Here is a 144,179-nt window from a genome sequence, read left to right as displayed (position 1 = left end):
GCGTGTGCTGCTGGTGGAAGGGCCCTTGTGGAGCTGTGAAAGATCGGCCACAAGCGTGCATTTGTAGGCGCTAACGCTGGCCAATGCTCCATGTCGGAGAATGTCATCGGCCCATTTCCATACTCAGGGCTTTCCCTGTGGTGCTCAGAGGTGCTTTACTGCGTCCGGCGTCCGCAACACTCATTACTGTGCCCACACACACACACAGATAAACACACGCACACGTACACACACAGAATCCCCCCCGCCCACCTCCCATAAACACAGCGCTAATGGCCTAAAGTGCCGCTCCATTTTGATGCACCGCCCTTGAATGTATGACCTCATGCTGTCATTAACGGAGCTCGTCTCTGGCTCTTAAGAGGATCCTTTTCTCTCCTCTCCTTCTCGTCCTCCTCCCGTCTTATAAAACAGCCATGGCTTCGGACTCCGATTCTCCCCCACGCTCCCGACTCGGGTGGAACAGATTTGAGTCAGTCACGTCGTAAACCCGTTGATCGCGCGGCTTGCATCCCAAATGGCGTCCTATGCCCTTTACGGTGCACTACTTTCGTAGGGGGGGGCCCTGGTTAAAAAGTTGTGCACTATGTAGGGAATAGGGATCAACTCCAGCGCATGCTGCCACAGTAGAGCACAGTACGTGATGCTAGTCTCCCAAGGACAGAGAGATAGAGAGGGAGGTCTCCGGCTGGGCTTTTATGGGGGATTAACCAAACCCTGATTTAATTAGTTCATGTGAGTCCCTCCTGTCACACTTACACATGCATCCAGCAGCCCTTTTGTGTGTGTGTGTATTGACGTCAGTGTGCGTTGAGCATTTGTGTGTGTGTGTGTGTATTGGCTGCTGTGTGCGTGTATGAGCGAGTGATATGGAAAGAGGAAATAGTCAGCGATTGGCTGTGGGGTAATTGCCTTTGGGTGAGTTTGGCTGTGGTGGGGCAGGATAGTGATGTGACGACTCACAACTGAACATCTGTTGATGGACAAATCAAAGTGGCATGCTGGCAAGCTGTTTCAGCACTGGAGAAGCAACCAAGACAGGTATTTATGGAGATGAGTTTAGCAGATTAAGGACTTGAATGTCTTGCCTTTGTGTGTGTGTGTGTGTGTGTGTGTGTGTGTGTGTGTGTGTGTGTGTGTGTGTGTGTGTGTGTGTGTGTGTGTGTGTGTGTGTGTGTGTGTGTGTGTGTGTGTGTGTGTGTGTGTGTGTGTGTGTGTGTCTATGTGTGTGTGTGTGTGTCTGTCTGCATTATCTGCTGTATTTGGTCCACCAGTGACTTTTGTTGAGTCTGTCAGAAGCGAGAGCCGCATTTCAGTTCTGCTTATTTGACATTGTCGTTCTAGTGTTCGATTGTTTCATTAGGGATTGCTGACAGGCTGACAGTGACAGCTGTCTCCTTGTTTTGGAGCTTCCTAGATAAAAGAGGGAGAGGACTTTTTTTTGTCACTTTTGATTAGATATCACTTTTATTTGGGCTGACCCAATGTTCAGAGATTTGAGGGAGGCTCAAAGCTGCTTACTCTGGTGAAATATGCTCTGGTGTCCTCTTCTGAAAGTTCTGTCATTTACCAGCATTCCTTTTGAAGTATAGTTGAAGGAAAGGCTTTTGAAATGTTGGCTACTGACAAAGGTATCCTGCTGACTCATAGGCTGTGTCCCAAATGGCACCCTATTCCCTATTTAGTGCACTTTTGACCAGGGCCCACAGGTCTCTGGTCAAAAGTAGTGCACTTTATAGGGAATTGCGTGCCACTTGGGACGCAATCAATGTGTGAATAAAGTGTTGAGAGAGTATAGGACCTGCACATGCGTCACAGCAATTTCAACTATTTCTCAGAGCACCAATTCTCATTTTCAAATATTTACAATGAATTTCTTTGTAATCACCACTACGTTTGCCACAGTTTATTTGTATGTTTTCTCTAATAGGCCTTTATGATGTCTGTACACATCTTTCTTCCTACGAAAGGTTAATAGATACACAGTACGATATAAATAGCCAGCCACGCCAAACAGGGATTGTTCAAATGCAGGTGCATGATCCTCTGTGGAGCAGTGGCGTTCTCAGGAGACTACAGCTCAAGCAGGGAAGCATAACACTGGGTTTGTCACAAATGGCGCCCTATTCCCTTTGTAGTGCACTACTTTTGACCTGGGCCCATAGGGTACCCATCTGCATTAATTACCAGCCCAAATCCCCCGTAGACCAGGTTGTATTTCCATTCCCATTAGTTCATATTAATATACCATAAACAATCACCCTCTCGCCCTGAGATATTCTCTAGTTCCTTGGTGTGGGAGACAATGTGCTCATCTAGGCTACCCGATTCCCTATGTAGTGCACTACTTTCAACCAGAGCTCTATGACAGAGCCTGTGGGCCCTGGTCAAAAGTAGGGCACTACAAAGGGAATCGGGTGCCATTTGGGACACAAGCCTTCGACACCTACAGTAGTAGTCAGAGTGCTAGTTTTCTCCATCTCTAGCTAATGAAGTGTGTCTGCTTTTCATGCATTGAGTTGCAATCCATATCAAGGGCTTATTCCAGCCCTGGAGCCCAGCCTAGTGTTACAGCGTGGTCCAGCATCCACCATTGATTCTACTAGTTCAGAGCAGGTTCGCATTGATTAGGCACCAAACGGAAGGAAACAAACGGAACCTGGGAGACTACCTGAATTTATCCAATAACAAACACAATTTTTCGTCTTCCGTTGCAAAACGTTTTGCTACGGTCTGTCATAATGAATACGACCCAGAAGAGGAAACCCATAGGGTTTCAGCATAAGGTCTCCCTTTCTGCAGGAATCACAGGAGGCAGGAAGGCCCTAGTCCTATTAGGATCCTCCCTGCAGAGCCATTATTCTTTCCTATGAACAGCACCCAGCATGTTTTTGTTGAGCTTTTTGGGAATGTTTTTAACACACACACTCCCTCCTCTGCACTCATCCTCCCCTCTCTGTTTATTCCTCTCCTGTCAGTTTCCCCTCCTCTTCTCTGCATAAATGAGGGAGGAGAGAGAGCGAGAGAGATTGTTGATGTCATTATCTCACTTTAGCAACGAAAACATTTCAACATAAAATGCAACAATGGTCTTGTCATTCATGCTTACAGTATAACGCTTATCTGAAGCGCTCTGCCTAAGGGACTTGCCACCTGATTTCTATGAGATGGAGTCATGCTTCTCATCTGTTATGACCCGTCATTTGCATGTATTTTTCCTCTGAGCCAGAGTGTGTATTAATACCAGACGCCTTTTCCTCGCTGTCGCTCAGCCTATGCCAGAGAGCGAGCCCTCCCCTCCTTCTTCACCCCTTCCCTCTTTCTCTGTCTCCCTCCCCCATTCCTCTCCCTGCTTCGTTCTTGAGCCATTGCTCTTTCCAGTAAAAGAAGGCTGCCTGATGAAAGAGATTGTGGCGTTTCATTTCACTGACATTATTCGGTTGTTTTGTAAGGCACATGTGGTTTGTCACAATTCATTAATGGCAGTGTAAGGACAATAACCCACTGGGTCCAGGCATCATTTTAACGTCTAGTTTTGATTTGCATTTGGTTGAGTTGTCAACTAACTTGAATTAAATGTTAAATCAACAACAATGTTACCATGTCATTGGATTCAGGTTCAAAGTTCCCTTACATTGATGGCTCTTAGCAAATCGAGTAAGTTTTCTAAGTTGATTCAACGTCGCCACATTTTCTTCAGTGACGTACTACCAACGTTGATTCCGTCAGTGTTTGCCTAGTGGGACACTGCATATTGATTTCCCAGACAACATTTTCTAGCACAATACACATTTATACCACTGAGGAGCAAGCCCTAAATATTCTGTTAAAACACCGAACCAAGTGGTGCATCAATATTTTCTCTCTCTCTTGTCTACAGGGTTGCTGTATCTTAGTTCGGACTTGTGGTAAAATATTGGCTCGTATCCAAGACTCGCAGTATTGCAGAAACCAGCAAACCTCAAAGGTGTATATCTTGTTAGTTGACTCGTCAGTCTGGCTGTTAATAAAAGCAACATCATACGGCCGTTGTTGTGAAGTGATGACTAGCAGCATTGACCTGTGTGTTTTTTCTTCAGTCTGGGTTGGCTTTGCGGCGTGTGAGTGTTCTTTCTCCCGGGGCTCTAAGGCTGGTGGTTAGGGGTTAGCGGGAACCTAAATAGGTAGTCCTCTGGGTGCTGTTATACTGGGTGGCTGGGTGAGGAGGTCTGGCAGGCTGGGCCCTGGTTTAGGCTTCCTGGGCTGAGACAACCAGTGAGTGATTGGCAGCTGTGACATTTGCCTCCGTTCCAGGCAGGCTGTCTGGGCATAGATACAACATAAAGAGCAGGCCTGATCTAAACCGTAGAGACTCTGTTGGATGCATGTGAAAGGACCCATGAGCACCAACAAGTTCATATGAGCATATCAAATGAAGGCTATATTTTTGGGAAATGAACCCTTTTCCATAGGGGTTTGGCATAAGTAATGGCTTTGATTTATGGTCAAACCGATGGAAACGGGCTCTTAGAAAACATCTGCAACACATAGTCTTAAAAGGTATTAAAATTAGATTAAAACATAATCATGTTGAAGTGAAGACTAATATCAACAACGTTATATTTTCTTTTGGAGAAATGATTTGCCTTCTGTAAGACTAAGAAACATTGCCTTGCGCCTTGTAATTCCGTTACCAAAAAACCCACATATCTTGAAGATATTTCCTAATTTCTCTCCCTCATGAGGAGGCTAATTGAGACTACATAACTGGAGGTGTGTGCTTTCTCCCCTTCCGAATCCTACAGCAAATAACAACAACTCCATTCAGACGATTAGGTAGCAGCCTACCTGTTGGCTCTCATATAACTCATATAACTCATATATCTCATATAGCCTGTCGTTCTCATATAACTTTTCGTTCTGTAATTTTAATTCCGTCTTCCGTTGATTAGCCTAGATATCTCCAAATGACAGCACAGGCTCGAGCTCTATGACTGTAGCCTAGTGGCGGTTTGATGACTTGTGATTGGACGACAACGACAACAAACTACACGAGCCACTCTTGTGAAAAGCAAAGAGCACTAGCTGCATAAATTATACACCTTTTTTTTTCTCTCCGTGGGAAACGAGATGTAGACAATCTGCATTGTGAATTCACGTGGAATTGTATGATTGTTTTCGTATCGTTTTAACAGAAAACCGATAACAAAATGGCAGTTTAGACGTTAAGAAGAATCGTCCATTTGTCACATCCCTAACACACATCAAGCCCCGGCCCGTCACTCAAGCAGCGCAGTTCCTCCTCGCTGTTAGATTCACTATAAGTTTGCATGCTGTTCTGTTAGGTCAAATGCAGTCAACAGATTGTTCATAACAAGAATGATGCTGCTTTCCACTTCGCTTTTTAATATAAAGCATTATATTTATATGTTTCCAACAGTTCACCTAAGTGTTTTGATCTGCAGGTATCTGCCAAATTAAAGAAAACACCAACATAAAGTGTCTTAATTGGGCATTGGGTCACCACAAGCCATCAAACCATTCAGTGACCACACTTGCCCAGTGGATGGAGGCCTATGGGGGCATAGCCATGGTAGCCAAAATAATGGCCTGCCCAGCATTTTTATACATTCATTTTTTTATTTAACTAGGCAAGTCAGTTAAGAACAAATTCTTATTTACAATGACGGCCTACCAAAAGGCAAAAAGCCTCCTGCGGGGACGGGGGCTGGGATTAAAAAAATAATATATATAATAATAAATATAGGACAAAACACACATCAGGACAAGAGAGACAACACAACACTACATAAAGAGAGACCTAAGACAACAACATAGCAAGGCAGCAACATATGACAACACAGCATGGTAGCAACACAACATAACAACAACATGGTAGTAGCACAACATGGGAGCAGCACAAAACATGGTACAAACATTATTGGGCACAGACAATAGGACAAAGGGCAAGAAAGTAGAGACAACAATACATCACACAAAGCAGCAACAACATCAGTAAGAGTGTCCATGATTGAGTCTTTGAATGAAGAGATTGAGATAAAACTGTCCACTTTGACCCTAAGCATGGTGGGATGTTAATTGCTTAATTAACTCAAGGACAATGACCACACCTGTGTGGAAGAACCTGCTTTCAATATATTTTATAGCCATCATTTACTCAAGTAATTCACAAGTTTGGACAGCACAGTACAGTACAGTGAAGGAAAAATAAGAGTATAGTTCTGTACAGTAGAGCACACTAGTACAGTGTACTGTACTGTAATGATGGACTCCAATGGAAAGTTTATATTAGAGAATGATCTTTTCCCAAATAAAAACCTGGCAAAGTTATGGTTCCCCAAAACAGAGAGCGCTATGGAGTTCTTGACTGTGGCCTAGCTTGGCTCCCCAAGCCATATCATCATTAACACGGGGACCAACGACCTGCGTGCCCAACAAGAGAGGGTGGCAACATCATTAAGAGAGATAGAGAGGGCCTCCACCACCTTCCCCCCTGCGAAGATATATCTACCCCTCCAAAGGAGAGATTTCCACCCTGCCACCAACCAGAGGGTAAATGCCAGCTTCTCTTGGGACTGTGTGCTATGGCCCAACGTACACCTGGCCCACCATCCCACCCTCAGCCTGCACTGTCTTTACAACAATGTACACCTGTACAAAGAGGCAGTTCCAACCTTCGCTAGAACGCTAAAGGATGTTGCTCTGGGTGGCCAGTCCACCTCACCCCACAGGAGCAACAGACCAGCCACCCACTCCCTGAGACAAATCAGACGCTCCTTTTAGACCTGCATCCAGTAGCACCTCACAGAGACTGGAGAACAGCCAGCAACACTGCCCACCCCACCAGCCTCCACCACTTCTCTCCCAGGAACTGCATGCAGATACACTGAGCTACTGTATGCCCAAGCCGTACGCAGTCAAAGAGGCCCCATTCAGAGTTTGGAGCTTCGCTAGCCACACTGACCTCCATACAACCCTCCTCAATTACCCCCACAACCTCCCTCCCAGGCTAGTTTTGGTTACCCTCCCTACCCCCACCCCCAGGACAGGCCTGAGACACTCCCGCCCCCAATGGCATTACCAACCCTGCAACAGGAGCCACACCAATGCCTCCTGTGCACACCCAGAAGGGAGCATTGGCAACCACTCCGGCCCCTGCCGTGGCTCCACTCCTTTGGCAGGAGCTTTATCTGGGTGGACTGAGCTCTGCCGACACTGCTCTCCCAGTTCCTGCCCCAGACCCTTGCATCCAGCAACTTGAGGGAGGTCTGTCAAATGCTCAGTCTGGTCTGATCTCACGTGGTTGGCTAAGGACCTTGGCAAAAGTCTCAGCTCACTCAACAAATAACTGCAGATGACCCTGTGCCTGTTAGCTCTTATGGGAAAGAGCTGAATACACTCTCTGAGTTTAAATTTCATAGTGGGCTTGGGTAACGCACCTAAATGTGCAAAGTATCAAAAAATAAATAAATGGAAACAATTAACATTTGGGTACAGGACTCGTGTGCTGACATTCTGGTTCTCTCGGAAACATGGTTAAATGGTTCTGTCTCTGATAAGGACATTGAAGTAAAATATTATAACATATTTAGATGTGACAGATTACAGAAAGGGGGAGGAGTGGCCATATATGTCAAATCTAATTTCATGGCATCCCAATATTTAAATATTTAAATTCCCAAGAAATTTGAGCTCCTGGTTGCGCATCCATAAACCAGAATGCACATGTATTTGTTGCTGAGATTTTACTGCCCCCCCCCCTGCTGCCGTGGCGGATGCTATTGGTGCTATATTCGAGTGTTTAACACCTTTGTGTCCATGGATTTGGACATTTTAGGGGATTTGAATTTGTATTGGCTATCCCCGGCATCAGATAAATGTAAGAGTATATGCATTGATTTTAATCTGACTCAATTGATCTCAAAACCCACACGGCTAAATGTGAAAACCCTGTTAACTCCTCACTGATTTATTTAATTCTTACTAACAACCCTATACATATTTGTCTAGTGTGCTCCCTCTCCGGCCTGTAGGTCACCAGGCTGCTCGTTATGGCGCACACCTGTCACCATCGTTACGCGCACCTGCCCGTCATCAGACTATATATGTCACTCCCTTTGGTTCCTTCCCCGGGCATTATTGTTTCTGTTTCATGGCTGTGTGCTGTTAGTGGTTCCTGTTTTGTATTATGTTCCGTTTATTCTATTAAAACACTTGCTTCCTGACTCTCAGCGCACATTGTTACAAGTGGAGTATTTGCATATGATTTCAGTGATCATTGTCCAATAGGATGTATTACAGATATGAAACAGCCAAAATACTAATCCTTAAAAAAAAAAAATATTATCCTCAAGAGTTTTTACATGACATGTTCTACTCTGATTTACCCACTATCTCCTGTATTTCTGACCCTGACTTGGCTCTAGAAAATGTTTCCTCCATATTTATTCTTCTGGCAAATAAACTCACCCCTTTTAAACACTTCAGAGTCAAAGATAGATCCGAAGAAAACCAAGGGTTAGATCTATCTGAAATCAGGCCTAGGCCAAAGCATGGAAAACTGACTCTGTAGTGGACTGGCATCTTTATGACAATTGAGAAACAGATGTACTATCTCGCTTAAGAAAGCTAAACTAAGATACTTTTAAAGTTATATCTCTGACTCTGCTGGAGATCCTTCAAAAGCATACAAATTCTTCTTCTTCCCTGCCTAAGCAAGTTCTGTCTGACTCCGGCATAATAACTGAGAAGAATGGGTGATGTGTGATAATTTTAGCTCGGCAGGCTTATTATTTGAGAGAAACGGTGGTTTAATTGACACTGGTCAGTCAATCGACTGCTCTTCCCTCTGCCAGCCTCTAGCTGACTCGACGCTTAACCCATCAACTTCTCATTTGAACAATTTACTATCTGTGATGTGCTAGTTCCCTTGCTTAAACAGAATACACTGGGGCTGATACGCTTGATCCATTTTTGCTGCAGCTCTCTGCCCCCCTGATTGCTGAATCGTTAACCCATATTTTTAACCTGACAATTATATCTGGCACTATCTCCAAGGTTTGGAAGGCGGCCCATGTACTTCCCCTTCACAAAGGCTTACAGATGTGTCTCCGGTGCTCACGGAAACCCTGAGTGTCCAGAATATTTGTCCAGAATATTTTATACAATGTTGCAAGTTTGTTAGAACAAGCTTAGGGCTGGACCAAGTTGATAGTTGATAAAATGTTTCAAGTTCCTTGCAGACAGGCCATGTGTAGTCAATGTGATTTTTTTTTCATCAGGATATTTTCTACCTGCAGCCTGCAATGTTTTAATTTGTTGGCTTTATGTATGCTATATTTACATAGTTGACAATGTCAATCAAAATGATTTTAAATGTATAATTTTCATTTAGATTTGTATTAATCACATGACAATGATTTTGAGATACAAAGACTTTATTATAAAAGACATGAAACTGTTCCACGAAAATGTGCACATGAAAATCATAACTGGCATGCAGATCGGTAGAAATGGTAAGATAAATTGGCACTCCAAATGAAAAAGGTTGCGGGAACGTAATGGCAGAAGGCCAGCAGCAGGGGGAGGTGGAGTTTTTTTTCTTCTGGTTAGGCTATCTTGATCTCTGGCTCCCTCTTGAGTCATTTGGTTGTCTTAATTATTCAATCACAGTGTGCTTAAAGCATCAGACAAGCTCAGTAGCTTACATATAGTTGATTTAATTAAAACACCACCTGTCTATATATGGAAAAATACACATTTTAAAATGGCGACCATTCGATTGGTCGAAAGAATAGACGACTCTTGGTCGACCAAGATTTTTTTGTCGGGGAAAGCCCTAGTTTACAGTAATAGCAACAGAGCTGGACTGTCGAGGTTGTACGTACCACTCAGATACGCCATATTTTACCATGCTATGACAGAGTGATTGTTAGCATACTGTAGAGGCCTATGCTTTGTAAGGATTTCTCAAAGTTTAATTTGACTGTATTGTCATATTTTATTGCTCCTCTGGTTGGATAATTGTTTAGGAATGTGAAGAGTATTCTAACAGCAAGAATAGATTGGCATTGATCCTACTGTGGGGCTCTCGTTTGGTTGTAAGTTCAAGACCTGAAAATTTAACTTTGAGAAAGCACACATGCTGCTGCCAAAGCATGTCCAAATGACAATGATTTCTTACTTCCATCGAATACTATACTACTCTTGGCTTTAAAAATCGTCTTATTCAAAAGCCGCCCTTGAGAAAAGAATATCTGGTATGGTCATATGGTCACTTAGTCCGGTTTTTATGGTATTCATTCTTGAATGAACCGCGTCTCACATGACATGCAATGTCTGAAAGATTTACCTTGGAATGATATACTGCAGACTGCAGAATGGAGTATTTAGAAACATATGCTATCATTGACCCAACATGCTCTATAGGTACATTAAACAAAAGTATTTTTGAGCTTCAGGCATGTTCTAGAAATCAGTGGCCCGCCCTGTCTCTTTATGTAGCGTTTGATAACACTGCGATTGAACAAAGGTGATTTAGTGGGAATAAATGGGGACGTAATTATGAGGGTTTTACTGTCTTCAACCCAGTGTGTTCTGGGTAAAGGATTAGACACAGAGCTCTTTTGTTCCGTCTCCAGGATCGGATGCAAACCAATTTGGTCTCGCTGCTCTCTGTTCATTACCCCATGAAGGGTTTTACGGCAGAGGCTGGGTCGTGTCGCAGGCCGGGCCTGTGTCTCCTCTGTGACCCCCCCCCCCCCTTAAAATGGGAGCAGGGGCCTTTTTTTTTGTCTGGAAAGTCCATAGTAAATTTAGCAGCAGCGATATAAAATCCCCACAGTGGTGGGTAATTGTGGTGAGGCTGGGGCTGGGTCTCTAGCTGGATGCTTTATCTCAGAGGGAGGTGGCGGGGCTTGACCTGGTTTCCTTTGTGGATATGTTGCCATGGGAAACCGATGTCTCAGCCAATAGAAGGGTGTTTCTGGAGGAGGGCAGATGAAAGAAAGCAGCAGTGCAGCAAGAAGACAAGGAGATAAGGAGCCTGTCTAACTCTGCTCAGCCATGGTGACTGTCTGGATGTGTCCCAAATGGCACCCTATTCCCTACATAGTTCACTACTTTTGACCAGGGCCCTGGTCATGGGCCCTGGTCAGAAGCAGTGCACTATGTAGGCTATAGGTTGACATCTGGGATGCAGCCACAGTCTGTGTGCCCTCTGTTTATTGTCTCAGACAGTTGTCAGGCTAACACTGTGTTTGGTGTAGTAGTTTACTAGTCTATTAAAACATCACATTGTGGAGCCTTCACAGTAAAGTGAACGGTGTGGAACAACCTTTATTGGAATTGCCAGTGCATGTAGGCCTAATTCTGTTGTTTTGTTAATATAATTTGAGCGTGCCTAATATAAATATGAAATGCCTGATTTTGTAGGTTAGATTAGGTCATTTTCATGCAAAAGCACCCATGACCACCAACGTGAAGTTTATAGGAACATGTCAAATTGGGTGTCAAATGAAAGCTAAGATTCTTTATTTTTTATTAAGGCATATATACTGTACATTTTCCCACTATTTTCCATACTAAAAATTAGGAATAAGCAAAGGCTTTGATTTCTGGTGGAAAAGGGGTCCTAGTACCAGAAAAAGTCTTCAAATGTATTAGCAATACATCAAAATCCAATAATGTTGAAGACCCCTGCCAACTAATATCAACACTTATATTTACTTTTCTTCTGCCTTCTGTACATTGCCTAGTGCCTTGAAATTACATGACCAAAACCACACATACTTATCTTAAAGATATTTTCACATTTCTCTCCCTCATGAGGATGGAGGATAATGAAAGTTCACAGAAGTAACAAGTGAAGGCAGACCTATCAATTAGGTATAGTGATTTTACTGATATCAATTTTGTTTAGGAAATATTAAGTGATTAAAACACGGAATTTTGTTACCAAAATCCGTAATGGAATTTCTGCAACTGAATTGGCTACAATGGAAAATCATAGTAGTCTCAAACCACAATTTGGTTAACCTGCTACTGTCCTTTCTTCCACTGTCATACTGTTATGTTCAGCTGATAACGGTTTTCGTTCTCTTTCTGTCTTCTGGTGGTCAAAGCATAGAGTCTGAAAAGTCTGGATAACTCCCTCTCTCTTCGCTCCCTCTCCAATTTATGCCACCTTTCCCGGCTCTTACTGACACCTACCCATGAGCCTCCTCTCTCTACATTTACTGTAATCAGCATCCTCACCCACTGAGCACCGACCGACACCGGACGTCCATGGACGTTGGAAAGTTGTTGAAATTTGGTCAGTCTGCCTTGGCCTTGATTTCAACGTCCACAGACATAGTTTTTTGGTCCGGTCAGAAACAGCCTTGATTTCAACGTTCACAGATGTCTGGACCGGCCTTCATTTGGCCCAAACATGGACGTCCATGATTGGTTCAGATTTGGTCTGATCCGGATCAGATCTGAACCAATCATAGACGTCTATGTTTCACATGTTTGGGCAGCACAGTACCATAGAGTACAGTACAGTACAGTAGAGAAAAATAGAGCATAGTGCATTAAAGAAAAGTAGAGTGTAGTACAGTACAGTAGAATAGAGTGAAGTAATGTTCAGTACAGTACACAGTAGAGCACACCAGAGTTGAGTACACTATAATGTACTGTACTGAATTCTACTGTGCTGTACTTTAATGTCCAAACTTAAACAGAGTAACTTATGCCACATTTTGTTGTGTTACAGCATGAATCCAAAATGTATTATTACATCTACACACAATACCACATAATGACAAAGTGATCATTTTTTGTTGTTGAAATTTTTGCAAATGTATTAAAAATGAAATACAGAAATATCTGATTTACGTAAGTATTCACATCCCTGAGTCAATACTTTGTAGAATCACCTTTGGCTGCGATTACAGCTGTGACTCTTTCTGGGTGAGTCTCTAAAAGCTTTCCACATCTGGATTTGCCCATTATTCTTCTCAAAATTCTTCAAGCTCTGTCAAATTGGTTGTTGATCATTGCTAGACAACCATTTTCAGGTCTTACCATAGATTTTCAATTAGATTTAGATTTAAGCCAAAACTGTAACTCGGCCACTCAGGAGACATTGTTTTAAAGCCACCATTGGCCTCATGGTGAAATCCCTGAGTGATTTCTTTCCTCTCCGGCAATTCAGTTTGGAAGGACACCTGTATCTTTGTAGTGACTGAGTTTATTGATACACCATCCAAAGTGTAATTAATAACTTTACCATGCTCAAAGAAATATTCAATGTCTGCTTTTTTATTTTTACCCATCTACCAATAGTTGCCCTTCTTTGCGCGGCATAGGAAAACCTCCCTGGTCTTTGTGGTTGAATCTGTGTTTGAAATTCACTGCTCGACTGAGAGACCTTACGTATAATTGTATATCTGTGGTAAAGAGATGAGGCAGTCATTCAAAAATCATGTTAAACACTATTATTGTACAGAGTGAGTCCATGCAACTTATTATGTGACTTGTTTAGCAAATGTGTACTCCTGAACTAAATTAGGCTTGCCATAACAAAGTGGTTTAATACTTATTGACTCAAGACATTTCAGCTTTAAATGTTTTATTAACTTGTAAAAATTCACATTATGGGGTATTGTGTATAGGCCAGTGACAAAAAAATATCAATTTAATCCATTTTAACTTTTAAATAACCAAATATGCAAAGGAGGATATTGGATATTTCTGCCTTTGTGTTCTTATTTAGGATACACCACCATGAAGAGAATGACATGCATATCCATAATTATGCATTTCTGTGTATTACAGATTAGGGACTATTATTTTACCGGGTGTAAATCCACTACACTTAGTGTAGTTCATTAACCCCAAAAGTTAAGGTGTTATGTCATAGCTGACATCCTATTCTTTCTGCAGACACCTGAATCTTAATTCAGAGCTGTAACGTCTGCTTCCAACTCATACTCTCAAACACGTATATCCCCTGAACGCAGCTCACTTTCCAGGCCACTTTCCAGCTCACACTCTCAAACACGTTGATCCCCCTGAACGCAGCTCACTTTCCAGCTCACACTCTCAAACACGTAGATCCCCCTGAACGCACCTCACTTTCCAGCCCACTTTCCAGCTCACACTCTCAAACACGTAGATCCCCTGAACGCAGCTCACTTTCCAGCTCACACTCTCAAACACGTAGATCCCCCTGAACGCAGCTCACTTTCCAGCTCACACTCTCAAACACGTAGATCCCCCTGAACGCAGCTCACTTTCCAGCTCACACTCTCAAACACGTAGATCCCCCTGAACGCAGCTCACTTTCCAGGCCACTTTCCAGCTCACACTCTCAAACACGTAGATCCCCCTGAACGCAGCTCACTTTCCAGGCCACTTTCCAGCTCACACTCTCAAACACGTAGATCCCCTGAACGCAGCTCACGCTCCAGATCCCAATCACCTGAATTCTGATCACCTGTTCACACACCTGTATGTCATTATCACACACTATTTAGTTCCGTTTTTTGCACCCCGTCATTGTGAGGTATTGTTTGTTTTGTGACACACTACTATTTGGAGCGCTGGTTTCCCACTGTAATTTAATCCTCCTGTGTATGATTTTGTTTTTGCCTGCCTCGCTAACGACGCCTTTTGCCTATTCCCTGCATGTACTATAGCCTATTGGATTTCCTGTTATCTAGCTATTGCCTGATCTCCTGGACGATGTTACTAGCCTTTTCCCTGCCTGTACTGTTGCACTTTTGGACCCCTGTGTATGACCTTCTGCCTGCCCCTGGACCCAGCTACCTGCCTCCTCCTGTGGTCCTTTACAAATAAACACCTGCTGCGCCCTGCGCTTCAAACCAGCTCTCTGTCTCCCATCGTGTTCATTATAAGAGCAGTTAACAGACGTCTTGGAAAACATGGTCACATAAAAAACTGAGGAGAATTTTACCGGCATTCTGTTACCAAACTTTCCATCTGTGTAGTTCTCCAGTAAATGTGTTATTTCTTAAAATGTTCAGTGTAAATTGTTAAAAGTAGTCTTTGTGCATAGAGTTGTATGGTTTCTTAATCTTTGAAATCAATGGTTTTTGTTAGGCATACATTTTAAGCGCAATTATGTTACGGTGGAATTGCCCATTAGTAATCAATTGATTTACTGAAATTACATTTTTCTTGTGTTTGCACAATTATTGCCTTTTTTTGTATTGGCCTCACAAAAAAAATTCTGATTAGAATCATGCACCTTGTTGCCTTTGTCAATGACAGTCAGTGAAAATTAAACTAAATTCAATTAAGGCCAATTTAACTATCTTCTGATATTCTGCCCATGATCATGGATAATTATTATTCTGTCCCGTGCATAATCCTAGGATGTGCTGAAGTGATATCACTATTACATGACTATGGTTGTCTCAAATGGCACCCTATTCCCTATATAGTGCACTACTTTTGAGCTCTTGTCAAAAGTATTGCACTGTGTAGGGAATAGGGTGCCATTTGGACGCAACTTCGAATATTTAGTTTTTTTCCCCATAAATCTATGCTATTCAGAAATGATTTGACGTTTTTGAAAAGTACTCACAGCCAATCAGATTAATATGCCGATTGGCATGTGTATTTTTCTGTTGCTCATTAGAAAAACGAGATTTCAGTCTTGTAGGTGTGTTTCCTGACCGATTCCCCCATGTGACACTAGAAGCGCGGAAGCCTATTTCACTTCCTCAAGATCCGCAGAATGAATCTGATAACTCAAGAAATCTGTAATAAATGTCGAAGTTTTAGTTGCAATTTCACATCTAACTAAGGTGTTTGGTGCAGTATTTCTCTAAAAACAAAACATTTGCGACGTGTTTTCTTCTGTAAACAAAGTCGGAACTGCTGGGCAGGTCTGTCTCACTGTCTATGCTATTGGATAGAGACCAATCACCGCAGCTGTTCACACCATGTTAATGGCAAATGGACTTTATCAAATTAAAACCCAACCTTCATTTACCCGTTGTGACGCACGGATGTTCCAAACTCTGTTTTAGACGAGACTGACTGTATTACCAAAATGATCCTATTTACACTTTGTAGTACATTTTCTGACTCATTTTGATGCCACATAGGCCATTTTCAAATGGATTCGTTGCTTTTTAAGGGTGTGTTTCCAAAGGCCCTATTCTGATCTTTTTTCCCACTAATTGATCAATCACATCAGATCTTTTTTAAGGCTGATCTAACTGAATTTATCTAATAAGAAACTCTAGTTTTTGTTGCGAAATGTTTTCCATTACAAAACATGTTGCTACGGTGTGCACTAATAAATACACCCCTTGTGTGTTGCTATGACATCAGCTATACATCACTCTTGTCTGTATGAAAACAAGAATCTGTTCTTGTGTTTGGTAATGATTCTAATCAGAGCTGGTACAGGCCATCTATGCACAAACTGCAGTGCCCAGTGATTGACCCTCAGTTCCTTTACTGTTTCAGCATATCCCCTACATAGTGCACTACTTTTGACCAGAGCCCATAGAGGTCAAAAGTAGTGTGCACTGTAAGGAATAGGGTGCCATTTGCGACACATCCTTAGTCTGTATGACCGATTGGAGGTGTCTGCTGCTTTTCCAAGCTCAACCATCATTGCCTCTCCTCCAGTCGTAATTGGTGTGTTTAAGGTAAATGTAATTACTCACTAAGGGAATTTACAAAGTGTCCAAACTTATCCACCCCGTGGAGGTGCGTTGACATTAGATATTATTCAAGTGAGTGAGTCGTCATTGCTGTCTGTGTCAGGCTCCGAGGAAGGCACTTCATCCCAGCAATACATTTAACATGCGTAGGGATGGAGGAAAGGTTTTAGGTTTAAATGCAATCGTTCAAATGGAAGCATAAAGCATAAAGAATGCCATGAAAGGTATCAGAAACAGATTGGAGAGACAACAGAGACTGGGATGGGCACATTCTCCCTCCCTCCCTCTATCATGAACTTGTCCTGATGTCCTGTCCTGTTGGTCCCTGTGCCCCCCAACTGTCAACACTAGGATTAGTGAGGCAACAGATTGCTCTCCTAATGATTTACTCCTAACTTCAAAAGCAGATGCCGTGGGGCCGACAAGCACGTTTCGGCCTGAAGTAACGACGGTGGTGGCATCTCAAACTTAGCTGCGGTCATTATTGAGTAATAACATCTTTTAAATCAGGTTGAAGTATTTGAAGGATTTTTCTATGATTTGGTATGCATCCCAAATGACACCCTTTTCCCTACATAGTGCACTACTTTTGACCAAGACTACAAAGTAGTGCACTAAATAGGGAATATTCAGGTGAAGATGTAGTGTGTCATGTACAGGTGGTACCTGTGGAGTGCACTTCCGCTGTCTTTACGTAGCGCACCACAGGCCAGGATGAAGAATGTCTCTTGTGTTTTATGGTCACCCGGGTTAGAAGGTGAGGAAAAAGGGAGAATGTGATATCCAGAGCTGGGTCATCCTCCTTCTCTCCTCCTTTCCTCCCCCCTCCTCTCCACTCTCTGGATCCCAGGACAGATGTTTTTACAGGGTTCTGTGGGATTGGATGTCTGCCTGCCTCTGCTGGCAGACTGCTCCACTCCAATGGACTGGGTTAATCGCTCGGGGAGGACAAGGGTCTTCCACTAAACTGAGAAGAAACAGCCTTTGTCAAATTAAAACAAATGGGAGTCCATCCTGCCTGGTGCTACGACCCTCAGCCGTCTGACAGGCCATGTCAGGAACAGGCAGTAAGACATGAAGTCAACTCCATGGGAGGTGAGCTCTTTCTCTCTCTGAGAGGCCTACAGAGTCCTCCTGTCTTCTTCTTCTTGGCTCCTCTGTACTGTTGAGATATCACTCCACTTGGTCTACTCTGGATACTCTGGAATGTTCTTTGGAGACTGTGTTTGGTAAATCATGTTCTTTGAGAACGCGGTGTCTCATAGCCACAGCGGGCGATGGTGGACATGTGCACTTGTTTTTTGAATCCTGCCAGTTTTGGACACTGTGGGTTTCACAACACAACAGACAGTCGTAAAGCTGAAGGAACTGAGAGTCCTTTAGGGATGGAAGGAAAGAGAGAGAGAAAGAAAAGTAGGGAGAGGGAGGGAAAGAGTGACGGGGAGGGAGGGAGGGATCAAATGGCTTTATTGCTCAAACAATGTGGGGCCATAGGGACAAGTGACCTTATCTAATAGAAGTCAATAGGAAACCAGTGCACACTTTATTAGATATCTAGATGTAATGACTCGTTGCGTGGCAGTTTTCTTGGTCATTGATGTCGTACATATGCTATGCTTGGATTGGGTGCTCTATATTGGACAAGACAAATCATTGCATATTTTGGTCAGATGATTCTGCAAATATTGAGAAGTAGACTTTTTCCTGTCTATTTTGGTTGATTTTGATATCACGGATGGTGTCCTTGCATGACTGAATTTAATTTTGCTGCTCTATCGATCACTACATACATTCAGTTTGAAACTGACACCCAAGAAGTTATTTGTTTGACTTCATAATGAAGGGCGCTGTACAAAACAAATTAATTAGGGATCGAATCGTCTAGCAAATTTAACCATTCAGAGTATGAAAGTTGATAACGTCATCATGTAGGCCGGCTCTGGCCCAACCCATCGGTTTGTAGGAACAATCAGAACAGTCAGAATGTTTTTGCCTTCTAGAAATCATCAGGGAGGGAGGCAAATCCAGGCATCGTGGAGAACAAACATCAGTTGGCCTTTAGCGATGTGGATGGGTAGCCAGGCAATTCATCTCAAGCTCTGTCTATGAATTTGAGAATAGTTACATTTCTCCAGCTGCCCCATCCCCCAACTGTTTACCAAAAAAAGTGGCGGGGTGCCTGCTTTGTTGTTTTTCAAATCCCAGAATGCCCACTTAACCTCCCTGGCCAACATCCAATGAAAATGCAGAGCGCCAAATTCAAATAAATTACTATAAAAATGTAACTTTCATGAAATCACACATGCAATACACCAAATTAAAGCTACACTTGTTGTGAATCCAGCCAACATGTCAGATTTCAAAAAGGCTTTACGGCGAAAGCAAACGATGCTATTATCTGAGGACAGCACCCCAGCAAACAAACACAGACAATCATATTTCAACCCTCCAGGCGCGACCCAAAACGCAGAAATAAAGATATAATTCATGCCTTACCTTTGACAAGCTTCTTCTGTTGGCACTCTAATATGTCCCATAAACATCACAAATGGTCCTTTTGTTCGATTAATTCCGTCGATATATATCCAAAATGTCCATTTATTTGGAGCGTTTGATCCAGAAAAACACTCTTTCCAACTCGCGCAACATGACTACAAAATATTACCTGTAATCTTTGTCCAAACATTTCAAACTACTTTCCTAATACAACTTTAGGTATTTTTTTACGTAAATAATCGATAACATTTAAGACGGGATATACTGTGTTCAATACCGGAGGAAAACAAAGTGTAGCGAGCTTTCAGGTCATGCGCTTCTAACAAAGAGTACACTTCCCTCTACCCTCGTTCTGAACAGTGCTACTCCTTCATTTCTCAAAGGAAAAACCTCAACCAATTTCTAAAGACTGTTGACATCAAGTGGAAGCGATAGGAACTGCAAGAAAATCCCTTAGAAATCTGGACTCCCAATGAAACCTCATTGAAAAGAGTGACCTCAATTCTTTTAAATTCTGAATGGTTTGTCCTCAGGGTTTTGCCGGCCAAATAACTTCTGTTATACTCACAGACCTGATTAAAACAGTTTTAGAAACGTCAGAGTGTTTTCTATCCAAATCTACTAATAATATGCATATCTTAGCTTCTGGGCCTGAGTAGCAGGCAGTTTACTTTGGACACGCTTTTCATCCGGACGTCAAAATACCGCCCTCTATCCCAAAGAAGTTTCAAATCCCAGAATGCCCATTTAAGCATTAATCAGATGAGAAGCCGCTGTTGTTTGTAGACATGAACTTGAACACACGAATGATTCAGTGCTGCTGTGTGTTTTCCACATCACGCTGTGGTGTAGTGTGGAGAATGCTCTTCATCCTCCAGCTCGTTCGTTGTACTAGCTGCTGTGTTATGATCGATGCCCTTGCCTCGCCTCTCCCCCTGTGTTTTTGTGCGGTTGAGTAGATCAAGAGAGATAGCCTGAGGAAAGTGGCCGGGCACTGGTGTGACTACCAAGTCTGTATGTGGTGCAAAGTCAATGAGAGGAAAGAGTGGTAGGAACTATTGTTATATCCCAGCTAGCACAGAATGTTCTGAGAACCATATGTTTCTTAGAGCTTGGTGAGAGCATGGTTGTCCTATGGTTATTTTGCATACAACCTTCCCACAACTTTCTGGGAATGGTGCAGGATAGTTGCTTGGCTTTGGAACATTCTCAGCACATTTAAAGGCCCAGTGCTTTCAACAACAGGATTATTTTGTATTTTATATATACAGCTGAAGTTGGAAGTTTACATACACTTAGGTTGGAGTCATTAAAACTGGCTTTTCAACCACTCCACAAATGTCTAGTTTTGGCAAGTCGTTTAGGACATCTACTTTGTGCATGACACAAGTCATTTCTCCAAGAATTGTTTACAGACAGAGTATTTCACTGTATCACAATTCCAGTGGGTCAGAAGTTTACATACACTAAGTAGACTGTGCCTTTAAACAGCTTGGAAAATTCCAGAAAATGATGTCATGGCTTTAGAAGCTTCTGATAGGCTAATTGACATCATTTGAGTCAATTGGAGGTGTACCTGTGGATGTATTTCAAGGCCTACCTTCAAACTCAGTGCCTCTTTGCTTGACATCATGGGAAAATCAAAAGAAATCAGCCAAGACCTCAGAATAAAAATTGAAGACCTCCACAAGTCTGGTTCATCCTTGGGAGCAATTTCCAAATGCCTGAAGGTACCATGTTCATCTGTACAAACAATAGTACGCAAGTACAAACACCATGGGACCACGCAGCCGTCATATCGCTCAGGATGGAGACGCGTTCTGTGTCCTAGTGATGAACGTACTTTGGTGCGAAAAGTGCAAATCGACCTTGTGAAGATGCTGGAGGAAACCGGTACAAAGGTATCTATATCCACAGTAAAACGTTTCCTATATCGACATAACCTGAAAGGCCGCTCAGCAAGGAAGAAACCACTGCTCCAAAACCGCCATAAAAAAGCCAGACTACGGTTTGCAACTGCACATGGGGACAAAGATCATACTTTTTCGAGAAATGTCCTCTGGTCTGATGAAACAAAAATAGAACTATTTGGCCATAATGACCATCATTATGTTTGGAGGAAAAGGGGGAGCCTTGCAAGCCGATGAACACCATCCCAACCGTGAAGCACGATGGAGGCAGCATCATGTTGTGGGGGTGCTTTGCTGCAGGAGGGACTGGCGAACTTCACAAAATAGATGGTATCATGAGGCAGGAAAATTATGTGGATATATTGAAGCAACATCTCAAGACATCAGTGAGGAAGTTAAAGCTTGGTCGCAAATGGGTCTTCCAAATGGACAATGACCCCAGGCATAGTTCCAAAGTTGTGGCAAAATGGCAACAAAGGACAACAAAGTCAAGGTATTGAAGTGGCCATCACAAAGTCCTGACCTCAATCGTATAGAACATTTTTGGGCAGAACTGAAAAAGTGTGTGCGAGCAAGGAGGGCTACAAACCTGACTCAGTTACACCAGCTCTGTCAGGAGGAATGGGCCAAAATTCACCCAACTTATTGTGGAAGGCTACCCAAAACTTTTGACCCAAGTTAAACAATTTTAAGGCAATGCTACAAAATACTAATTGAGTGTATGTAAACTTCTGACCCACTGGGAATGTGATGAAAGATTTAAAAGCAGAAATAAATAATTCTCGCTACTATTATTCTGACATTTCACATTCTTCAAATAAAGTGGTGATCCTAACTGACCTAAGACAGGGAATTTTTACTAGGATTAAATGTCAGGAATTGTGAAAAACTGAGTTTAAATGTATTTGGCTAAGGTGTACGTAAACTTCTGACTTCAACTGTATCCATACTATGAGGTTGGAATAGTACTGTAAAATTGTGAACATTAAACAGTGTAAGAGCTCATTGAAAAGACGGAGCTGTTTTAGTGGGATGGAGATTTGACATCACAAGGTGGTAAAATTAGGTATTAGACCAATGAGAAAGATAGTTCCAAACCTCTGCCAATTACAGCTAGATTTCAGTTTCCCCCAGACAGTCCTACTGTAGCAAAATTGTTACATGAGTAATTGCTCTTTGTTTCTTAGCATTTTTTTGTTTTAATTTAAAACAGTCACAGTAAGTTACGTAATTGTTAACCAGAAATGATTTGATATTGAGATTTTAAAAAATGGCTGCATTGGGCTTTTAAGGAACTTGACAGAAAAAAAACATTTTCTCGGTATTCTCGGTATTTCATTCCTTTAACAGAATGTTTCCTAAAAGTTTAAACATGGTTACATTTCATTTCAATTTTGGTCATGTTCAAGGAAAGTTCTCCAACTGGTTTGACATTGGGAATGTACTCAAATAGAGAACGTTAAGAAACAAAGTTCTTCTGTGGGAATTTCAGTACTTTAGCGTAACATTTCCTACAGGTTTCCTCATATTTCTATTTAAAGTCATGTTCTCAAAAGAAAACTTTCCATAAAAAACACAAGAAAACTTTAGTAACGTTCAGAGAATGTTCTAAGAATTTTATTTAAAAACATACATTCCGCTCTTAGCATGAACAAAACTCTCTCTATCCTCTATCTTATTAAGTGTGTTCAGGTGTGTTGGCCGCACACACTAATTGGTCAAACCGGATGTCCTTTAAAATAGGGTCTATTAGAATAGACTAATAATTAACAGCTCTGTATGCTTAAAAAAGATGGCATGCCATTGCCATCCAGGTGGCACAGGGGACTAATTCCCTGGATAGAGAACAGAAGATTATAGCTTCAAATTTCACTGATGTCATGTCATGATAAAAAATAAATGTGTTTGCATGTGTCATGACATGGCCCTTTCTGGGTATAGATCGTGGCATCCCGCTCCCTCTCCTACACCCAGGTTCTGTTATCTCAGGTCGTAAATTCCTGGAGGAGACTCTCTCCCCCTGGCCATGCAGAAAGAGACACATAGAGAGAACAAAGGAACTTCTTCTACATCACAGAACTTGAGAACTGAACAATGTCCATGTTTTGGAGAATATGTAAACGGTCGGTGGAGAAGCCAGCTACGACCCGGTCCGTTTTGTTTCATGTTTGTGACCTCATGAAAGACAATACAGCCACATTACCATAACTCTGTTTATACAGGTGCCTCCGTTATGAGGTTTGCGTCTAATTATTGTATAAAATGAATGAGTAAAGATGAAACTATTTGTGAAATGATGTAATGTGATGTTAAACCGTTAATGTGAGAGAATTGTATTCCCTTTAAATTTAACTAAGTCATTGGCCCGCCCCCATGAGCACAGGCATGATCTGGCTCATGGGACAGCCCTTTTCTACTGTTACGAATAAAAACCCCTCCTGAAGAAATCCTCTTCAGACCACGCGTACCTCGATGGACACCGAGGGGGCACAGGTTGAGTTCAGACCACAAAAACCTCAGTATAAGCTAAGATTGTAATGGTTGTTGAATTCCTAACCATACCACGTGGAGCATTGGCTACACGGCGGGAAATGGTTAAACTCTGAGACTATCGATCCCGACAGAATAAGAGCAAATCTTAGATACTAATTACTAGTCTGCAACTAGAAATTATGTCAACCTGGGATGCGAAGACCGACAACCGCCGAAACATCTATTCTATGAGAACATTTCTGAATGGTACTCTGAAGTAGCCATTCTAACCACGAAAGACTTTTAATCTTCAGGGAGGCAGAGAGAGAGACGATGATGAACTGACTCTCCAACAGATGGATGGACGATTCCAACAGAGATCACGATGACACACTGGGCGTAAATATATATTTATTGCAATTATTCCCAAATGAGTGAGCGTTCATATGCAAAGGATTAGCATTTCAATTAATATAATTATCAACTGTGTAGTGACTCCTTTTTGTCTTTCCCGCCCTGCTCAGTCCATACCCACTTCCCTTTGTCCACCAAGCCGTCATATCGGCTTAGCCCACTAGGGAACCTCCCCTATAATTTCCTTGTAACCATATCTACTGTTTGTTTATGCATTTCTGTGATTATTTAGTTAATTAGTAAATAAATGATTAAGACAATTGGTGTATGGATGATTCCTAGTAAAGGCTGGGTTCGTGCAGATAACCAACAATTTACGACGTTTGGAATGAGACTTAACATGAGGTAAAGAATAATTAATTAATTAGAAGACTAATTGATCAGATATAATATTCCTAATATAACTCTTCAGATATTTTAATAACTTTGTAATCTGAAGATTTTTCTTGGTGCCCCGACTTCCTAGTTAATTACATTTACAAGATTAGTTTAATCACGTACTAATAATTACAGAGAATTGATTTGATAAAATAACAGTCTTCACTTTAATGATGCCAAAGACACGACAGATGATTAATGCCTAAAGAAATACATTTCCATGTGTCCTATCTATGCATGGAGTAAAAAAGTTAACCCAAAATAAGATAGCAATAGTTATTAAAAGTCTTATTGAAACATTCAGTTAAAGTTTTAAGGAAGATAGTCAAAAACCTCCAAATAACCAACAGTACCAGTCAAATGTTTGGACACATCTACTCATTCAAGGGTTTTTCTTTATTTTTACTATTTTCTACATTGTAGAATAATAGTGAAGACATCAAAACTATGGAATAACACATGGAATCATGTATTAACCAAATAAGTGTTTAACTTCGCTGGGATATGTGGGACGGTAGCGTCCCAATTGGCCAAAAGCCAGAAAAAATGTAGCGCGCCAAATTCAAATATATTACTATAAAAATCAATCTTTCATGAAATCACACATGAAAGACATTAAATTAACTACACATGGTGTGAATCCAGCCAACATGTCTGATTTCAAAAAGGATTTACGGCGAAAGCACACCAAACGATTATGTTAGCTCAGTACATAGCCACAGAAAAACACAGCCATTTTCCCAGCCAAAGATAGTAGTCACAAAAAGCAAAAATAGAGATAAAATGAATCACTAACCTTTGATGATCTTCATCAGATGACACTCATAGGACATCATGTTACACAATACATTTATGGTTTGTTCGATAATGTGCATATTTATATCCACAAATCTCGGTTTACATTGGCGCCATGTTCAGAAATGCCTCCAAAATATCCAGAGAAATTGCAGAGAGCCACGTCAAATAACAGAAATACTCATCAAACTTTGATGAAAGATACATGTTTTACATAGAATTAAAGATACACTTGTTCTTAATGCAACCGCTTTGTCAGATTTCAAAAAAACTTTACGGAAAAAGCACACGATGCAATAATCTGAGACGGCACTCAGATATAACAACATTTCTCCGCCATGTTGGAGTCAACAGAAATAGGAAATTACATCATAAATATTCCCTTACCTTTGATGATCTTCATCAGAATGCACTCCCAGGAATCCTAGTTCCACAATAAATCGTTGTTTTGTTTGAAAATGTCCATTACTTATGTCTAAGTAGCTACTTTTGCTAGCATGTTTTGTGCACATGTCCAAACGCTCGCGCAGATGCAGGCGAACTCGGACGAAAACTTCAAAAAGTTATATAACAGGTTGAATAAACTGGTCAAAGTAAGTAGAGAATCAATCTTCAGGATGTTGTTATCAAAACTATCCAATAACGTTCCAACCGGAGAATTCCTTTGTGTCTCTAGAAGTTATGGAAAGCAAGACGATATCGTTTGGAACGCGCGTGACCAGGAACTGGCATTCTGCCAGACCAATGACTGAAACACCTCCCATCCGGCTCAACATCACAGTAGAGGCTTCATTCCACATTCTACAGACTGTTGACATCTAGTTGAAGGCGTAGGAAGTGCAAACAGATCCATATCTCACAGGGAATTGAATAGGCGATGAGTTGAACATCGACTCTCAGAATTCTCACTTCCTGTTTGGATTTTTTCTCAGGTTTTCAAATCAAATCAAATTTTATTTGTCACATACACATGGTTAGCAGATGTTAATGCGAGTGTAGCAAAATGCTTGTGCTTCTAGTTCCGACAATGCAGTAATAACCAACGAGTAATCTAACCTAACAATTCCACAACTACTACCTTATACACACAAGTGTAAAGGGATAAAGAATATGTACATAAAGATATATGAATGAGTGATGGTACAGAACGGCATAGGCAAGATGCAGTAGATGGTATAGAGTACAGTATATACATATGAGATGAATAATGTAGGGTATATAAACATAAAGTGGCATAGTTCAAAGTGGCTAGTGATACATGTATTACATAAAGATGGCAAGATGCAGTAGATGATATAGAGTACAGTATATACATATGAGATGAGTAATGTAGGGTATGTAAACATTATATTAAGTGGCATTGTTTAAAGTGGCTAGTGATACATTTTTACATATATTTCCATCAATTCCCATTATTAAAGTGGCTGGAGTTGAGTCAGTATGTTGGCAGCGGCCACTAAATGTTAGTGGTGGCTGTTTAACAGTCTGATGGCCTTGAGATAGAAGCTGTTTTTCAGTCTCTCGGTCCCTGCTTTGATGCACCTGTACTGACCTCGCCTTCTGGATGATAGCGGGGTGAACAGGCAGTGGCTCGGGTGGTTGTTGTCCTTGATGATCTTTATGGCCTTCCTGTGACATCGGGTGGTGTAGGTGTCCTGGAGGGCAGGTAGTTTGCCCCCGGTGATGCGTTGTGCAGACCTCACTACCCTCTGGAGAGCCTTACGGTTGTGGGCGGAGCAGTTGCCGTACCAGGCGGTGATACAGCCCGACAGGATGCTCTCGATTGCCTGCCATATGAGTTCTGTTATACTCACAGACATAATTCAAACAGTTTTAGAAACTTCAGAGTGTTTTATATACAATAGTAATAATAATATGCATATATTAGCATCTGTTTTACAAGTTTTCCACATCAGTTTTTTCTAAACTAGCGCGAGCAAGTAGTTAGTAGAAGAAGAAGAGTGAATGAAGCTGCTATAGCGAGCAGCCCCCTCTGTTGGCCAAAACAAGCACAACGCGATTGAGACATCAACCGGTAGGCTCTGCTGCCCGGTCTTTCTTGGCACGTTAAATATAATTTCACTTTGAGGTCTGTTTTTAACAGACGGGGACATTAAAACGGGGACATTTCTGGGGACAGCTCCAGCCGGGGACAGGCCACCAAAAATGGGGACTGTCCCCGGGAAACGGGGACGTCTGGTCACCCTACTATAGAGTCCTCTAGCAGAGAATATGCTGTTCAGCCTAATTCTCAGTTTTATCTTTGTTTATTCCTGTTCCAATTACATCATTGACTTCTAAAAATGCTGGAGGAAAAAGTTATCCGGGTCTGGGAATAACTTTAAGAAGAACACCGAGCTTGTCTTTGTGTCATCATCATTAGACTGTAGTTATGTGTTCCATTTGTCCAGGAATGTAAATCTCTTAATGAGATTACAGAAGATGAAAGTTGATTATCTGAATCTTGTCCTGATCTGTCTCTCTTCTCCAGGGTCCTTCAGGAATGATGGGATTAAGGCATCTGATGTCCTGCCTGTGCTGAAAGAGAAAGTGGCCTTTGTGTCAGGTGAGTGTGTCTCGCGTCCAAAATGGCACCCTATTCCCTAGTCCTATCGGTCCTGTTCTAAAGTAGTGCACTACATAGGTAATAGGGTGCCGTTTGGTTTGCACCCTGTGATGCTTCATCTTGACTAATCCACTATGGGAAATCATGAAGATGTTTTCCGTTCTGGCTGTCAGTGTTCTTGGCAGACCTGTGCTGAGGAAATTCCCATGACAAGCATGATTAGTAGTACATGACAAGCATGTTGACATTTAACCATCGGCACAACAACTTTCATGTGTGGGAACTTCCTATTACACTATCATCTTCATTAGTGCACAGACCAATTATGTACCAAAGACTTCTTACATTTATTTTGTTTAATGTTTTTCGGCCGTGCGTAATATGCGGTAGGCTATGTATTGTATAACGACGCAATCGTAACTTTAATTCAGTTTGCATAGGCTCATAAGCCTGTGCATATGCATAAGCTCTAATATATGCGTATGGTGGTTTTGAATTAATCATCACCTTAGAAAGCAGCTGTCCATTTCGTTGAGTTAGACTTTGAAACAACATCCACAAGGAACATGTTTTAAACTCAGTTTCAACCTGCTGTTGAACATCTTTCTTCACATTGATCCATCACAGTGAGGGGAGTTTTAAAAGCACAATACTGTTTTGATGTGAATTTTGATTGCATTTGCCTTGATGTCAGAGGGACAATAGAGCCCTGAGTACCAGGCCATTAGGACCTGATGGTACATAGCAAGTTGTGTACACATGTCCAGAGGGCATAAAAGGAGATAACCTTGACTCAACGGTCATGTGGAATTTTACTGCGGTCATGACTCATGACTGCCGGTGTGGCGGTAATACAATGCAGCCAGCCGTGTGACTAAAAACTGTTTTTGACTCATCTCTCTCTCTCGCTCTGTCTGTCTGTCTGTCTGCCTGTCGCTCTCTCTCTGTCTGTCGCTCTCTCTGTCTGTCTGTCTGCCTGCCTGCCTCTCGTCCCCCTCTCCTCTCCTCTCCTCCCGGGAGATGGGACTACTCTGGCATGCATCTCACTGATGTTTTTTTCTCTCTCCAAAATACATCAGAGAGGTTCCCCCAGCAGCAGTAGAGTAATATTGTTGGCCTTATCTCTCTGACGAGGCCCAGTGTGTGGTGCATACACACACACGGGGAGAGGGGGACCTTGAGGATGACAGACTGGTGGACATATCAGAGAGTCGAGGGGAGGGAGAAGCACGGGGGAGCGCCACCATCCGTGGCGGTTGGTGCTTCCAAAAAGTGTCAACAAAGATCTGTCACCACCAAAATCCTTTCTGGATAAGGCCCTCCATGCCCTCCCTCTGGGGCGCTGATGCTGCTTTGCCTCCCTGCCTGCCTTCCTGGTGCTGCTCACAAAGTCCCATGAGCACCGGGGATAAACAAACGTGCACTGTACTTCAACATCAATCTGGTCATGCATCTCTCCACACATGGGATGCGTCCAAAATGGCACAATATTCCCTGTTATAGTGCACTACTTTTGACCATGGGCTCTGGACAAAAGTAGTACAGGGAATAGGGTGCCATTTTGGACAAATACCTACTAAATAAGAGATATGAAGACAGAGCCTTTCTACTCTCATTATGTTGTATATCATGTCATCCTGTAAATGATCTATACAGGCACTTTGAGAGAATGCTGAGAAAATGGAGGAATGTTTTTGGCCCCTGGTCAAGAGTAGTGCACTATATATAGAATAGGGTGCCATTTGGGAGGAACCCTATGTGCACTTAAAGCTCTATCTATCTCTGCCATAGGGCTTTCATAAATCAGGAGATTTCTGCTGTCTTTGTTCCTACAGGAGGTCGTGATAAGAGAGGTGGCCCCATACTGACCTTCCCTGCCAGAAGCAACCATGACAGAATAAAACACGAGGAACTGCGGCGGCTGGTGACCTATCTCTCCACTGTGCCCAGGTAAGAACAGAGGATATGTGTCTGATTGAGGATCAGTTTAGCTTTTTAGATCACAATGAATAAGATTACATGGACAGGTGGGACCTGATCCTAGATCAGCACACCTCCTACTCTGAGACGCTTGATACATACGGGCGATACGGCCCCTGGACTATCTGACCGTGCTAATGTAAACATGGCTTAATGTATGTGGCTAGCTGGAGGAACATGCTTTATCCATGTACAGTGCCTTCAGAAAGTATTCAACATTTTGTTGTATTACAGTCTGAATTCAAAATTGATTAAATACAAAAATATATACAGTACCAGTCAAAGGTTTGGACACACCTACTCATTCAAGGCTTTTTCTTTATTTTTACTATTTTCTACATTGTAGAATAATAGTGAAGACATCAAAACTATGAAATAACATATGGAATCAGGTAGTAACCAAAAAGGTGTTAAACAAATCAAAATAGATTTTAGAGTCTTCAAAGTAGCCACCCTCTGCCTCGATGACAGCACTTCTTGGCTGCTTTTCCTTCACTCTGCGGCACAGCTCATCCCAAACCATCTCAATTGTGTGATTGTGGAGGCCAGGTCATCTCATGCAGCACTCCATCACTTTCCTTCTTGGTCAAATAGCCCTTACACAACCTGGAGGTGCGAACCACACATGCAGAGATCACCCATGAGGGTAGGTAGCAACACATCTGCCACGCTGATCCTCAACACTGGAGCTCCACAGGGGTGCGTGCTCAGTCCCCTCCTGTACTTCCTGTTCACCCACAACTGCATGGCCAGGCACGACTCTAACACCATCATTAAGTTTGCAGACGACACAACAGTGGTAGGCCTGATCACCGACAACGACGAGACAGCCTATAGGAAGGAGGTCAGAGACCTGGCCGGGTGACGCCAGAATAACAACCGATCCCTCAACGTAACCAAGAGGATTGTGGACTACAGGAAAAGGATTACCGAGCACGCCCCCATTCTCATCGACGGGGCTGTAGTGGAGCAGGTTGAGAGGAACCAAGTTCCTTGGTGTCCACATCAACAACAAACTAGAATGGTCCAAACACACCAAGACAGTCATGAAGAGGGCATGACAAAGCCTATTCCCCCTCAGGAAACTAAAAAGATTTGGCATGGGTCCTCAGATCCTCAAAAGGTTCTACAGCTGCCTGGTACGGCAATTGCTCGGCCTCTGACCGCAAGGGGTACCGGAGTGCCAAGTCTAGGACAAAAAGGCTTCTCAACAGTTTTTACCCCCAAGCCATAAGACTCCTGAACAGGTAATCTAATGGCTACCCAGACTATTTGCATTGTGTGCCCCCCCACCCCAACCCCTCTTTTTACGCTGCTGCTACTCTCTGTTTATCATATATGCATAGTCAATTTAACTATACATTCATGTACATACTACCTCAATTAGGCTGACCAACCAGTGCTCCCGCACATTGGCTAACCGGGCTATCTGTATTGTGTCCCGCCACCCGCCACCCGCCACCCACCAACCCCTCTTTTACGCTACTGCTACTCTCTGTTCATCATATATGCATAGTCACTTTAACCATATCTACATACTACCTCAATCAGACTGACTAACCGGTGTCTGTATGTAGCCTCGCTACTTTTATAGCCTCGCTACTGTATATAGCCTGTCTTTTTACTGTTATTTCTTTACCTACCTATTGTTCACCTAATACCTTTTTTGCACTATTCGTTAGAGCCTGTAAGTAAGCATTTCACTGTAAGGTCTACACCTGTTGTATTCGGCGCACGTGACAAATAAACTTTGATTTGATTTGAATATCCTGCGGATCTGTTATTATTTTACCCTTCCTTGTCTTTTATTTTGTGAATAGCTCTAGATGCCTGTACATGCCTTAGCTGTCTTGCTAATAATTTATGTGGTTTGTTATCCAGTTCAAAATAACTTTGTTGCGTTCATATTTCAACTTTGTGATCTTCTCAAAGACTGCATTCAAGGAATTCATCCTAAAAACATTCTCCTGTTCCCCTAACTCTCTTTCAATTTCTCTCAGCCCAGTATTGGTGCGATTCTTCCTCTCTGATGTATAAGAAATAATGTAACCTCTAATCACAGCCTTCAGAGATTCCCAAAGGGTGGAGTCGTCAACATCCCCCGTGTCGTTAGTTCTGAGGAAAAAGGCAATCTGCTCCTTCAAATACTGACAAAAAGCCAAGGTCGCCGACCTGTCGACATATTGTCAAGTTTCAGCACCATGGACAGAGGATAGTGGTCCGTAATTAGAATAGGGTGATAGGTAACCGACGCAGCTGCTGAAATTAGTTCGGAGTCCAACAAAAAAATAGTCAATTCTGGAATATGATTTATGAACTGATGAAAAGAAAGAATAATCCTTATCTGTTGGGTGTGTCAGTTTCCAAATATCGACAATGTTAAGGTTTGTCATCAATGTATTTAGACAGACACTGCATTTTAATGTTGAAGTGACCTTGATAGCTGTTTATCTGAAAGAGGATCTAACGTACAGTTAAAGTCACCTCCAACAATAACACCTGTAACCGAGATATTTGGTGTGGCCTTAAATACCCATTGAAAAAATTATGGATCATCGAAGTTGGGTCCATATAAATTGACCAAGGTTATTGGTTTCGATCTCAGTGTACCAGCCACAATAATATACCAACCATTAGGATCTGAAATCGAGGATGAGTAAACAAAAATAATGTTTTTCCTTATCAGGATTGCTACCCCTCTCGCTTTTGCATCATGCGCAAGCGTTGCAAAATAAATTAAAAATCTATGTTATTCAATTATTGCACCCACACTGCTCGTGAGCGTCTGCGTTGCAAAGGGGTAAAATAGAATCAGTTCTATTTCTGACGCAGATCTCGCTGCAAGTCCTGCCTCTCCCACCTCCTCATTGGTTAATAGAAGCAGGTACCCACGTGCCATCTCCTCATTGGTTATACCCACGTGGGTGACTGAAAGACGAACGGTAAAGCACCTAATTTATGAAAGTTGCCAATCGCATTATAAAGTCAAGAGACGAAAAAGCCTGGAAGGAGGAGAGATGACTAGAACCGATTCGGTTGACCGTTTTGTGTGTGGATTAATTGTCGGAGTAGAGGACCTTGTGCATTTCAGGTAAAATGACAACTCAATGTTTACATCCCAGGACAAATTAGCTAGCAACAGCAAGCTATCTAAATAGGACAAAATAGCTAGCAAGTGCAAGCTAGCTAAATTGCCATACATGTTTAATGTTTTTCGACCTGTCCCCAAATTAATATAATTGGTTCAGAGTTGGTTTTGATATTTTAACCTGCGTGTCGTGATCGCGTTTGGTGTGGGGGGACAAAATACATTTATGCACGATGGTGCACGTGCGCAGCCGGTTTGGGTTCCGTGTAACAGGCTGACTACACCGCTCGTGTTGCGTGCGGGAGCGTTGCAAAATAAATTTAGAAATCTATGTTATTCAATTATTGCACCCACACTGCTCGCACGCGCCAACAAGCGTCTGCATTGCCAAGGGCTAAAATAGAACTCAGTTCTATTTCTGACGCAGATTGCGCTGCAAGTCCTGCCTCTCCCATCTCCTCATTGGTTTATAGAAGCAGGTACCCACGTGCCATCTCCTCATTGGTTATACCCACGTGGGTGACTGAAAGACGAACGAAGTCAGTGGCAGTAATGCACTTAATTTATGAAAGTTGCCAATTGCAATATAAAGCCCAGAGAAGAAAAAGCCTGGAAGGAGGAGAGATGACTAGAAACGATTAGGTTGCCCGTTTTATGTGTGGATTAATTGGTGGAGTAGAGGACCTTGTGCATTTCAGGCAAAATAACAACTCAATGTTTATATCCCAGGACAAACTAGCTAGCAACAGCAAGCTAGCTAAATAGTACAAATTAGCTAGCAAGTGCAAGCTAGCTAGCTAAATTGCCATAAGTGTTTAATGCTTTTCGACCTGTCACCATGCTTTTAACCTGCGTGTCATGATCGCGTTTGGTGTGGGGGGACAAAATACATTTATGCACGATGGTGCACGCGCGCAGCCGGTTTGGGTTCCGTGTTACACACAGATTTTAGGGTGTCTAGACATACAGCTTGAACTAACTCGTCATCTATAGATGCTCTGCATATAAACTAATATTAAATAACACTTAACTCTCACGTTAGGGGGTGAGTGGCGCTAAAACATGATAGGCTAAACAATGCTATATAAGCCATAACATCTCACCCATCATATAAGTCCCCATTTCTGATCTTCTGATCGAAAAGAGATAGGCAGGAAATTCAAACACATTCCTGGCCTGTATTTGTCCATTTAGCCAGTTGACACAGCCATTCTGTATCCTCAGCCAGGGAGCTTGCTTGACAAGAACAGATCGGCCTCTTTTGGGTTGTCAAACGTACGTGTTGATCCCTCGACTGTCACCTTAAACCGGGCTGGGAAGAGGAATCCATATCGGATGTTGGCCGCCCTGCATTTCTTGCGTAACTCATCATACTCTTTCCGTTGGTTCCTCACCTCCAAAGTAATATCTGGGTAGAAAGACACCCGGGCTCCGTTGTAGTTAAGGGGGAACTTTTGACTAGCCAGCTTGAGGATGAGATCCCTGGTCTGGGGATAGTGCAGCCGTACAATGAATGGCCTTGGTGGCGCTTCGTTGCCTTTGATCTGTGTGCGTGGTCGATCAGGATGGCCATTTTGAAGTGTTCACTCCCCAGCAATGCCGGTATCAGCTCCGAGACAAATTCAGTGGGTTTCCCTTTCAGTGTCCTCCTGGATCCCAAATATTCGGATGTTTTGGCGTCTTGAATGCGACTCGATCATTTCCAATCGGGCTTTCAGGGTTTTGTTGTAATTTTTGAACTTTGTGCACTGTTTCTCTATGTCCTGTAGCCTGGCCTTGTGATCGACTGTCGTCTGCTGAAACTCATGCACCCTGCCCTTAGTTGCCTTCACAGTTTCAGTCAAAGTCCCAATACTCTTTGAGATATCAGCCAACCTTGTGTCCACCTTCTTGCTGTGAGTTTATGGCAGACAGTAGGTCACTGAGTAGGTTCTGTGGAGAACTCTTGGGAGTTAGCATCTTCAGCTAACTCCTCGTGGGTTTGTTGTTGAAATTGGTTCGTTGTCTATCTCATTCAAATTATCTTGTGTAGTGCCCCCATTTTTTGGTGCCTTTTCCCTTTGTCATATTGCCAGACAATGTTTGAAGTTATAGGTTGTGAGAGGTTAAGATAAATATTAATTTGTTTCAAAATTGAGCGGAGCTCTAGCAAAGCACGTCTACTCCATAGCACGCTCTCTAGCGCCCCCCCCCCCCCCCCCCCCCCCCCAAGTCTCTTCTTCTTATTGGTGTCCTTTAGTAGTGGTTTCTTTGCAGCAATTCGACCATGAATGCCTGATTCACGCAGTCTCTTCTGAAGAGTTGATGTTAAGATGTGTCTGTTACTTGAACTCTGTGAAGCATTTATTTGGGCTGCAATTTGAGGCTGGTAACTCTATTGAACTTATCCTCTGCAGCAGAGGTAAATCTGGGTCTTCCTTTCCTGTGGCGGTCCTCATGAAAGCCAGTTTCATCATTGCTCTTGATGGTTTCTGCGACTGAAATTTTCTGGTTTGAATGACCTTCATGTCTTAAAGTAATGATGGACTGTCATTTCTCTTTGCTTTTTTAAGCTGTTCTTGCCATGATGTGGGCTTGGTCTTTTAGGGCTATCTTCTGTAAACCCCCCCACCTTGTCACACCACAACTGATTGGCTCAAAAGTATTAAGAAGGAAAGAAATTCCACAAATGACTTTTAACAAGGCACACCTGTTAATTGAAATGCATTCCAGGTGACTACCTCATGAAGCTGGTTGAGAGAATGCCAAGAGTGTGCAAAACTGCCATCAAGGCAAAGGGTGGCTACTTTGAAGAATCTAAAATCTATTTTCATTTGTTAAACACTTTTTTCGTTACTACATGATTACATATGTGTTATTTCATAATGTTGATGTCTTCACTAGTATTCTACAATGTAGAAAATAGTAAACATAAAGAAAAACTATTGAATGAGTAGGTGTATCCAAACTTTTGACTGGTACTGTACGTGTGTGTGCCTATGTGTGTATATGGCATGTGTGCGTACATGGTTATGTGTGTGTGTGTTAGGGTGCTGTCAGCCATTGATCAGGCCTGGCAGTGGGCCCTATGAAGTCAGCTTCAAAGCCTCTCTGTGTAGCTCTGAACAAAGACCTGCTTAATGAGAGTCTAAATGGCCAGCCAGCCCGGTTGGCCAGCCCAGAGAGCCAGGGAGAGTCCCCTCCGACTCCCCTCTAACTGACCCGCCACTATCACCAACACATGTCGAGCATGGAAAAGGATAACCTAAATGGCACTATTCCCTATATAGTGGACTTTTTTAAACATAGACTTATGGGACCTGGTCAAAAGTAGTGCACTATGTAGGGAATTGGGTGCCATTTGGGACTTAGCCAGGAGAGGAGTATTAGAGAGTGGGGAGTGGGGGATGGCCACATGGCACACTTCTAGAGCAGTGCTGTCAACCGTTAAGAAATGAGAGCCTCTCTCCTGATTCAAATCAAGAGCACTTTTGTGGTTTTGAGTTTCTCTCTCTTGGAGTAGCTTTACATCTCTCTGTCATATCCACAGGAGGTATTGGAGTGAGCTGGGTTTTTCCTTCGGTTCCCTTTAAAAAAAGTATCAGGCGAAGCCATGGCTTTCCTTTGAAGGCACCGAAGTCCCTCAAAAAATTAAGGGTGGCTCGCACACGAAATTAGACAAAGCGATAGAAATATATGTTTGTTTTTGAAAGTTTTTTTTGTTGCTTTTCAGTATTATGGTTTCATAATGAGTGGTGTGACTATGAACGTCAGGAGATGTATTGACACAGTAGCTCCAGATCACGATATCCCAGTGATTGTTGCTGGTCATCAGTGATATTGATCCCCCACCCCGTACCCCAGGCATTTATTAGAATTCCCTCTCTGCATCCAGGACATTTTTATATCCTCACTATTTATAACTCTTGGATATGCATTCGCTAAGCTATTTGCTGTGATATTTTAGCAACAGTCTCAGTTTGTTTTGAGCTCTTTGGAATTAGCTGTGCTCGCATGGGTCAGTGAAACTACAAACTGAGACGATGATGTCATTGCCTAATCACTTCAACATGTTCCTTCAATTAAAAGTGAAATAGCAAGTCGATGGTGCATCCCAAATGGCACCCTATTCCCTTTATAGTGCACTACTTTTTATCAGGGCCCATTTAGGGGCCATTTAGGACACATCCCAGGTCGATGAATGCTGCTTTAAACTGAAAATCAGTGTGGCAAAGCTAAAGGTCACAGGCTACATATCCATTGACTTTTCAGCCTGTGACAATTTGTGTTTTTTTATGTAGCACCTCATTTATTCAACACAAAGGAGAAAGTCATCAAAGCAGTAGAACTTGCCTTTCCTACTAGTATGACTGTGTATGACTGTGTCAGAGCTGTTTTCTGTTGTTCTTGGACCAGTGACCCATTGAGAAGAGAAAATTGCAGAAAACAAAAGGGGTCTAATAGGGATGCTGTTGTTGTGGGAATTGCACGGTGCTGGTACAGATGTATTGGTTGCATCTCAAATGGCACCCTATTCCCTGCATAGTGCACTACAGTAGATATGACCAGAGTAACCTCATCCGCTAGGCTGCAGTAAGGTCTAGGGCAGTGGTCACCAACCGGTCGATCGCAATCTACTGGTCGATCTCCAAGGTATGCCTAGCTGATGCCTAGTTGATCGCCAAACATTTCTGTAACCATAAAGCCATGTGTTCCTATGTTTTTGTCATTTCGTGGTGTTTGCGAGAGGTGTACTTGGCCCAGCTAGCATATAACATTCTGAAAACCATATGTTTCCTTGAGCTTGGTGAGAGCGTGTTTGTCCTATGGTTATTTTGCATACAACCTTCCCACAACTTTCTGGGAATGGTGCAGGATAGTTGCTTGGCTTTGGGACATTCTCAGCACATTTAAAGAACTTGACAGGAACTTTATTTTCTTGGTATTTCATTACTTTAACAGAACATTTTGGTAATGCTATATTAATGTTCTCCAACTGGTTTGACATTAGGAATGTTCTCAAAAAGTTCAGAGAACGTTAAGAAACAATGTTCTTCTGTGGGAATTTCAGAACAACGTTTCCTACAAATTCCCCCATGATTATATTTAACGTTTTCACACGTGTGTTATGATCATTCTACAGTGGTTTCTGTAGTGTACGATCAAACTGGTGTGATTAGAACGCTTATTTAGAACATCCAGTTTCGAATTACGCAACAATCAGCATTTGAGCTGGCCACACTGTTTTTTCAGAAACATTTTGTACAAACACAGTCCTTACAAAGTTATGTCCAGAATGTTAGCAGTTTATTTTTGGATGCAATGTTCAAACATTCACAGAAGTAGCAACAGCATAACACAATCATCCAAACCGGAAAAATGCAGGCTACATTTGTCCAAGCGCTAACTGAGGAAAGATTGACTTTAACGAGTGCGCTGAGAGTTGGGAAGCAAGTTCAGGGAGTGAGTGTTTTAATAAATAAAAGAAACAATGAACACGAAACACAAACACACCAACATGAAACAGAGTCAATAACACTTGAGGAAAGAACCAAGGGGAGTGACAGATATAGGGAGATAATCAAGGAGGTGATGGAGTCCAGGTGAGTGTAATGAGACGCAGGGGCGCGAGACGATGGTGACAGGTGTGCGGGAGGTTAGGCTGCTCGGCCCAACAGTCAAGAGTGTTGGGTTGACTAGTCTCATTATTGCAATAATTTATCAATATTAAATAAAGATGATTGTTTGAAGAAATGACAAAGTCTCTCTCAGTATGAATTTCCACAACAAAACATTCTAAGAATGTTATGTAAAACATATACATTACGTTCTCAGCATCAACAATACTATCTCTATCCTCTATCTTGTTAAGTGTGTTCAGGTGTGTTGGCCGGGCCCACTAATTGGCCACATCTGATCTGATTTGCGTATGTAATTTTAGGCAAAAATTGAAAAAAAGGGTACGATCCTTAACAGGCTGACTACACGCCTGCTTCTATAAACCAATGAGGAGATGAGAGAGGCAGGACTTGCAGCGCAATCTGCATCACAAATAGAACTGAGTTCTATTTTAGCCCTTGGCAACACAGACGCTCGTTGGCGCGGGCGAGCAGTGTAGGTGCAATAATTGAATAAAATTGATTTCTAAATTTATTTTGCAATGCTCACGCGCGCCAATGAGCATCTGCGTTGCCAAGGGCTAAAATAGAACTCAGTTCTATTTGTGATGCAGATCGCTCTGCAAGTCCTGCCTCTCTCATCTCCTCATTGGTTTATAGAAGCAGGTACCCACGTGCCATCTCCTCATTGGTTATACCCACGTGGGTGACTGAAAGACGAATGAGGTCAGTGGCGGTAATGCACCTAATTTATGAAAGTTGCCAACCGCAATATAAAGTCCAGAGAAGAAAAAGCCTGGAAAGAGGAGAGATGACTAGAAATGATTAGGTTGACCGTTTTGTGTGGATTAATTGGTGGAGTAGAGTGGTGGTGGAGTTTCCTTTGACATGGGGTCTGTTTGAATAGACTAAAATTAACAGTTTTGTATGAGTTTAAAAAAAACATAGCATGCTAGCTCCATCCTGTTGGCGCAGGGGACTAATCCATGGATAGAGAACAGAAGATCATAGGTTTGAATTTCACTGACACCATGCCACAATAACAAATAAATGTGTTTGAATGATTAATGCCTAAGTAAATGAATTTCCATGTGTCCTATCTGTGCTTGGAGTTCAAAACAGTTAACCGAAACTATACTTGCAGTGTTATTAAAAGTCTCATTGAAACATGTCCTCAGATCATTCTTTAAATTACCTTCAAATAACCGAGAACATTAATAAAACCTCCCAGTAAAACATTCAGGGAAACATAGTAAAACGTTCTCAGAACCTCCCTCTAACCTACTTTCCAAGAACAGGCAAATGTTCACTTCCGTTCTCTATAGGGGGTGCTGTTTGCACTTTGTAAAAATTTTGTTCCCAAATTAAACTGCCTCGTACTCAATTCTTGCTCGTACAATATGCATATTATTATTACTATTGGATAGAAAACACTCTCTAGTTTCTAAAACCGTTTGAATTATATCTGTGAGTAAAACAGAACTCGAGTTGGAGCAATCTTCCTGTCAGCAAGTGAGAAATCTGAAATCAGCCAGGCTGTTCTGAGGTCAGTTTATTAATTTGCATGTCTTCTATTGGTTGAGATGCACTGCATACGCCTTCCCCTGGATGTCAGCAAATAGTGAGAATTGGAATGGAGTTGCTAGGCAGATCTGAGGCCATATAAATGGACTGGGAACGTGGGGTCCTCTCTTTCCTTCATTCGCCATGACGCAAGACAGACCTCAGGATGGCGTTCTAGAAAGCTCCCGTTATAGCCCTTAGATATATCCGGCTCTGATTTTATTCGATATAGGTGTTAAAGACATCATAATGTTGTTATTTTAAACCGAGTTATATCAGTTTATATCAGTATATTGCGATTTTCGGATATTTATTTGTGCTGCGTTCTAGTGAGTTGGGCACGTCTGGGCCACATGGCTAATGTTTACTGCTAATTCCAAAGTTGAAGCCGACAATCTACAACCGAGCAACGATTCTTTTGGACAAAGGACAACTTGCCCAAGATTCTGATGGGAGCTCATCAAAAAGTAAGAACTATTTATGATGTTAATTCGTTGTTCTGTTGAAAAATGTAAAACTCATATTCCGCCATTAATTTCGGTGCGGTCTCGCTTTAACGCACGCTGTATGTCGTAGTAACGTTAATTTTAAAAATCTAACACAGCGGTTGCATTAAGAACTAATGTATCTTTCATTTGCTGTCCAACCTGTATTTTTTAGTCAAGTTTATGATTAGTTACTGATTAGATTAGGTGCCTCTCCCAAGATTTCTCCCGACATTTTGTTGGCAGCTTGGCTACTATTCTCATTGTATAACCACGATTTGTGCCGCTAAATATGCACATTTTCGAACAAACTCTATATGTATTGTGTAATATGATGTTATAGGACTGTCATCTGAAGAAGTTTGAGAAGGTTAGTGAAAAAATTAATATCTTTTGCTGGTTTATTCGTTATCGCTATTGTTGGCTTGAATCAATGCTGTTGTGTGGTTGGCTATTGTAGTAAGCTAATATAATGCTATATTGTGTTTTCGCTGTAAATTGGCTGGATTCACAAGATCTTTGTCTTTCATTTGCTGTACGCTGTGTATTTTTCATAAATGTTTTATGATGAGTATTTAGGTAATTCACGTTGGTCTCTGTAGTTATTCTAGTTGCTTTGGTGAGAGTTGTGATGGTGGCTGCAATGGTAAACTATGATTTATACCTGAAATATGCACATTTTTCTAACAAAACATATGCTATACAATAAATATGTTATCAGACTGTCATCTGATGAAGTTATTTCTTGGTTAGTGGCTATTTATATCTTTATTTGGTCGAAATTGTGATAGCTACCTATGCAGGAAAAAAATGGTGGGAAAAAAAGTTGTGTCTTTTGCTATCGTGGTTAGCTAATAGATTTACATATTGTGTCTTCCCTGTAAAACATTTTAAAAATCAGAAATGATGGCTGGATTCACAAGATGTGTATCTTTCATCTGGTGTCTTGGACTTGTGATTTAATGATATTTAGATGCTAGTATTTACTTGTGACGCTATGCTAGGCTATGCTAGTCAGCTTTTTTACTGATGGGGGTGCTCCCGGATCCGGGATTGTGATGAAGTAGAAGTTAAGAAAACGTTCTGAGGAAATGTATGGTCATTAAACATTTTGTGAACTACTGAAAGATCCATTACTATTATGTTTTAATTACTCAAATATAAAATGGCAAACTGTTGGACACACAAAAGGAGGGACTGATCTCTCTCCTACTGAAGCAGGAGACAGGGGGGCAATACAAAGACCCAGCCTTTTTTTAAAATTGGAGGCCCCTCACCCTTCAATGTTGTGATGCAAAAATATTGGCAAAATGTATTGCTCATAGAATAAAAAAAGGGCATACTGGACATCATCACGATCAGATTGGATTTTTAAAAGGAATATATATAGGAGACAAGATTAGACAACTACTAGAAATAATGGAAAAATATGAAAATGCAAGGAAACCAAGTATAATTTTTATAGCAGAGAAAGCCTTTGTGTGTCATGTCTTTTACCCATCTTATGAGAGATTCTCCAAAGCAGAAAAAAATGCAGGCACTGTATGTACGTCTACAATCGGTTTATTAGTGCCTCAATCTTCAACCTTGAAGAGCCTCATTGAGTAACTGGATATTTCTCTGGACTAAAACACAATTATGATAAGTGTACTATATTATGGATTGGGTCTCTAAAAGCACAAATGTTAAATGACCATGTGGTCTCCCGATTTAAAAGGGCGGATGGTGAAGTTAATGTGTTTGGTGTACATATCCCAGAAAAGTTTAGCGTTGTTCCAACTATTAACTTTGATAGAAAACTTAGCAAAATAGATAGAATCTTGAAACCGTGGAGAGGGAAACACCTATCCATTTACGGGAAGATTACCCTGATTAATTCTCTAGTGATATCACAGTTTACATATTTATTCATGGCTCTACCCAACTCCAGGAGAATCCTTTTTCGAATCATGTAAAAATAAATATTTCACTTTATTTGAAATGGCAAACCAGATAAAGTTAAACAAGTATATTTATATAATGAACATGAGTTTGGAGGGTTAAAATAAAATAATAAATAACCTCTTAAAGCCTACATTGTTCCAAAATTAAATCTAAATACAAACTGGTCATCTAGCAAGCTACTAAGAGATGCCCATCCTATGTTTAAGAGTGTGCTCTTTGCCTTTTTGCAGATTAAAACCTCAGGGCAATGCAAATAGTCTGGTAGCCATTTGATTAGATGTTCAGGAATCTTATGGCTTGGGGGTAGAAGCTGTTTAGAAGCCTCTTGGACCAAGACTTGGCGCTCCGGTACTGCTTGCCGTGCGGTAGTAGACGAGAACAGTCTATGGACTAGGGTGGCTGGAGTCCTTGACAGTTTTTAGGGCCTTCCTCTGACACCGCCTGGTATAGAGGTCCTGGATGGCAGGAAGCTTGGCCCTAGTGATGCACTGGGCCGTACGCACTACCCTCTGTACTGCCTTGCTGTCGGAGGCCAAGTAGTTGCCATAGCAGGCAGTGATGCAGCCAGTAAGGATGGCCACTGTGGTTGAAAATCCAGCACTTGCAGAAAGAGAAAATTAGGAATATATGTGTAATTATTTAACTGCATGTACCGTACAAGTGAGTGAAAATAGCTGTAAGTAGCAGTAGGAGTATTGTCTGTTAATTTATTGCAATCAGGGTAGGGTTGGGGGGGGGGGGTGTATATGTATATGTATATATATATATATACACAGTTGAAGTCGGAATATTTACATACAACACTCCACAAACTTCTTGTTAACAAACTATAGTTTTGGCAAGTCGGTTAGGACATCTACTTTGTGCATGACAGAAGTATTTTTTCCAACAATTGTTTACAGACAGATTATTTCATTTATAATTCACTGTATCACAATTCCAGTGGGTCAGAAGTTTACATTCACTAAGTTGACTGTGCCTTTAAACAGCTTGGAAAATTCCAAAGAATTATGTCATGGCTTTAGAAGCTTCTGATAGGCTAATTGACATAATTTGAGTCAATTGGAGGTGTACCTGTGGATGTATTTCAAGGCCTACCTTCAAACTCAGTGCCTCTTTGCTTGACATCATGGGAAAATCAAAAGAAATCAGCCAAGACATCAGAAAAAAAATTGAGAAGTTAAAGCTTTGGTCGCAAATGGGTCTTGCAAATGGACAATGACCCCAAGCATACTTCCAAAGTTGTGGCAAAATGGCTTAAAGGACAACAAAGTCAAGGTATTGGAGTGGCCATCCAATGCCCTGACCTCAATCCTATAGAACATTTGTGGGCAGAACTGAATAAGTGTTTGCGAGCAAGGAGGCCTACAAACCTGACTCAGTTACACCAGCTCTGTCAGGAGGAATGGGCCAAAATTCTACTTATTGTGGGAAGCTTGTGAAAGGCTACCTGAAACGTTTGACCCAAGTTAAACAATTTAAAGGCAATGCTACCAAATACTAATTGAGTGTATGTAAACTTCTGACCCACTGGGAATGTGATGAAAGAAATAAAAGCTGAAATAAATCATTCTCTACTATTATTCTCACATTTCACATTCTTTAAATAAAGTGGTGATCCTAACTGACCTAAATCAGGGAATTTTTACTAGGATTAAATGTCAGGAATTGTGAAAAACTGAGTTTAAATGTATTTGGCTAAGGTGTATGTAAACTTCCGACTTCAACTGTATATATATATAAAAAGGGGGGTTAGACATTTTGCAAACAATTATATTGATAGAATCGTAAATCTATCTTCGTTCCCAAAACCAATAGGAAACCAAAAATGTACTTTCCCACAAATTCCAAGGAACCAAATGTGCTAGCTGGTGATGCAGTTGCCCTGCTCGCTGGGTAGTCGAAGTGTTCCCATTTTGGACCATTGTATGTGTCTGAAGGTACAAACTCCACCTACCCGGTGGGCCCGGAGAGCAAATCGAGTGCATCTATTGGACTACTGCTGGCCAGTCAGATAGCTCAGATCACCTATGCCTGCAGCTTCCACGGTCCCACAGCGAAGTTGATACTGTGACATTTAAAAACTTTTAAAACCATGACTAGAGAGAGAGACTTAAATTAATACAACAAAGAGCTGCTGTTATTATGAGTGATTTCATGTTTAAGTTTTCCTTAAGCACTGTCAACACTTCATTCAATGCTTTTATAAGCCATAAAACGTGATTCTCCCTATCAACTCCGACTACAAAGTGTATCGATAGGCTTGCATTGTTATTATTAGCGGCTTGTCTTTTTTAATATTGAGGAATATTTGACATTTTCTGGACACAAACAAAAACATGAATTTGTGCATTAGGCAGAAGTAAAGAAGTGCGACTCCAGTTTCACCATCAGCTGGAAGACAGTGTCTCGTCTCAGCGGAGGGAAGGAGATCTGAGGGATGGTGAGAGGCAGCCTCTCCACTGCTCTCTCTCTCCCTCCCTCTCTCCCTCTGCTGAGACTGACCATCAGATGCAGGCACCATCAGTCCAGTAAAATATGCAATGTATGCTCAAGTAATACAACAAGTGACCAGTGTGATCATACACCTCAAGTTTTTAAATATCATTTAAAAATTGTCTGAGAATAACCACATTGGCAGGGCAATTCAAGCATTGCCAATATGCATTAATAATGTATTGGGCCTATAGCCTACTGCACAACCCCTCATTGCTACATAACTGCTTTTAGTAGGTTATTAATGTTGCATAGGCTTACATTTGTTAAGTCATGTTTAAAAAGAAATGTCGGCTCAGAAAAGGTTGGTGACCACTGGGGAAGGAGATGCTTCATGTAATAAAATGTGCATCCCAAATGGCACCCTAATCCCTATGTAGTCCTATGGGCCCTGGTCAAAAGTAGTGCACTAAATAGGGAATAAGGATCCATTTGGGATGCAAACATTTTCTCTTGTTTGTCCCCCAGTCTTCCAGCACAAAATGATGTGGAAAGGATCATATTAATTCCAGAAGTAGGGGATGCTTGAGGAGGAGGGCATGTGGCGGGCCAAAGCAATTACAGGTTATTTTGATCTTCCAATCACGGTGAAGTGCTTTCAAAGCATCGGGACCTAAGAATAAACCATTAATATTATTTCAGCCTCATAACCTGTTAGAAAAGTGGGGCCTTTCGTTATGGGGTGGGGTTGAAATTTAAACGAGAATCCCAACAAATAAGCCTACTACATCTAAAGAGGACATGCCCAGGAGGAGAGAATGAGATACGTGTGTGATAGTCTATTATTTGTATGATGATCCAGAATGAAAGAGCTTAACGTTGATGACAGGCTTGTCAGAGAGTTAGAATCGTGGGAGCTAATCATCACTCTGAAGGTAGAACCAGGGGGCTAGCTTAAAACAAGTCCAATTGAATAGCGCATGTCATTTAGTCACAGCAGTTAAAATAGTTCCGGTGGCGTAATGGCTTTAGCATCACCGTGGTTGGCTCAGAGTCCAGGGGAGTCAAGGGACCATTTCAGATCTAAATTGGCTGAAGGACATTAAGTAGGGCGTGTTGGAGGATAGTGTGGAGAGCCCCCCCCCCCCTAGCCCCCTTGGAGTTGGTGTGATGTGTAGGGCATGCTGCGTACTAATGGTTGGCTCTCTCTCTCTCTGCTCTCTCTCTGCTCTCTCATCTCCTCAATCTCCCAGTGAGGATGTGTGCAAGCGGGGCTTCACAGTGATCATTGATATGCGTGGTTCCAAGTGGGACTTGATCAAGCCTCTACTGAAGACCCTGCAGGAAGCCTTCTCTGCTGAGATCTGCGTGGCGCTCATCATCAAACCGGACAACTTCTGGCAGAAGCAGAAAACCAACTTTGGCAGTGCCAAATTCACTTTTGAGGTAAGGGAGAGCTCAGATTGGGCAAAAACGGAGCCTTGTTTTAGTTGGCATGTCTGGTTGCCCACTGTTAAAATATTTTATATTTCTCTAGTACAGGCATTTTCTCTAGTCAGCATGCCTGTTTTGATTATGGTGATTATGTATTTCATCCGGAATTGAATAGCAGATATTTTATTGTGATGTTATCACAGGACTATAAGCACTACTTGACAACAGTTGTTAATTTTGGTCTGTCTCTAAAATGGACAGGAAGCACAGAGCCGTGTTTTCAAAGGAACTGGTGAGAAAAGAATGCGAAGAATGATTATCCCCCCCACGATTTTCCCATATTCTCTGCATGTAATGCTGTACAGAAGTCAGCCATGAGTAGTGTGCTAGGTAGTGTGAGGTTAAGCTTACACCCCTCAGTCCTCCCCTTTCTCATTCCTACCCTCCACAGTGAACTGTAGTGCTAATGAGAAACAGAATTGTTGCATTCCAAATGGCACCCTTGTCCCTGTATGCCTCTGGTCAAAAGTAGTGCTCTATATAGGGAATAGGGTGCCGTTTGGGATGCATCCAATGAAGCCTGTATATGTTTTGGCTGGGGTAACATCATGCGAACCTCTTGATTGTATGCTGTTGAGCGGGTCGAAGAGCTTCAACTTCCTCAGTGTCCACATCACTAAGGAATTAACATGGGTCACACACGCCAACAAAGTTGCAAATTATTTTCAGTAGGCTGAAAAGATTTGGCATGGGCCCTCAGATCCTCCAAAAGTTCTACAGCTGCATCATTGAGAGCATCTTGACTGGCTGCATCACCGCTTGCTATGGCAACTGCTTGGTATCTGACCACAAGGCACTACAGAGGGTAGTTCGTACGGCGCAGTACATCGCTGGGGCCGAGCTTCCTCACATCCAGGACCTCTATACCAGGCGGTGTCAGAGGAAGGCCCTAAAAATTGTCAAAGACTCCAGCCACCCAAGTCATAGACTGTTCTCTCTGTTACCGCACGGCAAGCGGTACTGATGCACCAAGCGTGGAACCAAATGGACCCTGAACAGCTTCTACCCCCAAGCCATTAGACTGCTAAATAGTTAACCAAATAGCAACCCAGACTATCTGCATTGACTCCCCTTTACACTAACTCTTTTGACTCACCACATATGCTGCTGCTAATGTTTATTATCACTTTACCCCTACCTATATGTACATATCTACCTCAATGACCTCGTACCCCTGCACATCGACTCGGTACTGGTACCCCTTGTATATAGCCAAGTTATTGTTGCTCATTGTGTATTTATTCCTTGTGTTATCTTTCTATTATTTTTCTATTTTTCTCTGCATTGTTGGAAAGGGCCCCCTTAAGTAAGCATTTCACTGTTCGTCTACACCTGTTGTTTACGAAGCAGGTGACAAATAACACTTGATTTGGATTTGATTTGACAGACTAGCATGGTGTCAGTGGAGGGCCTGACTAAGTTGGTGGACCCGTCCCAGCTGACAGACGACTTTGAGGGCTCTCTGGAGTACAACCACGAGGAGTGGATGGATCTGCGCGTGGCCCTGGAGGAGTTCATGGGCTCGGCTGTGCACCTCCTCTCCCGCCTGGAGGACCTTCAGGAGCTGCTGGCCAAGAAGGAGTTCCCGGTGGACGTGGAGGGCTCCCGGCGGCTCATCGACGAGCACACGCAGCTCAAGAAGAAGGTGATGAAGGCTCCCGTGGAGGAGCTGGACAGGGAGGGCCAGAGGCTGCTTCAGTGTATTCGATCTAGTGATGGGTTTTCTGGGAGGAACTGCATCTCGGGTAGTGCTGACTTCCAGAGCGTGGTGCCTAAGATCGCCAGCCTGCTGGACAAGCTGCACTCCACCAGACAGCACCTGCACCAGATGTGGCATGTCCGCAAGCTCAAGCTGGACCAGTGTTTCCAGCTCCGCCTCTTTGAGCAGGACGCAGAGAAGGTGAGTGACCAAACTCAGAGGTCTAGAAATATTCACAATAAAACAATTTCTGCTGAGTTGATCTCTGAATTGAAAACCTTTATGTCCATTGAAATATTTTATGGACTTTTGTCTTTAACTCGTGGTTAAAAACGTGCAAATCTAAGTAAAATTACAAACAAAACATACTCAGACAACATGATATAGATGATACCAATGATATCTGCTAACAGAATAACACAAATGAACCCACAGTACATTAAATACACTGGTGATTTGACGTTCATAATATAATAAGGGCGTTTACCTAGTAAGACCATTCTAATTGCCAAACGTGTGCCTTGTGTACAGTAAGGCAGACAAGCGTTGACATGGAATTTATATTAAAAGGTTGCAAACTGATTGAGAGGTTTTTCACATATAAATATCTCTGAGCCTTGGATGCAAATATTTATCCTAGAGACACATTGTGAAAGTCCTCAGTATGACAGCGATTAACACACTTTGGGCTAGATGTTATTTGAGGTCTAGGGTGCATCCCAAATGGCCCTCAATCCCCTACTGTATATAGTGCAATACTTTTGACCAGAGCCCTCTGGGCCCTGGTCAAAAGTGTACAGATAGGGTGACATTTGGGACACAGACTTTCTCTGTTTATATGGAGGGCCTGAATACATAAACGCTGGCATTTTGTTTATTTATTTGAAACACATATTAAATGGGATATAATAACAGCCTGTGCTTTTAGAAGGATATGTGCTTTTACAAGATTTAGAAAAAACAACAGTTCAGTACCTCATTCCCGAGATGCTATTTTAGGGAATAAACATGTATTTTGCCCACTTTTCCAATTTGTGAGGTATTTTTAAGTGTGTATTAAAAACTATTTATTCTCCTCTACGCACACATCTCCCTTGACAATGGCAGTAATGTTGTCCAGATGAACCCAAAGGTATATGTAATAATTTCATAATCATTTTAAGGTCATTTTTTTTGTTTTTAAAGGAAAACCTCATATTGCCTAAATACCCCCAAACCCATTAGGAACAACACAACAGCAGCAATATGACCTCATGTTAGGACCTATATAACTCTATATAACTATATAACCTATATAACTCAGGTCAGAGACACAGGTGAGCCTGCAAGAAAAGGTGGTTGTATTTAGATGACAATGATGATCACATATTCAAAACAATGTTTTACATTGCCAAGTCATCTGCCGTTTCTCAATGCAACCGGACAAATGAACGAAAACAAATAAACTAAAGTCAAATGGCCACACAGCTAGTGTATACAGAGAGAAAGGAAGAAAAATGGCCTTCTCCTAACCATGCAATATTCCCTCCAAGCCCACACTCCCCCCAATATACCCTACAATGATGAAGTAGTAGGCCAATGCCTGCTGGATTCTAGACAAAGGCCTTAATTTGGATAAGTGCAGTCAGTCCCTTTTCTAATGACAGTGGAGCCCCATGGTGCCTCTGATGATTAGGCCAGGCCCAGATAAAGATTAATTTCCCTGGGGACAATGCCAATTAAGGTCTGGCACACATACTCTGTCTGTCCCTCCATGTGTCCTCTCCAATTGGTCTGTGATTGGTTACTAACACTGCACTAACAATGTGTTACACAACGCACAGTCTAACAAGATTACTACAGCAGTTCACCTACTGGTCGTATTGTAAGCTCAGATTCCATAAGACTATTTTAATTCAGATCCGACCGAGCACTTGGACAGTCATAGTAGCGTTTGTGGTTGCACACCTGCACTCCAGCCATTTGAACAGTGATTGTAAACACTGAGCGTATTATAACAGGGCACCTTTGAAGCTCAAGCATTAATAAGGGTATTTTTCTTAACAATGACATGAAATTGTCAGTGTGCAGCCCCAGTAAAGGCACTACATATCTGTGTGGATCAGGATCAAAGGGAACAATAACAGACAGGGGGGAAGATGGAGGGGAGGATAGACACATGTTTATTTTGTCCTCCTGAGGAGGAGGTCCTCCATAATGACCTCATGTGCTCTCTTTGGGCAGCACCCCAAATGGCACCCTATTCCCTACATAGGGGACCTATTTTAACCAGGACCTATAGGTCGTTATCAGTAAAAGGTCACAATAAGGTGCAGAGCTTTTCATTTGACTGCTGGGGGGCTAGGAGACCCAAAACTACACTAAAACCATTGACACCTGAGTGCAGTTTTTAAGGGATTGTTAAATAAATGTTAACTTTGGTTGTAATATTATCAGCATTGTCAGAACATTTTTTTTTTGATTATTCCATGCAAAACAATTTAGCAGCAAATAACTACATGCTTTTCATGATCAGTAAACATCAATTGATGATGTAATTTCTGATACGTGAGGGTAGCCTCACGATATCTCTATATTGGCCACCATTAATTTGATATTTGAGTGACCTAAAATGAAAGGGAACTCAAGTATGAGTGGTTTAGGTCAATTACCCATCCTTTGTGGGCTCTGCTTGACAAGCTACCAGTAGAAAAGGTGTACAGTTGGCTAAACAGAGTGATAAGTAGACCTAATGTACTTTTTTCCAACCAACGTAGGCCTACCTAGTGAAGTTAGCTAACATGATCCCCTTTTCAACATTGTTTTTAAGCGTGTTTAATCCTGATTGCTGCTGACAGACATGATAGGCTACGTTGATTGATGGACCATGTCAAATTGGCTAGCTAGCTAATAACAGATTACGTCAATATGGCTAGTTAACATGTTAACTTTCAGGGGATAAACTAGATGGTATTTGCTTGCCATCTATAGTGGTGATGACAGCAGTCAGACTGACTACTTTACAAGGACGAGGACTTGCCAATGCCAAGCACTTTCCAAAAGCCTAATCTCTGGTGAAGCAAACTAAACGACACGTTGTTTGCCTAGCTAGCTAGCTACGTGCCAAGTGGACAGTCTACCCTACGTATCTGAAAATACATGATCAATAAATATTTACTGATCATGAAAAGTATGTAGTTACTTGTTGTATACCTCTGATAGAGCTAAATGTTGGAATAATCGGAAATGTATAGTTTTGACTATGTTCTTCAAGAGGTGATGATATTAAAAACCAAATATTTATAACATTTATTTAACAACAGTGGTGAACCGTGACTATAGGACCTAGACTTTCAGAGGGACCAAAAATCTTCCAACATATTGTAACGACCCTGGGTTTATAAGCGCGGAAATCGACTCTGCCGCTTGAGCATGCTTTTGCGGCACAGTCGATAGCGCGCCGGACCTCGGGCTAGAAGGTCGAGGGTTCGAGACCTGCTCCCTGCTGTTTCATTACATTGGTGTCGGAAGTGATCGGACCTTGCATCCACGACAGTGCGTGTGCTTGGCCGGTGAGCGCGTTCCTGTAAGACGTAAAGTCGCAAGCTAGCGCGAGGACGCGCTCTTTGAAAGGAGCGAGTAGTGTAACGACCCTGGGTTTATAAGCGCGGAAATCGACTCTGCCGCTTGAGCATGCTTTTGCGGCACAGTCGATAGCGCGCCGGACTTCGGGCTAGAAGGTCGAGGGTTCGAGACCTGCTCCCTGCTGTTTCATTACAATATTGTATCAAACAAAAAAATAACAGAAAACATTGCATCACTTAATGCGCCCGACATTATATCTTCTGTAGTCAGTAGTCAGACCATTCTAATTCAGGTGAAGGAGGAGCAATACTTTTTGATGACATTATGAATGAATCGAACAGGCCTGGCCGCGCTTCAGGCTGCCGCACACACGGAGACAGAACCGCCATGGGCACAACATGACACACAGCATCAAATAATGCACTGTTTACACAACTTATGGCACCAACACCACTTTCACACTATCACCAATAGCGACAACAAACCGTGTCAAATCAAAGGTGAAATGCTCATGTTGCTGAATGTACCGCAACCGTAATACCATGGTGTTTAAGGAGAGACAATTTTGTCCAAACACATAGACACGGCTGACAGACAGGTGACAGCAGTCACACACAGCATCAAATAATGTTAAAGAATAAGCAGCCCATTCACTCCAGTAGGCCCCATGAAATCAGACCAATATAAAAGCACAACCATTTCATGTCCAAAATGAAGTTAACAAAGTAGCTATTACTTCCCATTGCAAATACATTTTTTCACGTTCATCAAACTGACCGGTGATCTGAAGTTTCAATGCAACAATGTTCCACGGTCATCATTTTCCAAGATATAGCTAACAGCAAGCAAGCTACAACAAAAACATTGTGCCACTCACCAGATTGAAAATGTATCTTGAAAAGAGTGATGCTAACAAATTAGCAACATCTTCCACCTTGAAGTCGATAACAGCTGCTGCAGCCGCTGTTGCCATTGGCACTCTACTACAACACAAGCTAGCTAACGTTACTAGCGTTAGCGCGGGAAAACTACTGCTTGCGACACTGATTATTTTCTCTTGCGCTCTTCTAGGTTTTATGGCAGACTACAACCTATTAGTTTATTACCGCCATCTATTGGCTGTTTATTAGCCTCCTATTCTGTATTATGAATTATTATTATTAAATGTTTGTTGTATTATGAATTCGCAGTGGTGGGCCGTCAGGGCCAGCAAGGCCTTCTCTGCTGGCCTAAACATCATCAGAATAATTTTTTTTTTTTTAAATATATTTTCCCACAAATATGTATTAAATTATTCCCCAGAGTAAGAGTTATACTCTTCATTTCATAGCTTTCCTCTTGGTTACACTGCTTCCAGCCCCAGGTTGAGATTTGGAGGGCTGGTCTTTATGTTAGATCTTTTATCCAATCATATTCAGCCATCATGTGTTGCCAGGGGTCTAAAATCTGCCCTCAGGCCTTCAGAATCAACAGTGCGGGCGCTTGTAGCTTATAGTGAATGGAAATGAAAATCTAGTGTCAACCAATCAGCTTTAGAGTTGGCTATTGTACGCCTGCTGGCTGGCTCCAGTGTTACACAGGAGCCAGCTAGCAGGCGTAGTGCGTGCACGTCTTTTGATTGGATTACCAATATTGAGAGGCAGGTCCTATGGGCAGGTCTATGCAGATCTAGGAAACTGAATTTGATAAACGAATTAATTTGCGTACTACTAAGCTGTTTTTTCAACCCACAATGGCGGAAGGAGGAGAAGATATCGATTTGGTCGAGGATATAATTATAACGCCATTCTCAAGACGAACTTTTCAAGAAAAGTTAGACATTGTAAGGAGAGGTCGCCCGACGCCGACGCTACAAAGCCTGTCACAGGCGGGAAAGGGGTTCGTTCGCTTGCCACTTTCAAAGTTCCAACTACGAGCGCTATGGCTCCGAGAAGCACTGCAAACTACTGCTGGGAATGCCTATTATTTGCAGTGATCGATTTGGTGTTTGGAGCCACACTGGCTTTGCAAACTTGAGTTGTCTAACCAAGGCAGCAACGAGACACCAAAGTACGGCTGGGCACTTACAAGCAATGGTGCTTTTGAAAACTTTTGGGGACACCGGAGTGGATCTACAGCTCAACGAACAAGCGCGCAGGGCAACGCAGCTGCACAATGAAAAGGTGAAGGGAAATATTGAAAAGACTCATTGATTGTGTCATGTTTTTGGGTAAACACTGTTTACCCAAAAATGTCAATTTGTCAATTTCAAGGTGACGCAACGCCTGGTTATACTGCGTTTCTGTCTAAATGTATAGTGTCTAGAGCCATGGCATCATAATGATGGTAATAAGAGGTGGATTAATTCGGGTGGGACTGTGTAGTACCTCACTGAAGGCCCAGGCCCCAGGCCCACGGCACGCCACTGTGAATTCGTTACCTCTTGCGCTCTCAGTAGTGACGTGTCTAGCCCTTTGAGAACGGTCCCACCCATTGCAAGTCAAAATGTGATTGGTTCATTCCACTGTCACTCCAAAATTCCGCTCTAATACGGTTGAATGGCAGAGGCCTTCTGTCCAGCTTCTGAAGGCCTAGCCAATGGCTGGCTGAGCTAGCTAGATTTTTCTACCCAGAGACCACCAAAGAAAATGATTTGTTCTATTCAGTAATAACCCTTCTCCAACACAAACTGAAGAGATGAAATCAGACAATTATTAGAATTATTGTTAAGATGAAATAGAAATGAAAATGACATTTTATTTTTAAAAAGGCCTAGAAGGCGCTGACTGTTCCCCACTGTTTACCAATTCCTTGAAAACGTCAGGTAGCTGTCAATGGTTTTAGCAGAGCTGGGGGTCTCCTTGCCCCCCAGCAGCCAAATCGAACGCTCTGCACCATATTGAGACGTTTTATTGATTAGCAATGGTACGTATTCATGCCAAGGCCCAAAAATGTTACCAAGAAAAAAACATACAAAATAATGTAACTTTGGTCTCTCTGTGTTTCATACATTTCCTTCAATTCGCAGGAGCATTTGGCCTTCCTTGATAAAAAAGTAATAAAATACTAGCCAATCAGCATTGAGCTAAACTGAGTGAGCTCAGCTGTGAATGGTCCTGGCGCACCAAAAAAAGGTGTCAAGGGAAGCCAATTTGGATTTGGCTTCTCACCAAACGTCATTGAGTTGTTGCATGTCTTTGCATTGTTGTTCTCCGGTGGTTAGCTAGCTAGCTCAAATAGGCCCTTTCTTAAATTAGCCATGGATGGAGATAGGGATTTGGACTTGTGGTTTTACTTAATTCTCCGTACTTACCAATTATTATAACACCGATTCTGATCCAATCATAAATTCGTACATTGTGACCCTGGCCTGTTCAACATGCAGCTAGATGTAGTAGGCTAATGTTAACTAGTTGGCCTGGCGCATTGTTGCCCATGAAAGGAAGTTAGGCTAGCGAGCAAGCAATTTTAGCCTGGTAGCTTAGGACAACAACAATTTAAAGAGTGTACTGTATGACAGAGTCATAGACCGTTTAGGCAACATGAAAGAGGAGGATGCCATTGGCGTTTCTCTACAAGTAGGGTGAGTGAACATGTTTTTTTCTACTTGCAAGCACGCACACGGGCATTCACACATAAATCAGTACCATGGACAGCCACATCATATTTAGATTACATTTATTGGACTACATAGTTGTTGGTATCTTTTAGTTGTCACTGCATAGATGATTAGATGATGTTGAAATGCTGGCGTTGAAATAGTGGAGGCAGTTTTCTTTGTGACTTGCACTAACTATCCGTGTTTCTAAATCAATAGTTGTTTAGCAATCCAAAAATGGAAACATTAACTTGCTTGACCATGCCGTAGGTCATTTAACTGTTTGTTACATGCAATATGTTTTGTGGACTTCACCGGATAGATGTTGCTCTCTGGTTTTGTGATGAAACAAAGGTGTGGTTGAATTTATTCTGCCACTGTGTCTTCTTATTGTCTCGGCCTTAGGTGTCAAAGCATATGATTGAATTAACAGGTTAAAGAACAAACAACGCAATTATCACAACACATAGGTTGTAATATGTTTTTGTCCCCCCTGGCTTGGCTTCCCCTGTGATTTTACCCAGGCACCGCTACTGGTGATATGACCTATAGGGATTCTGGTGCCATGTGGGACCCAGTCAAAATGAACAATTACTGCTCCTCTCACCTGGCCTCCACGCCGCCGTCTTCCTCTACCATCATGCACTTGTAATGATCAACGCCATATGATGGAAAAAATCAGATGGGTTTTAGTCAGGAGAGTTTTGGATTAAAATCGATGTTGTGCTCCATAGAGGGAAAAATACCTCTTTGATGCAATCAATATATTTCTTTCAAGGAATATGTCATTTTTACAGAGTACATTTTAGGTTTATGATAAGGAAGAAGTTGTTGTTCATTTAGGATAATGATATACAGAATAGGATCACTCTTTTGAACACTCTTTTGTTGCCGAGAATTTTCCTGCACTGCAGGAAAAGCAAACTTGTAGTGCAAACGGTTCCTCATCGTCAAGTGAACATGATAGGGAGTCATTTATCAGCAACTGCACTGAGCCAGAATTTGGCCCCCCTAAAAAAGCAAGCAGTCATTGAGCTAATTATTCTTTAGCCAGCTTCTCTCTGTTGATTTGTAAATTATTAGATTAAGCTGTCAAGATGTCATTTAATAAGCATGACAAGTTAGGGAATTTATAAGTATCGTTTCAATCATATGGTCTTTTGACAATAAAGTTGATTAAATCAAACCCTACTTTGAGGGTAAGAAATATGATTCAAAACCAAAATATATGGAGGACCACTTTTTCCTTGACACTTTTCTGCTTTTCCCATTCTATTTGCTAAAGTTATTGCTTATTGAAAGAAAAGCCATTGTAACTTTTTACTGCAATTGATCATGGTTTAGTAGGATAATAATTACCATAGCACTATTCATTTAAAAAAACGTCTAAATCGGAGCAAATTGTCTATAGCAACACCTGCTCCGTAATCTGTTATATCAGTACAAACACATCAGACAACTCATTCCTTTTATAAGGACTTACATTGGAAGGCAGCGCTGAGAGGTCACACTAGCGCCAATGTTTAATTAACAGCTCAATCAAACCTGATTAAATAGATGTATTCTAATGTTGCAGGCTCTTCAGAGCGGGGGTGTAAAGCTGCTGGCCTGGAGGGCTGTCCTAATGTGACCCTATAATCATGCTTGTCACGCCATCGTTATTTAATTTTTGATCATATACTTGAGTGTACTGTACAGGATTTTAAAAAAGAGCGATGGCAAGCCTCCCAATGACTTGCTTTTCGTTAAATCCAATCATTAGTGTATAATTAACACCAGAGAGAGGACTACAGTATCATGTAAAGCACTGAATGTTTATCTGCCGTGTCCTAGGATAGTCTAGTGGTCTAAGCCGCTGCCTCTGAATCACATATACTGCTGAAGCATGGGTTCAAATCCAGCTGTTTGCTGTGCCTCTCTCTCGATCCTGTCCAATACACCGAAAATGAAATAATGTCTGTCTGCTGTGCCGGGATGAGTTACAACAGCTAAACTATTAATGGGAATGTCTAATAATCATCATGATGATTATATATAATATGCCTTATATATGCTGTTTATATGCGTGCAAGCCGTGCATTCATTTCTGTATGGGTGGTTCCAGCGGGAATCGAACCCAAAAGCGCCATGCCCTAACAACTGAGCCACAGAGGACCAGTAACCCAACCTAACATTATGTATCTGTGTTTGTTCCCACCATAGATGTTTGACTGGATCAGTCACAATAAGGAAGTGTTCCTGCAGAGCCACACAGAGATAGGAGTCAGCTACCAACACGCCGTGGACCTCCAGACGCAGCACAATCACTTTGCCATGAATTCTATGGTATGTGAGGACTATGTAGTGTGTGAGGACTATATGGGGTGTGGGGACTAAATGGGGTGTGGCAACTATGTGGGGTGAGAGGACTATGTGGTGTGAGAGGACTATGGGGTGTGTGAGGACTATGGGGTGTGTGAGGACTATGGGGTGTGTGAGGACTATGTTGTGTGAGAGGATATGTTGTGTGAGAGGACTATGTGGTGTGTGAGGACTATGTGGTGTGTGAGGACTATGGGGTGTGTGAGGACTATGTGGTGTGTGATGACTATGTGGTGTGTGAGGACTAACGTGTGTGAGGACTATGTGGTGTGTGAGGACTATGTGGTGTGTGAGGACTATGGGGTGTGTGAGGACTATGTGGTGTGTGAGGACTAAAGTGTGTGAGGACTAAAGTGTGTGAGGACTAAAGTGTGTGAGGACTAAAGTGTGTGAGGACTAAAGTGTGTGAGGACTAAAGTGTGTGAGGACTATGTGGTGTGTGAGGACTAAAGTGTGTGAGGACTATGTGGTGTGTGAGGACTATGTGGTGTGTGAGGACTATGTGGTGTGTGAGGACTATGTGGTGTGTGAGGACTATGTGGTGTGTGAGGACTATGGGGTGTGTGAGGACTATGTGGTGTCTGAGGACTTTCTGCAGTGTATGGGGATGGGGGGGATCTAATAATATGGATGACATCAATACTCTTTGAGTCATGGCTCAGTGATTTCACTTTGAATGAGCGGAGTAAAAGCGGAATTATTGAAAGACAGACTGGCCGATGTTCGAGGAGCGAGTCAAAAAGCCTTTCAATTACTGTATTAGTATTTCAAATAGGGTTGTGAAAAAAACATGCTCGTACAGCTACCAATGATGTCGCGCAGGCCACTGGCGATGGAGCGCTGAAGTCCGTTTTGCATATGAACACACACGTTCAGATTAGTATTGCTCTACTGAAATAGCAGGCTACTTCCTCAATGTTGATTTGATTTCCTCTGCTTCTACTCACCAGTTACACTGCCATTAAAATGACTGTTAGGATGTTTCCCAAATGGCACCCTGTTACCTACATGGCCCTGGTCATAAGTAGTGCACTAAATAGGGAATAGGGTGCCTTTTGAGATACACCTTAGAGTAGGGAATGGCCTCTACTGCAGTTTTGCTCTGACAGAATGAAGACATGTTTGGTGCTATTTGGTTCAGAAATCAAGCCACATACAGTGCTGAGAAAAAATATTTGCCCCCCTTCTAATTTTCTCTACTTTTCCATATTTTTGATACTGAATGTTATCAGATCTTCAACCAAAACCTAATATTAGATAAAGGTGAACAAATAACATAACAATTACATACTTATTTAATTTATTTAATAAACAAAGTTACAGTATGCAACACCCAATGCCCCTGTGTGAAAAAGTAATTGCACCCTTGCACTCAATAACTGGTTCTGCCACCTTTAGCTGCAAAGACTCCATTCAAATGTTTCCTGATCAGATCTCTCACGTTGCTGTGGAGGAATTTTGGCCCATTCTTCCATGCAGAAATATTTTAACTCAGCACATTTGTGGGTTTTCAAGCATGAACTGCTAATTTCAAGTCCTGGCACAACGTCTCAATTGGGATTAGGTCTGGACTTTGACTAGGCCATTCCAAAACTTCAAATGTGTTGCTTTTTAGTCGTGCAGGTCCAGGTCCTGAGGCAGAAAAGCATTCCCAAACCATCACACTACCACCATGCTTGACCGTTGGTATGAGGTGCTTACTGTAGAATGCCGTGTTTGGTTTCCACCAGGCATAATGGAACCCATGTCAATTACTTTCTTTTTCACACAGGGGAATTGAGTGTTGCATAACTTTGTTAATTTATTTAATGAAATAAGTATCCATTTTTTGGTTATATGTAAACACAGGTTTCCTTGATCTAATATTAGGTTTTGGTTGAAGTTCTGATAATATTCAGTATAAAAAATATGCAAAAATAGAGACAATCAGAAAGGGGGCAAATCATTTTTCGCGGCACTGTATGTACCAAACGCACCACACGCACATGCACATTTGAATGGCATGGAAAGTCCTTCTAGCATTTAGGGGGGTAGATCAGCTTTAATATTGTTGATAGATTGTGCCTTCCATCAGGGTTATTGTCTGCATCATTTCCAATCCCCCATATATATATGTGTCAATATATACATAATATATATATATATATATATATATATATATATATATATATATATATATATATATATATTTGAATATATTTTCCCCTAACCCTAACACCCCTTCCCTAATTGGAGTAAACTAATGGACAACAACACTTCTACTTCCAGCTTATACATACTAAATACATTATACAGACACAGTATATTTTTCAATACTTATATATTTTGGGTTTTTAGTCCCATTCTAGCCTTCTATTGCCATTTCCAGCCTTGATTCTCAGTGTGTGATGTTTTTATTGTATTTTTTACAATAAAAAACCTCCCCACTCAGAGGCAGCTTGGCTCTCACTGAAGAACCACTCTCTCTCACTCTCTCTCTCTCTTTCTCTCTCTCTCTCGCTTGTTCCCCCCTACACTCTCTCTCTTGCTCCCCCCACTCTCTCTCTCTCTCTCTCTCTCTCTGTCTCTCTCTCTCTCTCTCCCTCTCTCTGCTCATACAGACTCCTAAATCATGCTGTTATTATGTTTTGACGTGTCTTGGCTCAGCGTGTTCAGCATGTAGCTACCATGTCTGAACGTAGTTCACTAAGCCCTGCTTTAAACCAACGAGCTGTTTGTTTTTATGCCTTCATTAGCAGTTCTAATCAGGTTAGCGGTAAATAAAGCCCACGGTGGGTGCATCATGTGAAGCTGATAAATGGTTGGGCCTAAAGCGGCCAGAGATGATTAAACTCCCATAGTGGAGGGATGGATGGGTGGATTTTGTGGACTACATAGCCAGATGGCAGCACAGAGGATGTACATTTCTGTCTACCTGTTTGTGTGTGAGTGTCAAAGACATCAGGGGTGGCCTGCCAGAGAGTGAGCGATTCAGTCAAAGCTGCAGAATTCTGTCACGCTTGTTGTCGCTAAGCTCTACACCATAATTTCATGTCGGACTGGCTCACAGGTCATACAGTATCTCTGTAGCATTGAATGTTTAGCTAATAAGCGATACTACATTGCTAGGTATAGCTAGACACGCCACAGATTTCTTCATTTGTTTGTCCACTTGGATTCAGTCATCTCTATGTATGAATAAATCAAATCAAATCAAGTTTATTTGTCACGTGCGCCGAATACAACAGGTGTAGACCTTACAGTGAAATGCTTACTTACAGGCTCTAACCAATAGTGCAAAAAAGGTATTAGGTGAACAATAGGTAAGTAAAGAAATAAAACAACAGTAAAAAGACAGGCTATATACAGTAACGAGGCTATAAAAGTAGTGAGGCTACATACAGACACCGGTTAGTCAGGCTGATTGAGGTAGTATGTACATGTAGATATGGTTAAAGTGACTATGCATATATGATGAACAGAGAGTAGCAGTAGCGTAAAAGAGGTGTTGGCGGGTGGTGGGTGGCGGGACACAATGCAGATAAACCGGTTAGCCAATGTGCGGGAGCACTGGTTGGTCGGCCCAATTGAGGTAGTATGTACGTGAATGTATAGTTAAAGTGACTATGCATATATGATAAACAGAGAGTAGCAGCAGTGTAAAAAAGAGGGGTTGGGGGGGGGCACACAATGCAAATAGTCTGGGTAGCCATTTGATTACCTGTTCAGGAGTCTTATGGCTTGGGGGTAAAAACTGTTGAGAAGCCTTTTTGTCCCAGACTTGGCACTCCAGTACCCCTTGCCATGCGCTAGTAGAGAGAACAGTCTATGACTGGGGTGGCTGGGGTCTTTGACAATTTTTAGGGCCTTCCTCTGACACCGCCTGGTGTAGAGGTCCTGGATGGCAGGCAGCTTAGCCCCAGTGATGTACTGGGCCGTACACACTACCCTCTGTAGTGCCTTGCGGTCAGAGGCCGAGCAATTGCCGTACCAGGCAGTGATGCAACCGGTCAGGATGCTCTCGATGTTGCAGCTGTAGAACCTTTTGAGGATCTCAGGACCCATGCCAAATCTTTTTAGTTTCCTGAGGGGGAATAGGCTTTGCTGTGCCCTCTTCACGACTGTATTGGTGTGTTTGGACCATTCTAGTTTGTTGGTGATGTGGACACCAAGGAACTTGAAGCTCTCAACCTGCTCCACTACAGCCCCGTCGATGAGAATGGGGGTGTGCTCGGTCCTCCTTTTCCTGTAGTCCACAATCATCTCCTTAGTCTTGGTTACGTTGAGAGATAGGTTGTTATTCTGGCACCACCCGGCCAGGTCTTTGTCCTCCTCCCTATAGGCTGTCTCGTCGTTGTAGGTGATCAGGCCTACCACTGTTGTGTCGTCTGCAAACTTAATGATGGTGTTGGAGTCGTGCCTGGCCATGCAGTCGTGGGTTAACAGGGAGTACAGGAGGGGACTGAGCACGCACCCTTGGGGAGCTCCAGTGTTGATGATCAGCGTGGCAGATGTGTTGCTACCTACCCTCACCACCAGGATCCAGTTGCAGTGGGAGGTGTTTAGTCCCAGGATCCTTAGCTTAGTGATGAGCTTTGAGGGTACTATGGTGTTGAACGCTGAGCTGTAGTCAATGAATAGCATTCTCACATAAGTGTTGCTTTTGTCCAGGTGAGAAAGGTCAGTGTGGAGTGCAATAGAGATTGCATCATCTGTGGATCTGTTTGGGCAGTATGCAAATTGGAGTGGGTTTAGGGTTTCTGGGATAATGGTGTTGATGTGAGCCCTTACCAACCCTTCAAAGCACTTCATGGCTACGGACGTGAGTGCTACGGGTCTGTAGTCATTTAGGCAGGTTGCCTTTGTGTTCTTTGGGACTATGGTGGTCTGCTTGAAACATGTTGGTATTACAGACTCAATCAGGGACATGTTGAAAATGTCAGGTAAGACACCTGCCAGTTGGTCAGCACATGCCCGGAGCACACGTCCTGGTAATCCGTCTGGCCCTGCAGCCTTGTGTATGTTGACCTGTGTAAAGGTCTTACTCACGTCGGCTACGGAGAGCGTGATCACACAGTCGTCCGGAACAGCTGATGCTCTCATGCATGCCTCAGTGTTGCTTGCCTTGAAGCGAGCATAGAAGTGGTTTAGCTCATCTGGTAGGCTCGTGTCACTGGGCAGCTCGCGGCTGGGCTTCCCTTTGTAGTCTGTAATAGTTTGCAAGCCCTGCCACATAAGACGAGCGTCGGAGCCGGTGTTCAATCTTAGCCCTGTATTGACGCTTTGCCTGTTTGATGGTTGGTCGCAGGGCTATAAGGAGTAAATAGATCCTGAATTCAATAAAAAAATATCCTGAATTTAATTAAATATATCCTGAATGAAAGGAAATAGATCCTGAATTAAATGATATTGACCCCTCAAACTCAACTCTGGACCTCGAAGCCAGTTCCACTTCTTTTTTTTAGGGACTGATTAGACCTGGGACACCAGGTGTGTGCAATTAATTATCAGGTAGAATAGAAAACCAGCTCCGGACCTCATCGGGTACAAGTTGAATACCCCTAATATAGACCCTGGATCTTTTCCCATAATATATTATGTCTTCTCTATGTGTGTCCCTCCCTCGGTGCAGAATGCCTATGTGAACATCAACCGGATCATGTCGGTGGCGTCGCGGCTGTCGGAGGCGGGCCACTACGCCTCGCAGCAGATCAAACAGATCTCGGCCCAGCTGGACCAGGAGTGGAAGAGCTTCGCCGCCGCCCTGGATGAACGCAGCACCATCCTGGCCATGTCAGCTGTCTTCCACCAGAAGTCGGAACAGGTTGGCAGTAGACAGTAGGCCTACGGGCTGCAACCCTCATACTGTTGTCACTCAGTCACATAGCCCTGAATTCTACCTAACTGGAAGTCTGAGCACGTAACTCAAACATTTGTGTAAAACATGTACTGACGTCAAAGGGGGATTTGCATGACAATTCAAGCGTTGCATCAACGCTTTGACCATCCTTCAAGCCCACAGGCCGTCTGAGAGAGATTGTAGTGTCAGTGTTGTCCTGTATTTCTCTGGCTGTTGCCTGTTGCTGTGTAGAGGTCGTTAAGATAGACCTGCGTTGCCTTGGCAGCAGCTGCTATGATGCAGATTGTTTGGGGCTACAGGTGTGCCTGTCGGCTGTGGACTATGCTGCTTTACAGAGAGCCAGGCAGGCAGCCGGGGTCCAGGGTTTCCTCAGCCTCTCATAAAGAGGGTCTGCCTGCCTGCCTGCTTCCCTCCCTCCCTGCTTCCCTACCTCCCTTCCTCCCTCCATGCTTCCCTACCTCCCTTCCTCCCTCCCTGCCGGCCTCTGTCTATGAAATTTATCCCAGGGCTCTGTTGATTGATCTATCTGTCTCTGTTCTGTTGTGTGAATGTGTCTCTTTGGCCTGTGTTCATACAGTTCCTGGCTGGGGTGGAGGCCTGGTGTAAGATGTGTAGTGAGGGGGGACTGCCCTCGGATATGCAGGACCTGGAGCTGGCCATCCACCACCACCAGAGCCTCTACGAACAAGTGACCCAGGCCTACACCGAGGTGAGACACCCTCACAACACAAACCAGGGTTGGGGTGAATTCCATTTCAATCCCGGTCAATTCAGGAAGGACACTAAGATTTCAATTATTTTCAATGCTTTTCAATTAGGAATTGGAAAATTTGGATTTGGAATTTGGTTTACTTTATGAATTGATATGGTATTGTCCCCAACCCTGACACTCACCCAGTTAGAGCACTGACTAAACTCAGGTTTATAGTGGTATTCTGTGCTAGTTTAAGATCCCACCACATAGCTTTTAAGGGGAATGACAACAATTGTAATCCCCCTTTTATATGAGATATATACGATGGTTTTTAAAAGACTGTCATAAGTTATCTGAACATTATCATCAGCAATCTAAGCATGGATGTACACTGCACATAAAGTTGAAATATTGCCCTTAAATGAAACAGTCCTTAAATCAGATCGTACCAGACACAAAACTCTTTCACGTAAACGTTACCCTGTACTACAGTTTTATATCAAATAGGACCTTTACCCGCCACATTGAATCCATCTGCATTGCACCATGTGTGACACATGGCCTGTTATGCAGTATGTGGACCACTGTCCTTCCATGTCAGATTTACTCCCCACAGAAGATCCTGTATGATGATAGGTTTGTGGTGGTGTAGCATTTCACTAGATGACAAGCTCTCCACTGACTTTTGTCCTCCTTGGTAGTTTTATTTTAGTATCGTCTCTGAAAAGGTTGCTATAAACGTCTCTGGTTTGAACCAAAAAAAGAAAGGCTTTGCTGTTCTCTTACATATTGTGCCACAGATGAAGAAGAGAAAAAAAAACTCATCCTAATGCACAAGAAAGTGCAAGTAATTTAGCGATTTCCACTGGAAATGAAATTACAGCTTTGACTTTGCTTAATTTAGGACGGTGCATGTGCAGCTAGAACAGAACAGAGGTGATTAGCAAGGAACTGACTTTCAAATTCCTTATTTTCCTCAAACTTTTCTTTCCACATAATGAAACTAAGATTTGACTGACATGACAAGCTTCAAGATTAATTGTGATACTGTATCTAATGCAGTCATAGAGTTTAAAAATTCGGAGACATTCTCAAAATTCCCGGGTTCACAAAAAAATCGTGAAATCGGGAGGAAATCCAGGAATCCTCCAAATGGGATTGATGGAGAACCTGGGAATTTTGCTGGAATTTTGCAACCCTGCAGATTTCGACAGTCAAATAGGGGGTGCTTATATTTGTCCTGTTTCAATGCATGTACAAGTGTGAGGTGTGAAATGGAAATGTGTTTTTTGCATATCCCATCTCCCCCTGAGACACCCTCAGATAGTGGGGTTACCGCCAGGGATCAGACATTAATGACGGTGACCCTGGAGCAATTAGGGTAAAGTGCTTTGCTCAAGGGCAGATAGACAGATTTATTTTCACCTTGGGGATTTGAACTAGCAACCTTTGGGTTGCTGGCCCAATGCTCTAACTGCTACGCTAGAGCTAGGCTAATCCTACTAATAGGGGTGGCAGGTAGCCTAGTGGTTAGAGCGTTGGGCCAGTAACCGAAAGTTTGCTGGATCGAATCCCTGAGCTGACAAGGTAAAAATCTGTTGTTCTGCCCCTGAACAAGGCAGTTAACCCACTGTTCCCCAGTAGGCTGTCATTGTAAATAAGAATTTGTTCTTAACTGACTTGCCTAGTTAAATAAAGGTTAAAAAATAATAATAATAATAATAATAAATAAATATCACATCCCTCTCTGTCAAAAGGTCAGTCAGGATGGCAAGGCACTGCTGGATGTCCTCCAGAGACCATTGAGCCCGGGGAACTCGGAATCTCTGACGGCCACAGCCAACTACTCCAAGGCAGTCCACTGTATCCTGGACGTGGTCCACGAGGTCCTGCACCACCAGAGACGCCTGGAGAGCATCTGGCAGCACCGCAAGGTCCGCCTGCACCAGAGGCTACAGCTCTGTGTGTTCCAACAGGACGTCCAACAGGTAACTAGCACCGTGTTTATATACACGTGCACACACCAGAGTATTTGAGCAGTTGGAAATTCCACTCATCGCTCTCGGATTGGTCTTTGCACACCGTTCTGGCGCTCAGCATCTTTTTCCCCGCTCTGCAAAAAAATCGCTCAGCGCTCACAGGGGCGAAAAAAATGCCACTCCATTCCTTTTTTTTCCGTTTATTTTTTTCATTTAACAAATACTTTTGTGACTATGTACCATTTGGTTTTGAAGTAGGCTGTCGTAACATTTCAGCATCATGTCGTAGGCTATTCAACAAGGGCTTACCTACAGTAGGTGATAGGCTGTGGCCACTGTGTTAAAAAACAAATAGCTTTTTCTCTAATCTATTCATCATCAGATACTTCAGTTGTAACTGGCTCTGTTGCGCCTCACATTTGACAGTTGCTAGACAACTTCAACACTGTTACAAACTTAGCTCCACGCCGCTCACATCCCCTGGCAAACCCACACAGGCCATCCGTCCAACAGGAAACAGTAAGATGGCCAGTGCTCGGCCTCCTACTGTACACCACTAACTGTATTGTAAATAGCAAAATGAACATGACGACACAGTGTAAATGAAATGCTGCAAATGCTTGAATCATATGTTGGTGCACCGCCTCTTCAGTCACTTGTCAGGGCTGTGGGAGTTGTAAGGACTTAGATGTAGCCTATAGAAATGCTTTATGGCACACTAGTTTAGTAACAGTATGAGGTTAGTAGGTCACGGTGTCAATCTGCTCTGTAGAACATGAGTCATTTATTGTTTTGGTTGAGCCCATTTTAGAGAACACAGTTCCTTGCCCTGATGCTGCAGCAAAATATGAATTTACTGTCACGTTCCTGACCTGTTTTATGTTATTTTTGTATGTGTTTAGTTGGTCAGGGCGTGAGTTGGGGTGGGCATTCTATGTTTTGTGTTTCTATGTTTAGGTCGTTTGTAATTAGCCTTATATGGTTCTCAATCAGGGACAGGTGTTTTACGTTTTCCTCTGATTGAGAACCATATATAGGTTGGCTGTTCACACTGTTTGTTTGTGGGTGATTGTCTTCCGTGTCTGTGTCTGCGCACCACACGGGACTGTTTCGTTTGTTCGTTCGTTTGATGTAGTCTGTTCCTGTTCGTGAGTTCTTCGTGTAGTTATGTAAGTTCCATGTTCAGGTCTGTCTACGTCGTTTTGTTATTTTGTAATTTTCCAAGTGTTTTTCGTGTTCGTCTTCGTCTTGAAATAAATTCAATATGTCATCACACCTCGCTGCATTTTGGTCTTCCGATCCTTCTCTCCTCTCCTCTCCTCGTCCGAGGAGGAGGAAGAGCTAGAAAATCGTTACAGAATCACCCACCAACCTAGGACCAAGCGGCGGGGGAGAGCTCAACAACGAAACCAGGACTCGTGGACTTGGGAGCAGATATTGAATGGAGAAGGACCCTGGGCTAAGGCAGGAGAGAATCGCCGCTCTCAGGAAGAGAGGGAGGCAGCTAAAGCCCAGGAGCGGTGGTTTGAGGAGGCAGCAAGGAGACGTGGCTGGAGAGCCGAAAAGCCTGTGAGTAAACCCCAAAAATTTCTTGGGGGGGGGCTAGAAGGGAGAGTGGCGAAGTCAGGTAGGAGACCTGCGCCCACTCCCTGTACTTACCGTGGAGAGCGAGAGTACGGGCAGACACCGTGTTACGCAGTAGAGCGCATGGTGTCTCCTGTACGCGTGCATAGCCCGGTTCGATACATTCCAGCTCCACGTATCGGCCGGGCTAGATTGAGTATTGAGCCGGATGTCATGGTGCCATGGCTTACATGGCACCAGCCTTACGCATGGTGTCCCCGGTTCGCCTACATAGCCCGGTGCGGGTTATTCCACCTCCCCGCACTGGTCGGGCGACGGGGAGCATACAACCAGGTAAGGTTGGGCAGGCTCAGTGCTCAAGGGAGCCAGTACGCCTGCACGGTCCGGTATTTCCGGCGCCACCTCCCCGCTCCAGGCCAGTACCACCAGTGCCTACACCACGCACCAGGTTTCCAGTGCGTCTCCAGAGCCCTGTTCCTCCTCCACGCACTAGCCCTATGGTGTGTGTCTCCAGCCCAGTGCCTCCAGTCCCGGCACCACGCACCAAGCCTCCTGTGCGTCTCCAGAGCCCTGTACGCACTGTTCATTCTCCTCGCACTCACCCTGAGGTGCGTGCCCTCAGCCCGGTACCTCCAGTTCCGGTACCACGCACCAGGCCTATAGTGCGCATCGAGAGTCCAGTGTGCCCTGTTGTTGTTCCCCGCACTAGCCTGAAGGTGCGTGTCCTTAGCCCGGTACCTCCAGTTCCGGCACCACGCACCAGGCTTCCAGGGTGTCTCCAGAGCCCTGTACGCACTGTTCCTTCTCCCCGTACTCGCCCTGATGTGCGTGCCCTCAGCCCGGTACCACCAGTGCCGGTACCACGCACCAGGCCTATAGTACGCCTTGAGAGTCCAGTGTGCCCTGTTGTTCCCCGCACTAGCCTGAAGGTGCGTGTCCTTAGCCCGGTACCTCCAGTTCCGGTACCACGCACCAGGCCTACAGTGCGTCTCAGCCGGCCAGAGTCTGCTGTCTGCCCAGCGGCGCCTGAACTGCCCGTCTGCCCAACGGCACCTGAACTGTCCGTCTGCCCAACGCCGTCTGAACTGTCCGTCTGCCAAGCGCCGCATGAACTGCCCGTCTGTATTGAGCCTTCAAAGCCGCCCGTCGGTACTGAGCCTTCAAAGCCGCCCGTCTGCCATGAGCCTGCAAAGCCGCCCGTCTGCCATGAGCCTACAGAGCCGTCCGCCAGACAGGAGCCGCTAGAGCCGTCCGCCAGACAGGAGCCGCTAGAGCCTTCCGCCCGACAGGAGCCGCCAGAGCCTTCCGCCAGACAGGAGCAGCCAAAGCCTTCCGCCAGACAGGATCAGCCAGAGCCTTCCGCCAGACAGGATCAGCCAGAGCCTTCCGCCAGACAGGATCAGCCAGAGCCTTCCGCCAGACAGGATCAGCCAGAGCCGTCAGCGAGCCATGACCAGCCAGAGCCGTCATCCAGCCATGACCAGCCAGAGCCGTCATCCAGCCATGACCAGCCAGAGCCGTCATCCAGCCATGACCAGCCAGAGCCGTCATCCAGCCAAGAGCCGTCATCCAGCATTAAGCCATCATCCAGCCAGGATCCGCCAGAGCCAGCCAGCCAGGATCCGCCAGAGCCAGCCAGCCAGGATCCGCCAGAGCCAGCCAGCCAGGATCCGCCAGAGCCAGCCAGCCAGGATCCGCCAGAGCCAGCCAGCCAGGATCCGCCAGAGCCAGCCAGCCAGGATCCGCCAGTCATTCTGGTGTTGCCCCTCATTCTGGTGTTGCCCCTCATTCTGGTGTTGCCCCTCATTCTGGTGTTGCCCCTCATTCCGGTGTTGCCCCTCATTCCGGTGCTGCTCCTTATCCTGGTGATGCCCCTTAATTTAGGTGGGGTTATTTGGAGGGTGGTCATTGTGAGGGGGATAAGGAAGCGGGGATTTATTATGGTGGGATGGGAACCACGCCCAGAGCCTGAGCCGCCACCGTGGACAGATGCCCACCCAGACCCTCCCCTAGACTTTTGGTGGTGCGTCCGGAGTTCGCACCTTGAGGGGGGGGTTCTGTCACGTTCCTGACCTGTTTTATGTTATTTTTGTATGTGTTTAGTTGGTCAGGGCGTGAGTTGGGGTGGGCATTCTATGTTTTGTGTTTCTATGTTTAGGTCGTTTGTAATTAGCCTTATATGGTTCTCAATCAGGGACAGGTGTTTTACGTTTTCCTCTGATTGAGAACCATATATAGGTTGGCTGTTCACACTGTTTGTTTGTGGGTGATTGTCTTCCGTGTCTGTGTCTGCGCACCACACGGGACTGTTTCGTTTGTTCGTTCGTTTGATGTAGTCTGTTCCTGTTCGTGAGTTCTTCGTGTAGTTATGTAAGTTCCATGTTCAGGTCTGTCTACGTCGTTTTGTTATTTTGTAATTTTCCAAGTGTTTTTCGTGTTCGTCTTCGTCTTGAAATAAATTCAATATGTCATCACACCTCGCTGCATTTTGGTCTTCCGATCCTTCTCTCCTCTCCTCGTCCGAGGAGGAGGAAGAGCTAGAAAATCGTTACATTTACATCTCATAACTCATATCTCATGTTGACTCCGGGTTTGAAAAAGGAGTCCATATTTCAAACGAGCAGTGTGAAGAAACAGGAGTTTTTCAACAGTTAAGGGGAATGACTTTTCATGAGCAGAATTTTTATTCTAATATTTCTCATCTGGAACGTGCTCAGGAGGACAATTAGTATCCCTTGCGTTGGTCATTTTGGAGAAGGATGAGCTGCAGTCTGGGAGTGCGTCCCAAATGGCACCCTATTCCCTATTTAGTGCACTACTTTTTTACCAGGGCCTATACAGAATGGCGCTGGCATGTACAGTATATGACCAATTCTGCTATTTTGTGTGGTTTTTGCACTGATCTTAACTTTTTTTGTACATAATGTTTCCACCATTGTTTCCTATGACGTCAAAGAGCTTCTGGACTCACTAATCTCGATTTGGATGAAGAATTCTAGTCGACACTCGGAAGAGGAAAAGACGACGATATAGAGGCCGACGTGGGGGCACCCTGATGAAACTACGATATAGAGGCGATGTGGGGAGAGCCTGATAAAACGACGATATAGAGGCCAACGTGGGAAGACCCTGATGAAACTACAATATAGAGGCCAACGTGGGGGCACCCTGATGAAACTACGATATAGAGGCCGACGTTGAGGCACCCTGATTAAACTACGATATACTGTCCGACGTGGGGACACCCTGATGAAACTATGATATAGAGGTCGACGTGGGGACACCCTGATGAAACTATGATATAGAGACCGACGTGGGGACACCCTGATGTAACTATGATATAGAGGCCGACGTGGGGACACCCTGATGAAACTATGATATAGAGGCCGACGTGGGGACACCCTGATGAAAAAACGATATAGAGACCAACGTGGGGGCACCCTGATAAAACTACGATATAGATGCCGATGTGAGGGCACCCTGATGAAACTATGATATAGAGACCAACTTGGGGACAGCATGATGAAACTACGATATAGAGGCCAACGTGGGGACAGCCTGATGAAACTACGATCCTGAGGCCACGTGGGAAGACCCTGATGAAACTACGATATAGAGGCCGACTTGGGAAGTCCTTGATGAAACTATGATATAGAGGACAACGTGGAGACAGCCTGATGAAACTATGATATAGAGGCTGAAGTGGGGGCACCCTGATAAACTACGATATAGAGGCCAGCGTGGGGACAGCCTGATGAAACTACAATATAGAGGCCGACGTGGGAAGACCCTGATGAAACTACGATATAGAGGCCGACGTTGAGGCACCCTGAATAAACTACGATATACTGTCCGACGTGGGGACACCCTGATGAAACTATGATATAGAGGCCGACGTGGGGACACCCTGATGTAACTATGATATAGAGGCCGACGTGGGGACACCCTGATGAAACTATGATATAGAGGCCGACGTGGGGACACCCTGATGAAACTATGATATAGAGGCCGATGTGGGGGCACCCTGATGTAACTATGATATAGAGGCCGATGTGGGGACACCCTGATGAAACTATGATATAGAGGCCGACGTGGCGACACCCTGATGAAACTAGAGTGAATAAACCACCTCTACTCTCTGTGCCAGTGGAGAATGTACAATCACTGGAGAACAAACTAGACGAGGTCCGTTGGAGTCAGCTCTAATTCCAGCAGCAGCACCGAGCCAAGTCTGGGAGACAAATCAAGATCTGACCTCTGACCAGCCAAGCCAAACAATGTATAACCAGTCCACCAGGGACACTGGAGCGCTGTTGACTCAAGCCTCACTTACCTCACAAACTTAAGGAATAATTACTAGGCATAATCTTAGAAAATGTTACCAAGGTTTCAATGGCCTAAAAAAGCAATGCTGTGTGTGTGTGTGTGTGTGTGTGTGTGTGTGTGTGTGTGTGTGTGTGTGTGTGTGTGTGTGTGTGTGTGTGTGTGTGTGTGTGTGTGTGTGTGTGTGTGTGGTAGGGTGTGTGTGATTGTGTGTATCAGCTTTCTTTGTCAAGTCAGTGAGATTCATAATCACACATCGTCTCTCACACCCACCTCCTCTTGCAGTATGGCTCATTTTAGGTGAATACCTCTCACCACTCCTAAAATATCTCCTCCTCTCCCTACCTCTTTTTCACTGTGATAACGAGTCCACTCCCCCCTCAATGAGGCCGGTCTCTACTATTCATCATCCAACGTGCGTCCCAAATTACATCCTATTCCATTTATACCGTTCTACTTTTGACCACGGCCCATGAGGCTCTGGTCAGTAGTGGACTAGATAGGGAATAGAATGCCATTTAGGGACGCACATCCAGTCATTAAAGTATGAAGTGTGTTTATTAGAGAACACATGCCAGAAAGTACTTCACAAGCACAGCCAGTGAAATTAGTGTGATCGGATTTATCATTCCTTGAATAGGGCCTATTCAATATAAAAACGAAGAAAAAACAAGCTAGACTGTCGGACAGGTTTCCTTTCAATCCGATCTGCTTCAGTGTCTATTGTGCTTCCGGCGTGTTTTCTGATGTTCTGATTTGTTCCGTAAACCAACCTATCTTTCTCTCGATCCCTGAGAGGGTATTGAAATGGCTGTCATTTGGGACGCAACTCGAGTAACACAACAATGTACTAGATAGAATACACCACAGTTAAAGCCACACTGGAGAGACGGAAACAGAAACAGTGTAGTGTGCAGTCCAGTGAGTCCACCTGCCCACAGTCAGAGTGGAGCTCATTGATAGGACCCAAACTGAACCCTATTACCGGTTAAGTGCACTACTTTTGACCGGGGCCCCATAGTGTTATGGTCAAAAGTAGTGTACTATATAAAGAATAGAGTGCCACTTTGGATGCATCCATGGAGAGTGTAGCATGCATTTAGTTAGTTCATATGCGCAGTGTATACTCACAGTGCCCTAGTTTATTTACATTTACTCAAGGGAACCACATCAGGGTAGTTCATTGATATTCATATCATGTCAATGATGTTTACTTGGAGTGGTTTAATGAACACCCTTATCTGTCTGACAGCACCGACTGCTATCAGCAGCTACAGTATGCATGCCTCTCTCTTTTTCTTTCTCTTTCATTTCAATCCGATCTGCTTCAGTGTGTGTTGTGTATCCGACGTGTGCTTTCATGTTCTGATTTGTTCCGGAAACCAACCTTTCTCCCTCTCCTCTGAGAAGGTATTGAACCCTGTCTCGCTGCATTGCACACATTAATTTCAACACAAAACGAAGAGAGACAATTCATGTCTCTAGTTTCATCTGAGAAATAGAACTCCTTCAACCTGTGTGTCTGCCCAGCTAGCACATTTGGTTCCTTGGAAGTTGTGGGAAAGTATGTTTTTGGTTTCCCATTGAATCTGGAAATGAAGCCATACGTTTTTTTTTTACGGAAGTGAAAATGTTGCCTGTTCTGGGAACGTACATTTTTAGGTTGCAGGGAGGTTCTGAGAAGGTTTTACTATGGTTCCCTGAAAGTTTTCCTGGGAGGTTTAATTAACGTTCTGAGAACAGAAATGATAGGTCATTTGAAGGTAATTAATTAACATTCTAAGAGCATGTAAGACTTTTAATAACACTGCTTGCTTAGTTTGGGTTACCTGTTTTAAACTCCTAGCAAAGATAGGACACATGGAAATTAATTTGCTTGGGCATTAATCATTGAAAACACATGTATTTTTTATTGTGGCACAGCATCAGTGAGATTCAAACCTATGATCTTCTGTTCTCTCTCCATGGAATTAGTCCACTGCACCACCAGGATGGAGCTAGCATGCCATGGTTTTGAAATTCATACAAATTAATACAAATTAATTTTAAAAATTTGTTAATTTTTGTCTGTTAGAAACAGACCCCTTTTCAAAGGGAAACATGCACTTATTAAGATCGGGTGTGGACAATTAGTGGGCTCAGCTATCACACCTAAACAAACTTAACAAGATGGAGAGTTTTGTTGATGCTGACCACAGAATGTATATGTTTTTAAATAACATTCTTAGAATGTTCTCTGAACGTTACTCAAGTTTTCTTGTGGTTTTTATGGAACGTTTTCTTAACGTTCTCGGAACAATGAGAACATGACTTTAAATAGAACCATGAGGAAACCTGTAGGAAAGGTTATGGTGAAGTACTGAAATTCACACAGAAGAACGTTGTTTCTTAACGTTCTCAGAACTATTTGAGAACATTCCTAATGTCAAACCAGTTGGAGAACGTTCCTGGAGCATTACCAAAATGTAATTTAAATGTAACCATGTTTGAACTTTTAGGAAACGTTCTGCTAAAGTAATGAAATACCAAGAAAATAAAGTTTTTTTTTGTCAAGTTCCTTAAATGTGCTGAGAATGCCAAGTTATTTTATTTTTCATCCTGCACCATTCCCAGAAAGTTGTGGGAAGATTTTATGCAAAATAGCCACAGGACAACCACTCTCTCACCAAGCTATAAGAAATATATGTTATTACAGAAAGTTACGTGCTAGCTGGGTGTGGAGCTTCCGATCAGAGCGCCACTGTTTTTGTTCCAAATGGCATCCTATTCCCTATATAATGCACTACTTTTGACCAGAGCCCTATGGGCACTCAGTAGGCAATAGGGTGTCATTTGGGACACACATAGCGTAATACAACAAATATACTAGATAGAATACACCACAGTGAAAGCCACACTGGACTTGCTGAAACAGTCCAGTGAGTCCACTGTGTGTCTGGCCCCTGCCCTTGGCCCTCTGCCCGCAGTCAGAGTTGAGCTCAGTGGTAGGGGGGTGACTTTGTTTACAGCCCACTAATTACATATTGTTAGGAACAGACGTCCATGAAGACTGTACTGTGCATTTAGTTAGTACACACTGTATACACATGGTTCCCTAGTTTACAGTGCCTTCGAAAAGTATTCAGACCCCTTGACTTTTTCCGCGTTTTGTTATGTTACAGCCTGAATTTAAAATAATTTCTATTTAGATTTTGTGTCACTGATCTACACACAATAGACCATCATGTCAAAGTGGAATTATGTTTTTAGAAATGTTTACAAATGAATTTAAAATGTAAAGCTGAAATGTCTTCAGTCAGTAAGTAGTCAACCCCTTTATTATGGCAAGTTTACATAACTTCAGGAGTAAAAATGTGCTTAACAAGTCAGATAATAAGTTGCATGGACTCATTCTGTGTGCAATAATAGTGTTTAACATGATTTTTGAATGACTACATCATCTCTGTACCCTACACATACAAATATCTGTATGGCCACTCAGTCAAACAGTGAATTTCAAGCACAGATTCAATGACAAAGACCAGGGAGGCTTTCTAATGCCTCGCAAAGAAGGGCATCATTAGTAGATAAAAATACATGACAAAAAAAACAGCCATTGAATGTCCCTTTGTGCATGGTGAGGTTATTTATTACACTTTGGATGGTGTATCAATACACCCAGTCACTACAAAGATACAGGCGTACTTCCAAACTCAGTTGCCGTAGAGGAAGGAAACCGCTCAGGGATTTCACCATGAGGCCAGTGGGGATTTTAAACCAGTCACAGAGTTAAATGTCTGTGATAGGAGAAAACTGAGGATGGATCAACAACATTGTAGTTACTCCACAATACTAACCTAATTGACAGAGTGAAAAGAAGGAAGCATGTATAGAATAAGACTATTCCAAATCATGCATCCTGTTTGCAATAAGGCACTAAAGTAATACTGCAAAACATGTGGCAAATAAATTAACTTTTTGTCCTGAATACAAAGCATTATGTTTTTGTTATATCCAACACAATATATCACTGAGTACCACTCTTCATATTTTCAAGCATGGTGGTGGCTGCATCATGTGGGGTATTATGGGTATGCTTGTCATCGGGAAGGACCAGGGAGTTTTTTAGGATCAAAAGAAAGGTAATAGAGCTAAGCACAAGCAAAATCCTAGAGGGAAACCTGGTTCAGTCTGCTTTCCAACAGACACTGGGAGACAAATCCACCTTTCAGCAAGCCAATAACCTAAAACGCAATGCCAAATATACACTGGAGTTGCATACCAAGACAACATTGAATGTTCCTGAGTGGCCTGTTTACAGTTTTGACTTAAATCGGCTTGAAAATCTATGGCAAGACTTGAAAATGGCTCTCTAGCAGTGATCAACAACCAACTTGTCAGAGGTTAAAGAAGTTTGAAAAGAATAAGGGGCAAATATTGTACAATCCAGGTGTGCAAAACTCTTAGAGACTTACCCAGAAAGTCTCAGCTGTTATCGCTTCCAAAGGTGATTCTAACATGTATTGACTCAGAGGGTTGAATACTTAACTAATCAAAATGTATTAATGTTTTATTTTGCCATTAATGCAATTTTAAAAAGTTCAAAGTTCTTCCACTTTGACATTACAGAGTATTTTGTATATGTTGTTGACAAAAAAATTACAATTAAATCTGTTTTAATCCCACTTTGTAACACAAGAAAATGGTGAAAAAGTCAAGGGGTGTGAATACTTTCTGAAGGCACTGTTGTTCTATTTAAGTGCATCAATGATTGCGAGTGACTTAATGTGAATCAATAAGATTGAGCTGAGATGATCTCTTGACACCCCTACTTTCTGCAATGTTTCTGTCTGACTCAGTTGACAGACTGTATCAGGGCCTGCAGGCTCCCATAATCCCTGTTACTCCAGAGATCTCTTTCTCTTATGAGTTGGTACAGCTTCTCTTTTTCCTGTTTGGATTAGCCTGTCAACAGTTTAGCAAGACAAGATGATGCGTTCTCTCTCCGCCCCTCTCCCCCACCCTTTCTCTCTGATTTAGAGGGGTTGGATTAAATGCGGAAGACACATTTCAATTGAATGAATTCAGTCGTACAACTGACTAGGCATCCCCCTTTCTCTCTGTTTCTCTCTCCCTTTTTTCTTTTGATTTTGAATGCAGGGCGGTCTAATTTAGAGATAATCAAACTTAATCCTTTGTTCTAGGCTTACTGACTAGGCCGGGCTTGGTCAGTGATTGAAGCCTCCGCAATAGCAGGTCAGGGCTGGTGTTATCAGTCGGAGCACATGAGTGACTGCCGCGCCGCACTGCACCACCAAGCAACAGACAGTATTAATGGGACGCATTTCAAGCCGCTGACTCATAGTATGTGTCCCAAATGGCACCATATTCCCTATTTAGTGACCTAATCCCAATAGGGCTCTGGTCAAAAGAAGTGCACTAGGTAGGGAATAGTGTACCATATTGGGATGTGGAAATACTTTGGGCTTCCAACTGCAAGTGGCTTGTCAGGAGGAAGCAGTGTTGGAGGATATGTGGAGGAAGTTCTGCGCTATCCAAGGTCATCTGCTCTATAACTGTAGCCAGATTTAAGAGGAGTTGGGGAACCTGGGGCTCTCTCTATACTCTCCTCCCTACACATTTGTGTTAATCTAATGACATTCCTCTCATTTTTCACAAGGTATAGCATATTTTTGGATAGGGGTAAAATATAGTGATACTCTCACTCAGGTTTATGTGACAGTGGATAACGAATGAAAGGGATAGCACTCAAATGAAATAAACGGTTACTTAGGCAACAGCAAGATGGTGCTTTATGTGTCTGTGTATTCGTGAAGGTCAGAAATTCTCCACCCCAATGTGCTATTCGCCCAGCTAGCACATTTGATTCCTTGGAAGTTGTGGGAACTTCCAACGTTTCCCATTGGTTCTGCGAACAAAGCTGTAAGTTTCCCGACCAGTAAAACTGAACTTTTTTTTAGATCCCAGCTGCAACATAAAGAGCATCCTGACTGGTTGCATCACTGCCTGGTACGGCAATTTCTCGGCCTCCGACCGCAATGCACTACAGAGTGTAGTGCGTACTGCCCAGTACATCACTGGGGCTAATGCCTGCCATCCAGGACCTCTACACCGGTCAGTGTCAGAGGAAGGCCTTAAAAATTGTCAAGAACCCAGCCACCCCAGTCATAGACTGTTCTCTCTACTACCGCATGGCAAGCGGTACCGGAGTGCCAAGTCTAGAACAAAAAGGCTTTTCAACAGTTTTTACCCCCAAGCCATAAGATTCCTGAACAGGTAATCAAATGGCTACCCGGACTATCAAATGGCTACCCTTCCTCTGACACCGCCCGGTGTAGAGGTCCTGGATGGCAGGCAGCTTACCCACGTGGGCGACTACCTTCTTGCCCTTTGTGCTGTTGTCTGTGCCCAGCAATGCTTGTACCCTGTTTTGTTCTGCTACCATGTTGTGCTTCTGCCGTGTTGTGTTGCTACCATGTTGTTGTCATGTTGTGTTGCTACCATGCTGTGTTGTCATCTGTTGCTGCCATGCTATGTTGTTGTCTTAGGTCTCTTTTTATGTAGTGTTGTGTTGTCTCTCTTGTCGTGATGTGTGTTTTGTCCTATATTTTTATTTAGTTTATTCTTATTTTTAATCCCAGCCCCCATCCCCGCAGGATGCCTTTTGCTAGGCCGTCGTTGTAAATAAGAATTTGTTCTTAACTGACTTGCCTAGTTAAAGAAAGGTTAAAATAGAAAAATAATAATAATAAATTCCACGTGACCTTTTAAGTCACGGTAATTAGGCTTATCCAAGTTCTGATGCTGCTGATTGTCATTAGAAGCCTACCAAACTTGCTAACTACCTGGTACTCAGCTCTCTATTGTCCCTCTAATCAATGCAAATGTATTCGAGAATCTAACCATGAGCTCATGTTTTTGCAACATTTATATAGGCTATGCAATTGCGTGAGAAAACAGAGTTTTAAAGGCCTCTATCAAAAGAGGAGGATCCCATCAGCTTTCTATAGGCTAGGCCTACTATATTTATTTCTCAACTTTCCTAATTTAGCAAGTTAGCAAGCAGATTGCTTCTCTTTACAACACAAGTATAGTATGGCTGGCATGAACGTTAACAGTGGGAAATTGTCCTCAATTTGGTATTTAAGTGCATAGATGACATGTCTTTTTTTCTCCCTGCCCGTGTTTCGAGACAGGTGCATGATTGTGGTCCATTCTAAATCAAAACTAATTTCACACATATTATTTAGTATATGTAAAGGACAACATTAAATCAAGAATAGTCTGATGGGTGACAATATTAGCCTATCACTTGTGAATGATGCCCAGCTTGTGTGCAGTAAGGCAAAAAGCAGCGCGTGCCTCTTTTGGGCAACTTTTTCTAATCATAGTCGCACACCTCAGGTTTGTATCATAACTAAAGTGGGCAAATAACTTCTTAAAATTAAGCACATTAATCCGCTTTACAACGGTTGTAGAGCCTAACTGGCATACACAGTGCGTGGGTTTCAAATTTGGGGTAGATCATTTTCATCATAAAAATTCACTTTTATAATAAAAGCATTACATGCATAATCACATTTATGGTCACTTTTGAGAATGGTGTTTTCCCACTAATTGATTCCATTTTGGAACATTCGCGCTTATAGCCTACTGCCGTGTGTACATTGCTGTGCTTATAAGTGAAGAAATAGCCTGATAGTTTATCAACATTTGAAATCAAATAAAATGTTATTGGTCACATACACGTGTTTAGCAGATGTTATTGCGAGTGTAGCGAAGCTAAACGTTCGGATTTGTTGCATTAGCCTCATTTCTTTTAAAAGTTTTTTGATGCTAGTGGTCGTATTATTTGGAATCTATGCTTGGAATATTTATTTCTCGCACAGAATAGAATAGGTCAACTTTTGTACTATGGGGGATAGTAGATTGACATAGGCTAGTGCATTCGCTGTTCGTTAGGCCTGCTCATCTTGTTGGCTGACGAAAAGTAAATGTGGACAGTTCATTCAACATCTTCAAAATGCACCTCAGAATTTGATAAGGACGCGCTCAGTTGCATCCCCGATGTGTCTGTCTTCACTTGTAGCCTGTGAGAAAGACCCGATCACGTGATGGGCATTGGCTAATAAGAATTGACATATCTGAGAGAGCCATGTGAGTGAGAGGTGCTTCGGAGCACACAACCAGGAGAAGGGAATTATAATTATTATATTAAGCCCAAGGGCACAATGGCAACTGGCCGCAAAAGGCCTGGATTTTTTAGGGGGCATTACAGCCACACAAAGGGGATGCCACTGTGAAATTTGAGCATTATCAAGTGCTTGTCAAATTGTGAATGAGAGACTGATGAAGTGTGCAAAAAACTTTTTTCAAATCATCATTAGAATCGCATTATGCAGCCTTAGAATGTATTAAAAATCAAAACATATAGCCCAGCGTTTGTATCACATCCACATTTGCATAAATAACTCTATATTAAGTATTTAGAAGCACGATTTTCTTTGTTAACCGCTCAACACAGAGTAGCCGCATGTGCGCACTCCCTCAAATCGTTTGGAGAAAATAGTATTTATATTTTATTCAGATATTTTCAATTGTATTAATATAGAATAATATAAAATAATGCCACAGAATTCTAAGCAAATCTTGTCTGCTAAATGAGCTAGTGTAGCCCACAGCAATATGGCATAGCCAAAATAAATAATGGATTTATTGTGATGGTGTAGGATACTGTATATTAAATGGATTTATTAGACTTTTTAAAATGTAGATGTTCCAACGGTCTGCATCAGTGACTTGTAGGCTGTGTGTGGAAGCCAGGAGATGCTAAATGTGTTTATGTTAATTAACTGTCAATTACTGTGAGACGGGCAGTTATTTGCTTGACAATAACTGTCTGACAGAATTTCATGACCACCACAGCCCTAACCATGTTCAAACTTTTAGGAAATGCTCTGTTAAGGTAATGAAATACCAACAAAATACTTTTTTTGGTCAAGTTCCTTTAAATGTGCTGAGAATGTTCCAAAGCCAAGCAACTATCCTGCACCATTCCCAGAAAGTTGTGGGAAGGTTGTATGCAAAATAACCATAGGACAAACACGCTCTAAGAAACATGCAGTATGGTTCTCAGAACGTTATGTGCTAGCTGGGCATAGTGTAAGTCTAAAAATGATGGTCTTTTCTTTTGAGTTTTACTGCCTCTGTCTGCGTCCTAAAGTGCACCCTATTTCCTATACTGTGTCCTACTTTTGACCAGTGCCCATAGGGATCTTGTCAAAAGTAGTGCTCTATATAAGGAATAGGATGCCATTTGGGACGCACACTCTGTTTTATCTTTTCTATGGCCATCATATAACCAGGAACTGAGGACTGCTTTCACTTATACACTGTCAGAAGAAATAAAACGGTGAAAAGAAAAAACACTTTTGGCAGCCTCTTCTGTACAGTAAATTTTTCAAATGTCTCCTTAGGGGCTTGGATCGTATGTGTATACCCGGAACAATTAACAGATTTAGACCAAGATCATGTTAAGCACCACAATGTTCACACAAGTGCCGCTCTTTCCTATGGACCTCGAGTTTTAATCAAGAAAATAGTCGTCCAGTGGTTTTGCCTGCTGTTTTTCCAGCTTCCTCTGTTTTCTTTTATGGTCCTGTTGTCTTTTATGGTTTTGTCCAGGGCATCTTTGTTTTTATGCATCGGGCTTCTGGTGAATCATGTACTTGCGTACTACTTTTCCAGGAAACTGTAATTTTCATGTACTGTACTTTTCCTCTGATTTGTCAGTGATGTGGGGCTTCAGCATCACGAACACAGGTTGCATCCAACTATTGAAGAACTCGACTAAACTAAACGTTTCTGCAACTACCCCCCCTAACAAGCAACGTTTGAAATATGTTCTACCCTCTTGTGGCTTTGAGTCAGTGACTCTTATCATGGACCCCTAAGCTCTGGTCAAAAGTAGTGCACTAAATAGTGAATAATAGGGTGTTATTTCGGAGTCCAATATTTCAAGCCCACTTCCTCATCATCATAACTTGCATATCATTTTGGTGTTGAGTGACTGCTGAGACATCACGAGACTGATGGCACATCCCAAATGGCTGGCACCCTATTCCCTATTTTTGCACTACTTTTGACCAGCGTCGTATGGGCTACATAGGGAATAATCCAGAAGTGACCCTCCTGTCTGAGGCATGGTATCCTCAGACAGATAATATATTATATGTATCTCTTCTAATAATCTCTTCTATTCTCAGCGCTTTCCATGTTCGTGTGACAACGTTTTACCATGTTCGAGCCAGGCTACTTTTAGACTCCTGCTTGTTCCTGTGCATGCAGCGACTCTAATCAGTCAGGGGAAAACAAGGGTTGTCTGCTCAGCCACTGACATGTTTATTAAACATTCCTGTACACCACACGCAATCAGGGAACCCTTCCGATCTCCTACTATACACACACAGACACGCAGGCAAGCGCATGCACGCTCACACACAAACACACCCACCCACACACCCACACACACTCACATGCAACTATACACACATGCGCAGGCAAGCGCACGAACGCGAACAAACACACCCACCCACACACATGCAACTATACACACACACGCCGGCAAGCAAACGCGATCAAGACAGGGAGGCTATACTTGAGGACAACACAGGATAACAAGATAATTGAAGTGGGGCAGGACAGGCAAGCTTTGGTTTCACATTCCCTCAAATGACCATAGAGAGAGTTATTAGAAAAGGGAATTAAAAAAACAGACCTGGGTTGAAATAGTACTTGAAATCTTTCAAATATGTTAAGTGTTTGCTCTAGCCTGCCTAGAGTGCCAGATGGGCAGGGTTTATCATTTTGGGACTATGCTATTGGTTCCATTGCACCAGGCAAGCTCAATCGAGCACAGAGAAAGTATTTGAAATGATTTAGAATAGTGCTTGAACTCAGGTCTGCCAGAGAATGGTGAAAGCCACTGCCACAGGGTGCTGCTGTGCTCTGCTCTGTTTCAGCCAACGCTGTTTGCTTATACCCACAGGGACACGCAACACAAATCCACACAGATGATCTCATTTTATGACCTCTCAACTATTCATTAACATTTAGTACTGTAAATTCTGCCGCGCTGGGTATTCTGACGACCATGTTTAGTCACGCAACAGTTTCAATTTGAACTCTAGAGGGGAGTTATGCGACGTTCACTGCACTTTTTGTCTACCCTTTGCACATTTGGCTTCCTTCTCATTGACTGCCATCGAGATATATAACTTAAAGTGAAAGTATTCCCAGGCTAAGTAAAAGCCCAGCATCAGGAGAGAATGACGCTATTGGATATTTCAGAGACCCTCCATACTTTGGATGAAACAGTTCACAAAACCTCCTCTTCCTCCTTGAAGATGGACTGCTGTCGTGATTTAGGCTGACAGAGTGACAGTGGTGTATCTTCCCCTGGAAGCCAACATGCCTGTCTCTTGTACAGTGTGGGTCTTGTCTCCATTGGAGCTAGGGGTTGAGGGCAGGAACCTGGGCGGATCAGAACATTGGTTAACATGAGTGTCTTTCTGTGTGTCTTGTGTACAGGTGATGGACTGGATAGAGAACCACGGAGAGGCATTCCTCAGCAAGCACACAGGCGTGGGCAAGTCCCTCCACCGCGCCAGGGCACTGCAGAAACGGCACGACGACTTTGAGGAGGTGGCACAGGTGAGAGTACCACTATGTGTGCCGATGAGGACATGTTAATAGTGCTAATGGTTTGTCGTTGGTCATATCCTGGTGGGAATCTCCTCCCCACATTCTTGAGTAGGCTCCGGGGTGAGTTCCCCCTAGGTACAGATCTAGGATTAGCCTCCCCTCTCCCAATCCTAACCTTAACCATTAGTGGGGGAAATACAAAGCTGACCAAGATTATCGTGTATGGGCAACTTCCCCCTACTCTGTTGAGGCTGTGGATGGCATTTTTAGATTAAAATGCCTCATCATCTGTAGCCTGGGTACCAGTCTCTTTAGCAATCTTCAAATATGAACATGCTATCATTAATGAGCTCGAGGAGATCAGAGGATTTGAACCTGATTCGATAACCCTCGCAGCTATCACCCAATCACAATGTTTATGCATGTTAGACTGATAGAACATTCTCCTATCTTAATTCATACATTTGATTGGAAACATTTTAACATTGGGCATTCTGACGTAATACATTTCATTGTGAACATAAATATTCGGCGTGGGGAGAATAGAGGAATCCTTGTTTATTGCATTTCTACCACCAGCCAATGTGATCACATCACACCAGAGAAGCTCTGGCCATTCAAATTTCCCAGCCAGTTCATTGTGAACGCTGTAGCCTATTTTATATCCAGCAAGCAAGAGCAAGGTGCTTCTTTCCTCATATATATACAGTATATACTGTATATATATTTCATCGCTCAAAATAAGGGACCAAACTATATTGCTACTTCTGGGACACGCATTGGGCTAGGCTGTCAATGGTGTGCATACTGGTAGCGGAGTCAGGTGCAGGAGAGCAGAGAGTTGTGAACAGGCGCACACTTTATTGAGGCAGGAGAAACCAACAGACGGACGCCACTGCCTCAAAACGTCCAACCAATTGGCAAAAGTGCAAAACGCGCAAACAGTCACAATAATTATGTTCAAACAAATAAACATACCTCGTGACAAAACACGGAATATACGAACACCAGTCTGGCGCACATAACACAAACCAATTTCACACAAAGACATGAGGGGGAACAGAGGAATAAATACATGCAGTGTCATTGGGGAATGAAAACCAGGTGTGCAGGGAACAAGACAAAACAAATGGATAAATGAAAAATGGAGCGGCGATGGCTAGAAATCCGCGACGTCGACCGCCGAACGCCGCCCGAACAAGGAGAGGAGCCGACTTCGGTGGAAGTCGTGACATAGGCTACTGGTTCAAGAGCTGTAAGAGGAAGAGAGAGAGGAAGAGAGAGAGAGGCCAGTGGAGATGCCAGCCCGAGATGCATGAATTGTGCAAGAAGGGAACAGAGAAGTGTACTTTAGAAGTGAATTCATATGCTGGTCTATTAATCCACCATTCGTATGCTAGCCTATATATTTTAGCCTACCCTACTACAGTGCATTTAGACAACCACCACCTGTGCTATGCAAGCCAGAGACAAAACAGTATTTTGCTCTGACGCACGTTTTGTGCCAATGAATTCAAGTGGAACATCGCCAAATGCGTCAGTTGAATTAAATGTGCAATAGAAAAGAATAGTGCCTAGGCCTCTTTAATGAAAGCCTGGCTGTTGACGTAGGCAACAGATCGCAAAGCAGGGAATCCCCATTACCCGCTGAGCTCGTTTTTAGGAAATGGGAAGTTTACTTTCTCATCCATAAACACATATCAAGTACACTATTATGATCACACTTCCTCAATTGAAATATTAGACCTATGGGGACACCTGTAGCCTATATTTAGCAGCCAATCATGAGTGATCAGTGTATCCTTTGATCGTCTAGATCTTCCTCTAGAATAAGTCACTTGTTTGGACAATAGTTTCATAACCCACTTCTCTAGTAATACTATAGCTGTCTCTCTCTCCCCCCTTCAAACTTTCCTTGTCAATTCATTTGATAGGCAACATTATTTTAGCATTAGGCTATGCTATAATGTAGCCTAGACCTACTTTCTGATGGACTTGAGGGTGAGCCTAGGTTTTGAATACATTTGTGTGATTAGTGTGTGTCTGAGGTGCGCTGGTGGCTTTGATTGATTTAAGGTCATTTGTGTGTGTGTGTGTGTGTGTGTGTGTGTGTGTGTGTGTGTGTGTGTGTGTGTGTGTGTGTGTGTGTGTGTGTGTGTGTGTGTGTGTGTGTGTGTGTGTGTGTGTGTGTGTGTGTGTGTGTGTGTGTGTGTGTGTGTTCGCTAATTCTCTCTATGTCTGTTCAGAAAGTTTCCTAAAGTAGCCTGTCTGGACTCCATCTCTTAATTAATAAGAGAGGAGGGACAAATAATATAAGCTTCTTTTTTTGTTGTTGTTGTATGTAAGCAAGTCGTGCTTCTGTGGTTACACAGTGCCCCGTGGTGGCATAATGATCATCACATGTGCGAGGAATGAGGACAGTTGCGAGCTTTGCATTTCTTTCCTGCTTACTCCCTCTTGATTCTGGAAAATGTTGCAAACCTAAAAGCAGTACTTGCGAGATAATACAGATGTGAGGTTATAATTTGAGTCAGTTTGCTACTCCGGGAAATGTATCCTGCAGCAACTGCAGGAAATGTGAATAATGTACGGTTATTTTGGTCAGGGTTGATACGAAGTCGGAAGTCTGATTCAAAGTGGAAATTACAAAACCTTTTTAAACCTGAAAAACTCTACAAGTTTTAAATTTTCTTCATTTCAGGAAAGTTTTCTTGCAACAGGTTGATCAAATTAAGATCCTACATCTGTATCTGATACCACCCGGCTTCCCAGCAAGATAGGAAAATGTTAGAATCACCAGGCACATTTCTTCCACTTTGCTAACTTCCTGAGTGTAACCATAGCAGCATGAGCTGTGACTAGTGATAACAGCAGTGCTTAGGGCTGAGTTTTAATGGTAAAAGGATGTGTAATCCGGGTATTACGGCAATATTTTAGCCCCTCCGATGATGGATTGGCTTGATTTGGGTCATACGGTTTGCCACTTTTTCAAGATGGACGACGTGTCTTTCTTCATGGCAAGCCAAAGTCTAGTGCAAAACTAGTGCACTATATAGGGAATAGAGTGCCATTTGGGATGCAACCTGAGAGGCCGGTCCAGACTTAGATCTGAATATCAGACTCCACATTATTTATCCTATTTTCCACCAATTAAATTCTCTCTGGGGAAGTGTAAGAGATGAGGATGTTTAATTCACTCCTACTCCTGCAGAATGGATCAAATGGCTTACTGAATCAAATAAAGCGCTTCATATTGGAATATGTTAGATTTTAGCTCATTAAGATATGTACATATGGCACCATCATCTTCCCAAAACACCTTATCAAAGGAGATTGGCGCACAAGCCTTTATTTGATATTCTACATAATATATCATCGAGCAATTTATGAGGAATAAAATAAAAATATTTGTTTAGGCTGAGCCCTTCTTAATAGGACGAGAGAAAGAGAGAGAGAGGGCGAGAAAGAGAAAGAGAAAGAGGCTGAAAGAGAGGGCAAAAGAGAGAGGGCGAAAGAGAGATAGGGCGAGAAACAGAGAGAGGGCGAGAGAGAGAGGGCGAGAAAGAGAAAGAGGCTGAAAGAGAGGGCGAAAGAGAGATAGGGAGGAAGTGAAAGGGTGAAAAAGAGAGATAGGACAAAAGAGAAAGGCACAGATTTAAAACAGGACACAGTAGAAGTGAGTGTCATGTCTAGGGCTAACACCATGTTTTAGAGGATGGACGACGTTGGGCTTGACTACAGTCTAAATCTACTGTTCAGAATCCTGCTTTTCCACTTCTGAAGGAAGAGTTGTGCATCACAGTTTATAGCCTCGAGACAAAGTAGTCCTTGGTGCATTTGAGTCCACTGTCAACACCGTGCCCAGACAGATAGCCAGACAACCAGGACTTTGAGTTAAATAAGAGTCTCCCTACTCCCTCACAACCTATTTCTCACAATACCTTTGCCAATACCTCTTTCTCTTCATCTTCAACAGAAGTTTTTTCCTCTTTCATATGGAGAGAGCGAGAAAGAGAGAGAGAGAGAGAGAGAGGCACAGAGCTTTTGTTTCTGGCATCATGCTCATAAAAGTCCTGCGCGTGCAACAGATTGAATGAAAGCGATACAGAGGGAATCCAGCATAGTATTAAAAAAGACTAAGACAAAGGGAGGGAGGGAGGGAGGGAGGGAGGGAGGGAGGGAGGGAGGGATCCACGTCAGCCCAGCCAACTCTGTGAGGGGAAAGCCTGCACGGAGTTATTGATTTTCACGTCTCTGGAGGGAGAAGAGAAGACAGACCAAAGACAGAGAAGGAGTTCTTCTGATGGGATGAAATTTGTGTGCTGCCTAGACCTTCTGCTGCTGTGTGGAATACACCCAACACACCACTTTGGCTCCGAAATGGCACCCTTTTCCCTATATAGGGCACTACTTTTGACCAGAGCCCTAAGGACCTTGGTCAAAAGTAGTGCTAAAACACAGCAGCGTTGCAGTTCTTGGCATAAACTGGTGCAGCTGGCACGTAACTACCATACCCCGTTCAAAGGCACTTAAATCTTTTGTCTTGCCCATTCACCCTCTGAATGGCACACATACACAATCCATGTCTCAATTGTCTCAAGGCTTTCAAATCCTTCTTTAACCTGTCTCCTCCCCTTCATCTACACTCATTGAAGTGGATTTAATGAGTGACATCAATATGGGATTATAGCTTTCATCTGGGTTCATCAGTCTATGTGATGGAAGAGCAGGTGTTGCTAATGTTTATAGACTCATTGTACACTGAGTGTATATGTGCCATTCAGAGGGTGAATGGGCAAGACAAAATATTTAAGTGTCTTTGGACAGGGTATGGTAGTAGGTGCCAGGTGCATCGGTTTGTGTCAAGAACTACAATGATGCTGGGTTTTCAACCGTTTCCAGTTTGTATCAAGAATGGGTCCACCACCCAAAGGACATCCAGCCAACTTGAAACAACTGTGGGAAGCATTGGAGGCAACATGGTCCAGCATCCCTGTGGAACGCTTTCGACACCTTGTAGAGTCCATGCCCCAACAAATCTAGGCTGTTCTGAAGTCAAAAAGGGGTTTGCAACTCAATATTAGTAAGGTGTTCCTAATGTTTTGTACAATCAGCGTATATATGGACGCTCCAAATGTAATCCTGTTTACTGTATCCATGTCCATTGAATTGACCCTTCATTGTACGCCGTATAATGCGCTGACCCTCTCTATTCACTGGGAATAAATTCGATTTGGGCCAGAGCTAATGCCAATGTGACACAGAGACTGTGTGTAAAAGTGGGATTCTGCTTTATTTGGAAAAAATTGATGGATTGGGATATTTTCACGGCGTGAAAAAGGCAGACACGGCAGATAAGGAGATAGATACCGTAGGAGTTTAATTACGTGACTGTGATTATGATTTGGCCCATAGTGTCACATCTTCTCCAGGTAGTGGGTCACTGAGTCAGGGTCCGTCTCTATTCCTAAATGGACCAGGATGCATCACAAATGACACCCTATACCGTTTATAGTGCACTACTTTTGACCAGAGCTCTGCACTCTGGTCAAAGGTAGTGCACTATATAGGGAATAGGGTACCCTTTGGCCCAGTGAATGTGACTCACTGCCATGACCTTACAGAAGGTTACCAGGTCCCGAGCCATGGGGCCATCCCATCCCAACCGGATCAGCACAGTGTTATATGCTACGTGTTATCTAGCCATTCATCTGTCCTGCCCTAATGGCTGTTGCTTTACTGACTTGGTCTCCACTGCTGTGTCCATCCAGAGACCACACTTGTCCCCTGCCAGGCTGTGGGATTAGCACATATGGAAGATAGCCAGGGATTTACCATACCACTCTGCACCGATGGCCCTGCTGTATACGTGTGAATGGAACTGTTTTTGAGGCAGTTTAGTGGAGGCGCCAATCAGAGAGAGAGGTCCTGTCTGTCTCTGGCGGTGGAGGAGAGAGCGAGACATCAGAGGGCAGTAGTCAGTCAAAGCGTGCGGAGACAGAGTGCAGACAAACAGACACAATTCTCTACCAACTCAAGAGGCCTCAGCGTTGCAGTAGTTGGGCCCTGCAGAGAGCAGAGACTTTAGACAGATACAGTTCTTTACCTGATTGTGTTGTCCTCATCTAATTGAGCTGCCTGCTTGTCTTCTCTGGGTACCAGAACACCTACACCAACGCAGACAAGCTCCTGGAGGCGGCCGAGCAGCTGGCCCAGACTGGGGAATGTGACCCGGAGGAGATCTACAAAGCAGCACGGCACCTGGAGGTCAGGATCCAAGACTTTGTCCGGCGGGTGGAGCAGAGGAAACTGCTGCTGGACATGTCGGTCTCCTTCCACACCCACACCAAAGAGGTAAGACATTTGACCCCCGACCCCTAACCTACATGACCTGTGGGATGGATCACGTTCTACTGTATGTCTGGGAAGTTCTGGGGTTCCCGGACACATTTTCCTTTTTATTTATGCATAGTATGGTATGATAGAATGGGAGTGGATGTGGTAGGATGCAGTAGCCTTGTCGGTCTACCTTCAACACCCACACTAAAGATGCAAGAGCCCTGATCTGAAGGACCTTCAGGATGGTTTACTCTCTCTGTCTTCAAGAGCATAATGGGGTCTAGTGACCTTTGTTTTGAAGTGGATTTTTCTGAGACTGTACTGAAATCAGACAGGGAGACAGGTAAGGAAGTGGAAGAAACAAGGTAGAGGGGTGGCGCCGGGGATTGAACCCCAGGCTCTGGTGGGTAGTGCAAACATGTGCATAAAGTAAGAGTGGTTATCACTAGACCACGGGCTCTGCAATACTACCCCTTCTTTATGCATGTACAAAATATTACCGTAAGTGGCAGTGGATGTGGTTGGGTTTAAGATGCAGTAAGTTGGCAAGGGGTTGCGGACCGAGTTAATGCAGCCTCAGATGCCCGTCTGTGAGTGTCACTGATCACTGCAGATAGACCGACAGGGCAGACATACAAGTCCTTAAGAGAGGATCACACCAAGATTACTAAGGTATGCAGGGAGTCTTTGCTCTACTTAGCGCAGCCTGATCCATGCCAGTTGTGAGCCAGTCAAGGGCTAAACTGGGGACTTCAGGAAGACAGTGTGGGTGTCCCCCAAATGGCACCCTATTCCCTATATAGTGCACTACTATAGCCCATATCCCTGGTCAAAAGTAGTGTGCTAGAAAATGAATAAAGGTGCCCACCATCTCCCCTCTACAAATGGCTATACCTTGAACCTGATTTTGTGATGTTACAGTGATCTATGAGAGGCAGTGGGGATGTGGCTTTAGGAGTCGCAGCTGCTCCGCACAGCGTGGAGCAGAGGGTGACTAGGGAGAGTGATTGATGAAGCATCTTAGCGGCTCAGTCTCACTGATGGGAAAGGAAACGCTCAGACTGAGGAAATATAGTGGTCAAAATGGCAATGATTTGAAAGTGGCTCATTTTACGGTGCATGTATACAGCTGATATTACACTTTGCTACTTTTTTTAAGCCTAAGTCTCCACCTTGTACTATTTCCAACAGCTACTCCCTAATCTTTTGCAAAGCCTATTTGGTTGGAGTAATTGACTGGCTGGCTCCCGGCTACATGATCCAGTATGGTAGATTGCTTATGGATGATGATGGGATCTGTGGGATCACTCTGGCAGTCAACAGTAGATATTTTTATTGGAGTTAAGCAAATGGAAGTGGTAATTCCGTGGGACACCAGAGCTGGATATGAAGTAGCGGTCACACAGAACATGCCTGTTAACAGTGACCGACGGGGCCACTTGGCCCCAAGAAGTGGCCTCCACTTGGACAGCTCGGGGCTGCATCCCAAATAGCACCTTATTCCCTACCTAATGGACTACTTTTGACCAAAGCCTCTAGTCAAAAGTAGTGCACTATGTAGGGAATAGGTATTTGGGATGTAGACCATGAAACGTTGGACTCTGATAGAACAGAAAAAAATATTTGGCTTTAAGGGGCTTTGAGAGCTTGGCTTGAAGATGCAAACAAACGTATGCCAAGAATGGCCTGAGATAAGACTCCTAGGGTTTGAGTGTTATCCTGAAAGCCAAGGCCACATCCATGATTAATGTAGAGACCAATGCTGCATCCCAAATGGCACCCTATTCCCTATTTAGTGTACTACTTTTGACCGGAGCCCAATTGCACTGATCAATAGTGCACTACATAGGGAATAAGGAGACGTTTGGGACACAGTCCAAACCCCACTTTATAGGGCTGGTCAGTAGTAGTAGCCCACTAGAGGAGATGGCATTGCTTTTTAAAAGCCTAATGACACGACATGGTCAGATTGGCAAGGGCACACTCACTGCATCGGATGTGTCGCTAATGCCAACAAATCAACACTGGCTCAACTGACAATTACCGACCACTTTTAACCTTGGTGTTTCCTGTCAAGAGGAAGTTTTGTCGATTTTGTATATTCTCATCTCACGTAAATCAAAACGATGCGCTCCGCCCAAGCATTTTTGATTTTACGAAGGCGTAGTCACTCCTTACCCCTCTGTAAAGTATGACCAGAGGTATCTTTTTCATTTTCCTAATCCGTTGTCTCCTCGGCTGCGTCCGCCTTCAGCTTGCGCTTGTGATTTTGCCTTTATATCAATTGGCATTTAATATACTTTCTACCAGAGCCACAGAAAGCAGCAATTAGCTTACAAGAAGGAATGCTTGTGGCTGCTGTGCCGTGCAGGAAGAGGGTAATTTTCATTCTGGAGAATGGTCTACATGGAGACATACTGTAGGGTGCATCCCAAATGGCACCCCATTCCGCCTTACCATGGGGTCTGGTCAAAAGTAGTGCACTATATAGGGAATAGGGTGCCATTTGGGACGCCATCGTGCTGGTCTTCGGCAGGCTTGCTGGGCGGCTGACTGAGTGCTAGGTCGAGCTGCACCATCAAACAGACGAGGAAAGCAATCAGAGCCGTGATTTAGCAGTCACAGAGAGGACTGTTGGGAAGCCTCTGTCTGTCCGCCACATGGTTGTGACACAAAAAGAGAAATGGCGGTCCCAAATGGCGCCCTATTCCCTATATAGTGCACTACATTTGACCAGGGCCCGTAGGCACACTGTATGCTCTTAGAGAATGTTATCAGTGCCTTTTGATTGCCCCAAATTCATTTCCAACAGGCGTTTTAGTGTTTGGTATTACAAATATAGTGTAAATGTAGTAACTTACAATTACACCTGTTGGAATGTCTTACCTCATTTCCGGGTTAAATTAGATAATGAGATATTGACATTCAGCTAATTTTACTCCTGGCTCATGGATGAACAAACACAATGAATGAAAGCATCTGTAGAATAGAAGTCACAGGATATTCCTAGCTCATATGCTTATAATTTAGAAGTATGGCATATATGTATATTTGTATAGTCTATTAAAATACTACAAAGCCAGGAATCCTGTAATATTGTAATAGACTATATTGTAATAGCCCAGAATTACAACTGCTGTGACATAACCTATTTCACCCTAATCCCATGTCTGAACTCAGGTTTATGGTGAAATCAGTGTGTAAGTGTGAAGTGTGTGTTTGTACTGTATATTCTGTTACAGTAATCCAAACCCGGGATTACAACTGCTGTGTCACAACCTATTTTATCCTAATTCAGGTTTATGGTGAAATCTGTGTGTAAGTGTGTGGTAGCTGTTTGTGTGTGTCATGCCCAGTGCAGCACAGCACAGCCAGGATCCTTCAGCTAGAGCAGGAGTCACACAGAGAAGCACGTTCAATTCTGAGCGTGCTCAGTTCAGTCATGGGGAGCCGTTACCATGGGAACCACCGAGACGGCAACCTCTGCTTTTTGGATTTTGTTAACCCTTTGAGACTCAGAGAGAATTCCATCTGTATCTGTATGATATGATAGGTTCTTGTGAAAATGATAGCAGTGGTTTTGTCCCAAATGGGATCCTATTCCCTATATAGTGCACTACTGTTGACCGGAGCCCTATATGGGAGAATGGTCTACATGGAGACATACTGTAGTGTGCATCCCAAATGGCACCCCATTCTGCCTTACCATGGGGTCTGGTCAAAAGTAGTGCACTCTATATAGGGAATAGGGTGCCATTTGGGATGCATACAGTATGTCACTAGAGAGAGATGACATTCTTAATATCTTGGAAGGTGTTTTTGTGGTTCCTGGAATACAATTTGTCTGTTAGTGTTTTTTTCATTTTGTTACTTGTAAGATACATTGTATCTGATGATTCAATGATTAGCTTGTTTTCTCCCTCACCGCCATGCTTTAAACAACACTTGAAGTGCTCTTGTTGTAGTGCTCTCCATCTTCCAATTATCTATTGATGAACACTTTTTAAAATTTAATTTAACTAGGCAAGCCAGTTAAGAACCAATTCTTATTTTACAATGACGGCCTACCCCGGCCAAACCCTCCCCTAACCCGGACGATGCCCTATGGGACTCCCGATCACGGCCGGTTGTGTTACAGCCCGGGATCGAACCAGGGTCATGCAGACATGCAGTGCCTCTGTCACGATCGTCATAATAAGCGGACCAAGGCGCAGCGTGAGAGACATACATCTTCCTTTTATTAGACGAAGACTTAACACGAAACACTCTTACAAAACTAACAAAACAATAAACGACCGTGAAGCTATAAACGAAAGTGCACACACAAGCTACTAACGTTCAACATAGACAATTACCCACAATCACCTAAAGCCTATGGCTGCCTTAAATATGGCTCCCAATCAGAGACAACAATAAACAGCTGTCTCTGATTGAGAACCAAACCAGGCAACCATAGACTTTCCTAAACCTCTCTACTGAACACAACCCCATACACAACCCCCTAAACAATACACACACCCTAAACTAGACAAAACACACAAACATCCCCCATGTCACACCCTGACCTAACTAAACTAATAAAGAAAATCAATATAACAGAGGCCAGGGTGTGACAGTACCCCCCCCCAAAGGTGCGGACTCCGGCCGCAAAACCTGACACAGAAGGGGAGGGTCCGGGTGGGCCTTCCTATGGTGGCGGCTCGGGTGCGGGACGTGGACCCCCTTCCACCATAGTCACTACCCGCTTTGGTGGCGCCTCTGGAACGGCGAGTCCCGGACTGAATACCATCCCATAGGGCGCCACTGGACTGAGGGGCAGCTCCGGACTGAGGGGCAGCTCCGGACTGAGGGGCAGCTCCGGACTGAGGGGCAGCTCCGGACTGAGGGGCAGCTCCGGACTGGCTGGCTGGCTCTGGCGGATCCTGGCTGGCTGGCTCTGGCGGATCCTGGCTGGCTGACGGCTCTGGCGGATCCTGGCTGGCTGACGGCTCTGGCGGATCCTGGCTGGCTGACGGCTCTGGCGGATCCTGGCTGGCTGACGGCTCTGGCGGATCCTGGCTGGCTGACGGCTCTGGCTGGTCATGGCTGGCTGACGGCTCTGGCTGGCTGACGGCTCTGGCTGGTCATGGCTGGCTGACGGCTCTGGCTGGTCATGGCTGGCTGACGGCTCTGGCTGGTCATGGCTGGCTGACGGCTCTGGCTGGTCATGGCTGGCTGACGGCTCTGGCTGGTCATGGCTGGCTGACGGCTCTGGCTGGTCATGGCTGGCTGACGGCTCTGGCTGGTCATGGCTGGCTGACGGCTCTGGCTGGTCATGGCTGGCTGACGGCTCTGGCTGGTCATGGCTGGCTGACTGACGGCTCTGGCTGGTCATGGCTGGCTGACTGACGGCTCTGGCTGGTCATGGCTGGCTGACGGCTCTGGCTGGTCATGGCTGGCTGACGGCTCTGGCTGGTCATGGCTGGCTGACGGCTCTGGCTGGTCATGGCTGGCTGACGGCTCCGGCTGGTCATGGCTGGCGGACGGCTCTGGCTGGTCATGGCTGGCGGACGGCTCTGGCTGGTCATGGCTGGCGGACGGCTCTGGCTGGTCATGGCTGGCGGACGGCTCTGGCTGGTCATGGCTGGCGGACGGCTCTGGCTGATCCTGTCTGGCGGACGGCTCTGGCTGATCCTGTCTGGCGGACGGCTCTGGCTGATCCTGTCTGGCGGACGGCTCTGGCTGATAAGCCTATGGCTGCCTAAAATATGGCTCCCAATCAGAGACAACAATAAACAGCTGTCTCTGATTGAGAACCAAACCAGGCAACCATAGACTTTCCTAAACCTCTCTACTGAACACAACCCCATACACAACCCCCTAAACAATACACACACCCTAAACTAGACAAAACACACAAACATCCCATGTCACACCCTGACCTAACTAAACTAATAAAGAAAATCAATATAACAGAGGCCAGGGTGTGACAGTACCCCCCCCCCCCAAAGGTGCGGACTCCGGCCGCAAAACCTGACACAGAAGGGGAGGGTCCGGGTGGGCCTTCCTATGGTGGCGGCTCGGGTGCGGGACGTGGACCCCCCTCCACCATAGTCACTACCCGCTTTGGTGGCGCCTCTGGAACGGCGAGTCCCGGACTGAATACCATCCCATAGGGTGCCACTGGACGGAGGGGCAGCTCCGGACTGAGGGGCAGCTCCGGACTGAGGGGCAGCTCCGGACTGAGGGGCAGCTCCGGACTGGCTGGCTGGCTCTGGCGGATCCTGGCTGGCTGGCTCTGGCGGATCCTGGCTGGCTGACGGCTCTGGCGGATCCTGGCTGGCTGACGGCTCTGGCTGGTCATGGCTGGCTGACGGCTCTGGCTGGCTGACGGCTCTGGCTGGTCATGGCTGGCTGACGGCTCTGGCTGGTCATGGCTGGCTGACGGCTCTGGCTGGTCATGGCTGGCTGACGGCTCTGGCTGGTCATGGCTGGCTGACGGCTCTGGCTGGTCATGGCTGGCTGACGGCTCTGGCTGGTGCTGGCTGACTGACGGCTCTGGCTGGTCATGGCTGGCTGACTGACGGCTCTGGCTGGTCATGGCTGGCTGACGGCTCTGGCTGGTCATGGCTGGCTGACGGCTCTGGCTGGTCATGGCTTGCTGACGGCTCTGGCTGGTCATGGCTGGCTGACGGCTCTGGCTGGTCATGGCTGGCGGACGGCTCTGGCTGGTCATGGCTGGCGGACGGCTCTGGCTGGTCATGGCTGGCGGACGGCTCTGGCTGGTCATGGCTGGCGGACGGCTCTGGCTGGTCATGGCTGGCGGACGGCTCTGGCTGGTCATGGCTGGCGGACGGCTCTGGCTGGTCATGGCTGGCGGACGGCTCTGGCTGGTCATGGCTGGCGGACGGCTCTGGCTGATCCTGTCTGGCGGACGGCTCTGGCTGATCCTGTCTGGCGGACGGCTCTGGCTGATCCTGTCTGGCGGACGGCTCTGGCTGATCCTGTCTGGCGGACGGCTCTGACGGCTCGGGACAGACGGGCGGCTCTGACGGCTCGGGACAGACGGGCGGCTCTGACGGCTCGGGACAGACGGTCGGCTCTGACGGCTCGGGACAGACGGTCGGCTCTGACGGCTCGGGACAGACGGTCGGCTCTGACGGCTCGGGACAGACGGGCGGCTCTGACGGCTCGGGACAGACGGGCGGCTCTGACGGCTCGGGGCAGACGGGCGGCTCTGACGGCTCGGGACAGACGGGCGGCTCTGACGGCTCGGGACAGACGGGCGGCTCTGACGGCTCGGGACAGACGGGCGGCTCTGACGGCTCGGGACAGACGGGCGGCTCTGACGGCTCGGGACAGACGGGCGGCTCTGACGGCTCGGGACAGACGGGCGGCTCTGACGGCTCGGGACAGACGGGCGGCTCTGACGGCTCTGGGCAGACGGGCGGCTCTGACGGCTCTGGGCAGACGGACAGTGCAGGCGGCACTGGGCAGACGGACAGTGCAGGCGGCACTGGGCAGACGGACAGTGCAGGCGGCACTGGGCAGACGGCAGACTCTGGCCGGCTGAGGCGCACAGTAGGCCTGGTGCGTGGTACCGGAACTGGAGGAACCGGGCTGAGGACACGCACCTCAAGGCTAGTGCGGGGAGAAGGAACAGGGCATACTGGACATGGGGGCGCACAGTAGGCCAGGTGCGTGGTACCGGAACTGGAGGAACCGGGCTGAGGACACGCACCTCAAGGCTAGTGCGGGGAGCAGCAACAGGACGCACAGGACTCTGGAGACGCACAGAAGGCTTGGTGCGTGGTGTAGGCACTGGTAGTAATGGGCTGGAGACACGCACCTCAAGGCTAGTGCGTGGTGTAGGCACTGGTAGTAATGGGCTGGAGACACGCACCTCAAGGCTAGTGCGGGGAGCAGGAACAGTGCGTACAGGGCTCTGGAGACGCACATTAGGCCTAGTGCGTGGTGCCGGAACTGGTGGTACCGGGCTGGGGACACGCATCTCAGGATGAGTGCAAGAAGCAGGAACAGGACACACCGGGTTGTGAAGGTGTACTGGAGACCTGGTGTGTATAGCCGGCATCAAATCTTCCGGAACTTTAACACAAGTTTCAGGCTGAGTACGAGGAACTGACACAGGTGGCATCGGACAGCTAACACGCTCCTCAGGGAGAATGCCATGCATACTCTGCCAAACCAACAGCTCTCTCTCTTCACTCTCCTCCAATTTCGTCAACAACTCCTCGAATGTCTCATAATCTCCCCTTCGTTCACTCTCCTCCAATCTGTCCAATAACTCCTCGACAATCTCAGACTCACCCCTCAACTTCGCCGACTGCTCCAAGTGCCCCCCCCCCCCCAATAATTTTTTGGGGCTGTCTCTCGGGCTTCCTACCGTGTCGCTTCCTGCCGTGCTGCCTCCATCTCTGCCTTGGGGCGGTGATATTCCCCTGGCTGTGCCCAGGGTCCTCTCCCGTCTAGGATTTCCTCCCACGTCCAGGAGTCTTGACATCGCTGCTGCTGCTTTTTACCACGCTGCTTGGTCCTGGTTTGGTGGGTAATTCTGTCACGATCGTCATAATAAGCGGACCAAGGCGCAGCGTGAGAGACATACATCTTCCTTTTATTAGACGAAGACTTAACACGAAACACTCTTACAAAACTAACAAAACAATAAACGACCGTGAAGCTATAAACGAAAGTGCACACACAAGCTACTAACGTTCAACATAGACAATTACCCACAATCACCTAAAGCCTATGGCTGCCTTAAATATGGCTCCCAATCAGAGACAACAATAAACAGCTGTCTCTGATTGAGAACCAAACCAGGCAACCATAGACTTTCCTAAACCTCTCTACTGAACACAACCCCATACACTATACACAACCCCCTAAACAATACACACACCCTAAACTAGACAAAACACACAAACATCCCATGTCACACCCTGACCTAACTAAACTAATAAAGAAAATCAATATAACAGAGGCCAGGGTGTGACAGCCTTAGCCCATTGCGCCACTTGGGAGTCACTTAGCAATCAGTAAATCCAAGCATTGTTTTATGGCTGGCTGCACTACTGTTGAACTGTTGTTATTTTCATGGCAAAAATAATTTAACTCTAGATACGAGATAAACTTAAATGAGGGAAACGAATTTCCAACATATGCATACACGTGCGTGCGCGCACACACACACACACACACACACACACACACACACACACACACACACACACACACACACACACACACACACACACACACACACACACACACAGACACACACATACACAAACACAGACTTCTCTGAGAGTGTGAAAAGGGCAGAGCAGCATCACGATTACCATAATGTCCTATGAATATGCGTTTGAGGAACAGCAGGCCTAGCAGACCACAGCTATGTCCACAAAGGGTTTATGTAAATTAAGAACTTCTTCTGGCTGCAAGCCCGACGTCGGTACACTTATGACAACAGCCAGCTCAAGTGCAGGGCGCGAAATTCAATTTTTTTTTTTTTTTTAATATTTAACTTTCACACATTAACAAGTCCAATACAGCATATGAAAGGTACACATCTTGTGAATCCAGCCAACATGTCCGATTTTTAAAATGTTTTACAGCGAAAACACCACGTATATTTATGTTAGCTCACCACCAAATACAAAACAGACAGACATTTTTCACAGCACAGGTAGCATGCACAAAGCCAACCTAACTAACCAAGAACCAACCAAACTAACCAACAAACAACTTCATCAGATGACAGTCTTATAACATGTTATTCAATAAATCTATGTTTTGTTCGAAAAATGTGCATATTTCAGGTATAAATCATAGTTTACATTGCAGCTACAATCAGAAATTGCACCGAAAGCAGACAGAATAATTACAGACACCAACGCCAAATACCTAAATACTCATCATAAAACATTTCTGAAAAATACATAGTGTACAGCAAATGAAAGACAGGCATCTTGTGATTCCAGACAATATTTCCGATTTATCAAGTGTTTTACAGCGAAAACACAATATAGCGTTATATTAGCTTACCACAATAGCCAAAAACACAAGCCCTTCCCCAGCAGTAAAAGTTAGCGATCGTAACAAACCAGTAAAAGATATATAATTTTTGACTAACCTTGATATTCTTCATCAGATGACAGTCCTATAACATCAGGTTATACATACACTTATGTTTTGTTCGAAAATGTGCATATTTAGAGCTGAAATCAATGGTTATACATTGTGCTAACTTAGCTACTTTTTCCCACAACGCCCAGATTTTTTTCGGACACTTTTTCTGACACACATATTCTGACCAAATAGCTATTCATAAACATAACTAAAACATACATGTTGTATAGGAAATGATAGATCCATTAGTTCTTAATGAAATCGCAGTGTTAGAATTCTAAAAAATAACTTCATTACGACATCCAGCTTCGGTATAGCTAGAGTACCCAAAAGTTGGGCGCCCACGACTAGTTCACATGTACGACAGATATATGAAATAGCATCATAAAATGTTTCTTACTTTTGCTGATCTTTCATCAGAATGTTGGACAAGGGGTCCTTTGTCAAGAACAATCGTTGTTTGGATTTAGAACGGCCACTTTCCCTCTCGATTTAGCAAGCACACTAGCCAAGTGGCGCGAATCTCTCCATCGTCAACAAAGTCAGAGAACGGAACACGGCAAAACTCCCGAAAAAATTTCAATAATCTGATTAAACTATATTGAAAAAACATACTTTACGATGATATGGTCACATGTATCAAATAAAATCAAAGCCGGAGATAGTAGTCGCCTATAACGGCAGCTAAACAGAAGGCAAATCCAGGTCCCTTGACGCGCTCTCCAGGAAACAGGAAATGGGGGACACGTCATACAAAGAGCTTGTATTCCACTTCAGACCAAGATAAACACTAAATTTCTTGACATCCAGGGGAAGGTCTATGAAGTGCATGTATACTAATACGTATCATGCCCATTTATAGGCAGGAAGTAGAACGGAGCCTCGATTTCAGACTTTCCACTTCCTGGTCAGGAAGTTTGTGCCAAATGAATTCTGTTTGACTCACAGATATAATTCAAACGGTTTTAGAAACTAGAGAGTGTTTTCTATCCAATAGTAATAATAATATGCATATTGTACGAGCAAGAATTGAGTACGAGGCCGTTTGAAATGGGCACCTTTTATCTGGCTACTCAATACTGCCCCTGCAGCCCAAACAGGTTAAGAACATCAACAGTGCATCGCAGTAGAGCTCTAACTAACTACTAACAGTGAAAGAGGGCTGCATCCCAAATGGCACCCTATTCCCTATACAGTGCACTACTTTTGACCAGAACCTTAAGGGCCCCGGTCAAAAGTAGTGCACCCTATAGGGAATAGGGTGCCATTTGGGACGTGCACAAAGTCTTGCCAAGCTAGCGTATGGACGGATGCTGAAAAGATGACAAAGCAGATGCTGAACTTTGTGGTTAATTTCCGCCTTAACACAATCGAACATCTCCTGCCAATTTACTCGGATTATGCTTCAGGTGTTGTGTGTAATTGTATTTCAAGCTTCTGTTCCCTAACTGAAATATTAAAGTGCCGGTTCATCTTGCTCTGTGAAAAATCACTATAGCTTGAAGAATGGAAGTCTATTTTAGGTGCGTTTGGGGAGCAGTTTGCTAATTGTGGAGATGGAAATGGATTTTCTTCCCCGCTGTCAAACAATCAGTCTAAAGAGAAAGATATGCTGCGTATGTATTGTGCATATGAAGCAAAAACCTGAAGTTAGTCTATTTTGACTAAGCAATTGCGTTACTTTGACATAGTGGTTCAGTTGTCCTCAACATTGCACATGTTGTATCTGTTGACACGCTTTCCCACAAGGTGTGGGTATGTTGTGTACTGTAGTGTTAAATCTCTCTCTCTCTCTCTCTCTCTCTCTCTCTCTCTCTCTCACTCGTTCTCCATCCAACCCTCCTCCCTGCCTCTCTCTCTGCCCTCTCCCTCCTCCCTCCTGTCTCTCCAACCTTTCTCCCTTCCTCTCTCTCATTTTCAATTCAATTCAATTCAAGGGCTTTATTGGCATGGGAAACATATGTTAACATTGCCAAAGCAAGTGATGTAGATAATAAACAAAAGTGAAATAAACAATAAAAGTGAACAGTAAACATGACACAGAAGTTCTGAAAGAATAAAGACATGTCAAATGTCATATTATGTCCATATACAGTGTTGCAACGATGTGCAAATAGTTAAAGTACGAAAGGGAAAATAAAGAAACATAAATATGGGTTGTATTTACAATGGTGTTTGTTCTTCACTGGTTGCCCTTTTCTTGTGGCAACAGGTCACAAATATTGCTGCTGTGATGGCACACTGTGGCATTTCACCCAGTAGATATGGGAGTTCATCAAAATTGGGTTTGTTTTCGAATTCATTGTGGATCTGTGTAATCTGAGGGAAATATGTGTCTCTAATATGGTCATACGTTTGGCAGGAGGTTAGGAAGTGCAGCTCAGTTTCCACCTCATTTTGTGGGCAGTGTGCACATAGCCTGTCTTCTCTTGAGAGCCAGTTCTGCCTACGGCGGACTTTCTCAATAGCAAGGCTGTGCTCACTGAGTCTGTACATAGTCAAAGTTTCCCTTAAGTTTGGGTCAGTCACAGTGGTCAGGTATTCGGCCACTGTGTACTCTCTGTTTAGGGCCAAATAGCATTCTAGTTTGCTCTGTTTTTTTGTTAATTCTTTCCAATGTGTCAAGTAAGTATCTTTTTATTTTCTCATGATTTGGTTGGGTCTAATTGTGTTGCTGTCTCTCTCTCATCCCTCTCTCTCACCTTCCCTCCCTCCAGTTGTGGACTTGGATGGAGGATCTCCAGAAGGAGCTGCTGGAGGAGGTGTGTTCAGACTCGGTGGAGTCAGTCCAGGAGCTCATCAAGCAGTTCCAGCAGCAGCAGACGGCCACGCTGGAGGCTACGCTCAACGTCATCAAGGAGGGAGAGGACCTCATCCAGCAGCTCAGGTCAGTGCTGATCTTGGATCAGTTGAGCCTTTTAACCACTACCGGTTAAGGTTTGGATTGGGGAAGGGAAAGCTGATCCCAGAAACTTCCCCCCGGAATGTGTTACAGCCCAGCAGGGGGCGGTGGGGCTGATCCTACATCAGCGCTCATACTGGGCCTGATTTCATAAATCAGCTGAGTATGAGTGCTGATCTAGGAATTTTGGAATTGACTCCCATTCAACTCATGAGTTGAAAATCTGATTTAATTGGCCAAACCCCACAGGAAGTATAATTTTAATTTGAGTTTGACTGACAGGAAGTAGAATTGAATTCAGTGCAATTCAAAGAAATTCCACCCAGTCATAGAACATGAGAGTTTCATTGAATCTGACAGGTCACACTTTCAGATAACAAAGAATATAGCACTTTTTTATTTATTTTACCTTTATTTAACTAGGCAAGTCAGTTAAGAACAAATTCTTATTTAGAATGACGGCCTAGGAACAGTGGGTTAACTGTCTTGTTCAGGGGCAGAATGACAGATTTGTACCTTGTCAGCTCAGGGATTTAATCTTGCAATCTTTCGGTTACTAGTCCAACACTCTAAACCCAGGTAGCCTTGGATGTTCTATGTACAAGATGTACTGTATATTTGTATAGACTACACCTAATATAGAATAGAATAGGCATTTGAATTTCATTGAATTTCACTGAATTGTATTGTATTTCCTTTCATTCAAATTCGAATTGCAATTCTGTATTCGGTTTACTACTTCAATTCAAATTCGATTCATATTCAAGAATTGAATTGGAATTTATGAGGCATTCTCAAATCAGTTCTGAATTGAGCCCAACCCTGGTGTAAGAGTACACGGACAGGGGGAACCTGATTCTAAATTATCACTCCTATTCTGAGAAACTTTATGAATGGCCCAGATCTAGGAACAGTTTTGCCTTTCACATCGTAATGAAGAAGATTACACGGACAGGGGGTACCTGATCCTAGATCAGCACTTGATTTATGAAATACTGTACTGTATTGTCAAGAGTGATGGAAATATAATACCATTTCACTGCAGTCATCAAAACACACTCACTTGTTTTATGGGCCTCGGGTCCTTGTGTAGGAGAGAGGGTCAAGGGGGTCAGACCATTAGACTTCCACACTATATGTTCAATACTACATGGTGATAGGTGTTACGTGGTGATAGGTGTTCCCGAGTGGCGCAGCTGTCTAAGGCACTGCATCTCAGTTCTAGAGGCGTCACTACAGAGCCTGGTTCAATCCCGGGCTGTATCACAAAGTGGCGTGATCGGGTGTTCCATAGGGCTGCGCACAATCGGCCCAGCGTCGTCCGGGTTAGGGGAGGGTTTGTACGTGGTAGGCAGCCATTGTAAATAAGAATTTGTTCTTAACTGACTTGCCTAGTTAAGTAAAAATGTTTGCTCATCCACTCCAAGGGCAGGTGTGTTAAAGTGCCTTTACAGTGAGGAGAATTGGATTATTCCATTTTCTGACATATTTTACAACCTCCCTTATTGAACACTAACACCATGACAAGAACACTCTGTTGCTCCTATTTTGCTCGTTATATTTTTGTGTTGTCCCAAATGGCACCCTATTCCCTATATAGTGCACTACTTTTGACCAGACTCCTAGTGCCGCATTTCCAGGGAGACTCCCCCCCCCGACACCAGTGTGTTATGTTAATGTGAACTCTAGTGTAATTGTGTTTCCAATCGGAGTGTGACACTAAGAACTTGGGGAGAGCACAATCAACAACCTCTGCATCATTAAGACAGTTGCTTTGTGAGAAGGTGTTAAAGTTCACAGTTGGCCATTGTTATGTAAATGACATCAGTAATGTACCAATGGCCTGGAATTGGCTGCAAGTTAGAGCAGGTCAGCCGGAGCCATGGCCCAGTGAGACACGGGAGCAGTCCCGCGTAGATGGAAACAGAAAAGTCTGAGCCTTTTGAGTAAATCCTGAATGGAAATGCGCCACTAGGAGCCCTGGTCAAAAGGTAGTGCGCAATAAAGGGAATAGGGTGCCATTTGAGTTGCTCCCTTAGTACTACCCATCTCACAGCTCAGGGTTTCTCTCTGTCTCTCTCTCTCTCTGTCTCCCTCTCTCTGTCTCTCTCTCTCTCTGCCTCTCTCTCTCTCTGTCTCTCTCTCTGTCTCTCTCTCTCTCTCTCATGTACTTTATTGACATGAAAAGTTAGAAACTTACATTGTCAACACAAGAAAAGCAATAACCCCCAAAAATAATAACAATCCCTCCCTCCCTCCCTCTCTCTCGCCCCCTCTCAATTCAAGGGCTTTATTGGCATTGGAAACATATGTTAACATTGCCAAAGCAAGTGAAGTAGATAATAAACAAAAGTGAAATAAACAATGAAAATGAACAGTAAACATGACACTCACAGAATTTCCAAAAGAATAAAGACATTTCAAATGTCATATTATGTCTATATATGTTGTAACGATGGGCAAATAGTTAAAGTACAAAAGGGAAAATAAATAAACATAAATATGGGTTGTATTTACAATGGTGTTTGTTCTTCACTGGTTGCCCTTTTCTTGTGGCAACAGGTCACAAATCTTGCTGCTCTCTCTCTCTCTCTCTCTCCCCCTCCAGGGACGCTGCCATGTCCACCAACAAGATGCCCCACAACAGCTCCATCGCCCACATCGAGAGTGTCCTGCAGCAGCTGGATGAGGCCCAGGGCCAGATGGAGGAGCTGTTCCATGAGAGGAAGATCAAGCTGGACATCTTCCTGCAGCTACGCATTTTTGAGCAGTACACCATCGAGGTGAGAGGCACCAGAGGCCGGGGGGTGGGGGTCAAGGGAAAGGAGGGGGAGAGGGGGGACGGTCTGTGCGTGGGGGTGGCTGGGTGTGTGCCAACGGCGGTGCCGTTTAAGTTCAGGGAGGACGATACATTTTTTTATGAGCATGGCCTTATTTTTATTACACATTTTCCCCGATACCCATCATAAGGTTGCTACAACCTAGCCTACAAATTAAAGTTTACAACGTAGGTGCACAGGTCAGGAGAAAAATGTGAGTAATCAACATGACAGACAGTGACACATTCAATACCGCCTTGCACGCTATTGCCTGCATCTAGCTGATCTAGGGTGTAAACACTAGTCCAAACAGTTGCAAACCGAGAGTTTCTATTGGACAAATTCAGGTATGTTTATCCCCTTTTCGTTCTGTTTTCTTCCGTCTAAGAAACGTTTTTCAACAGAATCGGCGGAATGAATACACCCCTGATCCCCGCAAAGTTCACTTTCATAGCAGCCACCAACAAACAGCATGATCACTTTGCTCATTGTATAATTCCTTCTCTCATCTATACGCTCTCCTCCTCTCAGCTTTTCCCTTCGTTTGTGGACCTCATTCCACAACACAACAGGCGAAAAAAAACTCCAAGCCAAACTTTCATTTAATTTCATAACCACTAACCCCTACACACAGCCTACATCGTTATCACCATATTAGCTAACGTCATAGTCAACATAGCTACTAGAACTAATGCGTTAGTAAATCCGCTACAGTCATGCAGTACAGTACAGCATGTAATTTAGCAGATACACTGGTGGGTACCGGTGGCAATAAATGAATACAACCAAACGTTTACCTTGACTTGGAAGAGTTCCAGTGTTGGATAGCCATAGCCATCTAGCTAACCTAGAATCCTTCTCTGTTTTCAGCCGGTTGTATGAGTAGGCGAAACTAACTAGCTGCATTTGCTAGATAAGTCAGTGAAAGTGGAAAAAAATTATACTAAATATAAACAAAAGAAAACGTCCTCTCACTGTCAACTGCGTTTATTTTCAGCAAACTTAACATGTGTAAGTATTTGTATGAGAATAGCAAGATTCAACAACTGAAACATGGCTGGTGGCATTGTCATGCTAGAGGGTCATGTCAGGATGAGCCTGCAGGAAGGGTACCACATGAGGGAGGAGGATGTCTTCCCTGTAACGCACAACGTCGAGATTGCCTGCAATGACAACGAGCTCAGTCCGATGATGCTGTGACACACAGCCCCCAGACCATGACGCACCCTCCACCTCCAAATCGATCCCGCTCCAGAGTACAGGCCTCGGTGTAACGCTCATTCCTTCGACGATAAACCCAAATCCGACCATCACCCCTGGTGAGACAAAACCGCGACTCGTCAGTGAAGAGCACTTTTTGCCAATCCTGTCTGGTCCAGCGACGGTGGGTTTGTGCCCACAGGCAACGTTGTTGCCGGTGATGTCTGGTGAGGACCTGCCTTACAACAGGCCTACAAGCCCTCAGTCCAGCCTCTCTCAGCCTATTGCGGACAGTCTGAGCACTGATGGAGGGATTGTGCGTTCCTGGTGTAACTCAGGCAGTTGTTGTTGCCATCCTGTACCTGTTCCGTAGGTGTGATGTTCGGATGTACCGATCCTGTGCAGGTGTTGTTACACATGGTCTGCCACTGCGACGACGATCAGCTGTCCATCCTGTCTCCCTGTAGCGCTGTTTTAGGCGTCTCACAGTACGGACATTGCAATTTATTGCCTTGGCCACATCATGCCTCCTTGCAGCATGCCTCCTTACAGCATGCCTAAGGCACGTCCACACAGATGAGCAGGGATCCTGGTGTTTGGTGTTTTTCAGAGTCAGTAGAAAGGCCTCTTTAGTGTCCTAAGTTTTCATAACTGTGACCTTAATTGCCTACCATCTGTAAGCTGTTAGTGTCTTAACGACCGTTCCACAGGTGCATGTTCATTAATTGTTTATGGTTCATTGAACAAGCATGGGAAACAGTGTTTAAACCCTTTACAATGAAGATCTGTGAAGTTATTTGGATTTTTACGAATTATCTTTGAAAGACAGGGTCCTGGTTTATTTTTTGCTGAGTTTAGCTAGCCCCTTCTCTCTTTCTCACTCTCTCTCTCTTGCTTCTCCTTCATTGTTGAAGAAATTAAGTTGTTCAATTTGCTAGCTAGCTGTAGCTCATGCTCTAAGTACTAGATTTATTCGCTGATCCTTTGATTGGGTGGACAACAAGAGGTCTGATAGGTTGGAGGACATCCTCATGAAGTTGTCATAATTACTGTGTAAGTCTACGGAAGGGGGTGAGAACCATGAGCCTCCTAGGTTTTGTATTGAAGTCAATGTACCCGGAGGAGGACAGAAGCTAGCTGTCCTCTGGCTACACCATGGTGCTACCCTACAGAGTGCTGTTGAGGCTACTGTAGACCTTCATTGCAAAACAGTGTGTTTTAATCAATTATTTGGTGACATGAGTATATTTAGTATAGTTTTACCTGAAAATGATAACTTTTTTAATGTTTCAATATTTGTATTTTTCTGAAATTCACTGAGGAGGATGGTCCTCCCCTTTCTCTTATGAGGAGCCTCCACTACGTGTGTGTACGTGCATACGTACGTGTGTGTGCTTGTTTGCATGTGTGTGTGTGTGCGTGTGCGCATGAGAATGTGTTCGTGTGTTTGTGAGATGGCATCTGCTGGCCACACAGTAATCTAATGATATTAGCTTAAGAGAGAGACCTAATGTCAGTTGACTTTGATAGATAACTGTCTATGCAGTCCCTGATGAGGACTAGGCCTCCACTGAACTGCAGTGTGGAGCAGTGTTGCTCTTTAGTATGTCCTAGGCCGAGACGTGCCGTGAATTACCAATGGGTGTATCTAGGCTCTTACAGTTTCAGAAAAACATGGCATTATACCACAGTGAATAAAAGAAAGACTACCAGTGGAACGTAAATGACTACAGTAGTAATTCACTTGGGGGGGGGGGGTTATTACCCAATGCTGTCATTAAGAACAATAATACTGGGAGAGCTGTATAGCTTCTATCCATGTAATGTACTGTATGTCCAGTGGAATAGCTTTGTTTGGTGTAGCTTCATCTTTCACAGTATCATCTGAGCTGCACATAACGACTTAATTTCATAATCGATAACACTCGGTCTCAGTGTGAGTACCTTGGCCCATCCAGGTGCAACACTAACATCATTAACCTAGCCTGGCTGACCTCCCTGCAGGTGACGGCGGAGCTGGACTCGTGGAACGAGGACCTGCTGCGCCAGGTGAATGACTTCAACTCGGAGGACCTGACCCTGGCCGAGCAGCGGCTGCAGCGCCACACGGAGCGCAAGCTGGCCATGAACAACATGACCTTCGAGGTGATGCAGCAGGGACAGGACCTACACCAGTACATCATGGAAGTCCAGGCCTCAGGTGAGAGATACTGAGACCAGACCGGAGCCGGTTACAAGGGAGGGAGGGAGGGAGAGTACATCATTTGAATAGCGGAAACCCTGTTACCGAGATTTACCACCCAAAACCACTCCCTTTTCCCAGGATAAATAACTGCGAGAAACCGGTAAATTATAATAAATTATTTATATGAACAGCATGGCGTGAAATGGAATTGTTACATTATATGCGATATCTAAATCTGGCTTCTCTACGGCCTCTGCATGATGAATCATCAACGCTCAGGGTAGGGACAGACAGCCCATCTCAGTATGGAGCGCAGTTCACAATGCATATCATATGGACCTATCATCTCATCATGGTAAAAAAAAGAAATGTGTGACAGGTAGGCCTGCATTTTCTTCAGCATAGTCTATGCTACAGTAATATAAAGACCGAATGCGCGTCTAATTTACACATCTCTATCTGTCTTTCGGGTCACCTTATCTTTTAATCGTAAAGCTTTTACCTTTTTAAATTGCAGCTGCGGAGTTTTAAAACAGCCTATCAATCAAATATGGTTGCTTTAAATCAGTGCACGCGTGAAAGCTCTCGCAGTCTTTCTCTCTCTCCATCAACTCCATTCTAATTGCATCCAAAACAGACAATCCTGTTCTACATTGATATATAGCCCTATATATAGATGTCCTAGCCTACCTCTTTAGTACGTACAGGAATACATTCAATGCAGTATTATCCTTATATGTATCTAATTAATGATGGTTATGCATAATAAGCTTCTAACTTATAACCTCTGTCTCTTGCCCAATACACACGCACCTGTGCTCCGCTGGCCTCTCATTACTAAACGCTCCTTAGCTCTTGGAGTCCCATGCAGGAAAGCTAAACTAGAATAGCTTGCTGGACATTATTTTATTTGTGCATTTTTTTATGCCAATAGACTATTCGAAGAGGGACGCAAACTCGTCCCTCTTCCCTCTTCGTCCCTCTTCGAAAATAAAACAGCCAAATAGAACTCACGGGTAGTTTGAAAGAAGAGCAAACGAGCGATGGCGGTAGGCTATAGGAGTTATTTATTCAGACCCATAAGCATTCTATCTTTGTGAAGACAAGTGAAAGCCTTCTGCATCTAACTTTTGTCCTATATTATTCAAGGATGTCATTAGAATGATGAAGATATGGACAACAAACTTATTTCATTTAACTTTTGAAAGCGAGGAAAGAATGAAGCAACAATAGAGAGAGAAAGAGGAGGTAGGCTAATAACATTAGGGGAAATATTATCAAAGGTATATACTGTATATGCATCAGCCTACTAATTATACAAATAGGCCCTATCATATTTCAAAATTAAAATCAAATTCACTAGTCTATACTTGTAACTTTGTAGGCTGCATGTGCTGCACCAGAATCACATGTTCTCTCCCTGCTTTATCATGGTTTCAACAGTCCGTATAATACAATACAGTGCAGTAATACAGTTCACACTCCAAAAGATTAGACTACAGGAGCTAGTTTCATTTATTTACCCAAGGGAGCATATAGCTAGCTACATCTATGGGCTTTTGTTTTTCTGTTGTGCGTAATGTGCAGTAGACTATATCATATATGTGTTGGATAACGGCACAATCATTTGGGCTTTTTTGGGCTTGGGATCATTAAATGTCTTTAATGTAGGGCTCATCGTTTTTTTTAATGGATGGTTCTTCAGGCTTAGGTAGCATCAGGCTAGATCAAAGCTCTAATCAAATCCAGTCATATGCCTATTTACAGTATATACTTTCTAATGCTTATGAATAACACTTCCCGGGTTACCTGGGAAAAAAGGGATTTATTCTAGGGATGGAACATTTATAAATGTTTATGACTTGGGTGGCTGGAGTCTTTGACCATTTTTAAGGCTTTCCTTTTTTTAGGTCCAAGCATTTCTCCTTTAACTTTCTTTTTTCTTTTTCTATTTTGTCTTTTTTACTCCATTTACAAACTTATACATACGAAGAAGAACTTACAGACGCACACAAACGTTGACTACATCTCATCTGCCCAGAACCGCATGCTCACACCCCCATCCCTAGTGCCTGCATTATTGTTTGCCACTTGGCCTTAAATTGTATCAATTTGTTTTTCTCGGTCACCCATGCTATTTCAATATTTCAATAATAATCATTCGATTTTTCCATTGTGTTGATGGTGGTTTGATTGACTTCCAAGTTTGTAGTATATATATATTTCAAGTTTTAAGTATACGTCTTTTCAAGATGAGTGATGAGAAGAGAATCGTTCAGTCCATTGGGTATCTCACTACACCCCCATATGCCATGTCTTGAAATATGCAGGTTAAAAATATGTTTACATTGTAATACTTCTGTCTCATCGCTGCAACTCCCGTATGGACTCGGGAAAGGCGAAGGTCAAGAGCCATGCGTCCTCCGAAACACAAGCCACCTTTCTAGCTGAGGTCCAGGCTTTTCTAACACAGGCACATTTTTTTGTCTTGAAGGCCCAAAAACAGTCCCATTTCTTCCCTTGAGGCTCCCATTATTTGCCAAACAATGATCATTCTGCACAACAACTAAAACACGATTTAGACAGGCCCGCTGGGCTAAAAATTAAAAAGCCTGTAAGACTCCTATTGTGTCTGCGGGTTCAGAGATTGGGACAGGAGCATTGATGTTACTGAGAATGTGCTGCCTTGCCAACTCAGAGAGAACAGAGGTCACCTGACTTGGGCCAAGTGGAAGGAGCTGATAGTAGGATGGGGTGGAGGGAGGCAGCATCAGAGGTGCCGGGTCGAATCTGGAGTTAACCATCTGGAGAGCGAGGAGTCAGGAATTAGGTTAAAAAAGCATGGCTTTCCTTCTCCCTCAGCACAATCCTCTTACCATCCCCACTGCACTGCATGGGGCTTAATACGAGACCTGAGCTGCATCGCAAATTGTACTCTATTCCCTATATAATACACTACTTTTGACCAGAGCCCTATGAGCCCGGGTCAAAAGTAGTGCACTTTATATGGAATGGAGTGCCATTTGGGACGCACACACACCACCTCCCCATAGCCCCCCTCACACACACCAGAGGGGTGAGGAGCATCCACCGTGCCAGCCATCACTCTGTGCCAAGAGGGGGGAGGAAGGGGAGGGAGGGGGTGGAGCTGAAATCTGGGCCACCCTCGTGTGCCCTTCATGGACTGTGTGGACTGTGACATCCCCCTCAGTCAGGACCAATGGAGACTTAAGCCCTCCAAAGGTTTGTGCTGGGCTCTAGACAATATTTCAGGATGGGGGATTAAAATAGCCAGCTGTACTAGTGTCACATTTTATAGTGTACATTTACAGTATGGACCGTTTCATTGCAGGTTTTTGGAGTGGTGCTCCTCCTAGCTCTGGTCAAACGTTGTGCATCATAGGGAATAGGGTTCCATTTGGGATAGACTTGATAACCCTGGGGTTTGGGGTAATCACAGTCATTATTTAATTAGACATTGAAGGGAAGTGTTGTCTTTTTAAGTAGGGTGATTTAATTCGTTAATTGAGAAGGAACACGGCAGATTGAAATGGAGAAGGACTAGTGGACTAGCTCCACCTAGTGCTACAGTTTATAACACATCCTTCATATATACCACAAAGGTCTGCAGCAACTCCTATTGCCCAGTGATAGGTGGAAACACTCAAATAAATCCAAGCGTTCAGACTCTGCTGACAGGAAGAAAAGCAGAACATTTAAAACCGACAACCGAATAGGCTAACTTATTGAATGTAACTATGCGTTGACTGTATGGTTTCATGTGGTAGTGACAGTAGTTGCGTGTGGTGGTACAGGCATTGAGCTGACTGGGGAAAAGGAGGTGGATCTGGCCACTCAGGTCCAGGAGCTGCTGGAGTTCCTCCATGAGAAGCAGCATGAGCTGGACGTCAGCGCTGACAAGACCCAGAAGAGACTGCAGGAGTGTCTGCAGCTCCGGCACCTGCAGTCAGAGGTCAAACAGGTGGGTGGGAGTACGCATGCACACACATACACACGCTCATATTGTGCAGTGCCGTCAGAAAGTATTTATACCCCTTGGTTTATTCCACATTTTGTTGTGTTACAGCCTGAATTCTAAGTGGATTAGATACATGTTTTTCTCACCCATCTATACACAACAGTGGAGGCTGTTGAGGGGAGGACAGCTCATAATAATGGCTGGAATGGAGCGAATGGAATGGCATCAAACACATGGAAACCAAACACATTTGATACCATTCCTCCCCAATTAAGGTGCCACCAACCTCCTGTGATACACAATACCCTATAATGACAAAGTGAAAACATGTTTTTGGAAATGTTTGCAAGTTTATTGAAAATGAAATACAGAAATATCTCACACCCTTGACTCAAATGTTAAAATCACCTTTGGCAGCGATTACAGCTGTGAGTCTTTCTGGGTAAGTCTCTAAGAGCTTTGCGCACCTGGAATGTACAACATTTCTTCAAGCTCTGTCAAGTTGGTTGGTGATCATTGCTAGACGGCCATTTTCAAGTCTTGCCATATATTTTCAAGCCAATTTAAGTCAAAACTGTAACTAGGCCACTCAGGAACATTCAATGTTGTCTTGGTAAGCAACTCTAGTGTATATTTGGCCTTGTGTTTTAGGCTATAGTCTTGCTGAAAGGTGCATTTGTCTCCTACTCTCTGTAGGAAAGTAGACTCCCTGGTCCTTGCTGATGACAAGAACACCCATAACAAAAATATGAAGAGTGGTACTCAGTGATGTGTTGTATTGGATTTTCCCCAAACATAAGACTTTTTTCTCAGGATATAAAGTTCATTTATTTGCCATATTTTGTTGCAGTTTTACTTTAGGGCCTTATTGCAAACAGGATACATGTTTTGGAATATTTTTATTTTGCACATGCTTCCTTATTTTTACTCTGTCATTTAGGTTAGTATTGTGGAGTAACTACAATGTTGTTGATCCATCCTATCACAGCCATTAAACTGTAACTGTTTTAAAGTCACTATTGGCCTCAGGGTGAAATCCCTGAGCGGTTTCCTTCCTCTCCGGCAAGTGAGTTAGGAAGGATGCTTGTATCTTTATAGTGACTGGGTGTATTGATACACTATCCAAAGTGTAATTAATAACTTAACCATGCTAAAAGGGATATTCTGTGTCTGCTTTTGTTTTATTTTTACCCATCTACCAATAGGTTCGCTTCTTTGTGAGGCATTGGAAAACCTCCCTGGTCTTTGTGGTTGAATCTGTGTTTGCAATTCACTGCTCGAATGAGGGACCTTACAGATAATTGTATGTGTGGTGTACAGAGATGAGGTAGTTATTCCAAAATCATGTAAACCCCTATTATTGCACACAGAGTCCATGCCATTTATCATGTGACTTGTTGAGCAAATCTTTACTCATGAACGTATTTAGGCTTCAAATAACAAAGGGGTTGAATACTTATTGACTCAAGACATTTAAGCTTTTCATTTTTTATTAATTTGTAAACATTTCGAAAAACATAATTCCACTTTGACGTTATGGGGTATTGTGTGTATACCAGTGATACAAAATCTCAATGTAATTCATTTAACATTCAGGCTGTTACACAACAACATGTGGAAAAAGTCAAGGGGTGTGAATACTTTCTGAAGGCACTGTAAATGCACTCGCAAACACACTATGGCTAATTAGGGTGAACTGGACTGGTGAGAGTCCATAGCTGTTTCCAACGCGCACACACACACACACACACACACACACACACACACACACACACACACACACACACACACACACACACACACACACACACACACACACACACACACACACACACACACACACACACACACACAATGAGAGAACCCTTCAGGATACACCCTACATCAAACAGTCAGTGTGAGTGCATGGCTGCCAGCAGTGATTCAATGTTTGGCTTGTTTTAGCTGCTTGGTGAAGACTGCTTTTCACTCAAACATGTTTCTGACTACTTTTCTGCTTGTTGGGTAAAATGTCAACTCAATGTATGCCAGTGCCATTGAAAAACACTAAACTTGAAATGCATTTTCTTCTGCTGTTGTGATTATTTAATCATCCTCCGACAGGCTAATAAAGTATAATCCGTGTCACTCCGAAGTTGCGTCCCAAATGGTACCTTATTCCTGACATAGTACATGACTTTTGACCAGGGCAAAAATAGTGCACAATGTAGGGAATAGGGTGCCATTTGGGAAGCACATCTGAGAGAGCAGCTCGTCGAGAACATTTTAATCTGAATGTCAGTTTGACAGAGAGCACATTCAGCTGTGTGCCTTCCTCACTATTCAAGAAATACAAACTGTGGAAATACAGATGGATGATTAAAATATGCTGGATCGCTCTCTCAAACTGAATTCAACCAGGCCATCCACATAGCAAATCTACTATTAAATTATTCAGCCTCAATATCAAATGAAATTGGTATTTATTGGATAATATTTCCAGACAAAACACATCTCAACCGGAAAAAATGCTGCAGTTTCCGTAAATAATGAATTATGTTTGTCACAGTGGTAGTGACACACGTACACTGACTATGCAAAACATTAGGAACACCTTTCCATGACATAGACTGACAAGGTGAATCCAGGTGAAAGCCATGATCCCTTATTGATGTCACTTGTCAAATCCACTTCAGTTATTATAGATGAAGGGGAGGAGACAGGTTAAAGAAGGATTTTTAAAGCTTGAGACAATTGATACATGGAATGCGCAACTCAATATTAGGAAGGTGTTCCCAGATGGCTGCTAACGTCCCTCACACCATCCTCAGTGACTCGCCTCGCGCTAGCCGCATTCTGCACTAATCTCATTTGGGCTGTAGTAATTGAGGGCCAAACTGCTGTCACCGGGGACTTGGGAGTGAAGAGGCTCCACTTTGCATCATGCACTCTAATGGAAGGAAGGCAGGAAATAAGCCTGATTTGTCGCAGAGTATCTCTGAAGGAGGCTTCTGGGACTGTGCTCAGCCCAGGTATTGTGGTGGTGGAGGGAGGAGGAGAAGGTGTAGCAATGGGCAAGGCTAAGAGAGCGGGAGCGAGAGACAGAGATATGAAGAGGAAGAGAGAGGAGAGATAGAGAGACCGGGAGATAGAGGGAGAGAGATAGATAGAGGGAGAGAAGGAGACAGAAAGAAAGAAAGAAAGAAAGAAAGAAAGAAAGAAAGAAAGAAAGAAAGAAAGAAAGAAAGAAAGAAAGAAAGAAAGAAAGAGAGAGGGGAAGGGACAGACAGACACGTACAGAGACAGACATACAGAAAGAGAGAGTGAGAGAAAGAAAGAGGGTGGTATGGATTAGCCATATCCTCAGTATCTCCCTGACCTGCACAGCCGGTCTCTGAGTTTTAGGAAGCTAGAGAGGAAAAACAATCCATGTTCCTAATCCCTCATGGGATTCCTAAATGAACAAAAGGGAACATATGTAATATCTAATAGTTAAATGCCCGTGAAGAAAATACTACTGCTAATCCTAGTTTATTCCCTTATTTATGTCGAACTATGCCAACAATTTGTGCTTTTATGAAGCTAAACTGTTCTAAAGCTCTTTGTGCCTCTAGTTGTATTTCGTGCTTGATTTTGGGATTGCATTAGATATGTATTACATAAGCTCTGTCTAAATGACTTTGTGTATTTCTAAATCCATCCTTAGGTTTTCAACTGCTGTTTACAGTTAACCATGTCTGAGTATCTTCATGCTCATAAAAAAGTGACATTATGGGTACTGTATTATGTTACGCCAAACAATAATCCAGAGTTCTTCTAGCCACATTGACCATCGCTTCCTGTGAGCTGATGCTTGCCCAGAATGTTTGCCCACCAGTGGTGGCTGGTGGCACTTTAAGTCGGAGTACAGGCTCATATAATAGTAATAGCTGGAACAGAATAATTGGAATGGTATGAAAAACATAGGAACGACATGTTTCCATGTGTTTGATACCATTCTATTCACCAAATTCCAGCCATTATTATGAGCCGTCCTACCCTCACCAGCCTCCTCTGGCCCAGGCCTAACTGTACTCCTACTCTGTGTGTCCTTTGCAGGTCCTGGGCTGGATCCGGAATGGGGATTCCATGCTGAATGCCAGCATGGTGAATGCCAGCTCGCTGTCAGAGGCAGAGCAACTCCAGAGGGAGCACGAACAGTTCCAGTTGGCCATCGAGGTAACCGCTTCCCCCCGCCAAACCAGACTGACAAGGCTAATCACTTCAATGTGCGCTGTCATGAAACTACATACACACGCATGGGCGCACACACACACACATACACAAACACACACAGATATTTGGTGTAAACTCCATATACGCTTAGTCACACACACACACACACAAACATTCTCTGTCAACACCAGTGCACTGCTTGTTTTCGTTCAGCGCTTTAAATAGCTGCTGGTCTGAGCATGACGGCAAACGCTCACACACACACAGGATGGGGCTGCCTGGTAAAGTCCTGTATCAGCACACACACGCACAGGCTCTGCCGTGGCTCTCACTCTGAGTACTGGAGCCTGGTACCGGAGGCCCAGTGGCCTGTTCCAGTGCATTCTTTTGTGCGTGCATGCATGCGTGTGTCCTGAATCCCATCCAGCACAGCTCTGAATCCATTTTGGGGGAATGAAAATAAGCTCTTCAACCTTATTTCCAACCGGCGGGTGGAGCATGTTTTGACATTTACATACATTGTATCCTTTTGGGTTGCCGCAGGTCAGTGTTGTGGCACTTTAACTTTGCCTACTCAGAGGGCTGTAAGAAAACAAAAAATAGTGACCAAAGATATGGGATAAATGGCAGGAATTCAGTAGGTGAGGGATTAATATTGTACCATTCCTGTTAGTAGAGACCTTGAAGAGTAGGAATGTGAAAATAAATAGTTAACATGTAGAAAGGCTAAAAAGCAAGAATTTGGTAAAAATGTACTTAACCAGCCGGTTGATACACTACATGTATCAATCGTCGAACAGCTTTCCAAAATCATGGGCATTATTTCCACTAGATGATGGATCATTGCTGTGGGGAGTTGCTTCCATTCAGCCACAAGAGCATTAGTGAGGTCAGGTATTGATGTTGGCCGATTAGACCTGGCTTGCAGTCGGCGTTCCAATTCATCCCAAAGGTGTTTGATGGGGTTGAGGTCAGGGCTCTGTGCAGGCCAGTCAAGTTCTTCCACACCGATCTCAACAAACCATGTCTGTATGGACCTTGCTTTGTGCACGGGGGCATTGTCATGCTGAAACAGGAAAGAGCCTTCCCCAAAACTGTTACCACAAAGTTGGAAGCACAGAATCGTCTAGAATGTCATTGTATGCTGTAGCATTAAGATTTCCTTTCACTGGAACTAAGGGGCCTAGCCCGAACCATGAAAAACAGCTCCAGACCATTATTCCTCCTCCACCAAACTTTACAGTTGGCACTATGCATTGGGGCAGTTAGTATTCTCCTGGCATCCGCCAAACACAGATTCTTCCGTCGGGCTGCCAAATGGTGAAGCGTGATTCATCACTCCAGAGTCCAATGGCGGCGAGCTTTACACCACTCCAGCCGACGCTTGGCTTTGCGCATGGGGATCCTCGGCTTGTGTGCGGCTGCTCGGCCATGGAAACCCATTTCATGAAGCTCCCGACGAACAATTCTTGTGCACCTGTCAGCAACGGGTGTGGCTGAAATAGCTGAATCCAATCATTTGAAAGGGTGTCAAAATACTTTTGGTCATATCATATTAGATGCTAAATGGATATTGTTAAGGTAACTGCATTGTCAGAGCGTTCTACACTACAGGAACCAACAATTGTTATTTGGTATAAGACTCCTTTGAGATGGATGCTTTAGGAAAGGTGTATGGCTCTTGTTCCTGTCATTTCCTGAGGAGTTACCCTCCGTTAGCTGTGGACCAGTTGCCTGGTGTGCATCCCAAATGGCACCCTATTCCCTATATACTGTAGTGCACCACTTTTGACCAAAGCCCTACGGGCCCAGGGTGAACGTAGTGCACTATAAAGGGAATAGGGTGGCGTTTAGGGCGCAAGCATGCTCTACAGTGTAGTGTGGGAAGGCCTATAGTGTTGGGTAATGGGAGTCATCCAGAGAGGAAATTCCATTACATTGCCTTGTCGTACCGATTCAATAAATATTTTGAATGGAATTTTCAAACTCAATTCAAAAGACGTACTCAGTTGATCGCATTCTGTTTGGAGACAATTCCTGAACTTTGCTTTGTTTTTGACAATACACAAATCATCATATTTTTGATTAAAAGTAGTAACTTAAAGTGAAATACTGTATTCCTTCTGGTGTAAGTGCAGAAACGTTGAATGGCTCTTTGACTGCATCCTTTCCGTTTCTCCTGCGTTGGTTCTCTGGTGAATTTATAGTTGTAAATCAGGCCTGGATCTGGCAGGGAAAGCACAACATGGTAGTTTGCCTGTCAGGATTTAATTCTGTAAGATTGAGTACACTTGTAAAAACGTGCATTCTGTGTCTCTTAAATTCAGATGTATTTTTTCCTTTGTGATGCTGCTCAGACTAGCCAAGCAACAAAAACAGGCAGCCGTTTGACACGGTTACAACTGAATCTTTCCTTTCTAGAGGACATACGGATGTGAGATGAGGAAAAAATAGGAGAGGAAGTCGGCAGACTAGGGTACATCACAAATGGCACCCTATTTCCCATACCGTGCACTACTATTGACCAGGCCCAGTTTCCCAAAAGCATCTTATGGCTAAGTTCATAATTAGAACCATCGTAGGAGCGTCATGAAATCTTTTTGAGCTTTTCGAGCTGTACATTTTTGGGAAACAGCTCTAAAAAGTTGCACTTAAACGCTTGTTATTTAGCACCTGCCTCAGACAACGTAGAACAGCTGGGTGCGCTGTTAGATGCTTTTTGGGTTGCTTTTTTGTTTTTATTCTCCCTGCCAAACATAGAATCAAGATGTTCATCTGTTTCTCTGTGACCGCTGAAAACTTCAGAAGTTGACAACAGATACAAAGTTGCCAATGTCTTTGCAATTGTTAAACATGCGGAGGATAAAAAGATGCTTCAAATGAAAACTGAGATGACTACATTAAAACCTCTTGGCGCACGGATCCCTTTAACGGGATCATTTTCGTAAACGACCGCTGAATTGCAGAGCGCCAAATTCAAAAAAATATTACAAAAAAATATTATTTTCATGAAATCACAAGTGAAATATACCAAAACACAGCTTAGCTTGTCGTTAATCCACCTATCGTGTCAGATTTTGAAAATATGCTTTACAGCGAAAGCAATCCAAGCGTTTGTGAGTTTATCGATCACTAGACAAAACATTACGAACAGCTAGCAGCAATGTAGATTGGTTACGAAAGTCAGAAAAGCAATAAAATGAATCACTTACCTTTGATGATCTTCGGATGTTTGCACTCACGAGACTCCCAGTTACACAATAAATGTTCCTTTTGTTCGATAAATCTTATTTTTATATCCAAAAACCTCCATTTAGTTGATGCGTTATGTTCAGAAATCAACAGGCTCGAGCGGTCATGAAGGGCAGACGAAAATTCCAAATAGTATCCGTAAAGTTCGTAGAAACATGTCAAACGTTTTTAATAATCCATCCTCAGGTTGTTTTTAACATAAATAATCAATAATATTTCAACCGGACGGTAAACTATTCAATAAAAGAGATAAAGAAAATGTCGAGCTACAACTTTCGCGCGCATGAACTAATCGAAAGACATTCAGCTATCCACTGACGTGTTTTGATAAATCTCGCTCATTTTTTAGAATAAAAGCTTGAAACTATGTCTAAAGACTGTTCACAACCTGTGGAAGCCATTGGAAAAGGAATCTGGTTGATATCCCTTTAAATGGAGGATAGGCAGGCAATGGAACAGGGATTTCTCAAAATAAGAGGCACTTCCGGGTTGGATTTCCTTTAGAGAAACTTTAGAGTGTTTTCTATCCTAATCTGTCAATTATATGCATATTCTAGCATCTGGGCCTGAGAAATAGGCAGCTTACATTGGGAACGTTATTTTTTCCAAACATAAAAATTCTGCCCCCTAGCTTCAAGAGGTTTTAAAAGATAAATACAGTAGGCCTATAGGAAATCATATTGAAGTCATGCAAATTGTAGACTACTGTCTCAATATATTTCATGATGTGTAACAACATGCGCAACGATATGCCAAATCTGTGATTTAGTGCATCATTATTGGGTAAGCATTAGAATAAGCCACCTCTGTATTTGCAGCCATAGGTGATAATGTCTCTCTAGGAGCTGATCCGTCATCAGTATTATGAAGTAATTATAATGTTAAGGTAAGATTTGAATGGGGAAAGCTGATCCGAGAGCAGCGCTACCCTTTCTTTTGATCCTGTCAGTTTCGACATGCTCCAACGACGCACTTAGTGAATGTTCTCTCAGCCCCCCAAAAAACATCATTGTAGAATAAAAATGTAAACATGAAACTATCTCAAGTCTTAGCACATGTTCAGTTTGTAAAAACGTAATATTTACCCAGTACATTACAATTAAGACACGATCATATAACATTGACCCCTCACTTACCCTGACCCTAAACAACCCTCTCTCTCTCTCTCTCTCTCTCTCTCTCTCTCTCTCTCTCTCTCTCTCTCTGTGTCCCCTCAGTCCCTGTTTCATGCCAATTCCCTCCAGAAGACCCACCAGAGTGCCCTGCAGGTGCAGCAGAAGGCTGAGGTCATGCTCCAGGCAGGCCACTTTGACCCGGACGGCATACGGGCCTGCGCCGAGAAGGTGGCCATGCACTGGCAGCAGCTCATGCTCAAGATGGAGGATCGACTCAAGCTGGTCAATGCTTCTGTGGCCTTCTACAAGACCTCAGAGCAGGTGTGTGTCCACCCCACACAGTGCTCCCTGAATTGTTTTTAGTTTCAGCTGAATCACTCAAAAACCGCCTCAAGCATTTCCCATCCATTAAGACAAATGGTGGTGGTGGCCTGGAGGGCCTACTTGAGAGGCATTCTCTCTTTAATCACATCATCCTGTCTCTAGCTATATCCTAAATAAACAAGAAAAAAATGAATTCCTACTCCTTTAATAAAATAAAAAGACACAGAGGATGATGTGGTTTTGTGTTTGGTTAAACTGGGCGGCAGGTAGCCTAGTGGTTAGAGCTTTGGACCAGTAACTGAAAGGTTGCTAGATCGAATCCTTGAGCTGAGAAGGTAAAAATCTGTCGTTCTGTCCCTGAACAAGGCAGTTATCCCACTGTTCCTAGGCAGTCATTGTAAATAAGTATTTGTTCTTAACTGACTTGCCTAGTTAAATAAAGGTAAAATTATATATATTTTTTTAAATTCAAAGACAGAAAAGGCTGCATAACAGTAGTACATCCGGTTCCATGGCACCTCGAAATTGTGTGTGACCTATTGTGAGGACTAACTGAGACAACTGTGCCCTCCTCAGGTATGCAGTGTGCTGGAGAGTCTGGAGCAAGAGTACAGGAGAGATGAGGACTGGTGTGGTGGCCATGACAAGCTGGGAGCCATGGCTGAGACGGACCATGTCATCCCCCTCATCAGCAAACACCTGGAGCAGAAGGAAGCCTTCCTCAAGGTACAGCAGAGAAAAATGTTTCTGTCTCAAATGGCGCCCTATTCTCTGTGCCTCATTTGTCTGTGTCCGCGCTCCTTCCGCTCTTTCATCCGCTATAGTATGAAACTGTTCAAACAGTTATTGTGTCTTGAAGTTGCCGCCATGTTGCATTAACTCATAAAGCTCTACCAGCTGCAACTACTCCGGATGGTTCTTCTCAGCCATAATGTTGCCTTATATTTTCGTAACTTTTTTGAAGTGTTTCTGACGTCGTTGATAGTTTCTTCCTCCCTGGGGAGGGTGAAGTTTCCCCTGGAATCTGATATTGGGTCAGTTCCGCATTTCCCCCACTAATGGTTAAGGGTAGGATTGAGGGAGAGGAATTTGATCCGAGATCTGTACCTAGGAAAACACAGGAAAGATCAGCTTCCCCATATGGGAGCAATGCAAAGCTGACCCAAGATCAGCCAGGGGCAACTTCACCCTCCTCCCCCCAGCTCCTAAGAATCACCCAGGGGGATGGGAACACAAAACAGCCATGAGTGCTGCATGGAAAGTAGTGCACTATAGGGAATTGGGTGCCATTTGGGACGTAACCCGTGTTCTATTGATCATTAATTTGATGCATATTCACATACCCTGAACTGATGCTGTTCTGTCTGTCTGATTCTTTTCAGTAGAACTCATCGTTATTCTGCAACACGTAGCTGTTTGGTTACATATTTATTTTCCCATTACAGAGCTGGGATACATGTCCACCTCTGGCAGGACATGTTGTGGATGCCAGTTTACTTGTTGTCAAACAAAAACAAATAACCATGTTGACAGTGATGTATCCACAGCGCATTTGAAAAGTATTCCGACCGCCTCACTTTTTCCACATTTTGTTACGTTACTGCCTTACTCTACAATAGATTTTATTTTAAATCCCTCATCAATCTACACACAATACCCCATAATGACAAGGCACAAACAGGTTATTACATTTACATAAGTATTCAGACCTTTACTCAGTACTTTGCTGAAGCGCCTTTGGCAGGGATTACAACCTCAAGTCTTCTTGGGTATGACGCTACAAGCTTGGCACACTTGTATGTGGGGAGTTTTTCCATTCTTCTCTGCAGATCCTCTTAAGCTCTATCAGGTTGGATGGAGACCTATTTTCAGGTCTCTCCAGAGATATTCGATCGGGATCAAGTCCGGGCTCTGGCTGGGCCACTCAAGGACATTCAGAGACTTGTCCTGAAGCCACTCCTGCGTTGTCTTTCCTGTGTGCTTAGGGTCGTTGTCCTGTTGGAAGGTGAACCTTCGCCCCAGTCTGAGGTCCTGAGCGCTCTGGAGCAGGGATCTCTCTGTACCTTGCTCTTTCTCTCGATCCTGACTAGTCTCACAGTCCCTGCCACTGAAAAACATCCCCACAGCATGATGCTGCCACCACCATGCTTCACCATAGGGATAGGGACAGGTTTCCTCCAGACTTGACGCTTGGCATTCAGGCCAAAGAGTTCAATCTTGGTTTAATCAGACCAGAGAATCTTGTTTCTCATGGTCTGAGAGTCTTTAGGTGCCTTTTAGGAAACTCCAAGCAGGCTGTCAAGAGGAACTCTGGAGCTCTGTCAGACCAAGGGCCCTCTCTCTCGATTGCTCAGTTTGGCCAGGTGGCCAGCTCTAGGAAGAGTCTTGGTGGTCCCAAACTTCTTCCATTTAAGAATGATGGAGGCCACTGTGTTTTTGGTGACCTTCAGTACCCTTCCCCCAAATCTGTGCCTCGACACAATCCTGTCTCGGTGCTCTACGGACAATTCGTTCAACCTAATGGCTTGGTTTTTGCTCTGACATTTACTGTCAACTGTGGGATCTTATATAGACAGGTGTGTGCCTTTCCAAATCATGTCCAATCAATTTAGTTTACCACAGGTGGACTCCAATCAAGTTGTAGAAACATTTTAAGGTTGATCAATGGAAACAGGATGCACCTGAGCTCAATTTCGAGTCTCATAGCAAAAGGTCTGAATACTCATGTAAATAAGGTTTTTCATTATTATAATTTTTTTTAATTAGCAAAAATCTCAATATCTGTTATCGCTTCGTCATTATGGGGTATTGTGTGTAGATTGATGAGGACATTTCAGAATAAGGCTTCAACATAACAAAATGTGGAAAAAGTCAAGGTGTCTGAATACTTACCGAATGCACTGTATGTTGTCTTAAGATACACATGCAATATCCTAACCTCTCAATGTTTTTTGGATGGTAGTGGTGGATACGTTGTCCATTGCAAGGAACCTGTTCGACAATGTATTTTCTTGTGCCACAGGCTTGTACATTGGCCAGGAGAAATGCTGAGGTGTTCCTGAAGTACATCCACAGGAATAATGTGGGTATACCTGGTGCTTCAGGCCATGCCAGAGGACCTGAGCAGCAGGTTAAAGGTAAGTCACAACAGCCTTATTGGACCAGCATGGTGTTTGTCCCAAATGGCACCCTATTCCCTACATAGTAGCTAATAGTAATAATATTTAATTTGTAGAGCGCATTTCCCACACTCAATGCACCAGGGCTGGCCAAAAGTAGTGCACTATATAGGGAATAATAAGGTGTCATTTGGGACACACATAAATTGACTTCTGAGCACGAGTCCTTATACCTTGCTGTTACTGACTCTTTTCATGCCCCTCTTCTTTAGGAAATGTACATATTTATTTTCACATTCAGTTTACTTTCAGTTAAACTTACTTCTAATGTTTCTTATGTTTCTATATTGACTAGTGAGGTTTTGTTTGAAACTCTGGAGTATTCACCACTGTTAGTTATTACTGCACTGTTGGAGCTAGGAGCACAAGCGTTTCACTACACCTGCAATAACATATACTAAATATGTGTATGCAACCAATAAAATGGGATTTGATTTGAAGATCTGCTACCTTCTTTCTGTGCCCCGGGCCTCCCTCTCCTCTTTAGCCATCCTCAACGAGCTACTCCAGAGGGAGAACCGGGTTCTGCACTTTTGGACCATGAAGAAACGCCGCCTGGATCAGTGCCAGCAGTACGTGGTGTTTGAACGTAGCGCCAAACAGGTGAGCTCTCCTGAACGCAGCCCAAGCACTCCGAGTGCTGTGTTTTTACTGCATGTCCATAACATCTGGCCTCCTGGACTGGACCCAGCCAGGGATACGTGGGGGTTTTATTTGCTTTCGATGGCCAGCACAGCCAACGATGAAAGATAGAGGACATGCAGAGAGGAAGAGAAGAATATGGAATGAGGGAGCTCTTCACTTCGCTAATTTCCCCCCATGTCTCTCTCCACAGGCTTTAGACTGGATCCAGGAAACAGGAGAGTATTACCTCTCCACTCACACCTCCCCTGGAGAGAGCGGCGAGAGGAGTCAGGAACTACTGAAGGAGTATGAGGAATTCCGAGTCTACGCCAAGGTATGGAGCTGGTGCCTGGAAGCATATATGTGCATCCCAAATGGTACCCTAGTCCCTATGTAGGGCACTACTTTTGATCAGAGCTCTGGTCAAAAGTAGTGCCCTACATAGGGACTAGGGTATCATTTGGGACGTAGCCCCAGAGCTACTGTTCGGAGTCTGCTCTGACTCCGTTACTTACTGCTGACACTATACCTGCATATCACATTATCTAAACACTTCCACTGCAGTCTGCCTCTTGTCTACCTGTTTACAGCCTGATGAGACCATTGGCTATTATTTTTTTAATTTTTACATTTCATTTATTTTTTGGGCTTTGGACTAATCTTCCAAAAGTCCTTAAACATTCAAATACAATTTATAATACGAACACATTTTCACATGTAAACACACTGTTACAAACAGACATAATACACTAACATATTGACCCGATAAATACTCAGTCTAAAAAGATATTGATTCTTCATCTACTATAGTCCAACACAACATTTATACGTGTTATATTTAAATGGTTTTAAAGTATTGTTTAAATGTATATATTGAGAGGTTTCTGGTTTGCTCAGTTAAATTATTCCATTTCTTTATTGCTCTAAATCGGAATGTTATTTTTCCTATTTCTCTTTTCTGTCTGGATAACACATGGTGGACAATCTATTCCTATTATTTACTGAATGTCTGTCTCTTACCAACTGAATACCGTTGTGAATAGAGTTTGGCTGTTTTAAATGGTGTATATTATGAAATAAAATAAGCATGTTCTTTTCAATTACCTTATCGATTGATGACCAACCAAGAGCATTGAGCATGACTACAACAGAAGAACCATATCTCCACCTCCACAATCCTTGCTGCTTTGTTCTGTGCAATCTGCAGCCTCCTAATTTCACTTGCTGATGCATTTCCCCACGAATGCATTATCAGTGGTTAAGGCAGCAAACAAGTGTTAGGAGACCTCTCCTGAGGGATGTCTGCACTCTCTCAAGCGTCAGCCTAGACATTGACGGGGAGTGTGGAGGCTACAGATGATTGAAACACTCACACACAATCATACTTACATGCACACACACATGTTATAATACACACACATATATGCAAACTCACCTATACACACATACACACTCATCTCTCTGTGGGCTTCCTACAGCAAACCAAGGAGAAGGTGAAGCTCCTCATTCAGTTGGCAGACAGCTTCGTCGAGAAGGGACATGTGCACGTCATTGAGCTGAAGAAGTGGGTCACCACAGTGGACAAGCGCTACCGAGACTTTTCCCTCCGGATGGGGAAGTACCGCTCCAGCCTGGAGAAATCACTGGGCATCAGCTCCGAGGTAAGGCCCCCTGGAGGGCCCCTGTAAGGCCCCTATAGGGTTTAGGGCTAACCCCACCTGCTGTGAATGCTCATTCATCAACATAACATCAGTCCCTGGCAACTAATTCGGCTTAGTCTTTCTATTGCTAATGAGTATGTTTTCAAAGGACGAATGAAATGAAACAAATTTTGTCCAACATATGATATTCATAATTTGTGCTCCCTTAAATGTATCGATAGTCCTTCATCTGCTGCTGTTGTTATAACTCCCTTAGAGGTCACCTCCCCAGTAGAAAGGTCCTGCAAATACACTTACAGTTGAAGTCGGAAGTTTTACGTACACCTTAGCCAAATACATTTAAACTCAGTTTTTCACAATTCCTGACATTTAATCCTAGTAAATATTCCCTGTCTTAGGTTAGTTAGGATCACCACTTTATTTTAAGAATGTGAAATGTCAGAGTAATCGTAGAGAGAATGATTCATTTCAGCTTTTATTTCTTTCATCACATTCCCAGTGGGTCAGAAGTTTACATACACTCAATTAGTATTTGGTAGCATTGCCTTTAAATTGTTTAACTTGTGTCAAAAGTTACGGGTAGACTTCCACAAGCTTCCCACAATAAGTTGGGTGAATTTTGGCCCATTCCTCCTGACAGAGCTGGTGTAACTGAGTCAGGTTTGTAGGCCTCCTTCCTGGCACACGCACTTTTTCAGTTCTGCCCACACATTTTCTATGGGATTGAGGTCAGGGCTTTGTGATGGCCACTCCAATACCTTGACTTTGTTGTCCTTAAGCCATTTTGCCACAACTTTGGAAGTATGCTTGGGGTCATTGTCCATTTGGAAGACCCATTTGTGTCAAGGTTTAACTTCCTGACTGATGTCTTGAGATGTTGCTTCAATATATCCACAAATTTTGTGATGCCATCTATTTTGTGAAGTGCACCAGTCCCTCCTGCAGCAAAGCACCCCCACAACATCATGCTGCCACCCCGTGCTTCACGGTTGGGATGGTGTTCTTGGGCTTGCAAGCCTCGTCCTTTTTCCTCCAAACATAACGATGGTCATTATGGCCAAACAGTTCTATTTTTGTTTCATCAGACCAGTGGACATTTCTCCAAAAAGTACGATCTTTGTCCCCATGTGCAGTTGCAAACCGTAGTCAGTTTTTTTAATGGCAGTTTTGGAGCAGTGGTTTCTTCCTTGCTGAGCGGCCTTTCAGGCTTTTGTACCTGTTTCCTCCAGCATCTTCACAAGGTCCTTTGCTGTTGTTCTGGGATTGATTTGCACTTTTCGCACCAAAGTACGTTCATCTCTAGGAGACAGAACGCGTCTCCTTCCTGAGCGGTATGACGGCTGCGTGGTCCCATGGTGTTTATACTTGCGTACTATTGTTTGTACAGATTAACGTGGTACCTTCAGGCATTTGGAAATTGCTCCCAGGGATGAAACAGACTTGTGGAGGTTTACACATTTTTTTCTGTGGTCTTGGCTGATTACTTTAGATTTTCCCATGATGTCAAGCAAAGAGGCACTGAGTTTGAAGGTAGGCCTTGAAATACATCCACAGGTACACCTCCAATTGACTCAAATGATGTCAATTAGCCTATCAGAAGCTTCTAAAGCCATGACATCATTTTCTGGAATTTTCCAAGCTGTTTAAAGGCACAGTCAACTTAGTGTATGTAAACTTCTGACCCACTGGAATTGTGATATAGTGAATTCTAAGTGAAATAATCTGTCTGTAAACAATTGTTGGAAAAATTACTTGTTTCATGCACAAAGTAGATGTCCTAACCGACTTGCCAAAACTATAGCTGGTTAACAATACATTTGTGGAGTGGTTGAAAACCGAGTTTTAATGACTCCTATCTAAGTGTATGTAAACTTCCGACTTCAACTGTAAGTGTGACTATCTCACAAAGGAACGGCTTCCACCGGGGGCAAGACCTAACACAACTCAGTTTGAAGCCCTGTCCTCATCTCCACACGCAGGCATTGATTTCTCCTCTACTTGAAAGAGTTTTTCATCAAATAGAAAAGTCTATTTGATGTCAGAGTGCTGAGTGCTGAGTCATCATGGACCATGTTGAAGGGAATATAACATGACTATAATGATGCATCCCAAATGGCACCCTCTTCCCTATGTATGGCACTACTTTGACCAGGGTCCATAGGGCTCTGGTCAAAAGTAGTGCACTACATAGGAAATAGGGTGCCATTTGGGATGTGTGCTGAGAGCTCCCTCTGTCTCTGGTAGGATAATAAGGACTTGGAGCTGGACATCATCCCGGCCAGCCTGACTGATCCTGGGGAGGTGAAGCTCCGCGACCCCAACCACGAGGTCAACGAGGAGAAGAGGAAGTCAGCCAGGAAGAAAGAGTGAGTACACACTGCAGACAGAGATAAATGGGGAAGTATCGCTGGAGGAAGCAAGTGTTGCAAAGTACTCAAGTCTATGGTAGTACTATGGCTTTTCATAAGGTGTATAGGCCTATGTTTAACATTTCATGATGTGCTGGGGGCTGGTCAAGTGGTAGTGCTGCTGTCTGCCCACGCCAGAACACATATGCTCTTCGAAGAAGTGGTTAGATCCCCGTTCTGACACTCACTTTCTCTGCTGTATCCCTCGTTTATATACAGTTCATTCGGAAAGTTTTCAGACCCCTTGACTTTTTCCACATTATGTTACGTTACAGCCTTATTCTAAAATTGATTAAATTAAATGTTTTCCTTATCAGTCTACCCACAATACCCTATAATTACAAAACAAAAACAGGTTTTAAGGAATGTTTGCAAATATATAAAAATAAAACAACAGAAATACCTTATTTACATAAGTATTCAGACCTTTTGCTATGAGGCTCGAAATTGAGCTCAGGTGTATCCTATTTACATTGATCATCCTTGAGATGTGTCTACAACTTGATTGGAGTCCACCTGTGGTAAATTCAATTGATTGGACATGATTTGGAAAGGCGTACACCTGTCTATATAAGGTCCCACAGTTGACAGTGCATGTCAGAGCAAAAACCAAGCCATGAGGTTGAAGGAATTGTCCGTAGAGCTCTGAGACAGGATTGTGTCGAGGCACAGATCTGGGGAGGGGGCCAAAAAAGGTCTGCAGCAATGAAGGTCCCCAAGAACACCGTAGCCTCCATTATTCTTAAATGGAAGAAGTTTGGAACCACCAAGACTCTTCCCAGAGCTGGCCGCCCGGCCAAACTGAGCAATCGGGGGAGAAGGGCCTTGATCAGGGAGGTGACCTCAGACTGGGGCAAACGTATATCTTCTTAATTGGCTCAAACACATTAAAGAAAAAAAATCCACAACTTAACTTTTAATTAGGCACACCTGTTCATTGAAATGCATAAAAGGTGACTACCTCCTGAAGCTGGTTGAGAGAGTGCCAAGAGTGTGCAAAGATGTCATCAAGGCAAAGGGTGGCTACTTTGAAGAATCTAAAATCTATTTTGATTTGTTTAACACTTTTTTGGTTACTACATGGTTCCATATGTGTTCTTTCATCATTTTGATGTCTTCACTATTATTCTACAATGTAGAAAATGGTCAAAATAAAGAAAAACCCTTGAATGAGTAGGTGCGTCCAAACGTTTGACTGGTACTGGTTGCTGATATATGTGTTTATTTATCCAGGTTCATCATGGCTGAACTCCTTCAGACTGAGAAGGCCTATGTCAGGGACTTGCATGAATGTTTAGAGGTAAGCTTATTCCTCTTCCATTTTCGCTTGGCAATGAAACTCTTCTTTTCAGGGTTGTATTGGCCTTGGTATGGACTCATAGAATTGGTTCTTGGGATGTTTTAATGATATAATAAGTCAGATTTGTTCTTTGTTTTTCACCTACACAGTCATTGGTCGTCACAGACACAAGTTCTTCAATGACATTAACATTTTAGTTATCCAGAGCAACTAACAGTCAGTGCATTCAATTAATTTTCGAAAAGGTTGCCAGGATGAAAAAACAAGTCCAAGATGTTTTGTGAGGATTGGTTGTAGGACATGATAGGATGTAATTTACTGTAATCTCCTCGTCTTGTCTAGACGTACCTGTGGGAGATGACGAGTGGGGTGGAGGAGATCCCGCCTGGCATCGTCAACAAGGAGCACATCATCTTCGGCAACATCCAGGAGATTTATGATTTCCATAACAGGTAGGAGTCTCTTTCAAATTGAGGATGCGTCCCAAATGGCACCCTATGCCCTATATAGTGCACTTCTTTTGACCAGGGTTTTTGTCAAAGGTAGTGCACTATATAGGGAACAGGGTGTCATCTGGGACACATCCTTAATTTGAAAGAGATTCCAACTTGTTATATCAGTTAGCTTTGTTGTTGTGTTTCAGAGTGCACATCATTGCATGAGAGACCAATTCACTTCTATTTCATGTGATTTTGGTTGAGGAAATACGTATTCTATGATAAGCAGTGAATATTATCATGGTTAACCCTCTCTTTTCTGTCTAATTGCAGCATTTTCCTCAAAGAGCTAGTGAACTATGAACAGCTACCTGAAGATGTGGGCCATTGTTTTGTCACATGGGTAAGACTCCTGTTTTCACTCAATGGGTCGTGTTCATTAGAGCACACAAAGGAAAACGTTGTGAAACGTATTGCAATGGAAACCGAAAATGAGTATTTCTTATTGGTCACGTCCAGGTAGTCCCATCCTGCTTCGTGCCTAGTGAATACGACCATGGTGTTTCGTTTTTTGCTTACACCGCCCACAGGGCACTTCTGACTTGTGGCTTCATGATTGATAATTACATGTGAATGTTGTTTGCTTTCTTGCAATTAGTTTAAACAACATCAGTAATCAATCAATCGAATGTATTTTATAAAGCCCTTTTTCCTTAAACCATAGGCAGGCATACAGTAGCATGATTAAAAAAAAATATATTTGACCTTTATTTAACTTGGCAAGTCAGTTAAGAACAAATTCTTATTTTCAATGATGGCCTAGGAACAGTGGGTTAACTGCCTTGTTCAGGGGCAGAATGACAGGTTTTTACCTTGTTGACTCGGGGATTTGATCTTGCAACCTTTCGGCTGCTAGTCCAACGCTCTAACCACTAGGCTACTTGCCGCTCCATGATAACCTCTTGTAAAGCTGCTTGGTGTAAGCATTGGCAGTGAACATTGCTTACCGTAGTTGTAGTGGTATATATATGGGAAAATATATGCATGTAAGAAAATATATGATCAGTAATTTGAATTTGACTGGATTTTCCCATTCTGTTTTGCAGGCTGATAAATTCCACATGTATGTAAATTACTGTAAAAACAAACCAGATTCCAGCCAACTCATCTTGGAGCATGCTGGAAGCTTCTTCGATGTAAGTGAATGAGTTTTCCTCTTATACCTGTAGGTGGTGCCAATTAGCCATTTATTTCAACACTAAAACACAGGAATCATATTTTTTCCGCTTACTACCATTAGTCTCTTTGCATGACAGTGCCCAGCCATCCTGAGTCTGATGACTTATGTTCCAAATGGCACCCTATTCCCTTTACAGTGCACTACATATGAACAGTGGCCATAGGGTTCCAGATAAAAGTAGTGCACTACATAGGGAATAGGGTGCCATTTCGGACGAAGACATGATGATAGGCTTGAACACATTAGGGTATCTCAATGTCAACATCAATATGCTTTAATCGTCATGATGTCGTCAATTCTGTGTGCAGGAAATCCAGCAGCGACACGGATTGGCCAACTCAATCTCCTCCTACCTTATCAAGCCAGTGCAGAGGATCACTAAGTATCAGCTTCTCCTCAAGGTAGGGAACATGATGGGACAAAAGGTTTCTGTCCCAAATGGCACCCAATTACCCATATAGTGCGCTACTTTTGACTAGAGCCTTATGAGCCCTGGTCAAAAGTAGTGCACTACAGTCATGACTGAAATGATTGGCGACATTGGTAAAGATTTTTTTTTTAAAGAAGGAAATTGTATTATTTTATGCTAACACAATTGCTTTTTTTCTCAAAAAGATAGGAATAAAAATGATTGGCACCCCTGTTTTCAATACTCCAGCACCCTCCCCTGGCGAGGATAACGAGACAGCTTTTTTCTCAAATGGTTTATGAGATTGGAGAACACATTGGGAAGGATCTTAGACCAATCCGCCATTCAGAACCCATCTTTGATATCCTTCATCTGCTCTTATGGACTTCCCTTGTGAATTCAAACCACAGGTTTTCAACGAGGTTTAAGTCCGGAGACTGAGATGGCCATTGTAAAATGTTGATAACTGGGTAAAGTTCATGATGCCATTGACCTTAACATGGTCCCCAGGACCAGTGGAAGCAAAATACTCCCATAACATCAAAGATCACCACAATATTGTACAGTAGGTATGAGGTTCTTTGCATCCTTTTGACACTAGTGCTGAGCGATTAGTGATTTTTGAGGTCCGATAAAATATCTCAGTTTGATTATTCGATTATTCTTTAAAACATTAAATGCACTATGCATTATGTGGGTTGAATGCTGTAACAACACAGATTTTTTTATAAAATTCCCATGATGGTAGTGACTGCACATTACTGCTTATCATTTATTCACATTACTTTACAAATTAATTTAAGCTGAAATGTCTTCAGTCAATAAGTATTCAACCCCTTTGTTATTTGAAGCCTAAATACGTTCAGGAGAAAACATTTGCTTAACAAGTGACATAATAAGATGAATGGACTCACTGTGTGCAATAATAGTGTTTTGAGCATGGTGAAGTTATTAATTACACTTTGGATGGTGTATTAATACAACCAGTCACTACAAAGATAAAGGCGTCCTTCCTAACTCAGTTGCCCGAGAGGAAGGAAACCACTCAGTGATTTCATCATGAGGCCAATAAAAAACTGTTATAGAGTTGTTGGCTAGAGAGCATGTGCCCAGACCAGAGTAGGCACATTTGCTATTAAACAGTTTTTGTGACAAAAATATCGGTAGAGTTGAAAATGCGATGGGAGCACATTGAACATGAAGATTCTTATTCGGTACATGAAAACTTAAAGCTGCAATATGTAACTTTTTGGGCAACCTGACCAAATTCACATACAAATGTGAGTGATAGATTTGTCATTCTCATCAAAAGTAAGTCTAAGAAGCGGTAGATCTGTTCTATGTGTGCTATTTAGTTTTTGCGTCTTTTAATTTCGGTTTTGTTCACCAGCTTCAAATAGCTGAAAATGCAATATTTTTGTTTATGGAAAATATATTTCAGTGATTTCGATGGTACAGTGATTCTCTACACTATACTTGCTTGTTTTGTCACATGAACTGAAATTAGGCTAACTATTAGAATTTTAGAAAAAAGGGAATGGCATAGCGATTTCTGCATAGTGCACCTTTAAGCGAAAAAGTACATTTTGTGTGCACTATGTCATCACGCACTGACTTTTATCAGCAACAAGTCTGTTTGGTGGAAATAGCACTGGTGGGAAAATGCCTACTATTTTCTTTATGCAGATTCTTTTATATTCACTTGAAAATCTGTCACCAAATCACCAATTGGATGGAAACCTAGCTGTTGTAGTTAATTGACACATTTTCTGTCCTAAACTACAACTCCCTACTACATCGCACCGTTTTGGCTTGATCTGATTTATCTCTGGAGAAACTGTGCAAGGTGCACATTGAGTACTAAATGGAATTCAAATAATTTAACCGATGTTGCTCAATTAGTTGTTTAAAAAAACAAAAACACAAACATTTTGGTTAATCACTCAGCACTATTCGACGCCAAACCCACTACTGGTGAGCGTGGCCAAAGAGCTTTACTTTCATGTCATCTGACCTTAGCACCAGTTACAATCCAAGTGCCAATGCCGTTTAGCAAACTTCAGGCATTTACATTTGTTGGATTAAATGAAAATAGAACTCTTTGGCCACGCACACCAGTTGTGGGTTTGGCGTCAAAAGAAGGATGCACAGAACCTCATACCAACTGTAAAATATGGTGGATCCTTGATGTTATAGGACTATTTTGCTTCCACTAGTCCTGGGGCCCTTGTTAAGGTCAACGGCATCATGAACATTACCCAGTACCAGGACACTTTCGCCAAAAACCTGGTTGCCTCTGTCAGTAGGCTGGAACTTGGCCACAAGTGGATCTTCCAGCATGACAGTGAGCCCATCAAAATCCACAAAGAAATGGTTAATTGACAACAAAATCTGATTTTTGCAATGGCCATCTCAGTCTCTGGACTTAAAACCCATTGAAAACCTGAGGAGGAATGGTCTAAGATTTCTCCCAATCTCATAAAACATTTTTGAAAAAGGCTCAGTGCCGTTATCTTCACAGGGGAGGGTCCTAAAGTATCTTAAACATGGGTGTCAATACTGTCATTCGACCCCTATCTTTTTGAGAGAAAAATATATTACTTGTTAAACATAATATTTTTATCTGAGCGATTGTATTAGTATAAAATAATAACAAAAAAGTCTATAAATAGCATACGATATACAGTGTAGCTCATTATTTGTAATATTTATATTATACAGTCTCTTTTGCACATCTTTATCAAGGTTGCCAATATAGTGCACATAGGGAATAGTAGAATAGGGTGCCATTTGGGACAAGGAGGAAACCTGGGAGTCATTGTTATCCATCCCACTTCCCCCAGGAAATATGGAACATCAAAGCATTCTGGAGCACTTCTCTCCCTCTCTCCCACCTACATATGCACGCACCCTCCCTCCCTCTCTCTATTTCCGTCTCTCCCTCCTCTCACTCTCTTTCACTCTCTCTCCCTCCATCCCTCTCTCCCCTCCCTCCCCCTCTCCCTCCTTCCCTGCAGCCCTCCCTTCCTCTCTATCAGTATGTTTACGTTGAGTTTTCTCATAGGGTCAAGCTCATTAATGGCTTCCCGTGAGTCGGCTGATTCTCTTGCCTGTGTGTGGGCCCTTAGCTCTGTGTTAAATGTCCATAGTAGCACTTAGTGATGTGTCCGCTTGTACAGAGCGTCATCACACAGTATCTTAGGCTGCATCCCAAATAGCATCCTATTCCCTATGCTATATAGTGCACTTATGCCATTTAGGACACAAGCCAGTATCTTACATACAGAGATCCCCCTTTACAGTGTCTGGCATAAGAAATAGCACTGAAACCATTTCCAGACATGTCTTCTCGAAATGACTGTTCTTAGCCCTCCGATTTTTCAATAAAACAATATCCAGCTGGGAAATGATTGTCCTGTGTTTAACATGCATGCCAGGAACTGTAGACTTAGGAACCCCACGGTACAAATGTCATGTTTCAGGAGCTGCTGACCTGCTGTGAGGAGGGGAAGGGGGAGATTAAGGACGGCCTGGAGGTGATGCTTAGTGTCCCCAAGAGGGCCAACGACGCCATGCACGTCGCCATGCTGGAAGGTACAGCAGGAGGGAGGCCTGTGTGCTGCATTCTATTTAAAACGTCTCCAATTTGCCCAGAAAGGGTGTTCCATCACTTCATGTGGAAGTAAACTAACTAACCTTATCTATCCCTATAAGGGACAGTTGTGAAATGTACAGTAAGACCTGCACTGCATGGAATAATACTATCTAGTACGCAAGTATAGAGCTGTAAGGTTGTTGTTTCTCTGTCAGCGTTGGGGACAATTGGAATTGAAGTCTGACAATTCCAATTGTCGAAATTTCTAATTCAATAATTGCAAAAAAATGTGCTTCTATTTCAATGATTTCTCACTAAATTGAAAAGGAGAAGTTATTTATTTCCAAAGTTCTTAATTGACTTCAATTCAAATTGGCCCCAACTCTGCAGTTCGTAATGCATTGCTGTATTTAAAGAGCCATGTGATCTCCGGCAGGTTTCGATGAGAATCTGGACGTGCAGGGAGAGCTGTTCATCCAGGACACGTTCCAGGTGTGGGATCCCAAGTCTCTGATCCGGAAGGGCCGGGACCGCCATCTCTTCCTGTTCGAGATCTCCTTGGTGTTCAGCAAGGAGATCAAGGACTCGGCCGGCCGCACCAAATATGCCTTCAAGAACAAACTGCTGGTAGGACTGGACTCCTTTTCTGGACCCTTTTTCTCCTCTCCTCTCCTCTCCTCTCCTCTCCTCTCCTCTCCTCTCCTCTCCTCTCCTCTTCTTATCTCTTTTCTCCTCTCCTCGCCTCTTTTCTCCTCTCCTTGTCTCTTTTCTCCTTTCCTCTCCTCGCATCTTTTCTCCTCTCTTCTCCTTGTCTCTTTTCTCCTCTCCTCTTTTCTCCTCACCTCTTTTCTCCTCTCTTTGCCTCTTTTCTCCTGTCCTCATCTCTTTTCTCTTCTTCTCTTTTCTCCTCTCCTCTCCTCTCCTTGTCTCTTTTCTCCTCTCCCCTCCTCTCCTACCTGCTCTACAGTTAAAGTTCAAGTCAGAGGTCCAATTGAAAGGAATGAAGCTGCACTTGACTTGAGATCTGAGGAATGAGACTGGTCACGTATAGTAATTTGGCGTTCCAGCTTTTCAAGGTCATTTTCTCAAGACAGTGCTGGTGTTTTCATATAGATATTGTGTCATCCAGCTGGCCAAGCTGTGAACCTAATAATACTATAACGATGTGATGCCTTGCATGTGTCCTGGGGAGTCCTGGTGAGTTGGATCAGAAAGGCAGGTGCTTTTAACCAGTGGAGATGTTTGCTCCACACTGTGGGCCAAGAGGTTAGCCAACCCATTCCCTTTGATCTGCATCCAGCCTTGGATGAGATGTAAAGCCCCCTTCGTGTGCGCGTGCCTGCGTGCGTGCGTTGGATGGGTGTGCAGAGTATTTGTGCTATTGTGGGCTACGATTCGTACGACGCTCATATGTAGATATTCTTGCCTTCTTATTTCAATAAAGTCACTCTCAGTTGAGTGTCTGCTAAATGACTAAGATGTAGATTATGTGTAAGCAGGACAGGACTACGGTATATGTGTTAATTGCCCGCTTGTATAATAGGCTACAGTGTTTCAGGGTGTTTTAGAGGAAGCTGTGGAGGGAGAACACAACGAGGCAGGTGTTGAATACATGAAACCCAGAGCAGATGGAGTGGTCTCAGTCCTGAATTAAAGCATGAATTATGAATGCATATGTGCGTGTCCAATAGCAGCTGTTCCAGGTTGCTTCCCACATGGCACCCTATTTGCCTTTATGGAGAGAGCCATATGGGCCCTGGTCATAATTAGTGCACTATATAGGGAATAGGGTGCCATTTGGGACACGCGACCAGCTAGGACCCAAGGACTACAGTCCACAGGGACAAAGAGGAAAGTTGGATGGGATTTACTATGACCATATCTTAATGTGCCTCTTAAATGCCATCTCCTTATCATAAAGGGAACATTGCTATTGGGGGGTTTTAAATGATATTCAATGGTATACTGAACACATGATTTGGGATGTTCCTAGGGATGTTCCACATTTGGAAACAGTGTTTAAGAACTTGTTGTTCTCCATCTCCAGACATCAGAACTGGGCGTGACAGAGCACATTGAAGGGGACCCATGTAAGTTTGCCCTGTGGGCTGGAAGGACCCCCTCATCTGACAACAAGACTGTCCTCAAGGTAGGTCCACAAAGGCATCTACTGATTCCTGAAGATAGTTTAGGGCAGTTTTCCCTTTTAGATCATAATGAATATGATTATATGGACAGGGGGGACCTGATCCTAGATCAGCACTCCTACTCTGAGACGCTTTGTGAATACGGGCCCAGGTCTCTTAAAGCTGCCTTCTACTGATCTTCAAGATTTTTCAGGACATTGAGGGCCATTAAAGGCGACATATAATATAGTCTGCCTAAAGACTAGGCCTGTAAGGGCCATGCCTTGCAGAAAGCATCATTTACACAGCAACAGCTTCAGGGTTACAGTGCAGTTTTTCTCCTTTATACGCCAACACCTTCTCGTGAACTTCAAGTGACAGAGGCCAGAGGATCCAAAAAGGTCAATCAATGTGATGTGGTGTGTCTCACTCTCCTCCCCAGGCATCCAGTATTGAAGCAAAGCAGGAGTGGATCAAGAACATCCGGGAGGTGATCCAGGAGAGGATCATCCACCTCAAGGGGGCGCTGAAGGAGCCCATCCACATGCCCAAAACCCCTGCCAAGCCACGCAACAACAGCAAGAGGTGAGCAGGCCCATCACTCTGCAATGGCAGGCACCCACATAAGCAACACCTGGAAGAATAAACAATAATCAAATAAACAATAATCATATTTGATAGATCTGTATGGCTCATTCTATTTGATTTGGTCCGTCTTTTAAATTAGGAAGGCTAAAGATAAGATACATCAAGACAGACAGTAATGAGACACATCCCTTTTAACTCTCTCTCTCTCTGTGTGTGTGTGTGTGTGTGTGTGTGTGTGTGTGTGTGTGTGTGTGTGTGTGTGTGTGTGTGTGTGTGTGTGTGTGTGTGTGTGTGTGTGTGTGTGTGTGTGTGTGTGTGTGTGTGTGTGTGTGTCCAGGGATGCTGGTGAGGATGTAGACAGCCAGGGTGACGGCAGCAGCCAGCCAGACACCATCTCCATCGCCTCCAGGACCTCCCAGAACACTGTGGACAGTGATAAGGTAGGAGGACGTCAGGAACATCTCTTCTATTCCCAATAGGGCTACACAAGATATTACCATCACACATATTTCACAATTGTGGGATGTGTATTGCATCAAACAAACAAAATGTTACAGTGATATCGGTCACCTACAGTGCCTTCAGAAAGTATTCACACTCTTTGACTTTTTCCACATTTTGTTGTGTTACAGCCTGAATTTAAAATGGATTCAATTGTTCTTTTTGTCAATGGACTACACACAATACCCCATAATGTCAAAGTTGAAATGTGTTTTTTTATTTTTTTATGAACAATTAATTAAAAATGAAAAGCTGAAATGTCTTCAGTCAGTAAGATTTCAACCCCTTTGTTATGGCAAGCCTAAATAAGTTCAGGAGTAAAAATGTACTTAACAAGTCACCTAATAAGCTGCAATAATTGTGTTTAATAATCTAATTTTTTAATGACTACCTCATCTCTGTATCCCACACATACAATTATCTGTAAGGTCCTTCAGTCGAGCAGTGACTTTCAAACACAGATTCAACCACAAAGACCAGGGAGGTTTTCCAATGTCCAAACTGGGAAGGATTACCAATGTTTTCCAAGAAGGGCACCTATTGGTTGATGGGTAATAAAAAATAAAAATAAATAAAAAAGCTGACATTGAATATCCCTTTGAGCATGGTAAAGTTATTAATTACACTTTGGATGGTGTATCAATACACCCAGTCACTACAAAGATACAAGGATCCTTCCTAACATGAGGCCAATGCTGACTTTAAAACAGTTACAGAGTTTAATGGCTGTGATAGGAGAAAACTGGGGATGGATCAACAGCATTGTAGTTACTCCACAATACTAACCTAATTGACAGAGTGAAAAGGATGCATGTACAAATTATTGACTCAGGGGTGTGAATACAAATGTATTTCATTTTCAGTACATTTGCAAAAATGTCTTTACATGTTTTCACTTTTTTTTAATGGGGTATTTTTAATGGGGTATTTAATGGGGTATTTTTAATGGGGTATTTGAATTCAGGCTATAACACAACAAAAATGTGTTATAAGTCAAGGGGTTTGAATACTTTCTGAAGGCACTGTGCATTGCAGACATTGCATTACATAAACCAATGGTGGTGTGCCGCGTCTTCGACTGCACAGTCGGGAATACAATTGCTAAATCATGTGATGCGGTTAGCTGATATGTTAAACAGTTATCGTAGCATCATGACACCTGGCACGTGTCTGCAATGTGGTCAGTCTGGCCAATTGACTCCTCCCTAGCTCTGCCCCCTGTAGGTCACATGATGGAGAGGTGATTGACAAACAGGGTTTCCCTGGCCTCTCTTATGTTTGCAGCAGGGGCTGTGGCCTGGCATTAGAGATTAGACTCCCCATGTAGATGCTAGTAGGTTAGACAACAATCATGTGAAACTATGAAAAGTGTTTTAAGGTTTTGTGCGGGCATGTGCCCTCACTCAGCATATGAAGGACCATATGAAATCAAAGTAAGGCTCATTTCAAACTATTTTGCAGCTAAATGGTGTCTCTTGAGCTAGAAGACACTGTATTGTTGGAGTGGGAGTAGCCAGCAAATCCGATGCCTTACGCTTGCTTACAGCAGCACTACAGGGTCGGACAGGCCATTTGCTTCAATTAAGACGCTGGCACGAGATATGGCTTGGAAAATATACATCAATCCAGGGATGGGAAATGTGTTGTACACCGTATTCTCCCATTATCCCAACTGTTAGTGATGTTACCTTTTGATACTGGAGCTTCAAGGCATGAGTCGAAATCACTACTTCGAAGCAGTATGCCGATGCCTGTATCACTTTATCAGAAGCACGTGATCAATGACGTCTGAAGCTTCGTTTAGTCCAACATCCACCTGATTTGTTTTGGTAGAAGACAAAAAGTCTATCTATAATAATTTGGCTGTTCTAAATGATTTGGACCAGCAGCTGCCACTAGTGTACACTGTGTTGATCAAAGCCCTGAGTAATGAACCTCTTTTTGACCCAATTGACTGGAAAACCTCAATGCCTCAGGAAGCTTATTTTCCCCATCACTACCGACTGTTACACAGAGAAGATTGAACGACTGTTAAGTGCCTGTCATTCAATCGTCTCAGTGTAACAGTTGGGATAATGAGACAATTCGGAGTACAACGCATTTCTCATCCCTCGATTGAGGTAAGTTTTCCGAGCCATATCTCACGCCAGCTCCTCTGTCTTAATTTAAACAGTCTGTCTGACCCTGTAGTGCAGCTGAAAGCAAGCATAAGGTGTTGAATCAGCTGGCTAGTGTGGGAGTCAAGCTGGGCCACGTTCAGTAGTCAAATGTTCCAGATAGATATTAAATAAATAGGGCCGACATGATTCCTTATTCTACATATCAAAAAGACATGGTTGTTCTACCTCATATTTCTATCTGAACGTTCCACAACATTGTACTCTGTTGAACATGACCCTGATGGGCGTTCTGTTGTGAAGCTGTCTCTGGTCGTGCCTGTTTGTTGTCTTATCTTTTGGATGGAAGATCTCGCTTTGACCCTCCCCGTGGTCCCTGGTGAAAAGTATCGCACTAAATAGGGAATATGTTGCCATTTGGGATGCAGCCAGAAAGGGAGGCCTGACCAGGCTTTTGTGACGCCCTATGGCCTTCTCACACAGTCCACCCACATGCCATGCTTTGCCCCAGTGCTAAATGTCACTCTGCCACACACAACAGACAGACAGGGCTCTAGAATGAAGTGACATGGCCTAGTTGGGCTGGTGATGAATGGGCTTGACGTGAGGGAAGTTTATGGAACAGCCTTATGTGTGTGTGTTAGTTTGTGTATGTCCTTTCTGGGCTTCTTCTCGTGTGTTTTTCCATGAACTCTTGCCTTGTTTTTATCTCTGGAACACAACACAATTTCTACTCTCCTCTGTTTGCAGCTCTTCCTGACAGTTAGGACTGCTTTCTTTCTCTTGGAGGTTGTCTCAACTAAAGAACAATATTATTTCATTCAGTCTTGAGGTGGGAGTGTTGTCTTGTTGCTCTTCTTGGAAGGCTCAGTGCTGGAGCTCCCTTATAGTTTATTGCAAGTCCGATAAGCTATATTTCGATGTTGCTTATGCTGTTATGAATGGGTAGGGGAAGGCTGGATAGTACAAATCACAGTTCATAACGCCAAACCTGAACTCATTTGAGCGGCTAAGTATCACTGACTGACTGTCATGAGTTTTTTTTTCTCTCTCTGTTATATCACAAGCCGAGCCATGTCAATTCTTCCACAGACTTGGTTTTGAGGTCTTTCCAAGCCCTTCCAATGCCTTCGTCTGATCCAAGCTGAAAGTTTGCCACTCTGCACAGACACATGCAGACTCCTGTCTCGCACCCACTGCTATGGCCCAGTGGCTGTGGCTTCCACTGAGGGAGGATTTGTTTTTTCACACTGCATGGAGCTGGAAGAGCTTGTCTGCGATCCAAATGGCACCCTATTCCCTATAGTGCACTACTTTTGTATAGAGCCCTATGGGATTCCCTATGGGCCCTGGTAAAAAGTAGCGCAGTACATAGGGAATAGGCTGACATTTGGGACGCACACCTAGGCTGCATCCTGGGCTTGTCTTGCTGCCGTCTGTTTCCAACTTGTATTTTTCAGCGGTGTCTACTTTCCCCTGTAGATCCACCCAACCCATGGCTCCATGGAGTATTATAGAGTATTAAGTCCAACAACAACACTCTTTTTGTACATTTTTGGCTTGTAGATTAATACATGATGAAAACAGTTTTCTAAATTATAACTATTTTGGGTGTACAACAGGGGCGTGCGTATTCACAAGGAACAAAATGGAAGCAAATGGGCCGAAACAGGGAGGGATTACCTGAACTTGTCCTATAGGAAAGGCTGTTTTTTGTTTTCCTTTGCAAAACATTTTACTACGGTATGCACTTATGAATACGACCCATAGTTCACAAGGGTGTTTGGTCTCTGTCCCTCATGCTGCACATCTCACGGATGTGTTGCTGTGCTCTGCTCATTCACTAAGGCAAGGCTGTGTGCCTCTCTCCATTAATAAAAGTTGACTCCTCCACCCCTGTCTCACCATATAATGAAGCTATTCTCCCATCG

At 43.5% G+C, this 144,179-nt stretch overlaps 1 protein-coding gene across 1 annotated transcript; it reads left to right on the top strand.

Annotated features, from left to right (window-relative positions):
* The first annotated feature begins 27,592 nt into the window (after positions 1-27,592).
* On the top strand, positions 27,593-140,109 carry LOC120064029 (kalirin). Its single transcript, XM_039014338.1, has 31 exons — positions 27,593-27,716; positions 29,552-29,666; positions 46,063-46,255; positions 47,691-48,203; positions 57,346-57,468; positions 63,116-63,307; positions 63,921-64,052; positions 65,795-66,025; positions 83,513-83,635; positions 89,789-89,980; positions 102,811-102,980; positions 105,604-105,778; positions 109,019-109,214; positions 113,015-113,181; positions 117,256-117,375; positions 121,842-122,060; positions 125,086-125,200; positions 125,730-125,845; positions 126,078-126,200; positions 127,345-127,527; positions 129,772-129,893; positions 131,169-131,235; positions 131,578-131,687; positions 132,006-132,075; positions 132,779-132,868; positions 133,221-133,313; positions 136,804-136,915; positions 137,353-137,543; positions 138,964-139,065; positions 139,485-139,627; positions 139,968-140,109. Exons 1-31 carry the CDS (start codon positions 27,593-27,595, stop codon positions 140,107-140,109), a joined length of 4,764 nt encoding a protein of 1,587 aa, XP_038870266.1.
* Positions 140,110-144,179: the final 4,070 nt, after the last annotated feature.

Source organism: Salvelinus namaycush, chromosome 19, assembly GCF_016432855.1.
Source record: "Salvelinus namaycush isolate Seneca chromosome 19, SaNama_1.0, whole genome shotgun sequence".
Classification (NCBI taxonomy): domain Eukaryota; kingdom Metazoa; phylum Chordata; class Actinopteri; order Salmoniformes; family Salmonidae; genus Salvelinus; species Salvelinus namaycush.
This window is presented reverse-complemented; position numbering and strand designations above follow the sequence as displayed.

What these genes read in the sequence shown, in the direction of transcription:
- LOC120064029 (XM_039014338.1), top strand. Translation starts at nt 27,593, where the DNA reads ATGAAAGTTGATTATCTGAATCTTGTCCTGATCTGTCTCTCTTCTCCA. An exon ending in ACTTTGAGGAGGTGGCACAG is followed by an intron (nt 83,636 to 89,788) that starts GTGAGAGTACCA and finishes TCTGGGTACCAG; the next exon opens with AACACCTACACCAACGCAGA. An exon ending in TGCAGTCAGAGGTCAAACAG is followed by an intron (nt 113,182 to 117,255) that starts GTGGGTGGGAGT and finishes TGTCCTTTGCAG; the next exon opens with GTCCTGGGCTGGATCCGGAA.